This window comes from Punica granatum, chromosome 7, assembly GCF_007655135.1.
Source record: "Punica granatum isolate Tunisia-2019 chromosome 7, ASM765513v2, whole genome shotgun sequence".
Lineage (NCBI taxonomy): Eukaryota > Viridiplantae > Streptophyta > Magnoliopsida > Myrtales > Lythraceae > Punica > Punica granatum.
In genome coordinates, this window is record NC_045133.1 from 20,315,518 (window position 1) to 20,441,948 (window position 126,431).

At 38.2% G+C, this 126,431-nt stretch overlaps 10 protein-coding genes, 1 long non-coding RNA gene and 1 other non-coding gene across 17 annotated transcripts; 4 read left to right on the forward strand and 8 right to left on the reverse strand.

The window, feature by feature from the left end:
* Positions 1 to 6,382: 6,382 nt before the first annotated feature.
* LOC116212629 (thymidylate kinase-like) lies at positions 6,383 to 8,775 on the forward strand. Its single transcript, XM_031547259.1, has 6 exons — positions 6,383 to 6,556; positions 6,765 to 7,112; positions 7,837 to 7,948; positions 8,041 to 8,100; positions 8,222 to 8,326; positions 8,458 to 8,775. The coding sequence occupies exons 1-6, from the start codon at positions 6,522 to 6,524 to the stop codon at positions 8,572 to 8,574; spliced, it is 777 nt and encodes a 258-aa protein (XP_031403119.1). The 5' UTR covers positions 6,383 to 6,521; the 3' UTR covers positions 8,575 to 8,775.
* Positions 8,776 to 12,366: 3,591 nt separating this feature from the next.
* Positions 12,367 to 16,217, forward strand: LOC116214678 (glycerol-3-phosphate dehydrogenase [NAD(+)]). Its single transcript, XM_031550096.1, has 11 exons — positions 12,367 to 12,949; positions 13,749 to 13,825; positions 13,913 to 13,985; positions 14,256 to 14,473; positions 14,566 to 14,673; positions 14,781 to 14,844; positions 15,076 to 15,113; positions 15,225 to 15,345; positions 15,431 to 15,485; positions 15,562 to 15,610; positions 15,755 to 16,217. Exons 1-11 carry the CDS (start codon positions 12,766 to 12,768, stop codon positions 15,911 to 15,913), a joined length of 1,146 nt encoding a protein of 381 aa, XP_031405956.1. The 5' UTR covers positions 12,367 to 12,765; the 3' UTR covers positions 15,914 to 16,217.
* A 722-nt stretch (positions 16,218 to 16,939) lies between these two features.
* On the forward strand, positions 16,940 to 20,666 carry LOC116214679. Of its 2 annotated transcripts, none has more exons than XM_031550098.1 (7): positions 16,940 to 17,255; positions 17,853 to 18,094; positions 18,494 to 18,682; positions 19,220 to 19,309; positions 19,444 to 19,502; positions 19,849 to 19,999; positions 20,093 to 20,666. In XM_031550098.1, the coding sequence occupies exons 2-7, from the start codon at positions 17,861 to 17,863 to the stop codon at positions 20,210 to 20,212; spliced, it is 843 nt and encodes a 280-aa protein (XP_031405958.1). In that variant the 5' UTR covers positions 16,940 to 17,255; positions 17,853 to 17,860; the 3' UTR covers positions 20,213 to 20,666. The 2 variants fall into 2 exon arrangements, with proteins under 2 accessions (XP_031405958.1, XP_031405957.1); XM_031550097.1 differs by having other exon boundaries at positions 16,943 to 17,251.
* A 5,496-nt stretch (positions 20,667 to 26,162) lies between these two features.
* TRNAV-CAC lies at positions 26,163 to 26,236 on the forward strand. Its single transcript has one exon. It is a non-coding gene; the product is annotated as a tRNA-Val (tRNA).
* An 865-nt stretch (positions 26,237 to 27,101) lies between these two features.
* LOC116215449 (pentatricopeptide repeat-containing protein At4g35850, mitochondrial) lies at positions 27,102 to 32,392 on the reverse strand. Its single transcript, XM_031551161.1, has 13 exons — positions 32,201 to 32,392; positions 31,966 to 32,113; positions 31,679 to 31,841; positions 30,792 to 30,857; positions 30,580 to 30,677; positions 30,323 to 30,440; positions 30,040 to 30,246; positions 29,504 to 29,580; positions 28,828 to 28,921; positions 28,576 to 28,641; positions 28,394 to 28,471; positions 27,722 to 27,823; positions 27,102 to 27,601 (listed from the first exon to the last, which is right to left on the reverse strand). Exons 1-13 carry the CDS (start codon positions 32,223 to 32,225, stop codon positions 27,500 to 27,502), a joined length of 1,344 nt encoding a protein of 447 aa, XP_031407021.1. The 5' UTR covers positions 32,226 to 32,392; the 3' UTR covers positions 27,102 to 27,499.
* Positions 32,393 to 34,752: 2,360 nt separating this feature from the next.
* Positions 34,753 to 39,087, reverse strand: LOC116215637 (E3 ubiquitin-protein ligase RGLG2). Of its 3 annotated transcripts, none has more exons than XM_031551426.1 (12): positions 38,974 to 39,087; positions 37,940 to 38,178; positions 37,300 to 37,384; positions 37,080 to 37,220; positions 36,867 to 36,980; positions 36,681 to 36,778; positions 36,046 to 36,125; positions 35,863 to 35,968; positions 35,657 to 35,784; positions 35,357 to 35,555; positions 35,203 to 35,259; positions 34,753 to 35,106 (listed from the first exon to the last, which is right to left on the reverse strand). In XM_031551426.1, exons 2-12 carry the CDS (start codon positions 38,165 to 38,167, stop codon positions 35,026 to 35,028), a joined length of 1,317 nt encoding a protein of 438 aa, XP_031407286.1. In that variant the 5' UTR covers positions 38,168 to 38,178; positions 38,974 to 39,087; the 3' UTR covers positions 34,753 to 35,025. The 3 variants fall into 3 exon arrangements, with proteins under 3 accessions (XP_031407286.1, XP_031407285.1, XP_031407284.1); XM_031551425.1 differs by lacking the exon at positions 38,974 to 39,087 and adding an exon at positions 38,345 to 38,848; XM_031551424.1 differs by lacking the exon at positions 38,974 to 39,087 and adding an exon at positions 38,381 to 38,844.
* A 13,036-nt stretch (positions 39,088 to 52,123) lies between these two features.
* LOC116212916 (surfeit locus protein 2-like) lies at positions 52,124 to 54,228 on the reverse strand. Of its 2 annotated transcripts, none has more exons than XM_031547665.1 (5): positions 53,907 to 54,228; positions 53,385 to 53,482; positions 53,055 to 53,277; positions 52,605 to 52,638; positions 52,124 to 52,509 (listed from the first exon to the last, which is right to left on the reverse strand). In XM_031547665.1, exons 1-4 carry the CDS (start codon positions 54,152 to 54,154, stop codon positions 52,632 to 52,634), a joined length of 576 nt encoding a protein of 191 aa, XP_031403525.1. In that variant the 5' UTR covers positions 54,155 to 54,228; the 3' UTR covers positions 52,124 to 52,509; positions 52,605 to 52,631. The 2 variants fall into 2 exon arrangements, with proteins under 2 accessions (XP_031403525.1, XP_031403524.1); XM_031547664.1 differs by having other exon boundaries at positions 52,605 to 52,655.
* Positions 54,229 to 62,325: 8,097 nt separating this feature from the next.
* LOC116213187 lies at positions 62,326 to 66,040 on the reverse strand. 2 transcript variants are annotated; one of them, XR_004158016.1, is made up of 4 exons: positions 65,798 to 65,930; positions 65,149 to 65,200; positions 64,166 to 64,270; positions 62,326 to 64,067 (listed from the first exon to the last, which is right to left on the reverse strand). It is a non-coding gene; the product is annotated as an uncharacterized LOC116213187 (long non-coding RNA). The 2 variants fall into 2 exon arrangements; XR_004158015.1 differs by lacking the exon at positions 65,149 to 65,200 and having other exon boundaries at positions 65,798 to 66,040.
* A 1,211-nt stretch (positions 66,041 to 67,251) lies between these two features.
* On the reverse strand, positions 67,252 to 71,746 carry LOC116212752 (SAGA-associated factor 29 homolog A-like). Its single transcript, XM_031547433.1, has 9 exons — positions 71,467 to 71,746; positions 70,124 to 70,217; positions 69,731 to 69,807; positions 69,392 to 69,501; positions 69,183 to 69,268; positions 68,870 to 68,923; positions 68,377 to 68,530; positions 68,235 to 68,248; positions 67,252 to 67,672 (listed from the first exon to the last, which is right to left on the reverse strand). Exons 1-9 carry the CDS (start codon positions 71,582 to 71,584, stop codon positions 67,570 to 67,572), a joined length of 810 nt encoding a protein of 269 aa, XP_031403293.1. The 5' UTR covers positions 71,585 to 71,746; the 3' UTR covers positions 67,252 to 67,569.
* Positions 71,747 to 80,063: 8,317 nt separating this feature from the next.
* Positions 80,064 to 81,788, reverse strand: LOC116213092 (probable pectinesterase 55). The gene is made up of 5 exons (XM_031547905.1): positions 81,570 to 81,788; positions 81,302 to 81,461; positions 80,916 to 81,143; positions 80,588 to 80,823; positions 80,064 to 80,480 (listed from the first exon to the last, which is right to left on the reverse strand). Exons 1-5 carry the CDS (start codon positions 81,752 to 81,754, stop codon positions 80,312 to 80,314), a joined length of 978 nt encoding a protein of 325 aa, XP_031403765.1. The 5' UTR covers positions 81,755 to 81,788; the 3' UTR covers positions 80,064 to 80,311.
* A 33,003-nt stretch (positions 81,789 to 114,791) lies between these two features.
* Positions 114,792 to 116,302, reverse strand: LOC116214478 (probable pectinesterase 55). Its single transcript, XM_031549880.1, has 5 exons — positions 116,079 to 116,302; positions 115,817 to 115,973; positions 115,423 to 115,662; positions 115,073 to 115,326; positions 114,792 to 114,960 (listed from the first exon to the last, which is right to left on the reverse strand). The coding sequence occupies exons 1-5, from the start codon at positions 116,300 to 116,302 to the stop codon at positions 114,792 to 114,794; spliced, it is 1,044 nt and encodes a 347-aa protein (XP_031405740.1).
* Positions 116,303 to 119,103: 2,801 nt separating this feature from the next.
* Positions 119,104 to 120,239, reverse strand: LOC116213093 (probable pectinesterase 29). The gene is made up of 2 exons (XM_031547906.1): positions 119,596 to 120,239; positions 119,104 to 119,503 (listed from the first exon to the last, which is right to left on the reverse strand). Exons 1-2 carry the CDS (start codon positions 119,746 to 119,748, stop codon positions 119,141 to 119,143), a joined length of 516 nt encoding a protein of 171 aa, XP_031403766.1. The 5' UTR covers positions 119,749 to 120,239; the 3' UTR covers positions 119,104 to 119,140.
* Positions 120,240 to 126,431: the final 6,192 nt, after the last annotated feature.

Genomic DNA, 126,431 nt, shown 5'->3' on the forward strand with positions numbered 1-126,431 from the left:
GAACTAATCACGGTTAGAATAAAAATATTTGTTATCATTAGATACATTTTAACTTTTTCATTTTATTCGACTTTTAATTAATCAATTAGAAATATAAGAAGTAACATTTTGCATAACAAGGGACGTCACAACATTATAGACGTGCAAGGAGGTCTTCGGTTTCTGAATAAAAAAATTGGCTCCGTTTGATTTTTTAGTTTAATTCTAAAATTTCAATTCAATTTTAACTCCAACCACTACAAAAAAAAAATACTATTACAACTCAAAGTAAACCTCTACTCCATCCCCTCATATGCGTGTTAAGAAGGAAAAATTGATCATCTACTGCCACAATCCTTAAAAGAATATATTAGGACCCAAAATCATTTCGGAATCAAGAGAATTTCATTCATTGCATTTGCCTTATTTCATTAATTAGCAGTACAACGTGGAAATATAAGCACGCGCACATACATTCCAAATACAAATAAAAAGTCTAATTTACCGTCGCCTTCTTGTTTCGATTTGCCATAATTGATTTGCAATATGGTCCCGTACTTCATCCATTTCGATGTTTGTCATGTCTACCTCAATCCCGGTTCTGGGTTGATGAGGAGGATTTCAGAATTCATCGTAATCTTATTACGCATTGCCATACTCTTCGAATAGCCTATCATGGTAACTATTAATCCGAATAAAATTGTGCAATATAAAGCACGCAAGAGCAAATTGACCTTGTCAATACGGTTTGAAATTTGTGATTAATCTCAATATTCCAAATATGTTCTTCAAAATCCCAAAACACCGTTCAATAACATTATGAACGAATGCGTGCTGCTAATTGAACAACTCTTTTTTCGTCGTTGGAGGATTGTCCTCATTAAAGTCACTTCGGCGATACCGTTGCCCTTTATAGGGAGCCAAATAACCGAGAATATTAGGAAACCCTGCATCAACCACATAATATTGTTCTGCAAGCACAAATATTGAAACAATATTCATAATATTGTGCTTGCAGAACAATATTATGTAGTTGATGCAGGGTTTCCCAATATTCCCGGTTATTTGGCTCCCTATAAAGGGCAACGGTATCACTGAAGTAACTTTAATGAGGATAATCCTCCAACGACGAAAAAAGAGTTGTTCAATCAGCGGCACGCATTCGTTCATAATGTTATTAAACGGTGTTTTGGGATTTTGAAGAACATATTTGGAATATTGAGATTAATGAAAAATTTCAAACCGTATTGACAAGGTCAAATTGCTCTTGCGTGCTTTTTATATTGCACAATTTTATTCGGATTAATAGTTATCACGATAGGCTATTCGAAGAGTATGACCATGCGTAACAAGATTACGATGAATTTCGAAATCATCCTCATCAACCCGGAACCCGGATTGAGGTAGACATGACAAGCACCGAAATGGATGAAGTATGAGACCGTATTGCAAATCAATTATGGCATGCCGAAACAAGAAGGCGCCGGTAAATTGGACTTTTTATCTGTATTTGGAATATATGTGCGCATGCTTGTATTTCCACGTTATACTGCTAATTAATGAAGTAAGGCAAATGTAATGAATGAAATTCTCTCGATTCCTCAAAGATTTTGGGTCTCGATATATTCTTCTAAGGAGTACGACAATAGATGAACAATTTTTCCTTCTTAACACGCAAAGGAAGGGATGTAGTAGAGGTTAGATTAAAATGAGGTTGTATGTGAAATATCATATGAAGCCCACTATTTTGAGTTGTAATAGTCTTTTTTGTCTTGTAGTGGTTGGAGTTAAAATTGAATTGTAATTTTAAAATTAAACGCAAAAACCAAACGAAGCTTAATAAGTTTTTTTTTTTTATCGAATCCCCCAAATGATCAAGATGTGTGTTCACACATATTCATGCATTTCAACCTCTAAGTGGAGACAATTAGCCAATTTCATGTTCAAGCCCTCCTAATGACCGAGACCCAACATCACAGTTCGTTCATTTCGATTTCCATGCGCCAAATGAAAATTAATAAATTTTTCTTTACCAAACCGTGAGTGACCGTGAGCTAATCGTGATGATTTCAACAATTTCGAACTCCCTAATCATGATACTAAGCCGGTTAATCCTAAGTCGGGTCCTAGTAAACGAGATAAAAAAGAAAAGTCAAACACGAAACGAACATTATAACGGCGTAAATATACGTATATGTACTATATAAATATATATTAGCATATAGCATAAATAAATATATAGTGCATGAATATCGGAAAACATCCCGATCTCCGTTCATTTGTCGGGATTCCGACATCCGGAGATCCATTCGGGGACGAGGAGGAGACAAAAATCATTATATATATATATATATATATATATCATATATATGCTTATATATACATATATTCATATATACATATACGAACAAGAACGTAAAGTGCTTTATTTAACGAAATAAAAGTCCCGGGCGACCTCTCTCCTCTGCCAAGTCTCAGTATCAAGGGTCTCGACAGGAGTGGGGAAGCCGAAAAGAAGCAAAAAAATCAAAAGAAGAAGAAGAAAGTGGGGTAAATGAACTTGAAATGTAAATAACGGTAATTTAAAGTGAGATCAAAGAAAACGGAGCAGAAATGAAGAAATAAAAAGAAAATGGATTCGGATCCGAGCTAGCGAGCTCGGACCCGAACCGACCAGCCTACTCCCAAGGGAGTGTGTTAAAATTCGTTCACCGACTTCGGGATGCACGAGCGTCGGGGTTAAGAGTCGGGATATTCTTGGGTATCCTCCTTACTAAGTCGGGTAACTACTGGCTAAAGTCGGGAATATGGACTCTCTTGGCAAGACTTTCAACTCATGAAAATGCCAATAGTCCTCCTCAAATGTAAGAAGCCCTCCATTTATAGAGGAGGAGGGCTGGTGGGGGATTATTGCATCAATTAAAAAGGTTCTGGGGCGGAAATGAGAGGTCTGGAAATTGGCCGGGGGCGGAGGGCCTTCCCGGGGAAATCTCGGAAAGTTTTGGGGGACAAAGTTGGCGTGCTCGAAAGCTGGGGGGCCGGCGGAAGGACAACAGGGAAGTCACGGGGCATACACTGTTGTCTGAAGCTTTTTCATTTTCCTGCCTGTTATCATTTTAAAGACTTCCCGGACAAGATTGTCGGGCAGAGGACTTTTATTCAAACAGGTATTGTAACTGTTTGTCGACTAGTGTGAAAAAGTATAACTGACTTTTAATTTTAATTGAATTATAATGATTGTATTACTGAATTATAAAAAAAAATATGAAATAGTAATGAATAATTGAGAAAAAGTATTAATTATATTGTTGAATTTAAAAAAAAGTAATGAATAGTTAAGAAAAAGTAATGATTGTGTCGTTAAATTGTAAAAATAATAATTAATAGTTTAGAGAAAAATAATAATTGTGTTATTGAATTGAAGATAAATAGAATTACGTGGAGAGTTAAAATTAAAATTAAAATTTATTTGTGAAACCAAACAAACTTAGACTTTATTTGGTAATGGAGTAATTATTTTATTTTATTTTATTTCACTTATCTTCAAATAAAAAACCTAATTATTATTTTTTTATATTTTTAATATTCAATTTTAATTTTTAATAATAAATTCTTTTAACTATTCATTATTTTTTTCACAATTCAATAATATAATCATTATTTTTTCTCAATTATTTATTACTTTTTCTCAATTTTTTCATAATTCACCAATACTATCATTATAACTCTCAATAAATATAATTATTTATAATTGAAATGGACACTCTATTTCCAAACAAAGTCTAATCATTTTAAATTCATACTCCATCTTTACGATATATTTAGACCATTTCACCCCTTTCATTGCACCTCGATAAATTTTTACTCGTTCATGCACATAGAACATCTATCCTTGAAAAACATAAAAAATTGAAAAACCTTTCTACAAAATTGAAATACTTATAAGTGTAACTAGTTTTCTGAATATGTATTCGTCGTGAAAGTTTATCTCGTAAGAATATGACATTCAAGAGCCTTGATTGTAATTTATTTTTTCGATAATATCTCCTCAAAAGTAACTTTTAACATTAAGCAAAACCATATCCGGTCCTAATTAATTTATGTTGCTTTTCCATTTTCATCCTAAATTATTTTTTCTATTTAACCCTCAATGATATAAAAATACACTACAAGAGAAACTGGCAACAGTAATGGATAATTTGTCACGGATAAAATCAAACATAAATTTTGAAATAATTGTGACGGAACAGTGACAATTTTTTTTTTAAAAAAAATACCGATTAATTAGTGACGGATTCGTGACAAATATTCCGTCCATAATTTGTGCCCTCAAGAAAATAATATCGCCCAAGTAAAAAGAATTATAAACAAATATATATCTTCTTAAGAAACAATATATTTGATGTATTGAATTTATATTGAATATTAACGGATAGTATATAAATACATAACTATGAACGAGAAAACAATATAAATATTTTTTGTAATTTAATTATTTGTGATTACCAAAAATTGTTCATTCAGTACTTACCCTGTCATTTGACATATTAATTAATTGCGTATCTTACACATTTTCTATTTCAAAGTTAATGAAAAATGTTTCTCTTAGAACATAATTATTTACATTAAAAATTGTATATGGAACTATAAGTATGATCTTCTTTTTCTTTAACTATTAGCTCAATAAGATTTTTAGTTTTTTCTTAATTATAGCATATAAAGATTTTATCTAATTCAATAATCGATTTAGTATAACTATTATCGTTTTTTATAGATAGAGAATTTTGTTAGAATCAACTTAAATTATTAGTCTTGATTTATTTGTATATAATTTGACTTTATTAAAAAAAGAACACATTTATCTATGGTGTTTTATAAGGAAAAATAATTGATCCAATCGATCAATAACATGATTGATAAGTTTTTGAAAATAACATGATCGATAAGTTTTTGAAAGTTATCGACTGATAAATTTCTTAAGAAAATGATAAACAAATCATGCACAACATGTAGATTTATTGGATACTTCTTATTTAAATCTGGAAACTCTTTGTAGATAATGATTGTTCAAATATGTGAGCGCTCCACGAATAATGAGTGAGACTGTTACTGAAACAAAATAAATGGCATCGCGAAACAACAGTAGAAAATTGATGTCTCTGCATATACAACGGCAGTCGTTCCACATGATCAATAAGTTCACGACGAGCAATTGTGAACTTTGTCCTCAATATCTATTCACATGTTAATGGATTCTTTATTTTTATACAACCCCTTAATTTATTTCAGTTCTCGACGCCTTAAAACTTTTTTTTGATTTTTTACGAAGATTGTTTAAGGGTCCAGTGCAATAGAATACCACAGAAATACTAATAACTAATAAATTGACATGATTAATCATACCGTGAGAATTGAATTTGCAACCTTTCAATTAACTTGTGAAAATATATTATCACTGCACTACGCCATCTTTCTACTCATAAAATTTTCAGTTCGCATCCCCAATTATTTAAAAATTGTGGGGTCTCCTTGCATGAGATGAGCATATACTATTGTCCGCCATGTTCTGGATAGAAGGCTGCAAATGAGTTCGACCAATGTGAATTTTTCTTCCTTTTTCTTCCTTGTTTTTTTCCCTCCTTTTTGATGAATGACCGATGAGAATTTTTCTTCCTTTTTGACTATGCCAATAATATGACGTTTGGAAGCTTAATTAACTATAAACAATCAATCAATTACCTTCCTTTTGGCCGATTCTGGATTGTTGTGCTCGATAACTATATTATTTTGTTGCCCTACATGATTAACTGCATCTCGTACTTAAAATAGAGAAACACGCGGACATTTGTAGGACCTTAAAGCATAGAAGTTCGTGGAAATTATAGATCAGAGGCACATCGAACTTAGACAACAAATTTAGCTGGCTAATAGGGCCCCCATATGTCGTTCCGCGCCTCTTCGTTTTAGCATCAAGCAGGTTCGGGACTCTACATTTGAGAAACTCGATTGTGTTGCTTATAATTTGTGACACGTACATGCTTATATACAGAATACTCCCAGTTTTACTAGACTGAACATTTTAGTAAATATTCCGCTCGAATTCCAATTCTACACGGGGGGGGGGGGGGGAAGGAACTTTGTTGGTGGTTCCATTTCAACGAGTCCTAGACTTGCATAGGTCCATACGCGTCACGAAAGCAGTTTAAGGAACGTGGCACAACGTCATTGTTGACAACAAGTGGTGAATCGACCGACCGAAAAGGCACGTAGATGTGGGCAGATGGGACGATGTTAGAAGCCCATATCCATCTTCTCCGGGCCCATTCTCTAAGCCCATAGACAAAGAAAACCCTGTTGGCTCTGTGGCCTCCTATGTATAAATCAAATGCTCTGTCCCCGTTTCTTCTCTCTCTCTCTCTCTCTGTGTCTCTCCTCTGCTCAAAGCACGGGAGAGGTGTTCCTAAGCAGAGATGTCTGTCCAATTCAAATGTGAAAAGTGCTTCCCGACAATTCCAGCTTGTGGGTTTTCAAGGACATGATCTATGCTTGCCATTGGTTCGCAGATTCGAAGCTCTTCGTAAGTATATTTCCCCCGTCTCCTTTCAGCTGAAATGGATTCTTTCATGTGCTGCAGTGCTCTGTCTGTGTTCTGGTTCCTCGGTTTCTTTCTCTCTCAGGGAAGCGTATTGGACCAAAAATGCCATTTTTTGTTTGTCAAGAACAGGAAAAGTGGGAAAAGATTGTTCCTTGTGATGTTGATGATTGTTGCTTTTGCCTTCTTGTAGTGTATTTGGTGCTGCAACGACAAGGAAGTTCTTGTTGAACTTCCCCCGCGAGTATTGTGGTAGAGACATTAGAATGAGGAAGTGTCACAATAGCTACCTCGACAGTGTTAGCAGCGAGTCTAGAGGGGCTCTTATTGTCTTGGAAGGATTGGACCGTAGCGGGAAAAGTTTGCAATCGAGCCGACTGGTTTCGTACTTGGAGGGTTCGGGACATTCCGTGGAGCCATGGAGGTTCCCCGACAGAACTACGAGTGTCGGACAAATGATATCCTCGTACCTGGCTAACAAGTCAGAGTTGGATGATCGGACAGTGCATCTCCTGTTCAGCGCGAATCGTTGGGAGAAGAGGTGGGTCTCACGTATCCCTCATGCATTGTTTTTAATTTTCTATAGAATTTATTGTTTTCCTATTTGAGTTACAGTTTTGAGTTTGATATTATTTGTGCCCTTTTTGTAGCCTTAGCGTAGTTAACATTGATCGTTAGACAAGCGGATCTTTTCTTCCCCCCCTTAAGTTGTGTTTCGTTGTTCGATTTTTCAGATCCAGATAGGTAGTCTTTATGAACGAAGAGCAAATTTTGAACACTGCATCATCAGTTTGTGCTTTCACATGTTATGTTAATCGCTAGTTTCTTTGTTTTCTGGTGGCAAGTTAGCCATTCACACTTTTTAAGTAATCGTTACATTCATGTGTGGATGGCAGTAGGCCCACCTAGATTGATATGTTGGCAGCTGAATTTTGATGGCGAAGTCCGATGTTGATTTCACCTTGTTTTCTGCCAAATACATTATAAATTTACTGTTCACAAAAAAAAGAAGAATTACGGTAGATAAGCGCCACGTTTATTTTAAAACTTTCCATGATGGTTATACTGCTTTGCGAGAACCGTAATTAACTTAACAATTCCATTCCATGCTTATCTGTAACCTCTAAGTTTCCTACAGAAATTTTGCTACTGAGATAAATTTCTCGGACTTAGCTATTTTCTCCCTTTCCCCGTGATAATTTTCATGTGTAGCTTTCGTTTCACCACATTCCATTGTTGCTTGTTCTATTTTACTACATTTGCAGATCACAGATGGAAGCAAAGTTGAAAGCTGGGACCACCCTTGTTGTTGATCGATATTCGTACTCAGGTGTTGCTTTCTCTTCCGCTAAAGGACTCAATATTGAATGGTGTAAGGTAAATAGGAGCTAGAAACTGTTTTCTTTTACTTAAGCATTCTCTGATCCCCATTTACGACCCTTATGATTATATTATGATGATTCTTCCAGGCACCTGAGATTGGACTATTGGCACCAGATCTTGTTCTTTACCTCGACATTCCACCCGAGGCAAGTTCTTTATGATTCGTCCCTTCGACGGGACTCCAGCAATATATTATCATAAATTTTTGCCTCAAAATGCATAATGAAGGAACTGAGTAGTCATGGGAAAACAAACATTCATTCTCAGAAAGCTGCAGAGAGAGGGGGCTATGGAGGCGAGAGGTATGAGCAACTCGAGTTTCAGAAGAAAGTAGCCGAATACTACGAGGTCTTGCGTGATTCCTCTTGGAAGGTATACTTTGGTTGCTCATTCTACCTCCAACCCCAAAAAATAATAACAGTGCTCATCAACCTCGAGCTTTCTCCAATAATATCAGCTGATACAATAGACGTTTTCCCTTCTTGATGTTAATTGAATCGCAGATTATAGATGCCTCATTGCCGATTGAAGAAATCGAGAAGCAACTGCAGGAGTTGGCATCAGAATGTCTTAAGGAATGCCAAAAGGGGAAACCCCTTTCACTTCTCTGGTCATGTTAACAGGGCTTTACAGATTGCGGATTTGATGTACTGATCTTGTAATTTACATGCCTGTATATGGGGGGAAAGGAAAAATGAAAAGCTTTATTATCCCCACATGGAAATTATATGCTTGTTTCGATACCCTTGATTCGATTTCGAAAATTATAGCAACTCTGTGATCTTTCAATGAATATAGGATGAAATCAGTTTCCTCTGCAAGTAATTCTATCCATATGATAAAACCTATAAAATTAACAAAGGTCCCCATTACCAGTAATGATTGCAGGCTGGCCCTCTGATTTCCTTCTGCTTTGAAAGCATTCTTATTCTTGTTTCCACCATTGAATCTCGGTTGGCTCAATAACAGCCGATACTAATGGAGCTTCTCCAGACATTTGTAATTACGTATCCGAGCTGCATAATATCTAATGGAATGCCTGGGTATCTCCATTGCCCGATAAGATGATCTTAACCCATGTTTGAATTGAAATTCATATATTGTTACATGTTCTTCCCTTTTCAATTCTGGGTCGATACATGTATTTTAGTTGTATTTCATGGGATATTATATTATCTTTCACGACATATTCATAAATCTATATGTTATTGGCAATCAATATTATGTGTAGATTGTGATATCCCGATGGATATCTCATACGGCTCCCATAAGCACCTTCCCAAGTACCCCTAAAACTGAGATTGAATTCTTCTAATTTTCTTAGATATATTCTTCTACATTATGATTGAAAAAAAAAAAGAAATTTTATTGGACCACCATCACCAATACTCTAAAATATATTGCCATAGCTGAGTCCACGAGGAAGATTTTTAGTAAGTTTTTCTCGTTTAATTATATCACACGGTTGACAAATAAAATTATTCAGAATTTGACCGTAGAGTAATTAAAGGTTCACTTCAAATGTGAATTGGGACATGATAGGGAAAGAAAATTTGCCCCCTTAGCTGGCAATGGCAATCCGCGCGGCCACGATATGAATGAAATCGTGGATGGGCTAACTAGGCCCTCCTTATTGCGGTAACTTCTCATCATTATCAACACATACGGTACTTTTCCGGCGAAAATCGAAAACGATAAAACTTGGTCTATATATGACCACGTATGCAGAAGATCTAAAGGGCCTCGTGAAGTCCATTGTTAGGCTCATTTATGCTAAAATTGGGTAGCGTGTAGAAATTGACCGGTTAAGGGATATGACCGTTTTAACATCCCTTCTACTTTTAGTCGCAACTAAAAATTTCTGACACGACAAGGTAACAAGCCGTAAACACGAGATGGAATTAAACCGGTTCGGATATGTGTAGAAAATTAGTTAATTAGATATCAAGTTGCATACATATATACATTCAAACAGAGGGAGAAGTCGGGTATAGTGCGGTAACATCCCATCTTTTGTTGCGTGGATGCATGTTTCAAGAAAAAAAAAATTTATCACAGGCCAATCATATTGGGATCATATTATAGTACTATTGACTTTCTATACATTCCTTATTCATGTTCATATGACTAAATTATGTATTTGTTATCATAATATATACTTATTTTACAGTTTTAAGTATTTATTATGCCCACTTATCTTTTTATCATATATTTTCTTTATATCTATATTCATTTGTACATCATATGAGTTAAATATTAGCTTGGTCATACAAAAGTTGACAAATTTTTCGTGCAACTCGCGGGTATCAACTAGTTTAATATAAGTTCTAAAAGAAAATTTCATTTCACTAAGTGACACGATCCCATGAATAAAGGCCTAGAGCAATCGGTAAAACCATAAATGACATCATATCAATGTTGTCAATGCTCTCTGCTTGAATATGGCGGATCATCGGTGATTGATTGGAGGCAAAATAGCAGTAAGGCTGAGAAGAGGTACAAGACGAGAAAAAGGCGGTTAACAGTGAACCCTAATTAAAAGTTCTTTTGGTAAATTTAACAAATCCATGGGGGTATTTCAGTAATTATATATACACCTTAACGGGATTGGAGATGAATTTTGATGCGAAATACCGAGTTCTGGTTAAAAAGCCATGTGTCCATCTCATGATCCAATAGGCAAGACCCCTTGATAGCCATTGAAATTGCATTGTCATCGGAAAAGGCTATTGAAGCACCATGATAGATGTTATTGCAAACTTTATATTTCGATCAATCGTATCCCACAAAACATGTGAAGTTTAGAGCAATGCCCTTAGAAGTTGCTTGTTTGACCCGAACTCTAATGTTGCGTTTGATTTCATAGTAGGATTTTAAAATCAGATTTTGATTTTGAAAAAGAGTTGTATAAATGGGGCCACCCTTTGATTTTGTATGAGTTATGTTATTTTGTTGTGAAAAAAAGTGGTATAAATGAGGTCTACTCTTTGATTTTGTATGAGTTATTTTATTTTGTAGTGGGTAGAGTTAAAGTTAGAATTGTGATTAATAATACCCACAAACCAAACATGGCCTTAATTTTGCGCATGTCATGTTTCTAGTTTTTAAATCAAAACACATGCGAGGATTGACAACATAACCTTTTCACCGCCTTTGATCATATATGGTCGTTAAACTAGCCACCAAACTTTAATGAATTCTTGCGTGCCAATTGAATGATCAAGTCTATATCGTACATTAATTGGGAAAGTAATTCACTTTTATCATGCCACTGAATCCATATCGTACACTTTTATAAAAACTTATTCGGTTTTTGTATCGCTGCGAATGTTACCAGCATAAATGATCGTTCTCCAATCAGCATGTGTTTGAGGCACTTGTTTAGTAACATTACAAGTTCAAGAACAGACATGAGCAAACATTAGAGAATATCGTCATTCACATCCTCATCTTTCTCCATGCATGCTGCCATTCCAATAGTTATGGTCTAAAGAGATGCAAAATACCTCTATAAAATGGAGGATTTTTTTTTTTTGAAATGTCTTTACATTTTACTTCCATTCCATTCGCTCGTATCAAACATGTTATGTTATGATACGTTGAAATTATCTTAATAGCACTTTGTCACTTAGTTCCACACCTTTCATGTTAGGATCTAATACTGCATCCTTCACCGATACATCGAAAGCAAGCTTAGTACAACACTAGAAGGCTTATGCTCACAAGTATTTCACAGAACTAGCTCAAAGTGTTAATGGTTACATCACAGTACGAACCGACCATTTCGTTGAGCTAACATGCTACTATATAGTGTAGGAAAGTGAATGTTACACCACTTACTTCTTTTCCAATATAAGTAGTAATAGATAATATATTCTAACGTTTACAGTTAGGCCGAGTACCCCTAGACTGAACTGACCCGCATTTTTGGTTTAGTTCTGTTCAACAAACCGAACCAAACCATGCACCCCCTACAAAGTTCCACAAAATTATGTGCTCCTTTGAGCACCCATCCGCTATCATTCGGTCAAAATAAATGAATCAATCACAACTGTTAATTCTTTTGAATCTTGCTACTTTACGCGTTTCTAGATTTGATAACCGTTGTCCATAGAGGCACGGTTTGAATCCAAAACTAATCCATTAAGAGCAAATCACAATTAAATTTAATCGTTTTTGAGTTCTGCTCTGACTTAAAGTATTGGAGAGTGGAGTAAGGCTTTCAACCCTGCTATGACTTCCTTTGCCTTGCCTTTAAGCGGAGCTCACATAGCAACCAACACAAGAGGATCGACCATTGGTTATTCCCCTGACCGAATCGTTCATCCCCAGTCACCCGACTAAGCGAAAGGAGGAGGAGGAGGATCCACATGAGAACCGAACCAGTTAGTTGGTAGGAAGTTGAAGTCCCGCCCCTGAAATGGACCAAATCAACCGTTGGGTGTAAGTACCCCTTTGAATCATATGCCAAAATTCCAAAATCGACAAAATCCCCATCGCATCACTCTCCCTCTCTCTCTCTCTCTCTCTGCCATTAACCAAAGAAGGGAAACAGAGGAGGAGAGAGACGGAGAGAGGCATAGAGGAGATCGCCAGATTCAACAGCATACACATAGTTTGTCACGGAGACGTGTTGATGTCTTCTCCGCCTTCTTCCCCCGCAATGCCTTCTCCCCTTCTTATTCTCTCTCTGTCCTTCCCTTATATTTCTCCCGCTTCTTCCTCTGGTCCACTCGCACCCCCCGCCATCACCCCCTCTATCTCCTCTCCTCCCTTCGTCGCTCCCTCTCCCCGCTCTGTGAGCCTCTGCAATGGCACCGGCCTTTGAACCCCAGCAAGATGCTCCATTGGAGCTGCAGGGCGGCGCGGGGAACCCGTCACTCGCCGTCAATGACGGCCCCAAATCGAGGGTCACCGTCGTTGGCAGCGGCAACTGGGGCAGCGTCGCCGCCAAGCTCATCGCCTCCAACACCCTCAAGCTCCCATCTTTCCACGGTTCGTTACCACCATTTCTCCTCCTTAAAAGCAGTTTTCTTTCTCTGCCCTTTTCTTGGACGAACATATTTTGCATGTTAATCGATCAATGCAAAGCTCTAATACGTGCAGATTTGAGCTCTCTGCTTGCATGTAGAGGAGGGGTATGGAAGCAGAATTTTGATCCTATTGAGACAGTGTGTGTGTCTTTGGTCCCGTGAGATTCTTTTCAGGATATGTCTTAACGTTTGATTCCAAATCATGATTGAATTGGTAAAACAAGAGGCAACCATATATCATGTGGGTCTTCCTGATTTTGTCTTTTTCTGGAAGATTGTTAACTAAAGACGTGTTTTTGCCCCCTTTTGTTCTTTGTCAATCATTGAATGAAGCATCGGTTAATCAGAAAGCAGTTCCAAACTTGTGGGACTATGATTTCGGTTGAGCTGAAATTCACGTAACTGGCGTTGATTTTGGTCTTTGGTTGACTCTTTGCGGGGTGGAGCATGAGCTGATGAGGCATGTTTTTAATCGAGTTGCAATGAAAATTTGTTGTCAAAAGGTTATAGTGAAGACAAGACTTCACAGGAAAGGAGTTTCTGTCTTTGTATTAGAATTTGAATTTTGGTGACATTGATTTTATATTTTAGATGTTAGCCTCGATCATGAATCCTGTTCTGTTTGCTATTGAATTGATTGTGATTTGTAATGATGAAGCAGGAACAACAGTTTTATATTTTGTCTTTTTCTCAATTGAAGAAGGCCATTATCTAATTTGGTATTTTTCCTTCCCGTTACCTTTAAAAATCAACAAATTTAGATGAAGTGAGGATGTGGGTGTTTGAGGAGGTACTACCGAGTGGCGAGAAACTCACTGATGTCATCAACCGAACCAATGTGAGGCGTTTAACATGTTCACTTGTGATTGTACTGTGGTTTGCTAGTATTTTTCTTCATTAAGGTCTGAGTGTGTTATTTTTGCAGGAAAATGTTAAATATCTCCCCGGAATTAAGCTTGGTAAAAATGTTGTTGCAGACCCAGAGCTTGATAATGCAGGTACTCGTTCTGTCAATAGCCTGATTGAATTGTTTAACTTAGTATAGACGATGTTTGCCAGGTCTTTCATGATTCATTAGCTCTTTCCTCGGAAGCATTGTTTGGTGCTGGAGAAAATCTGTGGAAACATATTGCTGCTATATTCCATCTGGATGTGAAGTTAGACAACTTCTGTTATTTTGTGCAGAAAGAAGAAATAGAATTAGATCGGAACAATTTTGTGTTGTCAGGAATGTCCTTGTGCTTATATTTGTGAATGAAACTATGCAGTTAAGGATGCAAACATGCTCGTCTTTGTTACCCCACATCAGTTCATGGAGGGCATCTGCAAGAGACTCGTAGGGAAGATAAAGGAAGGAGCAGAGGCCATCTCCCTTATTAAGGGCATGGAGGTCAAAATGGAGGGGCCTTGCATGATCTCGAGCCTCATCTCAGATCTTCTTGGGATCAACTGCTGCGTCCTAATGGGAGCAAACATCGCAAATGAGGTATGCTGTTTGAGCTAATCGTGGTATACCTTTAGGGCGATTTTGAGTCGTCTTCTTATTGGCATTTTGATGAGGGACAATTTCTTTGGCAGATTGCTGTGGAGAAATTCAGTGAGGCGACAGTAGGGTACAGAGAGAAGAGAGAGACGGCAGAGAAGTGGGTTCAGCTCTTTAGCACTCCGTATTTCATGGTCTCAGCTGTGAGTGTCAATAAACTTCTTGTTCTGCAATAAAATTAATGTTGCAAAGGCTTCGTATCCCAACTTAATGTTTTGTCTTAATTTATTGGTCTAACACACAAAAATAGGTTGAAGATGTTGAAGGAGTAGAACTTTGTGGAACACTGAAGAATGTCGTGGCCATTGCAGCTGGTACTCTATATAAAATACTTACCTTCTTACTGTACTAGGTGAAAAGAATTCAATATGAACAACCCCACATCCAATATAAGACAGATCTTCATTTACTTAGCAAGAAATGATCACTTAAAAAACAAAAATTGCAAAGATACTGTTGGATTAAAGCTGTAGGACATTCTTTCTCGCATTTATTAACTGCAAAACACCAAGGGGTGTTGACTAAGTAGACAATTGATATTTCAGGTTTCGTGGATGGATTGGAGATGGGAAACAACACAAAAGTAAGTCCAAAGTCCGAGTGAAACTTCTATTCTTATACTGACGTTCTTGGGAGACATTGGATGAAGCTATACTGTCATTTCCCTTATCACTGCTTTCTCGGATGTACTTAGGCCGCAATTATGAGGATTGGGCTAAGAGAGATGAAGGCGTTCTCCAAGCTTTTGTTCCCATCTGTTAAGGACAGCACCTTCTTCGAAAGCTGTGGTGTAGCTGACCTCATCACGACTTGTTGTAAGGAAGCATAGAAATCCTCTTTCAATATGTGCATAGATAGTGTGTTCCATATTGTAATTTATAATTGCTTTGTGTTTGGCAGTGGGGGGAAGAAATAGAAAAGTTGCAGAGGCTTTTGCGAAGAATGGCGGACAAAGGTCGTGCTTCCCTTTTGTTTATTAAATTTAAGCCCGTTTTGAAGTAAAATCTCAATGCTCTTTTGTTCATGTTCAGGTCATTCGATGATCTTGAAGCAGAGATGCTGCAGGGACAAAAGCTACAGGTAAGACAATGAAAACGCCTTCCGTAGCCTTCGTTTTCCATTTTTTTTTTTTTTGTTTCAGAAAATAGGGAACCGTCCATCTTAAACTCTACAGTTAGCTAAAATGAGGTAAATGTCCTTATCCTCTCTGCGATTTCCTCGAAGGGTGTCTCGACAGCAAAAGAGGTTTACGAGGTCCTGAGGCACAGGGGCTGGCTCGAGCTCTTCCCACTCTTCGCGACCGTGCACGAGATCTCCACAGGCCATCTTCCTCCTTCGGCAATCGTCGAGTACAGCGAGCACAAGCCCGTCTTCTCTTGGTAGAGCAAGAGGACGACCAGTTCCAACCCCTTTAATGAGGGTTATAGTTGTCCTATTTCGAAATCTAAAGTGAGTTGGAAACAAAGCAAATCTACTGCAGGAAGCCATAGAAAAGAGCTTCAAGAGGTAGATGACATGTAAAACTAGATGGGAAGGTAAGGATTCAAAAGTTGCTATATGTATGTATTTGTTTCCACGTCAATGTTGAGGAAGCTTTCTCAGATGTTTTGTTATATCAGCAGCAAGAGGAGATATAATGGAAATCGGGTATAGGACGCACAATAAAGAGATGACTATTAGTTTCTTTGATCTTGGTTCGGATCTGTCAAGTTTATTTGGTGAATCCCCAACTTCAGAGTCTTGCGAGAGGCTTGGTTCGGGAGTGTTGATTTGAAAATATTCCTTGAATCCAGGACTGTCGGGGATTGTTGTTTTCTTCTGTCCTGTCTTAGAAAACAAAGTCCCTAGGATTCTTGGAGCTAAGGTGCAATGCCACCAAAAGCCGAAACAAAGTCCTTAGGATTCTTGGAGCTAAGGTGCAATGCCACCGAAAGCCGAAAACCAATCATTACGTTTCTGTCCATTCATTGACTCGATTGCAGCGAAAAAAATGTACAAAATCTCACCCGTCCCTGTTTTCCCATCGATCCGTAGGTCACATGTTCCCGGTACTTACTAACATCGATCCATAACGTAGTCACACGTTCCATACTTTTCCACCTTGATCGATATAGCTCCCTTGATCTGATCGAAACCAGATTTCCAAGTGATTTCTCTCTTCATTCAGTGTTGTTCTACGACGGAAAGGAACATAATCCGTTGAACTTTTTGCAGTAATTAAATGCAATTTTGTCGATAAAAATTGTGGGAGTCATCGCTCCGTGATTTAGGGATAAGAATGAGATTTTTCCACAATAAAATTATTTTTTATTCCCCTTCCGATTTAACTAATTTGAGACGAGGGCTAGCGTCGTTGTGCTGTGGGTTTGCTTGAAACATAATTTTTAGCAGGCCGAAGAAGAGCATACGGGACGATAGTGGTCAACCCGAGCACAGTAATCTCGTGCCGAGCACGTACCGGGCTTATCCCGTGCTACCGAGCAAGGCCCAAAGGCCCATAGCACCGACATAGCGAATGCCTCTGTGAGAGAGAGCGAGAGGAGGGGAGGGAGATCATTTTTGAAGCTCGTTGCCTTCTTCACCGTTCCGGAAGAAGAAGAAAAAATCGAAATCCCTAACTCGGAGGATCTGACGAAGAAAGTTCCGTCCCGCTCCATCGGCGAACCTGCCTCGGTCTCTCCTTCAGTGCCTGATCGCCTTCGCGAACTCGATCTCCAGAAGGTAGGTGCGGCGTCGTTGCCACCTTTTCCTCCCGTATGCTGCCGTTTAAACGGATTCATTTCCCTCCGTTGTCTTCGTTTTATCGTTGTATTCACTTCTCGAGCGGTCATGGAATTTTATTTGATTCAGCGATGCTCATGCCAGTCATTAAATTCTCCCATTTTCGGTTGTTTTACTTGCCCGGAACTCAGCATGTCTGCGGACTCTTACAGCATACGACAACAAGTGAAAAAAAAGTGTCGGTTTCGGGTTGATGCCATATCCAGTTTCCTCTGTAATTTCTTGTCGTTTTGAGTTTGGATTATCCTGTCGTGTTGATAGTGAATTTCGATATCGGTTTTGCTTCATTGAAATGGTTTCTTTTGTGGTTGTTCCCATCTGAGTTGGTCTCTACCAACTTTTACAGTTCATTGACATGGAGTACTATGGCTATGCGATTTATTGATTAGAATAGGTGTATGGGGTTTCGAGACTGTTTTGTCTATTTCGCATGAGCTTGAGTTTTGTTTGTCGATAAGATATATACTGAAACTTGGCATACGTTTCTGCCTGTTAAACTTGTTGTCATGTAAACTGAAACCATCTCTATTTGTCGCGTCAGAAGCTTCGATGGGTTCAGTTGATCCTCCAGATTGCAGTGGAGTGGGTGTGGATATGTTCAGCTACTATTCTCGTGCGGTAGCAGAATTATTGGCCAAAGATGATGGCGGTGACGGGAAAGATAGTAGTTGTACCGAGTTATTTACTGATGCAATCGCTGCGAGGCTTTCGGATGCAAAAAGAGAAAGGTTGAGGTTGTTGCTTAGGCAAGCTGTGTTTGTCCTTACTCCTGAGGTTGATGAGGTAGGCTTTCTTCTTTGTCCTTGTTGATATTGAATTGTTCATCAGGAAGAAAGTATAAAGAACCTTATAAAGAAGAACCTTAGTGTTGGAGTTTGGCCTTAATATGGGTCACAGTTTCATGGCTGATGTGATTCTGACAACATTTAGGCAACTATTGGCCTTAAATGTTGTCAACATTTGGAAGTTAGAAGAGAAAGAAGATGTGAAATGAGAGGAGATTACACACAAAATTTTATACAACTTTTCTCTTTTGTTTGCTCGCTTTTTCGAACGGATAATTCATACGACTTCTCTCGCTCAATGCTAAAAACATATGTGTAGTTGTAAGTTGAATTTCCTATAGTAGATCAGAAATTCTGAGGATAAGAGGGTGATTTGTAAGGATGCCTTCTGTTTCAGATGCTTGAACCAGTTATGAAAATGCGTTGCTGGCAACTGCAGCTGAAACAGCTAGAAACCTGTTCAGACACCACATCTGATAGCGACATAGTTGAATTCATCCCCAAAAAGCTTAGAACGTCTTCTCCTGCTTCACCAGCAAGTAGCTCACCTCATGAAAGTCCTGTCAGAGATGAGCCCAATTCAAAGGTTTGTTTTCCTTCGTTTTGTTTCCCTGCTTTTTGCTGTATGAATTGTTGTAGGACTTGGTTTTACAGAGTTTTCATCATATGACACTGGACCAGCATATACGCCATAGCTATCTAGTCGCTCTCCAGTTTTGAGGTTGTTCATGTCTGGTTACATGTTTTCTATCTGTCAACTACTTGTGGGATTAGATTCGAGGGGGAAAGGGTGAAAAAGAAATGTTTCTTGTTTGGCTTACCTTGTGACTGTGAAGCTCATTGTCGTAGAAAATTATCAGAGATAGCTTTGCTTTAAACTTATGGTGTACATGCATCATCTTTGCACAGCTGCGGAAGGAATTTCCAGAAGAGAGGAATTCCTTAAACAGTTTAAGGACTGAACGTCGGCTTTCCAGTGAAAATTGATTCTTGGAAACTTTTTGTCAATTTGAAGGAGAATTCTGGTCTCATTGAACTGAGAAATGTCCTATCCTCTCAGATTTGTGAAATGCAATAGGCAACTTGATTGAAGGCTTCCATATCTTAATACTTGTTCTTTTAGGGGGATGATTATATGGAATTTTTGCTGAAGAATCAAAGCTCAAAGGTTGAGCCTCTACTGAAAAAGCATTATGATGACCTGTCTGCCATGGTAATCCTCTGCAACTTGCTCTCCTCATATAATGAGAATTAGAAGTGTTGCCATTTATTTGGTTGGAAGATGACTTCTCTTCTGGAATATTTATGGAGAATCTAACTTCTTATTTTTTCGGTGACTGTTGATAGTTGGAGAACAGGAGACAGAGATTAGAAGAACTGCTTGATGCTGTCATGTCCAAGTGCAGGTATTATCATTTGTTGCTTTTACCAGAGAAGATTGCTGTGATAATTCTAAATAAATACTGCTGACAGCATTTGGTCTTATCCATTATGATCATGCGATATCGAGACCACAGTAGGTCCTACTACTAGATTACAAGGGAAACTTCTTGCTTTGGCTATGATAGGCTCTCTCTTATTCCTAAGGAGTTCGGAAATACCAGGGGTTCTGGTGAAGTCCAAATAAAAATGAAAAATAAAATCTCCCTTCCCATTGTATCTCTATCGGATTTGAACATCAGGTTTGTATATAATCACAATCAGCTATTTGCCTCTTACCAAAACTCTTTTCCGGTTATTTTCATGATTCAGATTGATGACGTCATCAGAGAAGGAACGACTTAGAAAACGGGTTGTGAAGCTGCCAGAAGACTATCTCGGACGAGCATTAGAGATTGTCGGACATAGAAAAGGATCAGACACTGAATCTCATGATAAAATATTTGAGGACTTGGATAAAGCGGTAAATTTTAGATCTACAAAAAATATAATTAACCTATGTGACCAGAATTAGCTCCTTCATTCATTTATTTTACATGATTGGGTTAATTGGCAGGATAATATAACTCTCTGGAGGTTGTATTGCTATGTCGAAGCACTCAAAAATTCAGACAAGCTTGGTTCAACTGGTATAACCTCATTATGGTCTCGCAGCTGTGGACATACTAGACGATGATGAAACTTGCATTTTGCAACTTTCACATGAGGCGATGTATTTCGAGAAGATATTAGGCAGCCTTCTCTCTCGCTGCGTTAGACATATTAGACAATGACGAAACTTGTATTCTCTCGGCTGTTATATGAGTAGTATTTTGAAAAAATATTGGGCCGCTTTCTCATAGCAGGGAGACTCAGAAAAATTATGAAGGGAAAGATAGCAAGTTTTGAGGGTGTGCCCAAATGTTACGGCAGGGAATACGCACTGCTGCAAATACACTTCGGAACAGGTAAGGAGTTGCCAGTGTACAGTCATTGTAGCGTTTTGGCATGAGCGTAAAATTTGGCTATGAAATAAAATGGCCAAAGAATCTACATAGACTGTCATTTTGATTGTATGTGTACATATCAGAGCACAATTTTGGTAAACTTTCTGCAAGGGAAAATGCCCCAGCTGATCCTTAAGACTTTTCCATTTCGTTCATTTTACTCCCTTTATGAATGTTTGGTTTGTTGATTTTCATCCATGCACCTTGCTTTTCGAGTTCATTTTAGTTTTGCCGGCGCCAATCCGTACCTCAGGCATCAATGGCGGAGGTGGTGGAGCTGTGAATGCAAGTCGAAGCCTAGAAAGTACATTGAGGGAACAAAATTTAGGAAATGCAATGACAGGGCATGGAGGGCCAGAATAGAATAGCCCATGAGAAATGCGCTAATGCCCATTGGTGGGGATCGGTAAAATTGAATTCCGAGAGGAAGTTGTAATGACCTCTGAGCCATCCAGTACTTACACGCGTTGCCTTCTCGGTAAATGTAGCGCACCTTGATAAGCAAGTCATGCTTCAAGAGAGTGAATATTGTCACTAGTGGCAACACATGAGGAGCACCAGCGCTCGGGCCCGATGGCGAAGCAGCTCTGGTAAAAGCTCCGTGATGATGCTCCGAAAGCCCAAAAAGGCAAGCACACTGCAGCATGATCGAAAGGCCACAAAGCTTGGCGACTGCTGCAGTTGCCTAACCAATGTTACGGGTAAAAACCCAATAGCTAACGACCGTCCTCATCCTTGATGACATTTCCAGCCCCCGTACGTGCATCCAGGATTCCCTTTCGAAGCCCAGTCGATGTTAAACTTCACCTAACCCGGAGGAGGGCGCTTCCGCTTAATCCACTTCCATGCTTTCTCAATCTTAAAACGGCCAAATCTACTCGAATGATGTTGAAAAGCGAAAGCAGTTCTCAAAATACTACTCGAGTGGAAGAACTCTGTGTCACAGAGTAGTATTTTGAGAACTGCTTTCGCTTTTCAACATCATTCGAGTAGATTTGGCCGTTTTAAGATTGAGAAAGCATGGAAGTGGATTTCTAGACTCTGTGTTCAAGCAGTTCCTCTGATTGAACCCATTGATTTCTAGACTTCCTACCCTATTTCTGCATAAGAATACCGTCAAGCTCACAAGAGAGGAGGTCTCCAAATTATACCCATATATATATATATATTAGGGCAGTCCTCAGTCGCTCGTTGGACACCCCTGAGGCGGGCCAAAACCTGTTCTTACGCTGCTCAATGTTGTCGAAGCGTCGCAGTTCCATACAAGAAGACGATCATATATCAACCTTATGATCATTATTTAGTGATAAAAATGAAGGGAAATAGGAGATGTTAGCGGATACTTAATTTTAATTTTTTCCATTATTTTAATTCTAATATCATTATTCTTGTAAAATGAAATATACGAGTTCTCACATTTATTTTAAGCGGCCATATATCATAGAAATATATATATGTATATATATATATATATATTGAAGTATATATATGTAGTACGGATAATTTGTGAATGTGATATAGTAAGATCAAATTGAACAGCAGATAATATGATGGATCAAATAAGAAATAAAAAAGATCATGTATGCACGCCTATGCATAGACTCAGCTCTGGGAAGCACATTGCACATTAATTGGCATGTATCGACAAATCAATATGATGATTTGTATTAAATAACATGATGTACTAGAATAGGATTCTAGCCTGTTCGGTACTCATCAACTTAACTCTTCTCAGTTGAGAACGTCGGTTTCAATATAGAAATCCATGGTTATCTAATTTTGTTTATTTATGGAACTGGGATAATTACCCAAAGCGCCAAACATATAATATATCTTCTCTTTTGTTCTTACGGAAGAGATCGCACAAGATAATACCCAATGCAGCCATTTCAAAATTTTGAAAAATTATCTAGAAAGTAAGGGGAAAAAATGAAAAAGAGAAATTAATAGCAATTGCCCACAGCCTGTCTAGCTTTATATAATATTAATTAAACTGATATCTGTAACGTGAGAAGACATGATTTCCAATTAAATGCCCTTATGGTCCTTAAACAAATCCTATAGTCGACTCTTTGGCATGGATATGTGTAGAAGTACATGATAAACCACAAGAGCCATTTCCTAGGGATCGACATCGACTTAGGGCTTATAATATTCCTATGCTTGCAACAATGGCGACATCAAATCACTATCTGCCTATAGAACTCAATCTGCTTCTCTTGCTCTCTTGCATTGTTGCCGACATCCCGTGTCAAACTCGATGTGCTCCATTAGGTTTGAACCCGGTTCAAAATCCCCCAAGACCACCTCCTGGATCCGGGATAGAATATCATATGAAGTGGTCCGTCCCTTCTGGTGCAAACCCCATACAGAACCTGGCACAACCTCAATTGGAGATGGGGCGTAGAATTGATGGAGTTTCTGTTTTGAGGCACAATCTCGTGCGTATCTTGGAACATTCTGATGAAGTCGATGCTACCGTAAAATCTACCCCGGAAACACCTCCTTCTCCCTTTTAGACGAAGGACACATTATGTTTTATGTGGGACAAAGTTAGAAGAGCTAACGAAGCATCTATCTATATGTATCTACCTAATTATAAACGATAGCATTTCATTTTCAATGGGAGTGCATGGATATGAACATAATTATCAGTTGTTTTATGGGTTCCCTTAATTTCTCAATTTATTGAAGAAGATAGAATAATGAATATAAAAATAGAATATGATAAGAGAAGTACCTCATGATCGATTGATTTGATACATGCTCGAAGAACTTTTGTATTGCTCGATTGTCTTGTAATCTATAGGTACCTGCCTTAGCATTTCAAATGTGAATCCATGACTGGTACAGATTGCCGTGATCTTTTTGTGATCAACATGCATATGAGTTTCCTCATTTCTCCTCAATCTATCGAACAAAGTTGCAAATATATAACGAATATTAAAACTGATAAATACTAGAAGAAATTTATAATGGTGGAAAAAATGTTAGATGGCGCTGCACGAGGAAACCCGGGGTTAGCTGGTGCAGGTGGCATGATCTGTGATCCAGACGGGGAATTGGTTAATCTGCCATAATATTGGTTTCACAACCTGTGATGTCGTGGAAATTTGGAGAGTGTATTCTGGCTTGGATCTTGTTTGGTCTAGGGGGTGTTCAAAGTTGATCGGATCATAGGAGCTAGCTAGTTATTATAAGACTCATTCTAGAGGAGGTCTCAAATTCTCATCCGCTTTGGGCTCTAGTTAGAGAGACATCAAGGATCTCATTGCGCGTAAACGGGTGGTACATGTGGAGCACACTTTTTGTGAAGGCGATCAATGCGCTAATTCGCTCGCGGGGAGGGCAATCTCGATTTTCTTAGGTGTACATATTCTTGATTCAATTCCGAAGTGTTTAGAGTTTTTGTTGTTAAGAGATGTAGAAGAAGCTTTTACACCCCACTTTTACTCTTAGTTAATTTTGTTTTGGGCTATCCACTGCAAAAAAAAAAAATTGTTTTGGGCTATTGCGCCCCATTCTTCGCTGAAAAAAAAAAAAGGTCAATGTGGCACACAAGCCGCATGTTTGAATTCAATCATTTCTTGCAAATTTATTCTATTACACGGCAAGGTAAGATCACGTTAATACCTATTACGGTTGTATGCTGTGGATGCAACTTATAATTTGCTCAAAAAATGAACATTGGTTCAATTTTGCACAAAAAATTTGCAAGCCATATTTCTAAGTTTTTTGTTGAGTTCATCAAATGTTATTATAGCTTTTCTCTGATATCATATTAGTTTTATTCAAACGATAGCTGCAGGAATTCTAATAAAAGTCATTTTTTGTGAAAATAGGTAAAGTTATAAGTCGAATGTTCGAGCTAATGAATACACCAATACTTATTCAAATAAATAAATAAATAAAGTTATTTGTATAATTTTATTATTTAATTAAATTTTCAGCTTAAAATCATATAAAAAAAGGAAAAATAAAATTATTTGTCATTCCCCGGGGGTAAGGAGACAAGTTTCTGATCCTGAACTTCACAAGGGTATAGAAAGGCTATAGGACGAAGATCCAGCTCCAGAACCTTTCTTTGAAAATCTGGATATCTTATCACTCAGTCCAAACCCTTGATGGTCTTATATCGTATGACATTCATGCTATTATATCGTATGACATTCGTGCTATTGTACTTATCAAAAGTTAAATAAATCATAAAATGATAATCGAATTCTTTTTTTTTTATTAAGATTTCCTGATTTTGTAAAATACATATACTTTTTTGCATATAAATTTTGATTTTTTCCCTCAATAATAAAGAGAATTTTGTCATTACTTTGAAAAGGATATAGAATGTTCAACGAGACTACACCATCAAGAAACATTGGAGGGATCCTCCAAGCTTAAGTCAAACTACAATAGTAAACAAAAGGCAGCAAACGCCAAGACTAAAAACATAGTGCAGTGAGCCCCCAACGTCTCGATCTCAACCTCCTGCAGACTATATAAAGGTCCCACGTAAAGACGGAGAAAGAAGGGTCATAGAATATAGGATTAATTACCTTAAAAAAAACATAAACTTTACACATATCATCAATTTTAGCACGAATTTTTTTTCTTGACCTAAAAATAAACAAACTATCAAATTGATATCAATATTAGCATGACATCATCTTTTTTGATCGGCGAGACCTCAACAGCGGTCACCGCCCCTCAATCGAGGTTGCCTCTAACTACATATGTCGCCCCTTACCCCAATTGAGGGGTGGTGGCCGTCGATGAGGCTTCTGCCCCCAACTCCTCTTCCTTCCTTTCTCGGATTTACTTTTTCTGTTTTTTCAAATTCGGCAAGTAAGGGCCTCACCAGGGACCACCACCGCCACTGTAGAGTTACCGGTAACTACTGAGGTCGTCGGCTACCTCGATCAGGGGTGGCGGCCAGTAATTTTCATTTAAATTAACGAAAAATTTGGCACGTGATAAATATTGATATTAAATTGATAATTTGTATATTTTTATGTCCAGTTTTGTGCTAGCCTTAAGAAAATGTAAAAGGTTTGTATTTTTTTAAGTAATTAACCCAAAATATATAAATGTCCCCCTGTAAAGACGGAGAAAGAAGGGTCCTCCACGTAGCAAATCTTTGCAATCTTAATCATATAAAGCAGATTTCTTCAAAGAGAAGTCCACAACAGAGCAAACTCTGTTCATAGTAGGTGCGTGCATGCAGACACGGGCAAATCAATGTTTGCAATGACTAAAAATGTGTTGGAATATGACAATAGCAGGGAACCTTGCATCATAAAGTTCCATGCAGGTCCCTTATACGAAGACATCACCTTCCGACTCTTCAACGAGCAGGACTATTCCCACAAGGTGCTATTCAGGTGCACCTTTGAGAGAGGAATACTGCACTTGTACTCCAACTTCATGCGTTATCGAGTACCGGAAGTGGCGACAACCTATGCTATTGCCGACTATGACGTCATGCGTTATCGGGTACCGGAAGTGGCGACGACCTATGCTATTGCCGACTATGACCTTCCCCGTGCCAGTCCTGTAGGTAAGGATTAAGGACAGCAAATAGATGACAGATGCGAGTTAAACAAAAGATACAGTTGAGATCGTCCGTCCATCAAACATGGCAGTGTCTGGGTGGTGTAGTTGGTTATCACGCTAGTCTCACACACTAGAGGTCCCCGGTTCGAACCCGGGCTCAGACACTTCAACATTTTTTTGCTCATTTTATCAGTCGAAATAGTTTCGTGGAACTAGACTAATGCCCGTGCACCTGTACTATGCACGGGTTATATCAAATGCTATCGAACCTGGGCTCAGACACTTCAACGTGTTTTGCTTATTTTATCAATCGAAATAGTTTTCTGGAACTATACTAACGCCTGTGCTATGCACGGATTATGTGAAATGCCGTCGTCTATTTATTTCATATATTTTTTTTAATATTCCACTAACTTTTTCATAATAAAAAGTTAAATTATGAAACACTCGTACTATTATATATGTTTTTTTTGGGACAAAAAAAGGGGTCGCAGAACGTTGGATTTGAGGAGGAAGGGAGAAAAAAGTGGGAAGAAGAGAGAGAGAAGGAACACGAGATAGTTATTGGGACGATATACAATCGTGTCCATCCAATGACTCTTTGAAATTGATATTTCAATTATTTATAGTATGACATTTCGAGAATGTCGAAAGTGAAATGTAAAGCTTTCTTCGGCCTTTATAACAGTAGAAATATACATGCTCTCATTATGTTCTTCATAAACAATTTTTAATGATGATTTCTCGTAAGGAAGTTTAGGCACACGGCTTCTGGAACGATTGATCCCTTTCCACGAATAAATTGTACTTCCCATAGCCAGGTCTTCAAGGTCGTGAGACTTTTGTAAGGAATCAGGAGTTTCGAGTAAATTGACAATGATAACTTGAAAAGGCGCCACGCTTCGGCTTCTTCATCTACCGAAAAAAACTTGAAGAGGTTACAACCTCACACGTTCGATATTGCCTGTTTCCATCTCCATAAGACTGCGCATAATGAGTTCTAAGCCAGGGAAAAAAAAAGACTGCACATAGTGAGAGATCACATCATTAAATGAGAACAGCAAATGATGCCACATTACGCGAAGAATCGGAGTCCGTTAATAGAACAAAAATTGCATGAAAGCCTATCTAAATGATCTATTTTCTAGTCCTACCATAAATAGAATACAAGAGATTATTCTCGGCGGAGCTTATTCTCAGCAGATAACTTCAAAACTCAAATGGGCTCTATCCATTAATGGTTAGAGAAAAGTACATAACTTGAACGCTCACTTTCTTGGCCTAAAGAACAGTAATCTTCAAAAGCTATCCAATAGAGGTCATTACCGAGCCAACCCAGGTCATCCTTGGGATGTGCTGAAGAAGATGAACGCCCAAACAAAATCTCTCAGCTCATGGTGCTGCTTGGAATGGACAGACCGTTCACATCAATTTCTCTGGCGGGGCCCTGCTCCGAATCTCAGCCGGAGGTCATCATAAATCTTAGAAACTGCGAAGAGGCGTGGGTCGTCTTCAGGGATCTCTCGGTCCTATAACAGGTAAAACCCGAGACATGCCATTATCAAGGAATCACAAAATACACAGTGCTCTTCGCACCACCATTATTAGAAAAAGGCGCTCGAGGGTTCTTGAGAGTACGGAAAACTCACCTTTAAACCCTTGTAATAAGCTTCCACAGCAGGGAGAGAAGGAGTAATTTTGCGAGCTCGCATCATGTCCCATATAAAGTTGGCCGTGGTAAATCCACCAGTCTGTCCATTATCATCAAAGACTAGTCAGGTACATTCAAACAAAACAATTTCAGAGCTGAGCATGGATTTTTGCTATGTTTGTTTTAGAATTAAGTAGAGTTGAGTTTTGATTTTAATTGGATTGTAATAATTGTGTTGTTGAATTATGAGAAAAAGTGTGAAAAAGTAATGAATAGTTGAGAGAAAGTAATGATTGTTTTGTTGAATTTTGAAAAAAGTAATGAATAGTTGAGAGAAAGTAATGATTGTATTGTTAAATTGCGAAAAAAAGTAATGAATAGTTGAGAGAAAGTAATGATTGTATTGTTAAATTGCGAAAAAAAGTAATAAATAGTTGAGAGAAAGTAATGATTGTGTTGTTGAATTGAAAATAAGTGGAGTAGAGTAAAAATTAAAGTTAAAATTTGTTTGTGAAACTAAACAAACCTTAGACACAGAAAAGGATTAATAAAGAATTCCCTTTTTCCCGAGCAAGTAAGAGAGAAGGAAGTTTCATCCAAGATTTTAATTGAATTCGTGTGAACCTACAAAAAGGATATTTCAAAATACCACAGCAGTTTAATTACTGACTTTTTCTCCGGAAGCAACAAGGAGGAGGTCACTGCCCATTCTCGGGCTCAAGAAGAAGTTCCTGGCGTTCATCTTATTCTGCACAATCACAAGCAGAGCAGTTTATTATAGATAAAATGAAAGACAACGGATACAGTGACATGGCAGGAAATGAATACATTAAGTCCAAACAATAACCATACCAATGTCTCCTGAGCAAGTTCCATTCCCCTGGGAGTATACCCGACCATGGCTCCTTCTACTAGTGTCTATACCAAAAACATTCCAAGTTATGGAGTATGTACTATGAGAGGACCTTCTGTAAAGAAATTTTAATCATAGCACAGTAGGATCCAATTATACAACCCAACTTAATTGGAAAAGGTTATATAGAAAAGCAAAATAAGAAAATATTGTTCAGGAAGAGACTTTTATATATTTTTTCTAAAACTTACCACAAAGAGATCAATAGTAGGGGGTCTCCCTGAATCCAGATATTCTTCAAATGTCTTAAGACCTTTATCAAGGTCACCAGAAAGTAGATAGCACCTACATGGCAAGACGAAGAATTGCTTTACTTTTACCATCGGTAATGAAACGATCAGCATGACATACATTAATATCCAAGATGAGTATCTCCCATCACAAAACGAAATTGCAGGAGACCAGAGAATGCTAGTGCAAACAACCTATCAAAGAGCCACGGCAAAGAATAAAAGTAAAAAAGCTTAACAGATTCATTAGCACATGTGATGATTCAAGTCCTCAAAGCGTCCACAGGCAAAGGCAGGTATCTAATGAAGACTACATAATAATATCATGAAGTCCGCAAAGACATTTTAGTCGCAAGACCATACAAGAGCAAAAAGTGGATGTTAGAGGGAATTAGAAGAGCAACAGAATCATAAAGCCAGAGCCAAATTATACCAAAAGGCAATAACCATATATTCAAAAAAGCCAAAAAAGAAGAAATCCATATCCAAAAATCTTGAAATTAGATGAGTAATGTATATGGTATGCATGCCAAAGCCAGCCAGGAGTATAATAACTTAACGTATGGCAATCATGATTAAGCCAGACCACATGCAGAAATGTAACAAAAATATTCATGGTAAACTTGGCACTACGTACCTCATAACTTGCATCACAATAAATATATCTGGAATTTTCCCATCATTCTTCAGCATCTCCAAAAGCGTTTCAGTTGCCTACCATGAGATTATAATACAAAATCAACATAAGATAGTATGCCACTATGTTACAAGCAAACTTAGTAATTCATCTTTTGCGTGGGAGAAACATATTGTTATTCCAACGTGCGTTTTATATAGGTATAATAATATCTAGAAATATGTAAAAAGACAAATGATGAAGCTATGCAACTGGAAGAAGGATAAGTTAGAAGGATTTCTTTGATCCCCTATATCAAGGCCCAAGTTTCCTGAATTAAAATAGCATGGATAACATAACAGGATAACAAGAACACATGTTCAATGTAGACATATCTTGCTTCCATCCCCTTCTACTATAGGAAGTTCCATCACTCATTTGTAGAAAAGTTAGATAGGGTGTAGCAAAGAAAACAGAGAAAATCCCATGCCACAAGGAGAGAGACAAGCTCGCAGAAATCCATAAACACAAATCGAGTTGCAGAAGTCAAAACCTACCTGTACATTCCGAAGATCTGCACAAGCATGGAAGGCAACATGATAGACTGTCAGTTGCCTGTTAAAGAACACTCCACGCCTGGAAACATATTCAGCAGTCGGCATGTTGTATAATTCTTCTTCAGAAACACCAAGCATGGAATTTTCAGCTGTGTTAGTAAGCCCTTCAGGCGACCACCCCTTTGACTGCTCAACAAGCTCAATGATCTGACAAAAAGGAATGCATAAAGAAACTTAGAGGCAATACTTGGCAGAAATAGAAAACATCTACAGCAGTAATTACCTTGGCTGCTGTATCTTGTGTCACGGGAGTCTTATTCTTTTGATCTATAATGAGTCCGGCATAGCAGAATTTGTTTAAGCTGGCTCCATCGGCAGTCATATCACGAACAATTCCCATACTGTACGTATAAAATGCTGATTAGTAGCACAGACTTTATAGTTGTTAACAAGCTAAAATAAAAAACTATATATTGCTGGGAGCTAAGGAAGAACAATTTCCAGAGAGCAGAATACTGAAAATAAAAGGAAGTAGCATACACTTGATCTGACCGCCCTCCCACTGCGCATGCATTAAGCAGACATACATATGTTTGTCCATTCGGCTTCACTCCATATTTCTTCATTTCCTCAAAAATCTTTGATCCAATGAAAGACATATTACTAATCACTCCAAAGTAATTGCAATGGTTGAAGCTCAAACTAGTTTAACAACCTTACTTTAGATGCTCACAAATTAATGGGAAAAGTACCCGAATTGCCTGGTCTGAGTTTTTACATTTCCCACAGGTGGAGATCAAAAAGTTGTAGAGAGCCACCTAGGACAAATGAATAGACAGAGGAATAAGTAATCGAGTAGCTTAATCCAACATACTTGGGTGATTCTAAACATGCATTGGTAGGGGCGCTTTTCAGGGCGGAACACAAAGAGGATTAAACTAATGGAGGACATTAGCTATAGAGTCATTGTTTTGATAGGGCCAAAAGATTGACGAAACAAAGAGATCTTCACATAGAACTTTGTATTTTGGACCATTTGCCTTTAATCAAAGGCCCGCCTTCCACACAATTAAAAGGGTGAATTGCATTGCCTTTGTAAACCAATATCATTCATGTCAAGTAGAAGGTTGAACCTCGAAGCTCGATAATTATAGTAAGACTGCCTCCAATGTTACCCCAATCTCAAATAAATGAAATTGAGATATGATTATTAGTAAAATAAAGATTCGTGAATGGTATCACCTCGGAGGTGCAACCTGCATGCTAGAGTATATACCTAAAATTTCAAGCGGACCAATTATTTTGACGATCATGTTGCCAATAGCATGGGAAATGATAGACGTATCCTAGCTCGACCCTCCTTGCCCAAAAGTAAAAGAAAAAATCTTAGCAATTAATCTATTACTGTTACTAGTCTGTGTAGGCCATGCTATCTGGCTCCATCACCAAAACGATTTTATTTACTAAATTATACTCGAGATCAATATCAAGATATCCTGGAGTCCTGTAAGCCGCCAAATGAAGAACATTTATGTCGCTTGGCATTCCATTCTTCCATATTTATCGGCCAGCAATGCAGTCATATAAACCATTTTACACACATTCGATAATAAAGATAATGCTAAAACGAGGGACATACATCGGGAATCAAACCCATGGACTTCATCTGATCTCTGAAGAAGAAAGCATCCTGCAAGCGGCTACCTCTCATCGTCCCGACAGCCAGCGAGTGGAACACGTCCCGCGTCGGTTGCAGCCCGTCAAGCATCATGTCATCATACACATCTCTCAGCAAGAAGTACCTATCAAATGGCACCACACGCACCCTCGATAAGAACTAAACACAATTCAAACTGTCTGGAGGAGTACAGAGGAAAAAAAAAAAAAGAGAGGCACAGGATGGATGGATGGATGGAGAGACGAGACCTGCGCTGGCTAGTGATGGAGCTGACGACGGTGTTGTACTCGGAGACGTTGTTGGCGTAGTTGCGCCGGGAAAGCTCCTCGGAGGGGCCTGCGGCGGCCACGGAGAAGTGGCGCCGCCCAAGTGCTCGGAACAACGAGGTCCGCCCCGCTGGAATCGGGCGCAGAACAAAGAAGATAACATGAAGCAGACGATGGCTTCTGCATTGGGAATGGAGTAAAGAGGGGTAAGGCTTACCTGCGAAGGAGTGGAGGAGCCTCATGGGGTCTTCAACAATGGCGGAAGCAGAGACAAAAAAGAGTGAGCTTTCACTTGCAGAGTGATCGTCCCCAGGTCCGGAGAGGAAGGAAGCAAAGCATAAACCCTTCTGAGTCTCTCTCTCTCTCTCAGCAGATCTCCAGACCTGACCGAGGGGCACACCTCGGAACTCCGAAATCCCCGATGTTATTGGGCTTTCCTGCTATGGCCCATCAAGCCTTATTGGGCCTTCGAAATTGTTTTTTTGTTTCTTTTTATTCGACATAAAGTATAGGAGGGCTTGAAAAGAAATTCGGTTATTGGGTACGACCCAATATTTCCGGAAACAATTTCGCTTTATCAAAATATTCCAAGTCCACGCTATGAGTGTGTCTAAGGAGAAAATGTTAAATGATCGATATGGTAGAAATTGATTAATAAAATTTCTACTATTAAGAATAATTAATGGTAATTTCTCGAGAAATTTTCGGTGTCAATAATTTCTTCGATTGCCAAAGAATTTCTTGTATCAAGAGTGATGCGGCGCAATGTACAATGAGGTATCTTATGAAATTGTCATTTGCAGTCAACATATTGCTTCCATATCGCTTTCAAAGTGCAAGTCATTTTGTTCCGACCCAATTGTAAGTAAACCGAACGAAACACCCAAAATGACAAACAACGCATATATTTGGTTCTTGAAAGATCCACTGCTTGAAAAAAAAGCATGTCATTGACACATTGCTCCACCAAGTTCAGCTACGTGTTAGCTTTCATCATGTGTCAACTACGTGGTATCAAATACTTCTCATATTCTCGACACATTGGCATATTAACAAATTGCAATTAAACTCTTTATACATCGACATATTAAAATTACAAATGAATTACTAAAAGATTGTTCTATAAAAAATAATAAATTACAAATATCACAAAAAAGATTATATATAGTTGTGGAAAATTATTTTTTTCACGTATCAATAGATTAATTACAAGGCCAAAACAATTGCTTTAATTTTAATACGAAATTTACACATGGCAAAAAAATACAAACTCAATTAAACGAAAAAAATAATTTAATCGAACTTAATTAAATTGATAGAATTGCACCGTACGTTAAAATTCATATAAGATTAAACGGAAAAAAATTAAATAATTTCAGTCGAATTTAACTTTCGAATTGGTAGAATTGTAGGAGTTTTAATACGAAAAAAATATACGTGGCAATATTATGTAAGATTAAACGGGAAAATTATTTCAATAAAAAATCATTTCAATCAAATTTAACTTTCAAATCAGTATATAATATATAATAGCAAGAATACTTCGTCAGGCTCTGTCATGTGGCATGCAAATATTCTCATATGCTTGACACGTGGTGTTCAAAGCTCTCATATTCTTAACACATTACTCCACCAGGATGAAGCTTTTAGCATAAATAGGCCCTCACCAATAAGCAAGCCCAACAAACTTTAATGGTGTGTTTGGTTTTAGAGTTAAGTAGAGTTAAGTTTTAATTTTAATTAAGTTGTAATGATTGTGTTGTTAAATCATGAGAAAAAATGTGAAAAAGTAATGAATAGTTAAGAAAAAGTAATGATTGTATTATTGATTAATGAAAAAAGTAATTAATAGTTAAGAGAATTTAATATTAAAAATTGAATTGAATGGTTAAAAAATTAAAGAAAAATGAAAAAGTAATAATTGTGTTGTTTTTTATTGTGCAGTTAGTAGAGTTAAAGTTAAAGTTAAAATTTATAAAATGTGATTGTAAAATCAAACGGAGCGTGAATTTTCTAATGAAATTTCGAGGTAGCTAAATCTATATGGTCTAATGCCCCCGCCTACCTATGATGAATCACTCCACAAGAAGGTTTTTGCAACGCATACCAAGCACGGGTAATATATCCGGTGTGCCACTTTATGGAATAGAATTATTTTTCTAGTGAGAGAAAACGCATTGAAGGAATTATTTACTTAAGCGGAGCGGCGTCATCAAAATTCCTACAATGTCTATATAATTACTCAATAACGTTGTTCCTTATTGAAATTAGAAAGCATAAATATTGGTAAATAAAAAATTAAATATGTCCGTGCAACGCACAGAACAAAGGACTAGTATTCAAAAAGCTAAAGGGTCTAACGCGGCCCCGTTTGTCATTCAAAGCTGCTCTCTGTTAACAACCTTGATGTTGAAGCGAGAATCACCAATGCAGCTTCTTGGGATCAAACGAGCGATGATCTCGTCCTCCAAATTGTGAGGAATTCGGACGGGATAAATGGCAGGGTTAGCGATCAGATATTAGGGTCAGGGTATTCGATTAGGGAGTTTTCTTTTTCAATAGCAGAGTTTGATTCTAAGGAGGGGTTAGGATTTGATTTGATTAGGAGGGATTTGGGGGGGAGATTATTTGTAACATCTAACGTTCTATGTCATGAGATAACAAGCCACAACAACATTTCCTATCAGGACAAGATGGGAAACGGGGGGGACTTAACTTGTCTAAAACTATCGCATCCGCTAAAGAAGAAGCTAGACAAATGACAACCAATTGAGTAACTCCCATTCTCTTTTTTTCTGCGATAAGTTAATTCACAATGTCAAGCTTCTTGTGATAACAAACTTTTGAAATTTAAAAAAAAAAAAAAGACAAAGGAATTTACAATGAGTTTAATGTACAGAGACGCTATTCACCTAAATATGAACAAAAAGAAAAGAGGACAGTAGCTTTTTCATGTTGAAATCAAATGGGTAACAAACAAAACAAAGAATTACAAAGAGAAATCAATAGCTCCAGAAGGGAAGAGCCACGAAAGCCCGGTTTCTAGTAGAGCTTTATTCTCGTCTGGATCACGCTCCGACAAATCGGGCAGGACTGAAGGTCTTGCCCGCACTCGCAGCATGTCTGTTACAAACAAATAAAAAGGAACAAGTGAATCACAACTGAAATTCTTCGGTGAAATTACTGAAAAGAGGGAGAAAATGCATAAAAGAATCGAACCTGATGGCCACAACCAAAAGCCATGTCCTTTGTATTGGTAAGGCATATGGGGCAGATCTGCGCAGCAAAAAAAAGAACGAGACCGGTAAGCTTCATCAAGGCTTTCACGAAAGTTATAGTCATGATCATGTATGCAGTTTGACCTCCTAGCTACCTGATTATCGTAAGTAGAGGTCGACTGAGGAGGAGGAGGAGGAGGAGCAGCAACTGCAGCGCTGATCGGGCTGCTATCTCCAGGATAAGGTGGCACACTAGGCTTGAAACTTGCCGACCCAAATGGTTTAGGTCTAGAAATCCCTCCATACATCGGTGGGGGTAGAGGAACCCGTGGTGAAGCATTGCCCTTCCGACCACTGTCATGCGCATGAAAAACATATAAGCTCAAAAAAGAGAGGCGCAAACAAAGGTAGTTTCTTTAAGATAAATACACAGATCCAAATTCGGTATTTGTTACCCCAACATGTTAAGTTCTATCGTTGCCTTGTACTGCGAAGGAATTTCCATCAAGGCCGCTAGTGCAAATTCAGTCTCCTTGCGAGAGTGGGACACATTCTTCGACATAATTTCAGTGAAATTCACAAACTGCAAATGTATTCCAGTAAATAAATCAAATAATATCAGATGAGCAAAAGTTAAGGAAGAGGTTCATATTTTCTTTACCTGGAAGTTATCAAAGGCTCGAGCAGGAATATTGTCATCAAACTCTCGCATCATGTCCCATGGTCCGTCCCCCACACCAACTAATATGATCGACAGAGGATATTTACTGCAGCAGAAACATGATCGTAAGATTAAACATCGGTTAAAGAACAGAAAGTCGGACACAATCTAACCTTTACTTGCCTAGCTTCAACAATCGCCTCAACCGTTCTCTGCTCCTGCGGGCTTAACTGTCCTCGCTCTGTATCAACACTCCTTGTTACCTGGAGCAACCATAAATTGGAAGAATTAATACTACAGTAACTTATATCAAGCCCAAAATTTAGGGATCAAACAAAAAGAATGTCCTTCCATTTGTATAAAAAAGGATCTAAGCGCCAGAAGATTCTATCCTGGAACATGTCTCATAACATTCCTACCGACCGGGCCAAAGCCACAGTTTCATTGTTGTGGGCCCGTGATGATCAATTGAAGACAAGGACCAATGACAATCGAAGTTCACTGGTAGACTAGGCCAAACAAATTCATTAGGCCCAATGGGTTAGAATTTCCCAATAATACTAAATCGATGACCTATTATTCTTTGACTTATCTAGAATTTTTAATTCTCAGACATCGGGGCCACTACAAACAGTCACCAAGATAAACAACATTATGACAGACAACATCACTACAAACTTCATGCTTTTCCTCAAATAGAACAAAGGAATGGAATGAAACACCTAACAAATTATAGTACCGCGGAATCACATTCCAGATTTCACCTTCATCCAATTCCAAATGAACCAAACAGGTCATGAGAGTTCTGTAAACCATACCTGTCCGTCAGCAATAATCAGCAAGACATGGTACTGCCCACCACTTTGCTCAACAATGGTCATGGCCATCTCAATAATTGGAGCGAAAGATGTGGGTCCTACCACGTAAGAAATCAAAACAGTAAGCATAGGCTGAAAAATTCAACCTACACTGGCGAGTACTTAAAATGGCAAGAAGAATCGAACCTGCAAGTCTTAGCTGAGGGACGATTTCTCTATATCTTTGCAGAACTTCCTCGAATCCGTTACAGAATCTATCATCAGGATAGAATGCAAATACATCTTGGTCGTGCGTTGAAGCTAGCATACAAAGCCGAAGCTTGTTACTAGTGCAAATTCGAGTTTTTTTTTTTATATAATTTCATGCGAACGGGAAGAGTTGAAAAATCAAAAGATTACCATCTCCAAACCCGAAACACGGGATCAAGTTGTCCTCATCAAAAGCAGCCAAGGTTTTCCCGATAATAGATATTGCCTGTTCATAAGGATTGAAACCATCTCCGATGTGGTGTAAACTTCGCCTATTGAATGACCTTGATCCTGTTTGTGGTAAACTAAATCAGCATATTCAGAATTCAGCATACTCCACCATATGAAGGGGGGAGAGGCAGAACGCAACCTGTCCACTCATTGCTCTTAGTGAAATCAATACCAACAATGAGATTAGAAGACTCGAGGCCAGCACGGGCAAGAGCCTCTGTCACCTGCAAAAAGGACCATACTTTCCATTACCTTCCGCATAAAGGATAAGAATCAAATATCAAGCGAAGCAGCAAAGAAAGGGGAGAAATCACTAGTGAACTTTTAAGAAGTATACACAAAATCACATCCGATGATTTCTCTCTTTTTTTTTTTTTTCTTTTTGGGAGAAATTTTCCATGTTCATTAAATAGGGAATCATCAATAACAATCATAAAACACTAGTTCTTGTTTCTATCATTGGATGAGATACTGAAATCATGTAAAGTCAAAAGGAAACAACAAATCAATGAAGAGGTTCGGTTATTTTTCCTCTAATGTTTTGTAGCTCAAACAAAAGGTTCGGTTATTTCAAAGATCTTGCAGTAGAAAGACATGAACTTATTTCATTGTTTGATTTTTCTTTGTTGATAAGTGAGGAGAACACGAGTTCCCCATCGATACAAGTTCGATGAGATGGCATGGCGCCGTGAAAATACAGCATCTGGGAAACAGAAGCAATCCAAGCAGCCGGAGATGCATTGATTTGCAACAAAAAAGAACCCAAAAAAAAGTCTCACCTCCTCCAGGGAATTGTAGTCATCGGCAATCCTCGAATACCGTCTTTCCAGCCTCTTCCTGTTGTCGCCACTGCTGTATTGCTGAGTCGGGTATTGTTGCTGCGGCGCATAGGATGGCTGCGAAGGATAGCTCTGTCCGTAAGAAGGCGGCGGATGCTGATACTCCGAAGAACTCCTCGAGGATGAAGTCTGCCTAAAGCTCCTCTCTCTGGAACTTTTCGCACCCATCACTCAGAACGCTGCAGAAATCCCAGAACGCTTATCAAGAACGAGAAAGACCACTTCTTTTCGCAAACCCGACCGATAACAACGCAGTTTCAGACTACTAGGAAAGCAGAGGATGGAGAGCAAACGATAAAGGCAACAGTCCAAGTTGAACAGCCCAGAAGAGATATGAACGTGAACCATTGACTGTTTGTCACAGAGTTTGCGGGGTTAAACCTTCTGGGAAATCCTCTATCTCCTTTCACAGGAAGGAAACAAGACATGCCGAAGAAGCGGGTTTTTGGCATGACTTCCCCATGTAAACTGCTTCTTCCAACAGACCTAAGCGAGAGAGAGAGAGAGAGAGAGAGAGAGCGAGACACCACTCTTTGTGAAGGTTAAGGTTGCCTATCTTCTTCCTCACTTAACTTGCCTGGAACGTAGCTGTTATCATTATCCACACAACATAAAAGAAAAAAGATCCAATTTTTTCCCTTTGTCCCTGCCATAAAACCCGACAAGGCGACCTCAACAAAAGCACCAGTCAAGAACAAGCCCCACACGCATGGAAATATCCAAAACAAGGATCCCCAAAAACGGGCGTCTACAACACCCTTTTAAGGAATGTATGCAATGTAATTATCATTCAAAGAGACAACCCCATATAGTTATCCATCCGCATTGCTCAAGATTTATCTCAAATTCAGCGGCTTTAATTTCGAGCATTTGAGCCCGTCAATCAAGAAGCAAACCGCACCCCATTTGCGCTAACTCCTGAAATAGAATTGCCCAGAAAGCACCGTTTCAATGAGTCTTGTCGGAAAGATCACCTTGACGAGTAGAGGGCAGTACCCGTGAGTAGAGGGCAGTACCCGTGACATAGCCTTCGTCTTCTTCCAACTGATCTTCTTCACGAGCAGATCGGCGGACTCTTAATTCTGTTTCAGAAGTTGACAAGGAAAGATTCGATTTGCATTTGGATATTTCAAATAAAAACAAAGATTAATAAATACTAAAAATACGGCCCCCGTGTTACCAAAAAGAAAAAAAATACTAAAAATATTTTTCAGTGAGTAATTAATTAATTTTCATTTTTCTAGGTATGCATCATAGTATCCGGAATCTAATTGGCACAAACTAATCTTAGTTCGAGATGAATCGGCTCATTAAGTAGTAAACCTTTCCCAGCACTCGAACACGAGATTTTACTAAAGGGGAATAAACGTGCAACCACTTAAATCAATCAAGCTCGCTGATATTAATTAATTAATGGGTTTTCCGGGGCATTTGTCTATGCAAGCGTAAAGCACATGGAACCTTCGTGGAATCGCAATTGCTAAAGTTGTTTTTTTGTTTAAGAAAGATTCTACTTCGAGTTTTCTAATGAAAGGAATTTATGTCTCCTGGCCACAGAAAGTATAAAAGTCAGCTATTAGTCCTCGACGTGTTGCTAATTCTTCGTTTAGCTATTAGTCCTTGACGTGTTGTTAATTATAGTCCTCGACTTTCCATTTGTTTCATGTAAATCTTATTGAGTTTCCTGGAAAATGACTATGGAGAAAGGGTCCATACCATTTAAGATTATTTAAACCAAAACTCAAGAATATGAGAAATTATTGGGTGATCCTACCTCGTCACGTGGCGTGAGAAAGTACCAATCAAAATATTTGAAACTAGAGACTTGGTATTAATCACTCGGATAATTATCATAATTATTCTTCATTAAACGATTCTTATTGGTATTTTCTCACAATGTCATTTGACGTAGGATCATCTAAAATTTTCTCCAAGAACAGAGCTTATTGATAGAAAATTTCAAACGTGTAATACTTCGAATATCGCTTTTATTTATAGTATTAGAGATCGGGATACCTCAGGTATTGAAAAATGTTTCCACCTGATATATAAGATCCTATAAATATAAAAGATTTAATGCAGTCTCCTAAATATCATATCAAATCAGATATTCTATTGCTGATATCTTTATGGCAATTTCATCTCTTTTGGATCGATCTCAAGGAAGGAAGTAAGCAATTCATACAGAATAGAGAGGGCTCGAAAGAATAAAATATGCAGAGCATGAACCAAGGAAGATGAGCGGATTCAAGTCAAAGGTTCCACATTCAATTCCTTTCCATTCCTAAATGGCATGGAGTTTGCCCATTGTTTTGCATTAATAATAATTACCCCACTTCACTTGAATATGGTTGGCGTTGCGTACCATGATATATTTGGAATTGGCAGAAACTAAAGTCAAACTGTGACAATAAATTTTCATATTGGGTTTGATTTTAGAGTTAAGTAGAATTAAATTTTGATTATAATGTTTGTATTTAGAATTATGAGAAAAAGTAATGAATAGTTGAGAGAAAGTAATTATTAATCGAGAGAAAGTAATGATTGTATTGTTAAATTATGAAAAAAAAAATGAATAGTTGAGAGAAAGTAATGATTGTGTTGTTGAATTGAAGATAAGTGGAGAAAAGTTAGAATTAAAGTTAAAATCGATTTGTAAAACCCAATAAGAAGGGATTTGATTTGAGGAATTATGAAATAATATTAACTTCTCAAGTAAATAGGAAAGAGCGAAAGTTGCTTTCGCGTATTCAAGTAAGATGGAATGAAGGCCCTGGAACCACAAGGGATTAGTTGTCATTGCACATTGGTAAGTTTCGAAGATATTGAATTGGCTCAAACCAACCAATGAGGCCGTATGAACCTTCGACTTTATGTTAAATTCAGTCTCAATTCAACCATAATAACTCTAGATCGACCGACATTATGGAGATAGTTGAGTTCGAATTGGCCTGGGTGGGAGCAATCACGATTTGTCTTGTCTTTTTGTTTTTGTTTTTTTTTCCCCTGTAACTGAAGAGTTCATTAAAGCATATCAAAGGGCTACTCTACTACTAAAAGATCAGCTACGGTACGTAGGAAATATGTCCCATTTGCATCTAAAAACAACAACTAAGAAAGTAAAACAAACAGCTAAATCTAAAATTATTAAACTTGCATCTTGGTCTCTCCCCATATTGGCTGACACATCAGCGCATCCATTCGCCTCCCTATAGATATGTGTGGGTAGAACCTCATTCATTTGTGAGCACAGCTTCTGCGATCATCGATGATAGGTTGAAATAGAGTATTAGTAACATCACCCCACACCCAGTCCATGATTAATCGAGCATCTAATCAAATACAAAAGTTACTAACACCACATGAAAGGACTAACTGTAGCCCCTACCGGGATAGAAGCGCGCCCCACGTTCATAGTAGAACCTTTTAGCCAATATTCACTATGCTTTCGAATCAGACCCCCACCACCAGCCTTTCCTGAATCCCCCTTTGGATATTTCCACTATGGTTTCCTGCCCTAAAATTTGTCTTTGATCTTGAGTTGGATACACCCCCTTTGGATATTTGTGAAATGGCACAAGCTCCGAAATTAGAAGCTGAAGCTCAGAATAAAAGGAAGTTTGAGGACTAAACTGAAAAGTAACAAAACATTGAGGACCAGGACATATATATTTATATATATAAAGCCTTCCAAATGCGGTTCCGAATTAATTAAGCCATGCTGTAGTCAATGCCTAATGGAGTTCCACTCCCTTCAGATTAACATATCCATCAACATCTATCGCACTCTCGAAACAAAAAGAATTCTCACTGGCTCTCGAGTGTTGATTGTGTCCCAACCAAAGGGAATTGGCACTTAATTGGAATCTCAAAAATAAGATAAATCCTCCTACTGATGAAGTTGGAATTTCATGAACTTAATTGGCACTTAATTTTGAGTTCATGCCTTGTGTTACTGCACGAAGACACCTTCCTTCCCTTTCTCTCTAAAGACTAAAAACTCTAATCATGTGATAAGTTATGTGTTTTCTTTATTTTGTTTTCAATCATAAGGGAAATGTATGAACTTAATACAATAAAATAGAGTGATGTGTTTTCTTTACTTAATTATGTTCCAAACTTTCTATAAAAAGTTTTCCAACCGCTTAACATGCTTTCACTTTTAAGTGGTTAACTTATATTTTAGTGATTATTAAAAAGTGAATACTATTTAAATACTTGGCTTGAACGGGAGGGAAATAGAGAGAAAGAAAAGAAAAGGTACAGAACACCAAATACTTATCCCATCCCTTCCCTTTCTATTCGTTTCCCTTCATCAAAATAAGGTATTAGTTTTAAATAGTCCTGAAAGTTTTTGTTCGTTTATTCCATTTAATACCAGAATTTGGTATATATATATATATATTTTTTTTTTCTCTTCTGAATTCCTGTGCAAATAATGGCATGTCCAAAGGATGGTTCATCCCTTAGTTCAAACACGAATTATGTTGTCGGCATTCAAGTTACTAGTATGATTCTCAATGTCATCCACGACATTGATGCCACTATAGTTCATTTAATCATGTTTGTACATCGGTAGTTGGGGCAACTTGCAAGGTTTATTTCTTCTATGCATTTTTTCATCTTTGATTTTAATATTCTTATACTAAGTGCCACATTTATTTAGTATGTATCTATCAGAATAATTTAAGATATTTTCCTACTGACATATATTTTCCTACTATCATATAATTGCCACATCATTTGGAGACATACTCAACAAAAAGAGAGACTCATCATCCCAACAATCGACTCTATTTTTAAATTTTTTCATGGACCCACATACATATTAAATAACAAAAAATGATAAATGAAAAAGGCAACGGCCTTTTCCTTGGCTTTTTTTTTTAAATAATAATAAGGGGAGAGGCTGCGTCACTCAAATGGGAGGTTTGCGTTTGGCTACAGGTAAAGGATGTTGACTCCATCACACGTCCTTGTCCAATCTTTGGAGACTTCTAAGGATCCAAGGGGCATGCCCGCATCCTGCTTGGAGCAAAGCACCTGATTGGAAGACAACCCAATAATCTATAATCTATAATATATATTAAAATGCGAAGCTCATAAAAACATTTCTCAAATATGGTTGGTTTTACGACCATGATATTTTTGGAATTGGCAGAAACCAAAGTCAAACTGTGACAATAAACTTTAGCGAATCTGATTTAAGGAATTATGAAATAATATTAACTTCTCAAGTAAATAGGAAAGAGTGAAAGATACTTTTGCGTATTCAAGTAAGTTTCGAAGATATTGAATTGACTCAAACCAACCAATGAGGCCGTATGAACCTTCGACTTTACGTTAAATTCAGCCTCAATTCAACCATAATAACTCTAGATCGACTGACATTACGGAGATAGTTGAGTTGGAATTGGCCTGGGTGGGAGCAATCACGATTTGTCTTGGTTTTTTTTTTTTTGGTAACTGAGGAGTTCATTAAAGCATATCAAAGGATTACTGCTGAAAGATCAGCTATAGCACGTAGGAAATATGTCCCATTTGCATCTAAAAACAACAACTAAGAAAGTAAAATAGGAGCTAAATCTAAAACTACTAAACTTGCATCTTGGTCTCTTACCATCTTGGTTAAAACATCAGCGCACATCCATTCGCCTCCCCATAGATATGTGTGTGTCGAACCTCATTCATTTGGGAGCACAGCTTCTGCAATCATCGATGATAGGTTGAAATAGAGTATTAGTAACATCACCCCACACCCAATTCACGATTAATCAAGCATTTGATTGAAGACAAAGGTTCTTAACACAAAGGAAATATTGCATGCACGCAGTGTTTAAATTTATATTTATCATAATAATTATGTTAAACCATACGGTATTGAGAGATCGTAGTCTGTCCAATCCAACAATTATTATACTATTATAAGCCGTGTTTTTCCTGCCAAAATGGGAATGAATCACTATTCGTAATTTTTAACGGTTCGATCAGTTTGGATCCGTGCATTTAAATATGAAACAATGTTTTAAAAGTAATGCGAGAGTATTTCTTATTCATTGCCACTCGAGTGAATAACAAGGATTATTGAACTAGAAGATTCTATGTCGTCTAAGACACGTTTAGTCCTAAAACTAGTTTATCCCCTAATGCTCCCATTACACAAAAAAAGATTTACATATATCGCCCTTATATAATTCTTTACATAAATCTAGACAAAATCGATATCAGATTTAACCTTTATCCCTATCTATTAAGATAATTTCAACATTTTCACATTCAGGCACATACAAAATATATTAAAGAAAAAATGCACATGAATCTACTAGTAAATACTAAGGTTTGGACTTAAAATTAAGTGTTGAATTTTAAGTGCTTAAAATTTAAGTGTTGAAATAAATAAGTACTTAATGATTTAAGCAAATTTTATTTGGTGGAATAAGCGTTGAAAACATTAAATCATTAGAGATCCTAGTTACATAAAGGTCATAGAACTTTTACTTCTTTTACTTTCCGCATCAATATTTTCATTTTATTGTTACGAAAAATTTAAAAAAGAAAAAAAGAAACGAAAAGGTCAAATCGCGGCTGAGGGAGATCGAGGTCGTTGGCAATGTCAGGGGTCGTCGGCGACCTCGCCTGGAACGTGCCCAGGTTCAGCTCGTTGTTCAGAACCGAGTTGATGTCCCTTGGGAAGAACTCTGTCGTCGACAAACCTGAGCAACCACCGGAACAATCAACCAATGACACAGAACTCAAGCAAACACGGACATTTGAGGTCCAAACTCTGGGAGAAAGAGATGGCAGAGTTGATGGCCCTGCAGATCCTTCTGCTTCTGCTTATGTGGTCGTCACTGTTGGAGTCTCCAGCAGTTGAAGCTGTAGCAAAACCCCAACTGTAAACCCAGCGAAGACTAAAATTACAGATACTCTATCCAAGCCTTTAGTGGACAAAAGTTGCAAGATTCTCCACGTCCATGCTCGGAGTGATAATCATTCCTCTCTAGCTTGCAAGAGAATGTATGATTAGGGGAAAAACAAAATATTGAGTAATCGAAAGAACAAAAAATAGTGAGAATTATGAAAATACTTAAGGCAATACTTACACAGACCTCATCTTGACAGATCCGTCGTTTTCTAAAAAAATCAGTAACCAATTTTAGAAAGCAAGATATGTGAGGAATGATTAAAAGAACCAACCCATTGGTTTGTTTTTTAAACCAATTCCAGACTAAACTCAATACCAATAGTAAATATATATATACAAGACAACACTGGTATTGTTCAAAACCCTATTGAATATTGAACTAATAAGAGAAGAGTTAAATATTATAGAAAAGGATAACAATTGAAGAAAAAAGTAGAAAAAGAAATCTAAAAATGAGCTATTGAAACGATATTATATTTCTCTACATGTCAATTATTTGTATCTAAAGGTTTTAGAGATATGAATTTTTTCGACAAAACCAAGTGGTGCCCTGGACCTCCGTTTCAGTATAAAATCATCTTATCCAATGCACCGATACTCCTCATTTGTCTAAATTTGTAACTTTTATGACTTATTGTACTTTAATAATAATTTTTATATTCTAAGTAAATCATTATGACATTATATTTATAAGTTTTATTATTTTAAAAAAATATATATGTATTCCAATCAAATATTTTGTAAGAATATTTTTGAGAAAATGACAAAAACCCCCATGTGGTTTGGTTTCGGAACAAATCGCACCATATTCTTTTGTTTGGGACAATTAGCCTCCCTGTGGTTTGCTCCGTTAGACATAGGGGATTACGATGTTAATTTTTTTCCACTCAATCTTTAACTTTTTAATCATTTTGGTCCTAAATCTTTTTCTTTTATCATTCATATCCTCAACTTTTCATTTTGTTTCATTTTAGTCCTATAAAGAAAAATCGAAGGGGGAAGGGGTCGGGGCCGCCAATTGGCGTTCCAGTCGATTCAGGGTCGGGACCGCCAATTGGTGACCTGAATCCCTCCACTGAGGGCGTCGGCGTCCTTTGTGGGTGTCGGTGCCCTCGGTGGAGGGGTCGGGGTTGCCGATTGGTGGCGCCGACCCCCTCCCCGTTTGATTTTTCATTATAGGATTAAAATGAAACAAAATAAAAAGTTGAGGATATGAGTGATAAAAGAAAAAGATTTAGGACCAAAATGATTAAAAAGCTAAAGATTGAGGATTGAAAATGAAAAAAAATGTCGTAACCCCCTATGTCTAATAGAACAAACCACATGAGGACTAATTGTTCCAAACAAAAAAATATAGTGTGATTTGTCCCGATCCCAATCCACAATGGGGTTTTTGTCTTTTTTCCAATATTTTTTAAGAAAAACTTTCAATAAACTTTTATTTGAAATTGTATTGGCTAATTTCTGATATAATTTTTGTAAATAATTTTTTGGTCAAGTGGAAAGGCCAAAATTTCTTGTGGTTGACAAATTTAAGTAGATAATGAGTAGAGAGATGGTGAGGAGGAAAAAAAATCGAGAAGACTATGTGAAGCATGACAATAGAAAGTGCTTGCAATGAAAAGAAGACCGAATGAAGAATATGTATACTTGAAATGGTTCTTAGGAAAAAAAAAGAAGATGAAAGAGTGAAAATTTTGAAAAATAAAGAAAAATAACAAATTACACGAATATGTAAAGCATGACAAGAGAAAATACTTGTAGTAAGAGAAGAGTGAATGAAGAGCATATACACAAGAAATGGTTCTTAGAAAAAAAAAAGATGAAAGAGGAAAAATTTGAAAATGAATAAAGGGAAAATAATGAATTACATGCTTCTTTTATTCTTAACTTGTAAAATTTTTATCTTTGAAAAATAAAGTTTCAAATTTAACTCTATATTAGTCTTTATACGTCGATACACTTTAAAGTGGTATAAATTAGTCTTTATTGCTCAAACATTAACGATATTATTTTTACTTTTTAAGCCAATAAAAACCTTTTTTAAAATTATTTATATTAGAGACAAATAATACATCATATAGAGACATATTTCTATTTGTCCTTAAAAATAAAGATTTAGAAGCATCTATAGAGACATATATGTTATTTGTTTCTAAAAGTGAAGATTGGGAAACAAAACATTAAAATGTCTATAATTTGTTTCTATAAATCATTTGTGTTGTACATATGCACTAACATAATAAAACTAAAATAGTTATAAAAACGAATGAAGAGAAGAAGGGGACACTCCTCTCTCTCTATGTAAATATGAAGATCAACTCCCTCTCTACTAGTTCCAATTTGATCAAACCTTGCACTCAATCGCTAGCAAACCCCATTTCCATAAATCCGACAATGAGTAGACTGGATGTTCAACAGATAAATGCAGTATAGATGGGCGACGTAGGTATCATTAAAGCCCATGCAGACCGGGGTGCCACACATTAGTTCCCACAAAAGGAAAAGTCTCTGCTACTTCATTGCATGGAGGAGATGATACTCGAAACACCTACCCCATGTGGCAATTTATCGCAATTTCAAGAACATAGTTTAACTTACTTTCACGCCCATAGTGCCAATGTATCTAGCTTCCATGGAAGAAAAGATAGAAGGTGTGAGAAGATTTTTAAATGCGAGACGCACCCTATGCAATACTCCCTTACATGAGGCGATGTTAGGTAATGACCTTTCAATGGTGGAGATCCTAGTAAGACATAAGCCCACCTTAATGTACCGCTGCAATGATGTCGTGCTGCTCTACCTTGTTGTGGACTTGGCACATGGAGAGATAACAGCCCCGCTAGACTACTTAAAACTTCCCAACTAGCAGACGAAAAGGCATATGTTGCACGCTGCAATCACATTGAAACAAGAAGATACATGTAAACACCTGCCTCCAATACTTGCACAAAATTCTCGCACTAGACAACTTAATAAGAAAAACTAGAGGTCTGCATAAAAAATTATACATTCCTTTCACGAATATATTTTCAAATATTCTCAGAGTTGTCTCAAGAATTAGCAAATGTAGATTTAACTGAGGAAATATTAAAGACTACCTCAATTAGCAACCATGCGTGACGAGGATGGTTAGACTCCTCTCCATCGAGCTGCCAGGATGGGCTTAATCGCCATGGTTGAAAAGTTGGACCGAGACAATATATTGAGGTTTGCCGCTGACAAACAAGGTAGGTTTCCATAGTGGCTGCCCTTAAGTGAGGAGTTCGTCCCAGAAAGGAATATATTGAAGGAAATAATAATCTATTGGATGACCTCTGATGTCTTAAGGGCAGTCGCAATTATCTGCATCAGAAACCTCCTTTATCCATCTTCGATAAACCGAAACATAGTGTTGTGGTCCAACTTCTCAACCACAGTGGCCAAGCCAATCCTGGGGGTGCTACGGAAAAGTGTCTAACATTGTCATCGCGCATAGCTGCTAATTGCAGCATCCTCTTTAATGTTTCCGTAGTTCGTCTCTATTTAGTATTAATCAACGAGACGACTCTAAGAATGTTTAAAAATTAAAAGTTATGTATAATAGTGGACCTTTTCATGCGAACTTGACAGGAGAATGTCTCCCGTTAATGCGTAAATACTAGAGGCAGGTATTTACATAAATACATTCTTGTTTGGATATGGTTGTAATGTTCAAACTATTTTGCCCACTTATGCCTTTGACCTGTGGGAAACTTGAAGCAATCTAGCATTACTAAAGCTATCTCTCAATGCGTCTTCTCCATAAGTAGCATGAAAGTAGCTCCGCAACGTGCAATGGTAAGGAAAGGTGGGAAGGTCATTATCTTTCACCGCCTCAAGCACGAGAGTTGCCTAAGGCGTTTCTAGAGCCCAAAATTCCTCTCTTTCCTTTTATCATTTCTTCCATGAAAGTTAGATGCAACTACGAACATAAGTTCAATTATGTCCTTGAAACTTGCATGGACCATTACATGGAGCAGGGTGTTTCGGGTATTATCTCCTCTGTGCAATAAAGCCTAGCAAACTTGCATTGAAGGTTCTAAAAGAACGGGTGCTTCTATGCCACGGGTGTTCATGCCATGCCTTGATGGGGCGGAACGTCCATATGATTTCAAAGTCCTAAGAGGCAAGTGTAGCACTCACCTGCCACCTAAGGTGTCAACGACTGGCTTGGTATTGGAAGGTAAAGAAGTTCGGTCACCTGATAGTTCAACGTTATCATCGTTGTCCATTTGCTCATCAGTTAAATTATTTACACGAGGCAATGGCACAGGATGATGCTTCAGGAAGATACCGAAATGGATGGACCTCAAACAATTTGGAATGGCAAAAAAATTAGCAAAAAACATCGGTATATCATCTCTGGTCCCAAACAACTTGCAAATCCCAGAGCCAAATGTGGATGCAGGGTCCCATAAGAAACGAATTCCATGTGACGAATAAGCCCCTCGGATCAGGTCCTCCGACAAGAACCCAAGGTCCCACAAGAAACGAACTCCATGTGACGAATAAACCCCTCGGATCAGATCCTCCAACAAGAACTCAGGGTCCCACAAGAAACGAACTCCATGTGACGAATAAACCTCTCGGATCGGGTCCTCCAACAAGAACCCATGGTCCCACAAGAAACGAACTCCATGTGACGAATAAACCTCTCGGATCGGGTCCTCCGACAAGAACCTAGAAAGCTCAGACATCTCCAAGCTGACCTTCCTCATGTAACTCAATATAGAAAAAAGAAATCCAACAAACCCGGAATCCTCACTGCAAGAAGCTGACTTTACGACAAGAGCTAGTCCCCTAAACGGAACGCAAGTGTCTACCTTGATGCCCTTAGCTTTCAGCCCCTTTGGCCTCCGCGAGAAGTGAACCCCGTACTTCTTTTCATCTAAATTGCTCATGTCCGGTGCCTTCCCATTCTTCAACAGGACTAAGGACTTCCTCACTGCCTCCCTTACTATCTCTCTATGTGGCTTGCAACCTACATGATCTAGCAACGACCTGTCGGACAAAGGGTGTTCGAAAATTCCAGCAGCGAACTTCACCCTAAGTAACCTCTCCACTGCATCATCAATCCTCGAGATTGGCAATTTCCCTGCCTCCACTAGTGACATCATGTCCTCTTGAAATTTTACGAGGTCAAGAAGGCCTAAAACCATGTCGATCCCCGCATTAATTCCAAGATCGGCACATATGCGATAGTTTGCCCCTTCTTCAATTTTATCAATGCCTCTCCAATCAGAATTTATAAATCCTTTAAACCCGAGTTTCTTCTTCAGAACGTCAGTTAGAAGAGACTTATGAGAATGCATCTTCTGCCCATTGTAGCTAGAGTGGGAAGCCATGACAGTGCAAACATGTTGAGAGATACAGTCAAGGTAAGGGCCCATGTGGACCGTCTCCAACTCATCATAACTCGTTCTCGTATCCCCCTCGTTTTTCCCTCCTTCAATGCCTCCATCCCCAACAAAATCCTTTGTGCACGTGATCATGTCGTTCCTTCCGGCGACAAAAGGGTGGCCCTTTGGGTGCTCAGCTGGCAGAAGCCCTTGTAGGCCGGTAATTGTGGAAGCCATCCTTCCTAGGATTTTTGAATAATGGTGATAGTGGTCCGCCGCAACATCTCCGTTACTTCCGTCCATTTTTTTTGTTTCCTGTCATAATCTCCTTCTCCTCGTCGAACTTGGGCTCTCCATCGTCTCCTGCCACAAAAAATGCATCATCAGACGAATCCTCTTCGAAAAACAAAGTCGCGTCCCCTTCAAAATTGGAATCATACTCGATTTCCTCCAATTTCGTAGTCGAATTAGGGACTCGGCCGCGCCTCGAGTCGACCTCCTGTCGGGTCTCCATCAGCGCCCCCATCCTCTCGGTTAGGCGATTCACAAACACGTCCAACCTACGCTCCAGCGCCACCACCAGCCGGATATCAATGATTTGCACGATCTTCCGATCCAAATCGTCCTTCTCCGCAACACGACATTGATTAGTCGTTCTTCAGGGCAACATCGCTGATCCAAGAGTGAACGCAGCTCTGATACCAATTGATGCAGCGTATACGCGAGTAACCTGTCACAGACCCGTTGATTCCGCAGAATACCGGAACTACGACCTTCAATCCCTATTGATTCTTTGAATACCTAAGAAATTGGCATACAACTCGGATCGAATCCAAGAATTGGGCAAAGAGCACGAAAGCTCTAATTTTTATTGATAATCCAAAAGATAACTCCCCTTAGCCCTAGGGCTTACGAAACTTAAATATGATTTTAAAAAAAACCTAAATCACACAAAAAGAAATAAACTTTCCTGAAATTACAAAAACACTCAAATAATAATAAAATGTCCGTTTGAGGACATAAACGATGAAATTCGCCTTAAACCTCGTCTTTTTATAGCCAAAAGCTATAAGTTTTGCTCCGGAGGCCGTTTCCCTTAAGATTGGATTGTCAAGGGCTCATTTTTCTCTAATTACTGATTTGGCACGTCTTCTACCGCATCAATGATCAACATAGAATATTCATGATTTGGTTTGACGCAATACTCTTTTCCCACCATGGGACTTGATGTGTGACATTCGGTCCGTGTAGGACCCAATAAATTTACGTCTCTACCGCAATTAGCAGCTAAACATCCAATTTCTTCATTGCCATATGGATGGAAATTGGGTGGGCAAGTTTAGAGACAAGGAAATTTATGTTTCGGGAAGAAGCTTGACTTCAGGTCGGGTATAAGGTCGATCAAATTGGAACCAATAGAGAGGGAACTGATCTTTATATTATATTATATTTTCTGTTTATATATATATATATATATGTAGGAGTCTCCCCTTTACCTTTTCTTCGTTCGGTTCTTGTAACTATTTTAGTTTTGTTCTTTAGCGCCTGCCTATGCAGTTATTTACCGCTCATCCTAAACCATACTATGCTTTTTTGCTTATGTTTTTCTTTTCTTCTGTTTTTTTTGGGTAGTATATTGCTTATGTTTTTTCTTTTTTTCCTCTTAGTTCTTGTCTTCTTTTTTTGAGTAAAATTCAGTTCTTGTCTTATTGGTTTTGTTTGATTTATTATCCAAATTTCGCGTTTCCTTGATTTCCTTTTATGATGACCTTAACAAGGTATGCAATAGACCATACGCATATATAGGTGAGTGATTCATCATATTCACAAGGTAAGGTATTGTCCAAAACCAGATCCGATTGATTTATTCATAACACATATATGCCAACATAAAGGTATGTCCTACTTTTGAGCAGATCTTCAGCTATTTGACCCTAATTTGCAGCGCACTTCTGTTCAAAGATAATATCAATATCAACACAAATACAACAATCCAACAGAACGAGTAATAGACGAGAGAATTTATCTCACAAGGAGGAACATCGCTTCTGATACTGAAAACTGCTGATCAATATGTATGGGGTAATTTCCCTGAAAATATTTGGGAAAGACCTGCTAAAGGATCGGACTACTGCAGTAAATATTAACAAGGCATATCCTTCTTCGGTTTCTTCTTCCTTGAGGCGAAGCTACTAGGTCCGATCTCGATGGACATTCTCTTGATTCTGCCATGAAAAGCAAGAAGCAAATAAACCCTTGAACCAATAACATAGCATTTTCGAATGAAATGGAAATAACGGAACTAAAAGGGGGTTATTACCGCGTAGAAATATCTTCCGACTCCTTGCTAGAATCTTCACAATTTATGATTCTCCAGTGAAAAGAGACATTGAAAAGAAAAAAAATCATCACAATGAGCACAAACAAAACAAGCTTTTCTGGGTTTTGTATTTTATTATATAAAAGAAAGCATGTTTGCTCACAAATGTTCATTTTTACAGGCATTCTAAACAAGAGGTGAAACTTAAATCCATGCATTTGCAATGCTCGATCAGATGATAAAAAATATTAGATATCCTTCCACAATGGCACCCATTCAATTGCACAATCAGCTTTTATGCTTTATTCTCACACTTTACATGTATTCACTATTGTAGCAATCACCATAACATCTACAATGCCTTCAATCGAAAAATTTAGTAGTTTTTCCCTCATCACGAATACCCATTAAATGTTGAGCTGTCCAATTGAGCACTGAATAGTAACTAACCTGTTCCCTTCACTTACATCGCTGTCTTGCTCTGACTCAGCACCAGAGATCAGCTCAAAATCTCCAGAATCTCCAGCAAAATTGCTGTTTCTCTCAGAAGGATCCCTCAATTCAGATTTAATCTCATCGGCTGTTTTCTTCGTTTTCTGCTCCTCCTTCTTCTTCTTCATATTCACAACCCCCATTTTCCGCTTCGATGTAACATCCACTTCTTCTTTCTGTTCTGTTCCAAAGCACCAGTCCGCATACAACTTGTAAAAGCTACGAAACAAACCAACTAGCTTAACTCATATAATGTAATACAAGAAACGAGATCGGGAAGACACAGACCTAATTTGTGGAGGAACCTTCTGCCATTGATGTGCTTCCATATATGTTTCTCCGACTTATTCACTCTATCCCCCGTTAACTTGCAGATCAACATCGAACTGTGAAACAGATTAATTACAGGACATGTTAACATTTCAGTTCCTCCTATCATACATTAAAAAAAAAAACACTCAAGAATGAAACTCTCTTATTGTATTCCCTCCTCATGATTCAAAACCAGTTCATCATCGTATTGAAGTCCAACATATCGACATTTATGGATAAATCCTGAGAACAAGCTCAAAGGGTCCTCCAATTCAATCCCCACTTCATATATACATTCAAGTAAATTCAATCCAATATCTGAGCAGAACACCTATCCAGAAAAGAATATACATACATACATATATATATATATATATATATATAAAACCTAAGCTGAATATAATAGATCAATTGAATCAGAATCATAGCCTCAATACAATAATAAATCAGGGGAGAGAGAGAGAGAGAGAGAAAAAAATCGGAACTTTGGGTAATTACCGGCAAAGGGGGTCTTGCTTGAACATGTTGAGAGGTGGCTTGTTGTGGGCAAGAGCGAAGTCGATGAGGCCCAAACGGCAGCGTTTGCTGCGGGAGTAGCACTGCACATCTCCGGTGACCATCTCGTAGCCGGTTTCGACGCATTTGACCCGACCGTTTGGGAGCTCCGCAAAGGTCGGCGGGGCAACGAGGCCAGCCCCTTCCTTCTCTCCCTCTTCTGCCGCCACATCCGTTGCCGCCGCCGCCATTGTATTTCCTCGCGCGGTTCCTCTGGCTTTGCAAATTCGTTTCAGTTTGCCCGCTTTTTTTTTTTTTTTTTTTTTTTTTTTTTTTTCCTTTTGCCTTTTTTGAGATTTTCTGGGACATTCCAAAAACAACGATAAAAAAACTTTTTAGAAAAACGTTCGATTTTGCTTATCTTATGGTAACTTGGGTTACTTTCCAGTTTCTAGATTCTAAGATTGATTTAATCAAATTACTCTTTATCTTGATTATTTATACAAGACGTAGGGTCCGATGGCATAACTGTTTTTCCCAAAAAAAAAGGGCAAAAATAAAAAATAAAAACTTTTATTCAAAAACACACTTTTTCAATGATTTTTTTTAAAAATATTTATAGTATTTTAATATATATGCGTCTTCACCTACTTGTTAGATTTTTCTTTTATGGATTAATTACACTGGTGGTCCAAAAAATTTCATGAATGTTTTAAATTGGTCTAAAATATTTTTTTGGTAACTTGTTAGCATAAAAAGTTTCAAAATTGTTTCAATATAGTACATTTCGTCAATTGCCCCTAACGCCGTTAACATTTTGCTGATGTGGCGTGTCCTATGTGTCACTTTTGTTATGTGGAACCAATCAGAGAGAAAATAAAATTTGAAAAAGTCCAATAAAAATATAAAAAATAGTAAAAAATTAGAAAAAAATATTTTAAAAACTTTTAAAAATTTAAAAAATTTTAAAACTTTTAAAAATAATTTAAAAATAATTTAAAATTTTAAAAACTTTTAAAAACTATTTAAAATTTTTAAAATTATTTAAAATTTTAAAAATTATTTAAAATTTTTAAAATTATTTTTTATTTTTTATTTTTAAATTTTTTTAAAAAATTTTAAATTTTTTTTAAACTAATTTTTTTTCTAAATTTTTACTATTTTTATTATTATTATTTGTATTTTTATTGGAATTTTTCAAATTTTATTTTCTCTTAAATGACGTAGTGCACTGTGATTGGTTCCACGTAATAAAAGTGACACATAGGATGTGTCACGTCAACAAAATATTAACGGCGTTAGGGGCAATTGACGGAATGTAATATATTAAAACGGTTTTGAAACTTTTTGTACCAATAAGTTACCAAAAAAACATTTTGGACCAACTTGAAACATTCATGAAACTTTTTGGACCACCGGTGCAATTTACCCTTCTTTTATATATAACTTAGCAAACCTTCATTCCTTAATAATTAATGGGGTTAATAACCAAAAAACAAAAAACCAAAAAATTTTACATTTTAACGATTTTAACACAAACTTTTTTTCTTTTGCACAAAATGTCACAAACTATCGATTTGATAGGATGTTAGCACGACGTCAAAATCTTCATTAATTTTAATTGAAATTGCTGAAGTATACTTGAGAGTGCTACGTGGCTTATGGTCATTGGCCAAGCGAGTCCCAATGTTTTTTTAATAAAAAATTACTTTGAAAAATGAAAAACAAATCAAGGGAGTAAATGGGAGGTAGGTAGTGGTAGGGGCCTCAATGCCAGCCACCGGCCCTCCAACTAGGGTCACGTGACGATAGAGATCACCGGCAACCCTAATTTAGGGGTGGTGGTCGGCGTCGGGGCTCCTACCGGCTAAAATCGAAGAACAAGAAAAATTGGGGGTTGTGGCTGGTGGCGAGGCCCCTATCGCCGACCACCTCTTCTTTCCTCCCTTAATTTTTTTCCTTTTTCATTCATTTTTTAGAATAATTTTTTATTTAAAAATACTTGGGATCCATTCAGCCAATCATCGTGAACCACATGACATCTTCAAGTACACGTCAATAATTTCGATTAAAATTAACGGATATTTTGACGTCATGTAACATTATTATTAAATCTATAGTTTATGATTTTTTGTGTGAAAGAAAAAAATTCATGTTAAAATCATTAAAATATGAAAAGTTTGAATTTTTTTTGTTATTAACTCTAATTAGTAATACACGAGAACACACATATTACAAAAAAAAAAAGAAGAAAAGAAAATAGATCAAGGTGGGTTGGTTCAATGCTTGTTTGATCATTTCAAATAAGATATCGGGTTCGAGTCTTGTTAATGGAGAAAAGTCATGCTGTGAGAGTTTTATCCTTTAGTGGCTCGATTGGATTATTCGAAAGTTATTAGGCTCTAGGATATTAGTATGAACTCCAAAAAAAGAAAAAAAGGACAATAGAGGTTGGTTTGAGAGAGCTTGAAGAGTTGATTAAAAAAAAAGAATAGCAGAAGAGAGAATGCAAGGAAAATTTTTGGGTGATCTTACATTGTCACATAGCATGATGAAATATTAATTAAATTGCATAAAATAGGAGAGTTGATGCTAATCATGTCAATAATTGCAATAATTATTCTTTATTAAAGAAATTTTATTGTTTTTTTTTCTCCACATCAATATCAGGTGGTAGTTAATTTTAAAATTACTATACTAATCTTTGTTTAGCTGCTCTCATGATAGGAAATCTAAATTATAAGGGAATTTTTGGCTCACGTTTTGGGCGGGATCGCAATTACCTTCTAGAAATTAACTAATGCATCATTTGTTATTTCTTTTTTTTTTGGTACGCTTGCGTCATTTGATTTTTTAATAGAAATACAATTCATTTTAGTAATAATTGAAAGCGTTTTGTGATATTTAATGAAAAAGGAAGACGATTAGTACGAATAGCGAGAAAGAGGAAAAAAAAAAGGGAGAGAGAGAAAGAAAAAATTAGTGGTGGAGACTGGAGTGGTGAAACTGATAGTTAAAGAAAAAAAGTAAAAGTACTAATTTTTTTAACTACCTCCTAATTTAAGTATTTTGAATTTATAATTTTCATTCTTGTATATGTATTTTTGCGATGATAAAGTTACTCCAACTTCCTCATTTTCCCTTGTAATATAGATATAGATGTAGATAAATAATAAGGGAAAATGACACTTGAGATTCTATATGTTTGCCAATTTTTGACATCGAGTCCTAAATGTTTCAGTTTGGAAAAACAAGTCCTAAAAGGTTTGAAAAAGTGACACTTTTGGTCCTAAATTTAACTGACCGTTACCGTCATGTCACGTGGCCGTTAAATGCTGTCGTGGCGCTTCGTGATTGGTCACGAGTTGGTTCAAGTTCGGATGTCGGGAGTGAATCGGGTTGGGTTCGGATCCGGACGTCTCCTTCTTCGCCCCGACTCCCTCCCCATGTCCGAAACCCTCTATTCTCCCTCCCTCTATTCTCTCTTCCTCTCTGTGCCTTGTTGTGTTGTGGAGTTCGGCAATGCGAGCTCAGCAAGAGGCCCGGCAAGGGTGTTCCGATCAAGCGGAGCTTGATGTTCATGGTTTCCAGAAACCATTTCTTTCGTCAACCTTTCTATGGATGCTCGACCAATAATCGGGAGGCTGAAGTTCTGGTTTTTCTTGAACGTTCCAAAGTCATAGAATGATAGCAGAAGAGGAAGAAGAAGAAAAAGACGACCACAAATCGTTGTTCTGCTGTTCTGCTCCTCCCCTTCATCCTACCAAACAACTCAGACGTGGATTCAAAAACCTTTCGAGCTCACCTAGTTCCACGAGACAACATCTCGCTTAGGCATTGCATCGAACACCTTTCGGGCACAATCCACAAACACCCCATGTGATGAATACATTGATACTCATGGCCATATCAAACAGAAAAAGAAACTTAGGGTTTTGATTTGCAATCTTAGGGTAACAATCGATCTGCAATCTTAGGGTAACAATCGAATAATGCCAGACAGTCCTCGAGGGTACCAAACCTCTTCAGAGCAAACCATACAGCCTCGTCATGAAGTCAGACAGCTCTCATCTATCTCGAACCTGCGACTCTCCATGAAGTCGTAAACCACGACAGCCTCGTCAAACATTTTGTTATCCGCATACACCCGAAACAGTAAATCACACAACTTCACAACAGTCCCGTGCCCTTCCTTCATCTCCTGAACCAGGTCAGCAAAATCTGAAACTGCCAATTGCATAAACCCAGATCCGACAGGGAGGAGGCTTAGGCAGGGCTGCTCGAGGTGCTACGGTGTCCGTGATCAGCGGTTTGCAGGGGCGGCGCTGGGTTGCGTGGAGGAGAGGAGCCGCGCTAGGGTTTCAGACATGGGGAGGGAGTCGGGCGAAGAAGGAGACGTCCAGATCCGAACCCGACCTGATTCACTCTCGACATTCGGACTCGAACCAACTCGTGACCAATCACGAAGCGCCACATCAGCATTTAACGGCTACGTGGCATGACAGTAACGGTCAATTAGATTTAGGACCAAAAGTGTCACTTTTTCAAATCTTTTATGACTTGTTTTTTCAAACTAAAACATTTAGGACTCGATGTCAAAAATTGGCAAACATATAGGACTTCAAGTATCATTTTCCCTAAATAATAATAATAATAATAACAACAACAATAACAAGAAATAGCCACTTCACTCGCACGTTTTGAATCGTTATTCGCGATAATATTTATTTATTTTATTTGTTAATGTAATCCTTAAAAATATTAATTAGTGTGTGAACAGTTGATCTTTTAAAATATTAATTACCCCCAGATTACATCGAAACAAACCAACCCATGTTTTGTTATAATTTGGAAAATAAAATAAGGGCTTGGACTAAGGTTAATAAAAGATCCCGAAAATTCGATCTGAACTGAGCCAAACTGTTCCGAAGTTTCAATTCTTTTGGATCACGATCTGGTTCTAGGATTGGTTTCTCATCCTTTTGTCGGTTTCGGTTACAGGTTTGGGTTTGAAAATTGCATACCTAAATACCCAATCCAAACCAAGTTTATATAATAATATATAAAAATTTACAATTTTTTTACGTTTAATCTTTAATATATGAGCCCAGGCCAAGTCCAGTAATTACTCAACCTAGCCAAGCCAATCAAAACATCACAATTAACAGTTTATTTCAAACCCTACATTTCTCCATCTCCCACTCATCATTTATCATTTTCAGTTTCACTTTAGACCCTACCTTTCTTCGTCTCCTCCTGCATCTACTGCGCGGCTACGCCTCAAGATCACGAAGGCCGAAGGAGACAACTCTCGATTTTGGAAGATCTTTTTCGTTGGTTTTTAGTTTATTCTTATGTTGTTTTTCTCGAGTAAATCGAGAATTGACCGGTGAAAAACCCGTATCTGTAAGGGCTGGTTATTTTGTTAATTTCGGTTTCGTTTCTCAGGGACATGTTCTAAAATTCCTGAACCAATAAAAGTGATGCCCTGAAATTTTACTCCAAAACCGACCCAATCCGAACCATCATTACCCATAAATTGTACGTTTAATTGGAGGAGATAAAATATAGGGGAGCGTGAGTAGAAAAGAGAAGTTGATGGTTAGTTATTTTATGTGGTTTTACTGTTATAAAACCAATCTAGTAGCTCTAATAAATTTATGTCTAATAATGTGAAAGTGAAACATATCACAATAGTCTAGCCTATACTAATCATGCCCCAGTTTGCGATTATTAAGGGGCTCTCAACACGCTTTGAAATTAATGATCGACACCATTCCGACATGCTCTCCATTAAATACAACTCGTCTGTCCCTTCCCATGGTTTTCCAGAGAATCGTGGGATGTGATAGAGAAGTGATATGTAGTGGCAAGCACGTTGGAATGGGGTCGAATAGACCGATCGGTCGCACTTTTGCGTATCGGTTCTTAAATGTATTTTACGGCCCACGAAAAAGATTTTTTACTCACTAAGAATTGAAATATGGCTCAAAGAATTAAATTCAAGATCAATTAAATTGTTGCAGTATTTTTTATTTTTCAAAGAGTATTTACTTTGTTCCGAGATAATTCTATGAGTAAAGGAAACTATTGAAGAGAAATTAACTTAGAACCAAAAATTGTTAATAAATAATTAAGCTTATAAGCCCGCACATTGCATGAGGTTTATTTTTAATTTTTTAAGAGATTTCTCTGTTGATAACTTCTTAAATCTTATCAATCATTGTCCATAAAGTGCAAATGTAATATTTTGATTTGATTCTTCTTATTTAAAAAACTTATGAAATCTATACTATTGTGACATAGATGGGCAAATGTGTTTATCTATAAGTTAATAATAGTTATACTAAATAGATCAATTAAATACTTATAAATCTTCGCATGCTATAATTAAGATAGAAAAAGTCAAAGAGAAAACTTATTGAGCTAAAGGTTGAAGAAAAAAGATCGTATTATTTAGGAAAAATAGTACCGTACAATACGATTTTCTGACATTTTCACGCTGCAGCGCAAATCCAAATCATTTCCTTATTTACTACGATTTTTTTCCATCGCACAGCATGTCGTCCATATTCCGTCTAGAAATGAACGGAATGTTGACATGACAGCTTGTTTGGGGGGAATTTTGTAACAAACAACAATTTAGGGACATAAACAAATAAAATATAAATTTAAAAAATACCATTTGGGATCGGAAGAGGCGGTTGGGGTAGCCTCGCCAGCCACCCCCTCTCGATTGAGGTTGTTGATCGGTCAGACCACGTCGACTACCCCTATGGTGGGTACAGATCACGCCGGTGACCCCGATCAAGGGGTGAGTGGCCGACGGAGGTGCCCCTAACCCCTCGATTTGAGGGTTCCTAGTAGCTAGGATCCCTCAAATTGGAGGGTTAGGGGGGAGCGTCAGCCACCCACCTCGCGATCGGGATCGTTGGTGTGGTTTGAGCTGTCTGGCAACCCTAATTGAGGGGTGGGTGACCGGCAGGGCCGCCCCAATCGCCTCCTCTGATCCCAAATGGAATTTTTTTTAAAATTTTAACTTATATTATTTGTTTATGCCCATAATTTGTTGTTTGTTGCAAACTTCCCCCAAGCAAGCTTCCACGTCAGCATTCCGTCAATTTCTTGACTGAATATGAACGACATGTTATGCGGTGAAAAAAAAATGTCGCGATGTACAAGGAAATGATTTGAATTTGTACTGCAGCGTGAAAAAAGTCAAAAAACCGTGTCGTACGTTACTATTTTCCCTATTATTTACTTTTTCATATACAATAATTAACGAAAATAATTTTTGTTCCAGAATAAACTTCTTTGCATCTTTCCAATAAAATTAAAATAGTAAATGTAAAAGGTACACATGAATAGATGTTTCAAATGTTAGGTTAAGCAACGAATAAACAATTTTTATTATATTTGTGTGTAAATAAATTATATGAAACACTCATAAAATATATATATATATATATATATTATATAATATACAGAAAAATTGATATCTGTGTGTAAATAAATTATATGAAATACTCATAAAATATATATTATATAATATACAAATGAAAATTTTCTTGTTGATAGTTATGCATCTATATGTTACCCCGTAATATTCAGTATCACTTTATTATGTCAAACATATTTTTTCTTAATTGAGAAGATAAATGGTTATTTAGAATTCCTTTTATTTTCTAGGTGAAAAATATATATTCTTGGGATAAGTATCGATATTTTTCACGTCTTTACTCATATTTAATTGTTTGATTAGTTCATATTTTTCATTTGTTGGTCTTTCTTGAATTAATTCTAAGTTAACGCTAGAGTTAAGTTCATATCTGAAGTAGTCGGGTTTAACACGGGGGAGAGGGGTCACTTTCATTGTATATTCCAAGTATCGCTTTTCGGAACTTTATGATGAGCGCGGCCTCGTCGATTATGGTCCCGATGGTGGTGAGACTCAGAGGAGGGGCTCATATAACTTCTGCTAGGTTATATTTATCATTGCAATGATGAGAGAAATTGTCTTTCAGTTTAACTCAATTTTTATTATCAATAAACTTTTCTTAGGATAAAGATACCATTGTTATGTTATGTACTGTATTGAAATCATTAGTCATAATTAAATCTCGTGATTTCGTGATTCTGGTTGATTCAACCAGTGTGAATGATTCTGCTATGATTCAACTGGTCATTGTCATCAAATATCGTAAACTTGTATGAGGCAGAATCGAGCTTTTAATAACAGCATTGCGCTTTGCCCTCAAATTTCAATCTCAACCTGACATAAAATACCTATGTTTATTATACTAGTAGAAAAGCCATGTGCGTTGCACGTGGTATGTATTTTCAGAATTACAATTTTCTAGAACGAATAATGTAACAGTATGATGTATCCTAAAGGGAGGCATATAAAGTGCAATGTTCCAAGTAATGGAGATCCTAAATCTAATCTGATGTATAAGATGCAAAACACCGAAATAGAGAACTCAAGCATTTGAGTTATGACAGAGTATACAAATTCATACAAAATCTCTCAGCTACAAAATCAATTGGAACTGCAAGAACTCAAAAATGTAACATCCGACGTTATTATGGAGGTAACTCTCCTAGAAAATACTTTGATAATCATACGCGTGATTGTTGCAGCTTTTGAGGACCTTTTTTTCTTGGAGAACCCGGCATTTCTGGCGAAATAGAGATGCAGTATGTTCTCCTCGGCTTGTTAGAATAGATAGGGAAAATCACTTTATTCAGCCTTCTTTAACATGAGTTTTGAATAGCATATGAGCTCAAAAAACAAGGGATAAACAATTCCCCCTCGCCCATTTTCCTGTTCTGGATTTCTTCGCCTTCACGTTTCTCTTCCCTCTGTTAAGCATTGCATAACTTGGCCAAAATCTGATATTCAGCCTCAACTTTACCTTCAGTCACAGTTGCATACTGCACACTAAAACTATCCTCTTCTGTTGCAGGGCATGGCCTTTGTCACCAACAAACTTATCACTAGGAGGAGACTTACAGCATAGAAAGCAGCCATGAACCTCATCAACTACCTCAAAAGCAACCTCAAATGTCAGCTTCAGAGTATCCATGCGCAAAATCAGTTGCCATTAGTCAGCAACATTGTTTTCAATACAACATTCAAGGTTTAAAGAAACTCTATCATCTCTAAGTGCTCCTTTTCAATATAGAATTTTCGAGCGTGCAATATAAAGAAAAGATTTTATGATCAAGAAGAATTAAAAAAAAAAGGGTAGAATATGCAGTTCACTTGGATAGTAAATGACTATGGACCTTGTATATAAGTTTTAAAAGTATGAGTAAACTTTCTAGAATTGTGACTGCTAAGTATTCTTAGCAGACTCGACAAACATGCAAATCAAAAGTATCACAAGATACTTTAACAAGATATAGGGAGTCGAATAAGTAATATAATTTTTACAAGCAGAAGTTTTCAAGGGACCAATAAGCACAAAAAGGGGGGAAAAGAAAGAACAAAAGAAGAGAGAGAGAGAGAGAGAGAGATGAGAGAGATTCATAAAATAGAAACATGATGGTGTGAGCAATAGAAAGAAATGCATGATGGAAAAGCGGGTTGAAAGACAAGTATTCATATGCATATTTATATAGCATATTCAAACCAAGTCTTCAATTAAGTCCCTGGAGAAATTATTAGGTGATCTTACATCACCACGTAATCTGAGGAAGCACCAATCAAATTGTATGAAATTAGGAACTTGGAGCTAATCATTCAGATAATTGCCATAACTATTCTTCATTAAAGAATTTGTATTGGTTCTTACTCACTGTATCATTTGCAGTACGATCATCTAAAATTTTCTCAAGTCCCCATGTGCTTCGCTTGTATATGCTTGATTCATGTTGAAACTTTTGCCTTGAAACTTCACGAGATGTCATTATAAAATATATAAGGCATTTAGGACAGATGGTAAGGAGACTTGCCAAACATCTCTCTCTCTTTCTATTGTTTTTTTAAAAGAGTGTTGAGTGTCATTACCTGATCGGCAAAAAGGTGGAAGAAAGACTGGGAACTACCTTCTTGGAGATGGATCGCAGTGCTCTAATCAGAGAAATCAGTTAGATCTTCCGCTCTTCATCTCTTTCTGTCCCTCGTGCAGTGTCGTTCCCCTCTTTTTCTCTAGTTATCATCTGTGCCCATAATAAGTATTTCAAATGGGTTCATCCCCCCAAAAAATAAGTAAAATACATACATACATATATATATATATATACATATATATTTCTACCTCATCTCATCAAGTGTAACTTGCCACGGAACCTTGAATGAGAGATAGGAGGCTACTAAATTTTTTATCAAACCTTGTGGTAGGAGCTTCTCGAATTTGAGCATTCTGTAGTGAAGTGAAAAGGAAATAGTCAATCATCTAATTATTCTTGGTACAACAAACAACTGTACAAAATGTTTGCACAAAACTCTACTTCATTGGCACCTATGCACAAAGATAAAAGTTTTAGCGCCGTATATACAATCACAGTCATTATGCTTATGTACCTGTCTAATAGTGTCGCTCAAGTAACAACATTAAATCAAAAGTGTACGATATAACTTATACAATGAACCTAGCATCTATTATTTTCAAACGTTTATATATATATATATATATATAATGAAATTAACCTTTGAGCACTTCTTTGACTGTGCAGAATATTGCTGGAAATGCCTTTTTATCAAATAATGCTAAGTCATATGCTTTCTAAACCAATAGGAAAAATCTTTCTGCAATGGCATGTCAGCTAGTGGGCAGGAAAAATTTCTTACAATGTTTATTTTTTATCATTCCTATGACGTTCTTAGCTCCTCTCATGATTATAATAGTTCAATGACTCAAAAGTTAGTGAAGGTAAACGACTGGATGCTGAATCTCTGGTAAAGGATTCCAAGAACAACTCTTAGCCATAGCCATAGTAAGAAGAAGAACATAAGTCGAATCTAATTTTTTTTGCCCCTTATGTACAAAGGCATATCTAAATTTTTTGCAGGTCTATACAATTACGGGAAATAACTAGTACTCAAAACTGACTCTACCAAAGATTTCTTGGCTTGCCATTTTCCCGAAATCATAGCATAAGAATTCTTTTAATCTAATGATCAGCTAACTAAAGCATTATTGTCGGTATTACCAGAGAAGAAGCAGGCTGATATTTGACAAATTCAAGCATAGATCTGGAAAGCTAAGAGACAAGTTTTAAGTTGGATGGAAGAAGTTACCGACTCTTGGTCTAGCCATCTCGCTAAATTAGAGTGAAAGAGCAAGCGAGCACTGTACAAGAAAACATAAAAAAGGCAAAAGTAATTTCATGATTTGGGAATATCATCAATTGGGAATATCAAATGGAAATCTAAACCAATATATCGATAAACCAATGGTCTTAGATCTCCCCCCAAAAATAGCTGGAAATTACCGAAAACAGTGACGCCATGAGGGAACGATATGAACACAATACACGCCATCAGACATATACACACTGTCGATCAAATAAACGTAATTAGAAAACTAAGAGTTAACTAGAAAAAAAATCTCCTCTTGAATAGATCTTTGACCATTTGTAACTTTTACTTATGTTAAACATGATTGAACAAATAGACAACATGAACTGATCAAATAGTGACATCTCCAATGTGGGCTCTCTCTCCTTTTCTAATCTGTTTTGACGAACTTCTTAGCCCCACGAAGTTGGCCCTTTCTTGCTCATATTCTAATAATCGATCCCAATTGCCACACCAGTGGTCATCATAATGTCATTTGTAATGAGGCGGCCGATTAATCAAGTAATACGTGCAGTCATACATATGTGGGCAACACTATACACTCATAAAAAATATAACAGTGAAATGCTAGTTTGGACAGACAACTAACTTAAGAATTTTGTCGAACAGGTGATGGTCACACATAACAGATTTCTGGTGAGGACGTGATCGAAGCCACGGGCAGGTGGAAGGCCTTTGAACAGGTGGCAGTTGTTAGGGAAGAAGCGAAAGCATTTTTTAATAGGCTGGCAGCGTGGGAGAGCGGGAAAGGAGAAAGGGGCCGAGTATGATTTGATTTAGGCGTGAACATGCGGGAGGAAAGAAAAGCGAAAGGGCACAAAGAAAACAAGCATGGTAGCCGCACGTTTTAGGGGTTTTTACCTAATATGGCCAATGATTTGTCCGTTTTGTCAAATCTATCATATATTTTTTTTTGTCAAATCTATCCCATGGTTTACATTTTGCATCAAATCTATCACGGCGTTATCTTTTCCGTCGATATCTAACGGCTGTGCTGACGTGGCACGTGGAAAGATAGTGGGCCACACTTGCCACGTAGGCGCCATGTCAGCACGTCCGTTAGATATCGACGGAAAAGATAACGCCGGGATAAATTTGATGCAAAAAGTAAACCATGGGATAGATTTGACAAAAAAAAAGAATATGATAGATTTGACAAAACGGACAAACCATGAGCCATTTTAGATAAATACCCCACATTTTATTATTATAGGTATAGATAAACAATAACAACAATGCAAAGGTAGACATGTTCTCTGGATTTCTTCTCCATCTCCTCCTTTCCTTCCTTAGACTTATCTTTCGATCCGAGCTTACGGGAGTGCTTCTCAGAGCTCGCCGAGCGATCTTTCTTTGCCGGTTTAATCCGAAGAATTCTTCAGAGGATTCATAGGACTTGAGTGGAAATAGGCCTATTTGGCCTATTTGTCCTCGTGTCCTCTATGGGAGGAGAATGAGGGCTGGTTTTATTCATTGTTGAACCGATCGAACATCTTCCTCGCTACTGATCATACACTAGCCATCGTGCTATAACGCGAACCTGGATAAATACCTGCCATAGATAAAACAGATTAAGCCTGCAACGGACTAGCCTTTCTAGACTCCAATTTCTGTCGCAATGAGAAATATGGAGTTTGGCCAACTCCTTACGGCGGGCTGCCGGAGATAAGAAAGAACTCCTTCCTTCTTCTTATAGCTCGTCGATGCGATTCAGCTGCTTCTTTGATCATTAGACTTGCGGCTATACGATTCTCTTTTGCTACTGCTAAGATACCTCAAGTAATTTTTGCTGATAGCATCGTAAGTTTAAGTTTAAACTTTAAATGGTCAGGCGTGCATAAAATATTTGGTTTTTGGTTGTACTTAGAATATTTTACTGTAACATCTTCGAATTGATTGATCCCTCTAAATCATCAGATCATTATTGACCGTCATTGTTCTAATTTTGCGCCTCGAAGAGATCAGGGATCAGGGGAATTTATCGTATTTTCTCCAATGGCTAATATCTCATAACATCTCATCCTGATTAATTATGTAGCAATCAGAGAAGAAAGCAGCAATATTCTTTATTTTAGAAAAGAGGACAGACAAATAGTTAGCCAAGCTAATTCACAACCTTATAACGTCAAAATGTCTGACCGAATGTGGGATCAGCATGATATCGTGATAGAACCGACTAAAAGATTACATACATCGTCATGCAACAATCTTAATAATGTAACTACTAGAAGTAGGAAGGGTAACAAAGAGTGCTTGTGGTACCTAAAGACTTTATTCACAGTACTACTACTACTGCTGCTACTACTACACACCAAGCTCTCCACATTTACACGGGTTGGATTCGTTGTATACGGGCAAGAGTCACTGGCGGTGCCCGTCAGGCAATGGGACCACGTTGTAAAAGGGCACCGTCCTCTTGGGTAAGGCCCCGTCTTCTTCGTCATCATCAAATTCGAGTACATAACTGCACCACCCCAGGAGCCGCAGGATGAGATTACATCAACAATCTACCTAGTGCCACACAAGCTTATATGGTGCTGAAAAACTGGAAAACTATCTCTGGTGCTCCAGTTTCCTTTCGTTAAAAAACAAGCACAAGGAAGAAAAGGAATACTTTGTACTTTACAGAGCATCGAGTTCCGAGCAAAACATGACAGATTTTGCACTTAATTTCTAAGTGAAAATTGAGGGGAAAAAAAGGGTGGGATATTCAACAGGTTTTCATACTGGAAACAGAAAAGTGGAGCTTTTTCCTAGTATCAAACATTTGAAGAGGTAGTAAAGCGCTTTTTAAACATTGGAAACAAAGAAATGTCTTCTGAAAGAACCAATTATTTTGGTTATATTGTTTTCTTTTGCTGATTCATCATCAAGTGGATTTTATATCAGTCCAAACCATTAAGAATATCGACACAGAATACATGTTTTATCTATATCAGCTGAGAAAACAATAACTAAACTCAATCTAATTTCACTAGTTATTATCATCAATTAAAGAAAGGCAAAGAAAGACTTGAGTTACTTACTCATCGGACTTCCTCTGTATGTATGGAATTGAGAGAAGCATTCCAGCACAATGCAGAGAGAAAAGATGTAAGTTCCTTGTTAGAATAGCAGAAATACTGTAAAGAAATAAGAATCATCCAAACAGAACAGTGGAGACGAGACCTTTCGAGGGGAGTTGACAACCGTTGCCTTATAGAGGGCAGTTGTCCCAGGATAAACAGCCAGCACATGGGTCCCTCGAGGGAACTCATGAGCAGTTGAAGGGTCATTTTGCTTGGGAAATGGGATAATACATGACATGGACAGCTTGTACGTTCTGAAAACATGAACAAGATTACATTTTAAAAGAATAAATAGCGGAGTACAACTTCCATTAATCCAAGGAAACTGAAATAAAGAATGGCCCATGAAACCTTGAGGCCTACAAATTAAACGGAGCAATATATATAATTAAAAAAAAAAACGATGCTCCATAGGAAGGAAAAAGTACCAAAATTGCAACGAATCGATTTTCCATTCTGCTTCAGGATTCAATTGTTATTACGTAATCTTGGTGTGCTTATAAATGCTCAAGAAAATGGGAATGATAGGGATGAGATTACTGAAAAGGCAATGCAACATATAGAAATCTATGGGATGAATCGCTGAATGCTACCTTTGGCAACTGCCTTCTTCATCATCACCAGGCTCCTCATCTATTACGTCAAATCTGTACAAAATGTTGTTCATTCAGTTTGTGGGGAAAAATGTCTCAAAGAAAAAAATATGTAAAACGGGCAAGAAGTGGCATAGCAAGTGAACTGGAGATGCTTTTCCATTTTTCGGAGAAGAAAAGGAGATGCAGAGGAACAGTGGACATGGTTTTTATAGTATCAGAACTCAATATTGAAGGACCATGCGAATAAATATTAGGAATCATATAATTTCCACATATTTGTTATTTATTTACCAGAGAAATAGATACTTACTCTTTGGTTTCCCTATCAAAATGTGTCACCTTCACAATGAACCACTCATCCTTCTCAGCATCTTCTCCTGTAACCCTTGCCGCTACCTGTATAAAAAGGAACTCCATCCTCTAATGAGAATCTAAAATCCACTCTACCAACAGAGCAACTTTATACTTATCTGAACAAAACGTCATCCAGAATACGCAGAGAATAATGCTTGATTCTACCTGTTGACCTTTCAAACTAGCAAAAGCCTCAAGTTGGCTTTTCATGGAAGGTGGAAGCCGTGAGATGTCTGAATCATTCTTCATTTTCTTCCGTTTCTGCTCACTTCCATCTGCAACTTACAAAAGTATTTGAATCAGAATAGAACTCTCGGTTCTTCAATATCCTACATCAAGTGCATCGTTAAATCAATCTATAAAATAAGCAGGCCAGCATATGTGGTCATTAAATATGCAAAGAGATTTTATCAGGTAACTTGGAACCGTTAAGAGAGTCTTGAAGCAAGTAACAGAAAGATACTTTCATGAGAAAAAGAATTGTAGATCTGATCCGGAACAAACCTATCCTTCTCCGTGGTTGGCCTGTGGGCCCAGACGGCATCAGAGCATCTAATTGCGTTACCAAAGCATTGGAAGCACTGCAAAGGAATTATAATAATAGCGCTATGAATAAGCAGCATATACAAAATTTTGTACTCCAAAATATGTTGTCTTCATTTCCTTTTCTCCGCTAAGATGCAGTTCACCTTTTCTAATCATTCCATCATCTTAAAACAACTCTATGGTGGAAAACTGAGTAGCGAAACCTCGTTTTAACTCTGGTTTAATGTTGCTCCTAGCTGTTGTACTCTCATTCCAGAAGTTACAAAACGACTACTGTTGGTGAAATCAAGCAAATGACATAATATCAGTTCCACAAAACTCAATCATTTACAAGAGGACAAGGGATCGTACTTCACTTCACTTTCTGAAAGTTCCTTGCCTTGAGAATACAAAATCTTCAATCTTGTTAAGGAAGTGTCACCAGGCTTCTCAACCACCTCAGGATCTGCATTGATGCACAAAAGATAAAATCTTGTAAGCCAGTTATAGAAAAATATGAACGAACCAAGACAAAAAGAGAGAACAAGTTATTGTATAGCAGAGATTGCGAAGCATCTCCTCTATTAACATTATCGAGGATTATGACAATATAACCCCGAGAAAGCTATAGCAACTCCAACTTTAGAATGTACTTTCTCAGCAAAGGAATTACAAGCACTAACAAAAGGGCTTACCTAATTATTACACAAATCCGACGCATTAAAGGATTATCCAGGATGTAGATATACAAGTACTTTTTACTGCTCTGATATGAATGGTAAGAAACTAAACTAAGGTATATATATCTATAAGACTCCATTCCATCCAGATCCTTTGCAATGTCATCATCTCCACTGTACTTTCCTCGTTTTTACAGAACATTCTATTCATTGATCGCTAATCTTCTGATAATAATTAAGAAAGAAGCTCCTGGGAACTCCGTGATTACTCTGCTCGAGCCATTAGCAAGCACAGATCTACAAGCATTTCTAAAAGCTCAACATTCATAAACGTCAGTCGACTTTTTGAATAGCATACACGAAGTTAAAATTAAGATTTACTCCAATAATAGCGTCCTGCTGATGTACTCGATAGTTAACATGGTCGCCATTACACTAATGTCACATCACCGCAAAAGAACACACAAAAGGGGGTACCCAACCAACTCACAAAGTACAAGTCCGGACCTTTCTCTTTTTGAATCCATTCCATCAATACTTTCCATATCCAGAGGCTCGTAAGGCACTCTAAAATGCTCAAATAGTAAAACTAAGAGAAAAGGTTGAAGAGGGCAAATGCAGAAGTACATATTACATTGAGCCGATCACTTCTGTCGAACCCGTAAAGTTCACAAGAATGCGAATTGGAGGTTACCCACCATAATATGCTTCAAATAGAAACACTTCCTTCCTACTCAGAACAGTAACAACCGAAACGCCCAATTACTGAACTATGCAACATTGAGCTGACGCCTGATTTGTCCACACTTCAAACCCCGCAATCTCACTCTAACTTAACTAAACACGAGTCATACAAGAATACAAATTCAAAGTTGCCCACTTTAATACGAGAGGCCAACAATCAATCCTCACAAGACTCCAAAGATCAACCAATCATTCAATCCAATCAAAGCTCCCAGTAAAACCCCAGACCGAATTAATTCCAAAAAAAAAAAAAAGGTGAAAATCGTTGGAGGCTCAAATGCAGGGACTCACTGGTTTGGAGCTTCTTGTGGATTTTGTTGATCTCGACAATGACGTCCTCCAGCTCCTTCCGCAGCCGATCCAGCTCCTTGGAGTTCTCCAGGATTCCGGCAATGTCCTGCGACGACATCGTTCGTTCTTACAGTTCCGGGAATTCTTCTCGGATTCCTGTAGATTCTCTGTCAGCTTGACCGTTTCGAATGTTGTCTCCGACTCCGACCGAATTACTGCCTTCTCTGTTTGATCGGACACCTATTAGTGAGTGAAAGGAATAATCATAATAAATTTAATTCGAACAGAAATTATTATTTGACCCAAAAAAAAACAGTTTTTTTATAACAAATAAATAATTAGCTATTGACTTATCCGGGAAGCGTTGACGGAAAAGTCAGACGGCGTCGTTTTGGAACTCGACACGCTTCTATTTTCTCCCACTTGATTATGAGGGCTTATGAAAGATATAAATTCGGGTTTTTTTTAAGGGATTTTTACCGTATATATTCTATAATTTTACCTTATTTTTTAAATTTATCTTATACTTCTAAAATATCAATAATATCCCATGATTTACATTTTTTTTAAATTTATCATGGCGTTACATTTTTCGTTAATAAAACGTAAGTAGGTTACAAATGTATCTCATAGTTTTAATTTTTTTTCTCAAATATATTCTATAGTTTTAATTTTTTTTCTCAAATCTATCCCATAATTTTAATTTTTTCTTAAATCCATCTCGGGTAAAGGGGCGCAATGGCAAGAATGTTAAAAGTTGACGAAAGATATAACGGCGAGATAGATTTGAAAAAAAATATAAATCAAGAAATATTTTTAATAATTTTAAAAGTATAGGATAAATTTAAAAAAAAGATGAAAGTATAAGATATATAGCGTAATTTATCCTTTTTTTTAATAAAACTATTCATTGAGAAATAAATTCAGTTTATTTGGTGGTGTTTCGGCCCTTGCCGAACCTCTCTGTATGAAAAACTATTCATCAAGGAAATTCATCAGAAAAGAAAGAAAAAGAAAAAGGTGAAAAACTGCCCTTGCTTTGCTGGTAATTACACTGGTAGCATTGCGTCTTATTCGGCAATGCCTAATCCGCTTGAAGTAGCAACACTCTTTCAGCAGCAACGATATACTAAAATAAAATCGATGTGTTCGAGCCACTTTTATAATTTGCTTGATTAAATCTTTCCTAACCAATGATTAGTAAATGATTAATCTAAGCTTACTTTAAATGGTCTTATTAAAGACTCTCCCAATTGAGAATTTTATCCATTTGAAAGATTCGGATGCTAGTCCATACTCAAACGAGCAGGGCCAGCCTATGTAGAGGTGGAGTCAAGCTGCAGGCACTCGACAACAATAAGAGAAAGGACAGTCACAGATTACAAACTCAATCCCAATGAAAAAAGTACAAGGAAAAAAAATGACAAACTACCTGGACAAATTGACATTAATTAAAAGACAGGATATGTATACTTTTGATGTTCTACGTTTGGACAAATGTTCAATTTTGACCTTTACATTTTTTTTTAAATTACTTCTTTTGTAGTATGATAATTGTTCTTTTCAATCCTTTATCAATCAAACTGTCTTATACTGTTGAGTTGGCAAATGATTTCACGACACGTGTATAATTATCCTGTGCCACCTCAGAGGCCTCCGATGGGGGTGGTTGGCGGGGAGGCTCCCCCCCCCCACCAGACCAAGAGGAGCCGTGCTCTTTTTTATAATTTTAAACGATTTTTATTTTTATTTTTTAAAGATAATTTTCATTTACTAAATTACAAATAATATATTTAAAAATAGCCGTCTAAGCAGAAATACACGAGTGACATGAAATTATATGCCAAATCAATAATATTAGACAGTTTGATCGGAAAAAGTATTAAATAGAACAATTATTATAACGTGAAGTATGAAATTAAAAAAACAAAAAAGAAGAAGAAAAGGACAAATGTTCCAAACTTAGAGCCAAAAGTATACTTATCCCGTTAAAAGATCTTTCATCTACATTTATTGCACAGGCTATATATCTATCTATCTATACATATATATAGGAAAATAAAATTTCAAGTTGAATTTTCACACTGTCACATCATCAAGTTATAAAACGGAGTTCTCTCGTATTATCACTTCATCAATTATGGATTAAGATAATATTTTATATTCTGTTATAATTAATTACGCAATAAAATATACAAATTATATGCATGTTACCCAACAAAATATATACAAAAGAATATAATATATATATATATGAAAACGAGGGCCTCAATTAAATTCCTACGGTTCCACATTATCAAAATTATAAAACGAAAATCTCTCATGTTTCCACTTCATCACTTATGAATTAAGAAAATTTTTATATTTTTTTATAATTAATTATGCAGTAGAATATATAGATTATATGCATGTTGCCCAACATAATATATACAAGAGAACAAAATATGCAATAGACTATATTAAGGAAATTTTTATATTTTTATTAAGGAAATTTAATTAATTAATTAATTATATAGTAAATATAGCCACATCATCAAAATTATAAAACAAAGCTATCTCGTGTTGCCACGTCATCACTTATGGATTAAGAAAATTCTTTTATATTCTTTTATTATTAATTATGCAGTAGAATATATAGATTATATACAAGTGGCCCAACAGAATATATACAAGAGAATGATATATGCAATATACTATATTAATGAAATTTTTATATTCTTATTAATGAAATTTTATTAATTAAATATGTAGTAAATATATAAATTTATATATAAGACACAACGAAATGTATATAAGGGAATAAAATATGACACAAGCCACAACAGAATATATACAAGGGAACAAAATCTGCAATAGAATATATAGATTATATATATACATCTCCCAATATTTAGCCTTAGATAATGTATAACAGAATATAGCTTCATAAGGGCATTACAGTATTTGCATTGCCATATATAATATAAAAGATAAAGTTGCAACACCAAAATATATATAGAAGGCATATATATATATATATATATCTGCTTCAATTGAATATTTATAGATTATATTGGTTAGCATGTATAGATTAAGTACAAATATATTAAATATATAATTGTTGTTTTTTGAAAATTCAACATATGTATATATGCATATATAATCATCTGCCTAGTCGAGTATCGGTTAAAAGAGAATAATATTCTATATATAATTCCAAACCTCTTTTTTCTCTTTTTTCTCCAAAATTTTCTTTTACTTGGTTGAGTTTTGATTCATAGAATGAATTTTTAAATGCAAATTTCAAACTAATTGACTTGATATTTTGATTGGTTTAATAATCTTCTCAGAATTTTTCTTTTTCTTTGGTGAACTTTGATTTGCTGAATGAACTTTAATCGAGATTGACCTTTTTTTATGTCAATTATTTTGACATAATCTCTATTATAGTTTCATTGTGGACGTCGTTTCAGTAATGGTAAGACTTCTCTGATTTATATACCTTAAACATTACCTTTTTATTTGTAGAATGAATTTCGTAAACTAATTCTTTTTGAAATAAATTTTTTCGATGTTGATTGTTTTAATAAAATCCTTATTCCAATTTACTATGGTTATTGCTTTAGTAATTGAAAATCCTTCAATCATTTATATATATATATATATATTTGTATATAATAAGATCAAAATTCATATTAATTAACAACTAAGAAGTTTTGAAATTTCAATATTTATGTCGTTAAATTTCTCAGTAATCGTCCCCACAATGCATAGGTTTTTATCTAGTTATATTTTATAATCAACCCACCATTTCGACGACGACACGCTAGCTGGATAGCAACAAATGATTCAAACCAATCAAACAATTGGAAAGGTCTAACGTGTAATCACTTTAAATGCACCGTATATATAAGCAAATTAATTCAAACTGTAATAAACTAACTTAATTTTAAGTAAATTATACGTTTTTTGAGTAAATTACACATACATTAATAAATTAGTTGGGATAAATTACTAAATTCTTTGTAAATTGCTTATATTTGAAGTAAATTGTATGGATTCTGGACAATTTTTTACTTATATTATTAGTAAATTACAATCAATTTGAGGAAACCTTTTCATTAAACTTTTAGTAAAATATCTAAATGGGTCACGCCTCCACTTTTGGTGAACTGCATTTGCACCATAGAATTTCACAAACAACTGATGTTGTGCCCTCACCTTCAGCCGTACCACACGTATATGTCAATGTCGGTGAGCTCCTTGAATGAGCTCCACCAGGACCTGGACGTCGGGCTGAAAAATTTGACATCATCGGTATGTGATAAAAGTCATACGAACCCCTGCAATGTTTTGGTGCCACAAAGACTGGGTGCGTGACAGTCGTCATTGAGAAGCCAAAGCCGAAGGGTCTCGGTGCCAGAGCTGCCAGAGGACTGCCCTTTCTGCACGACGTGGATCATCTAATAAACCCATATTTATACATCCGTCGTAGTCTCTCTATCTTGTAGGCTGAATTACAGTCGTTCCTTTAATTAGATCATTGTATCATATTATGTATAAAAGCTTCGTGATACTTCGTGATTGCAAGCCATCTAATACACCCCTATATATGTCTGTCGTAGTCTCTGTTTACGGTCCTGCCTTTAATTAGATCATTGGATCATCTTATGTATAAAATTTACCATCAATTAATGCAATGCAAAGCTTTACGGCTTTGGCCCTAAGAAGATGAGCTCTTTTGGCAATCGACCCTCACTGCCACCCAGTATCACGCTCACAAGGTTCTGCTGCTACTGAATAAATCACGGCAAGGTGGGAAATTACGCTTTAGGTTCTTCATTTTCTTTCAAATATTCTATCTGCCATATTTCTCTAATAACTTCTTATATGCACATTCCTTGTGTTCTTTAAGATTTCCCGAGCAGGGACGTGAGATGTGATGTCTGCAATTATGAACTGGTTTACGAAGGGAATACGCTCAGGTGGAGCTATTGATAATGAAAGTTGGTGTGGAGCAGAATCTCTTGGACTAAGGCCGAACTCTTCTTGGGGGACAAGCAAAAATTGTTCAGAAAAACGGATGACAAGTACGAGTGTCAGTACCCTCAGAAGGGGGCTTTTATGGCTGCAATTCTTGCCTTGTAGTGTCCATGGGATACAAAAGATTGGCCTTCTATACGCAAAGTATGGGCTCGACTTGAGAAGATACCTATCCCTAAGGAGGCAGTAAATAATGTGAACAAATTATATAGACCTCAGCCCATTTTGACCCTAAAGCCTAAGCAGAAAAAGCTGCTGGCTTATCTGAGTTTATATGTTCGGAAAGGTGCACGCTCCTGACGAACCGAAATCCACCAAATGGAACAGACGAATCCGGCCGGAGAAAACGTAGTCCTTACGAGGTCGTGACCCAACCAAACCGTGCCCACTTCCAAAGTTATATTTATCGATCTTGTCTTCCCTTCTTAAACAGCAGCTCAAGGAAGTGACCTTCACTGTGAGAAAATCAGTGGAATGGAATTGACAGTCATATCCGCTATTTGCTTTGGTCGCCATTTCTCTGTCGGCAGAGTCAGCTTACTTATCACCCTTTTTGCATTTGGTTCCCTTCAGTGTTGTTTCTTCTTTTTTCCTAGAAGAATTTGGATAGGGAGAGCGGCATGAAACAAAGTTGAGTTTCATAATTCACAAAGCTTGAATAATCATCACGAGGTACGGTACTGAAGATTACTAGTTCTACTTCTCAATTGCAGAAGGAACAGGATCCCATCGCAGAGGCCAATCAATTTTTCTGTTTTTCTCGTTGGGACGAGACACCTCAGTTGATCTCAATAAGGACTTGATGGTTCTTAATGATTTATATGTGGCATCCGTTGTTTAAAACCCTAGGACTTGTGCTAAAAGATGTTATCGGACATCCAAGGTTGTGGTTGCCAGCAGAGGCCATTTCACTTGGTGATGGCTGGTGGAGAGCCTGGCCTGTCATGGTGGACGATGTGGCCTGCTAGAGTTCCATCTCAATATCGGGAAATGTTATGCAGAGATTTTATTTGGAAATCATAATTAACTTTGGTAACTGGCCGAAAATGAATCTAGATTATGGAAGATACGCAGAATTAGGCAATGAACCCGATCGTAGAAAATCATTTCCACCAAGCAATATATATTAACTGAACTACCCATAAAAAATTCAAATACAGAAAATAATGGCAACTTATGAACTGCAAATAATTAAATTCATGATTGGCAAGAATGGCTGGTAATGCCGTTTGGGTTGTCAAATGCACCGAGTACGTTCATGAGAGTGATGAACCAGATTCTGCGGCCTTTCATTGGTCAGTGTGTGGTTGTGTATTTTGATGACATCTTGATCTACAGCGCCGACCCCGAGCAACACCTGGCCCACTTGCGTGAAGTCCTCTCTGTTCTTCGACGCGAGAAACTATATGCGGCGTTGAAGAAATGTGTTTTTATGAGGTCATAAGTTCTTTTTCTTGGTTATGTTGTTGCTGCTGATGGTTTGAGGGTTGACTCATCTAAGGTCGAGGCAGTCAGGCAGTGGCCTAGACCAACGAGCGTTACTGAAGTCAGGAGTTTCCATCGGTTAGCCTCCTTCTACAGGCGGTTTATTCCTCACTTGAGCAGTATTATGGCTCCCTTAACTGACTGCATGAAGGGAGGCAAATTAGAGTGGACTGAGGGGGCAGAAACAACATTCTAGAATATTAAAGCGCGTTTGACGACCGCCCCGATTCTTGTCCTGCCAGATTTTCAGCAGCCCTTTGAGTTGCATTCTGATGCATCGAGGGTGGGGATTGGAGCAGTCTTGAGCCAAAATAGCAGGCCAGTTGCTTTCTTCAGCGAGAAGCTGACGGGGGCGAAAATGAGATACAACACCTACGACGTGGAATTCTATGCGGTAGTGCAGGCGATTAAGCATTGGCGACATTACCTTTTCCACAAGGAGTTCATTTTGTATATCGACCACGAGGCCCTGAAGCACCTCCATAGCCAAGATAAGGTGTCAGCTCGTCATGTATCATGGGTGGCTTACCTGGAGCGTTTTACTTTCGTGGTAAAGTACAAGACTGGAGTCACTAATCGCGTTGTAGATGTTCTTAGTCGGAGGCGTAGCATTCTGAACAGGATGACGGTTGAGATTCCTGGTTTTAGTTCTTTTGCTGAGTTGCTTGAAGTTGATCCCCATTTTTCTGTGACGCTAGCTAAAGTTCGAGCTGGAGAAAGAACAAAATACGTGTTGCAGGATGGTTTTCTTTTCAAGGGAAATCAGCTCTGTATTCCTGATTGTAGTTTGCGAGCCCACATTATTCAGCAGCTACACGGCGAGGGCCATGTGGGAAGAGACAGGACATTACAGCTGGTCCAGTCATCGTATTTCTGGCTTACAATTCGTAAAGAAGTGGAGAAGTACGTGCAGCGCTGTAAGATTTGTCAAGTGTCCAAGGGTACAGCAACTAACGCGGGGTAGTACATGCCCCTGCCGATTCCTTCGCAGCCATGGGTGGATATCAGTATAGATTTCATCCTCAGTCTGCCCCGTACCCAAAGAGGAAATGATTCTATATATGTGGTCGTAGACAGGTTCTCCAAGATGACACATTTATTCCGTGCAAGAAGACCATTGATGCTGTGCGAGTTGCTCAGTTGTATTTTTGGGAGGTATACCGTCTGCATGGTCTGCCAGTCTCTATTGTGTTTGATAGGGACACCTGCTTCTTGAGTCATTTTTGGCGGAGCCTTTGGAAGATGGTGAACACCCAGTTGAACTTCAGTACGGCGTATCACCCGTAGATAGATGGACAAACAGAAGTGGTTAACAGGTCCTTGGGCAATCTGTTGAGAGGTTTAGTAGGGGAGCATGTGAAGAGCTGGGATCATAAGTTAAGTCCGGCGGAGTTCGCGCACAACCATGCTGTTAATCGTAGCACTGGTTTCAGTCCATTTCAAGTGGTATATTCTGTTACTCCTCGGGGTCCCCTTGATCTGTTACCCGTGCCAAATAAGACCAGGGTTTATGGTAAGGCGGCTGACTTCATTCACGGGCTGCAAGAGATTCATGAAGCTGTGCAGAATAATTTGAAGAATGCTGCCCTGAAATACAAGGCTGTTGTTGACCGAAGGAGAAGACACGTGGAGTTTGAAGTTGGCGATTTTGTTTGGGCTGTCCTTACGAAGGATCGATTTTTTGCTGGTGACTACCACAAGCTCGCTGCTAGAAAGATTGGTCCTGTGGAGATCGTTGAGAAGATCAATTCGAACGCCAATCGGCTTAAACTTCCCAGCCACATTCGTACTGCCGATGTGTTTAATGTTAAGCACCTGATTCCTTACACAGGTGATAGCTCGGACGATGACGATTCGAGGACGAATTCTCTCCACCCATGGGAGAATGATGCGGCAGAAGACCTGACTAGTCGGTGCTTGGAGAAAAATAGGTTCTGACGACCCTATTTCGAAGGAAACGACCTCCGGAGCAAAACTCACCGCTCTGCCGTGATTTTTCGATATTTAAGGCAAATTCCATCGTTTAGGGCCTCAAACAGGCAATTTATGTTAATTAGGGTGTTTTTGCAATTTTTGAAAAGTTTAGTTCTTTTATGCAATTTAGGTTTATTAATACCTATTTAAGCTGTCAAAGGGAGTCGTCTTTTCAGATTATTAATAAAATTCAGAGCTTTCTTTCTTTATCCAATCTCGGATCGATTCGAGTTTGATGCCTATTTCCTGGTATTCGTAGAATCAACAAGTATAGAAGGTCGTAGTTCCGGTATTCGTGCGCGAATCAACGGGTCTGTGATGGTTACACACGTTGTACGCTGCGTCATTGATGCATCTGGCTGAATTAGCTGGGACGCGGCTGTGCTTCGATCCACCTATCAGTATTTATGTACTTACGAGTGCTTACTAGTTTAATCAATTTTGCCGGACCCAACGTCTTCATCCACTTGACCCGCTTCGACTTTTTAGCTCCCGGTCCAGAGCAGCCCTCCTCCACATATGTGGTTAGATCCCTATTCACACACCGACACGATATAAGAAAATATCAACATGCGTCTAAGTTCAATAACCAGAAAAGAAAATATAGAGCTTCGAGTATCTCTTTTGAGAATAGACATACTCTTGGCCCTTGAAATTCCAGGCAAACCAGCCCCGTGGTGCAACATGACTACCCAACGTGCTCTTGAAAAATACTACTCTCGAGTATGCGCGATACACCCTCCCGAGAAATGTGGTGTCGTCTCCATTTACTGTGCAATATTTAAAGACAAAGCCGCTGTTATCGTTGGGGCTGTCACGACCCTGGGCGGTGATAAAATTTGTGGTCCCAGCGTTTCTTGAGTATATAGCACAACCCTATCGGATCAACAAATAAAAGTAAAGCTACGGTTAATTCAGGTAGCTGATATATGCAAACACTAAACTGGGTGATCTAATGTTTTATAAACCTCATATATCGATTGGCCAGAGCCCCAGATAAAATCCACGGCACCTTCAATGTAGCATCGGTTGAAGTAGTGCCGACCTTGCATGTCAGAAAGAGTATCCTGCAGACTTACAAAACCGCAACCGTAGAACGATGCTTTATCTCCATATATCATGAATGCCGGTGCCCTTTCCATGCTCGCATCGGGCACCGCATCTTCATCTCGCAATATCAACTTATTGTAGGTGTTCTGTGATCATTGAACAAGCTTATATGTACTTGGCAGGAAGGTGACACCGATAAATTTCATCTACCCCATTAATAACACGATTATGACACTACAACCTAATCGAAAGCTGCAGGTACTAATTTAGTTTCAGGTTTTTCTCAGCGAGAAAATTGTTCAACCTGGAAGGTTATACGTGAGGCAACAAAGTTATCCGCGCTCACTGTGAAGGTTGAGGTGCCCACCACGCTCCCATGGCCACTTGACTGGATTATAGTCCTTGCCCGGCTCCCTCCCTCGAGAAGGATATACGGTTTGTTAGCAGGTACGGTCACCTTTTCACTGCCCACATAGCAAAATATGCACTATATCATTAGATACAGAGCATATATATAGTCAGGTTCATTTGATCAAGATCAGAAAACAGTGATTGCTCGAGACGGAAGTCACGTGTATGTTCCTGCTTTAACATGTATCCGGATCCACCGGTTGTTGTTCGCAGGGACCCAATCGATGGCTTGCTGGACGTTAGTGAAATTTCCGGACCCGGACTTGTCGACAATGACTGTGACACTCTGTGCATTCAATGCACTACAAGAGAAGACGAGTGCCAGTAGAAGTGCAAGGACACTCATTGTAATCGAAAGCTTGCAAACAGATCAAGGAACAAATAGATGGGTCAGCTTGTCACTAGGATGTGTCCTAAAACATTTGTGTTGGGTTGTATATATGTAGAAGAAGGACGTCTTTGAATAGTAAGGGGCAGCTGGTCATGAGAATAATCTTTTATCTTGTTTCTATATTACACACGATGAGTTTGAATTACTAAAATGTTTCTCTCGTTTTTTTATGAGTCCTCGAATATTTTATCATTTTTTCCATATATATTGTACAAGACAAGTTAGAATTACTATTGTTGCGTTTGATTTTAAAGTAAGATTTTAAAATTAGATTTTAATTTTGAAAAAGAGTGGTATAAATGAGGCTCATCCTTTGACTTCGTATGAGTTATTTTATTTTGTTGTGGAAAAAGAGTGGTATAAATGGAGTCCACTCTTGATTTTATATAAATTATTTTGTTTTGTTGTCAGTAGAATTAAGTTAAAGTAGGATTTTAAAATCCTACTTTAAAACCAAACAAAATGTGCTCGACCCAAACTGACAATCCTCATCAAATCTCTTCATCAGTTGGGCAAATAAAAATTCTCTTCATGAAAATGTTCTTTTATCCTGTTTCTAAATTCCACCTAGAGATTCTACAATGGTCGACCAGCAAAAGCAAAAACAATCACCACGGACTTCTTTTTTCCGTATACGTATTCAACAATTTTTTATCTTAAGATTTACCCCTTATAATTTGATTATCAATATTTTTTACCACGTATCTTCTCGTTAATATTCAATCTCGCCCGTGAACGAGCCAGATCCCCTTCAATATTAAACCAAACCCAAATGTACCAGTTTAACCAAATAATAAAAATTTAATTGAAAGAAAAATTCAATCTTGTCGACGCTCAGGATTGCTCCTTGACTGCGTGCCGTTACTCGGCTTTGCCTTCGGCCTACTCCAAGCCCGACTCCTCCCCCGTCCTTTCCGACAGGTGGTTGATCCATCACAATTCAAAACAATATTGTTGCATATATAAATCATGAAACTTGAAAAGGGGCTGCCACACTCCGATCATGCATATTTTTCTCGATTTGTTCAAAAATATTGAAAGATTTCGCGGCTAATGGTTACAAAAGAATAGTATAGCATCAATCGGAGACGCAAGCCACAATTCCAAATCCGAGACACAAACCACAATTCTCCCCGAATTATCAACTTTTTATTTCTAATGGATGGAAACCAGAGGCTTACAAATGCAAGAAACTAAACTGTGCAACGCGAAAAGATCTGAATGGAATGGTCATGCCAAAAACCGGGGTGGGAAATGAATTATGCTCAACCTATGTCATCGGGAGGGAAGGGCGAGGAATTGGGCTCGGAGCAGGCTAGAGGCACATATGGGAAAGGGCGGGCGGTCAAGGGGCGGTGCCGAGTGTGAAAGAGATTGAATTTTTCCTTTCAATTTTAGATATTTGACGAGATTAAACTTTTCTTTCAGTTAAATTGTTTTTAATTTGGTTGAACAGATATATTTGGGTTTCATTTAATATCAAAGCGGATCCGGCTCGTTCATGGGTGAGGCGGAACGCCGATGAGAATATGTGTAGTAAAAACTATCGATAATCCAACTACGAGGGGTGAACTTTGACCTAAAAAAATCTTGGACAAATGTATGACCAAGATCTCACATAAGATGATCTAACGGTTGGGAAAAAAACCGTATTTGTTGCTTTTGCTATCAACCGTGGTAGCATTACCCAAAAGAAAATGCTTTGTTGGTCCTTAATCAAACCTTGCTTCTGCTTTTTTCCCCTCCTCCTCCATTCTTTCCTAACCTACTTACAGTAAAATAGCGAATATCTTAAATGTTCCTTACTTGTAGGGACGTAAAAGAAGAACCAATAGAATTCTTTCATTATATAAATTCATAACCCATTAACCATGCATGTGTTTATTAGCCATTTATCGGTAATAGATAGTTCTCGTAAAAAAAATGAAAATATATATATATATATATTTATATAGTAATAGACAGTTCTATGAGAGGGGAGGGACTCTCATCAGGATTCAAGACGATAGAAAGTTTGCCTATTTCAATGAACATTCCAATGCGTCCGCTGTTGAGGTACCTACTATCAAGCTCGAGCTGTCAAAAGCGATACGATTACTGGTCCAGCAAACAAGTCGGAGTAAATATATCTAATGATTAACCATGAGGTGCAGCGTAAATGATAAAATGTGCTGTTAGTGGGAAATTTTTACCTTGTAGGATGGAAGTTCGATAAATCACTAGAAGTACCTCATGAATAGGGTAATGGTCAAGCACACTGGATTTATTATGTGTTTCTTAGTAGAAGATTTATTATGTTTGCAGGACGGCTGAGCTCAATGTAACGTAATTTCTAAAATCAGATTGGGTATATATATACACATATATGGACACACTAGGTTATTGCATTGGTGCGTTGCATGGATTTTATATACATACAATTTTGAATATATATTCAATTTATAAGCAAAGAACTGATGTAATAAATTCATATACATCATTTTTATTATCAGTCTTTTTATAAAAATAATTTTAAAATCCAAAAGTTTCAAAATCTTTAGTTTTATTAGATGAAAAAATAATTATAGAATATTCAAGTTTTTATAATTTTAATATATGTTTGTACTTTATTATTTTCACATTACATAAAAGGAGTTTCCTCAATTTCTACTAAAAAATGAGTTTCTTGAATTCGAATAATTTTAGATCAAATGACTACCCAATCACTCAGATGAAAGAAATACTAAATTAAGTTTTAATAAGGTTAGCTATACAATACATCTAAAAAATTATAAATGTTTATTTACTAATGAAATAGGAATTCCATTTCTTAATACTTCTTTGAAATTATTCTAGTATTATTAATCACAACAATTATTATTATTATACTTTGTTAATTTCTATATAGCAATTAACCTGTGAATTAATAAGTTAATTACTATTCGACCCATATTTACTAAGTTTATATATTTTTTATATTATATACTATATAGTATTATTAATAACAATAATTATTATTATACTCAATTGATTTCTATATAGTAATTAACCTATGAATTAAAAAAATTATTACTATTGCACCCCAATTTTATTACTATTAGTCAAGTTATATATATATATATATATATATATATATAATAACAAAGTCCTGAACTGACACCCCGCGTGTTAAAAAAGATTAAATGGAGCTCTCTTATTTTGCCACGTCATCATCATCTTACTAAGGAATTTTTTTTAATTTTTTATCAAGAAAATATTCTCATATAGATTGTCATTTATATTCATAATATTTTCTTATTTACTACTAAGGAAAGTGAATGTATAGTGAAATATTCAATATATTATTCTAATTAAGTAAACGCCATTTTGTTTTGTGTGTGTATATAGATATTATACTCTATATTTTTTAATGAAAAGGAAAGGAATATATTTTTTATTAATCATTAAGGAAATAATTTGCATATATATATATATCTCAACTAAAAATTTTTGAAATATGCACGATATAATATCATTTACTAATTTGAAGTTAAAAATAAAATAATTCATACATGGTGTTTCCTATTACGTTTTCTAAACTCATAGTATAAAATCCTACTAATCGTGTGATATATAAGTTCTTCCTATGCCACTTTAGGTTCTTCTCTCCTTTCATACTCTACTATTGTCAAGCTTATGTTTACACGCTATCGCATGTTTACATTAAAAAAACATTAGTTGAATAGTTTTAATTTTTTTATATCTAAATTGGTGTATTTAGGTTTATATTGTTTGAGGAACAATTCAATGTTCGAAGAGTCAATATCGGAGATAAGCTATATGATTGTTTTATTAGTATAAATTCTTTTTTTCACTATAACTCTTCTATTGATTAATATATAAGATGTTTTTTAATTTTAAATATAAGGAGATAATTTACTCGATAATAATAATAATAATAATAATAATTGTTATTATTATTGTTCTCATAATTTTTTTAAAATTATTTTATCTACCAAATTAAAAAATATAATTTTTTCGATATATACTAGAATATTACTAAAATTTTTCATTTCTTTTCAATCACGTGCATCGCACGGTCATCATCTAGTTTTTCATGGATTGGCATGATTTGATTGGGAAAACTAAGGAATCAAATAGGTACAAATACTGTCAAAGAGGGTGTAGCGTAATAGCGTACATTCTCACCTGATAACCAAAAGTTTACTAGTTCAATACTCATAGTAGGACTATCTATATCCCTTTATTTGCTATTAGAATTTTTATTTCATTGTACTAGTAGCATGGGCCTCCTTTATAACCAAAGTATGTATATTTACCTAAATTAATATGGACTTTAATGGCTTTTATTATAGTTGAACTAAACTACTCCATCAATAATCGGCAAGACAAAATACAATGAAGTTAGAGCTAAATCGGAAAATCTGAGGGGGTTTGGGAGCTGAATTGGGAATTTAAACCCTCATCTCTATATTAATTAAAATAGACCGTCATGTTCTATCAATTGCAGGCCCATCCTTTAGTTAGTGTTAAATTCCAATGGGTCTATAAGAGGTTGGACTCGTATGCATCCTAAAAGTTCAAGCTGATCGGATGCGAAACCAAACCCTCTTATAAACTCGTTGGTTATTCTTTATTAATTTGATCTGGTATCTAGGATCCTTAACAGTTAGATCATCGGATAATCTTATGTATCATGTTTTCTCCCAATTTGCAGAAACATGCAAAGCTGTCCAACTTAATTTGGTGTCAAGAACGTGACCCATAATGGCGATTAACCCGCATTGCCACTCAAGTATCATGTTCACAAGATCACCCCACCCATATCACGGCTGGTATGTAACTACACTTTAGGTTTTTCGTTTCCTTTCAAATCCACTCTGCCATGTTTCACTGATAACTACTTATTTGCAAATTCCTCGTGTTCTTTCTAAATTTCCCAAGTAGGGAGGCGGAAGACTCACTGTGAGGTGTGGTGTCTAGAGTTTTGAACTGGTTTTGCTAGGATTGCTTTCAGGATGGAGATCTTAAAGTTGGTGTGGAGTGGAATCCTTGGGCTATGCAGAACTCTTCATGAGGTACAAGCAAAAACTGTCCCGGAAAACGGACAAGTTGCAGGGTCAGTACCCTCAGAAATGGAGCTTTTATGGCTACAGTTCTTGCCTTGGAGTGTCAGGGAATACAAAAGACTGGCCTTCAATGCCCTAAGTTGGGCTTGACTTGAGAAGATACCTGTCCCTAAGGAGCACTACTGGAAATCGGCTCTACAGATGGACAATATCTGTCTCTATGGAGAAAACTCCGTGACGCAGCGTACAACACGAGTAACCGTCACAGATCCGTTGATTCGCGCACGAATATCGGAACTACGACATTCTATACCTGTTGATTCTACGAATACCAGGAAATAGACATCAAACTCGAATCGATCCGAGATTGGACAAAGCACGAAAGTTCTGAATTTTATTGATAATCCAAAAGACGACTTTTTTGCCCTAGGGCTTACAACGTTTAAATAGAGAAAACGAGAATATATCGAAAGAAATAAAATATCCTTAAAGATAAACTATCTCCTAAAATATCGAAATATTCTTAAAGATAAACTAACAAAATATCCTTAAAAATAAACTATCTCCTAAAATATCGAAATATTCTTAAAGATAAACTATTTCCTAAAATAGCAAAAAACGTCATAATTAACATAAATTGCCCGTTTGAGGCCCTAAATGATGAAATTTGCCTAAGATATCGAAATTTCTCGGCCAGAGGCCGTGAGTTTTGCTTCGGAGGCCGTTTTCCTTGAGACAAGGTCGTCAAAACCTATTTTTCTCGAGATATCAATTTTGTCACGTCTTCCACCGCATCATTCTCCCCTGGATGGAGAGAATTCGCTCTCGAATTGTCATCGTCCGAATTGCCACCTTTTTTTTTTGTAGTCCCATAGAGTCTCCTTGTGGGCATGCACAAGGTCCTGAAACTCCGTGCTTGAGGCAAGGAGATAATCAAAAGGGGCTGCTTGCAAGATATTCCCATCCGACATCAGCAGGACAAAATCGAAAGCTGGTAGGAAGTTGACTTGATGAGTCACTAGAAAGACTGTCTTATCTGAGAGTGCTCCCATGACATAATCATTAAAAAGGCTTGATGTTGTATGTGCATCAACCGCACTGAATGGATCATCCGGGAGATATATATTGGCATCTTGATAAAGAGCACGGGCAAGCCGAATCCTCTGCTTCTGCCCGCCGCTGAGATTCACTCCTCTTTCTCCTATTTCAATGTGATCTCCATAAGGAAGCAAATCGAGGTCTTTTACCAGGGAGCAGCTCTCAAGAGTATGTCGGTATCTCTCAGTTTCAACTGTCACAATCTCCTCCTCATTGAACTCGGGCTCTCCATCGCCTCCTGCTACAAAAAATGCGTCATTCAACGGATCCTCTTCGGAAAACAAAGTCGCGTTTGTGTCCCCTTCAGAATATGAATCATACTCGACTTCCTCTCGATCAGGTCAGAATTCAGATTAGGGTTTCTCCGATTCTGATTCTCCATAAGCGCAGCCATCTGCTGTGTTAACTGCTCCATCATACGATCCATCCTCTGATCCCTCTGATCCATCCTCTGCTCCAGATGTCGCAAATTTTCACGGTCATGAACATCTTCTACACGATCCCTCCTCCTGGGCGGCATCGTTGATCCAAAAACGAACGCAGCTTTGATACCAACTGACGCAGCGTACAATGCGAGTAACCGTCACAGACCTGTTGATTCGCGCACGAATACTGAAACTACGACCTTCTATACCTGTTGATTCTACAAATACCAGAAAATAGGCATTAAACTCGAATCGATCCGAGATTTGACAAAGCACGAAAGGTCTGAATTTTATTGATAATCCAAAAGACAACTTTTTTTACCTAAGGCTTACAACGTTTAAATAGAGAAAACGAGAATAAATAGAAAGAAACAAAATATCCTTAAAGATAAACTATCTCATAAAATATCGAAATAGTCTTAAAGATAAACTATTTTCTAAAATAGCAAAAAAGCCCTAATTAATATAAATTGTCTGTTTGAGGCTCTAAATGATAGAATTCGCCTAAAATATCAAAATTTCACGGCCATAGGCCGTGAGTTTTGCTCCAGAGGTCGTTTTCCTTGAGACAAGGCCGTCAAAACCTATTTTTCTCGAGATATCGATTTTGCCACGTCTTCCGCCGCATCACTCCGTCTCCATCCCGCCTATAGATGTGGAAATTTCCATCTCTCAATTCCGTCTGTAAAAACTGCATTGTAAATTAGGAGACGGAATTTACCGTCTTTCCTAGAACAGAGACGGAAAATTGAGATAGCGAATTCCGACTCTATACATCAGACGAAATTTTCTGTCTCTACGTCCATCTCTTAGATTAAGACCGATTTTTCCGTCATGAAGGCCATCTCAGCTATTGAGACGAACATTGAGATGTAAATTTCTATCTTTCAAGAGGAGATGGGCTTTTCCGTCTAATCAGGTTCAATATCCATGTACATTGATCTACACCAGTATTTTGTTTTTGCCACAGAAAACTCTTATTTCATTCAACTAGAGTAAAAAAAAAAGAAAAAAGAATGGGGTCATTTACATCTGGATGAAAAATTAATTAATAAATAAAAAGTTTTGTTTTTCTTTTTTCAAAATCAAAGCAGAGGAAGGGAGCACTAGCAGGCACTTGATCTGGACGGAAAATAGAGGAGTATGCGATCCATCGGAGCACAACTCGGCCTTGCTGTCGCCTGTCTTGTCATCCACGAAGCTAGGTCAGTAACTCGGGTCACTGATGTCGGAGGAGATGGCAGAAACAGTGGCTCAAGGTTGTAAATTCATGGGGGCAGCAAGCACTGGTGCAGGACCCGCAGGATCACGGAGGAGGAAGACATGGCAGCAGCAGTGGTCTCAAAGTCGTGTCAACATTTCAAAAGGAAGGCAGAGTCAGGGCTTTGGAAAATAAAAAAGGGGCAGAGGCGGGAACAATGTTGTATCTTACATATATGGATGGAAAGAGATGGAAATTATGAGAGAAATGTCCGTCTCACTTGTACAGACGGATGCAGAGATGGGAAAGTCTATCTGATCCTTTGAAGAGAAGAAAATATCCGTCTAGATTTCCATCTCAAAAGAGAGAGAGTCGGAGAAGGACTTATTTGTATCATTGTGAAAAGAGGAGAATCGATTGAATTGAAGGTGATAATCTTTATTGATGTGACAACCGTATATATACAAAATAACTCATTGATACCTACGGTAAGTAAATCAAAAAAGGATACTGTATAAACTATACAAAGAATATCCTAAGAATATCCTAGAATATCCTAAGAATACAAGAAGATTCTAATGTAACAAATCTCGGAGAATATGTGGAAATATCTCGGAAATCATATATGTGGAAATATCTCGGAAATCATGGCATATCCCGTAATACTCCCCCTCAAGTTGGAGAATGAGGATCCCGAATTCCCAACTTGCGAAGGAGTAAATGAAAGCGATCTCGACCGAGAGCTTTAGTGAACAAATCTGCCAACTGTGAATGTGTCGATAAATAAGCTGTAGAAATAATGCCTGACAGTATATGATCCCGGATAAAATGGCAATCGATCTCAATATGCTTGGTTCGTTCATGGAATACAGGATTTGCCGCAATATGTAGAGCGGCTTGATTATCGCAATACAAGAGTGTAGGTCCAGGTATTGTGACGCCCAAAGAAGATAGAAGACTACGTAACCATATGACCTCACTAACAGTTGCTGCCATAGCTCGGTACTCAGCTTCTGCAGATGATCTGGAGACTGTGGTTTGCTTCTTTGTTTTCCATGATACTGGACTACCACCAAGTGTGATAAAATATCCGGTGACTGATCGTCTAGTCATTGGACAGCTAGCCCAATCGGAATCACAATATGCTACTAAATCCATGGAAGCAGGTCGTAAGAATATTCCCTGTCCCGGTGAGCATTTGAGGTAACGAATGATCCTTAATGCTGCATCCCAGTGATCCTTTCGTGGGTCCTGCATGAACTGGGAGAGGATGTGAACCGAGTAAGACAACTCAGGACGAGTTATGGTCAAATAAATTAGACGACCGATCAGACGACGGTATCTAGTCGGTTCTGATATTAGAGAGCCCGAGTCCGATGATAGACCATGACGTTGTTCCATAGGAAAGTAGGAGGGCTTCGATCCAAGTAAGCCGCACTCATTGATGATGTCGAGTGCATATTTCCTTTGATTAAGAAATAAGCCCTTCTCCATGCGGGTTACTTCTATCCCGAGAAAGTATCTTAAAGACCCCAGGTCTTTAATGCGAAAATGAGTATCAAGATATCTCTTAAGAGATGTACAGTCTTCAGAACTATTCCCAACGACAATCATATCATCCACATAGACTAGTACCGCAAGAAATTTCTTATCCCGCTGTAGTGTAAAGAGAGAATGATCGGCTTCAGACTGAGAAAAACCATAATTGCGTAGGGCACTCGTAAACTTAGAGAACCAATTGCGAGACGCTTGGCGAAGACCATAAAGAGATTTCTGAAGACGACACGCATAACCTGGGCGTCGATGAGAAAATCCCGGGGGTAACTTCATATATACTTCCTCTTCAAGTTCCCCATGAAGAAATGCATTATGGACATCTAGTTGATGCATTTCCCAATTATTAGTTACTGCGAGAGAAAGCAGAACACGTACCGTAACGAGCTTGGCGACGGGTGCAAAAGTTTCATGAAAATCCACACCCTCTATTTGTGTGAATCCTTTTGCTACAAGACGAGCCTTGAAACGTTCAATGCTGCCATCCGCATGACGTTTAATTTTGAAAACCCATTTGCAACCAATGGGTTTCTTGCCTTCGGGAACTGGTTCTATTCGCCAAGTATTGTTAGATTCCAAAGCTCGTATTTCAGCCTGCATAGCATTACGCCATCGAGAATCTTGTACTGCTTCTTGGTAGGATCGAGGTTCAACCTCATGGTCCAATGCCGCAGTATATGCAAAATGATAATCAGTAAATTTCGAATATGATAGACATGGCTCAATTGAGTAAGACTTACCCGAGAAAGTCGATGAAGTGGGTGTGCTCGAATTGGAGAGGGGGGGCTGAATTTCAACTGTATGGCAAAGAAAATCCTTGTGCCAACTGGGAGGATGTCGATTTCTGTCTGATCTTCGTAACTGAATATTCTGATTAGCTGGAGAACTATCAGCATGGGTAGGAGAAAGAGGCCCAAAATCCATGGGCTGAATCAGTGGACTGTGTACAGAGAAAGGAAGCTGGGCCGCAGAAGGAAGAAGCTGGGCCTCGGAGGAAGTGATCCGGGCCTCGGAGGAAGAGAATTGGGCCTCAGAGGAAGGGAGCTGGACTGCAGGCCGAGCTGGAATATTCTCCAGTTCTGCGGGCCGATGATCAGAAGAAACGGGCTGGACTGCTGAATTAACTTCGGGCTGGGCATGTCCTGATTCATCATTGAGCTGAACTGATATGAATTTATTTTCTAGCTCATAATTCTCCCCCTTGCTTCCATAATCTGAACCGGGCACAAAATCCAAGAACAAGGGTGTGTCATTCTTGTCAATAATTCTATTGTCCAACCTCTCTTGAGAAAAAGGAAATGTGTCCTCAAAAAATTTCACATCCCTAGAGACAAATATTTCTCGTGTTTTCAAATCATATAAACGCCAACCCTTCTTACCGTATGGGTATCCCACGAAAATACACTTACGTGATCTTTCTCCAAATTTGTCTGTTACGCTTGACCTATTATGTGCGTAGCAAAGACAACCAAATACTCGTAGGTGAGAATAATCAGGTGGTTTATTGAATAACATCTCAAACGGAGTTTTACCCGATAAAATCGATGATGGCGTTATATTGATGAGGTATGCAGCAGTGGTTACACATTCTCCCCAAAATCGTGTTGGAAGACTTGCCTGAAATAAGAGTGCCCGTGCCACGTTTAATATGTGGCGATGTTTCCTTTCTACTCGCCCATTCTGTTGTGGAGTATAGGAACAGGAAGTCTGATGTATGATGCCACGTTGTGAGAAGAAATTTTGTATTTCTTTGGAGAGAAATTCCGACCCATTATCAGTCCGAAGAATTTTCACTGATCTTTCAAACTGATTTTGTACCAGATTGATGAATCCAATTAGGTTATATCTGGCCTCGGCTTTATCACGTAAAGGGTATATCCAAATAGCTCGACTATAGTCATCAACAATCGTCATGAAGTAATAAGCCCCAGAAAGTGATTTAATTTTGTATGGCCCCCATAAATCACAATGAACTAATTGGAATAAATAGCTCGCTTTATTGAGACTTATTGGAAATGGAGAACGAGTTTGCTTTGACCTATAGCAAACATCACAGTCCTTATGACAACTGGAATTAGATGTAATACCCTTAAAAATAAGACGACGTGACGGGTGCCCCAAACGGTTGTGCCAAAGCTCATTATTTTCAAATGTGACTGCGGAAGCTATGACTGACGATGATGACACACGCCGTAAATAGTAGACCCCCCGACCATTTCACCCACTCCAAACGTCTTCCTCGTGGTGAGGTCCTGTAATAAGCACATGTCACCATGAAAAATCACCCGACAATTAGAATCAGTGGATAATTGAGCAACTGATATTAAATTGCACTCAAAAGATGGAACTAGTATGACATTCGATAAATTGAGATCCCCAGCGATATGAATGTTTCCTTCCTTAGTGGCAAGAATAGAATTGCCATTAGGAAATCGAACCCTGAAATTCTCAATAAGTCGACTAGAATTAAATAAGTCAACCCTTCCTGTCATGTGGCGCGAAGCACCCGTGTCAATAATCCATTGATCATCTGGATTAATGGAAATTAATTTATTACCGACAAGAGGCTCAGCTGAGTGATTATCTCTTCCGACTATGTCAAGAAGCTTCTCGAACTGGGCTGTGGACAGCTCTGAAATTTTGCTGGGCTTCGGACCAGAGCTGGCGGCCTGGACTGCATTTGAACGGGCCTGCAGATTACTCTGCCCAGTCGCTGCATAACTCGGCCCATGTTTCTTTTGCTGCTTGGGCCCGCCTTTGCCTTTGCTCCTGGGCTCCCAATCCGTGGGCTTTCCGTGAAGTTTCCAGCATGTGCTGCGAGTGTGGCCCATTCGGTCACAGTGATCACAGTAAGGTCGTCCTCCCGATCGTGCGTCGGGTTGATTTGTTCCAGCTCCCTCCTTGACATAATAAACTGCTGCCTCTGGTCCCGACTCATGTCCACGAGCCACAATCTTTTGTCGCTCCTCATGAATCACCATGTAATAAATTTTGTTAAGAGAAGGAAGTGTATCAAGACTCAGGATATTGGAGCGCACCATACCGAACTCCGGGTTGAGCCCCATGAGAAATTGATATGCTTTTTCTTTCTCGCGATGTGAAGTCACGAATGCTGCCGCCGCACAAGTACAAGTAGGAGCCGTGAGAAAATTCTCTAGCTCATCCCACAAGACTTTGAGATTGGAATAATACTTTGCGACGGTTTCACCTTCCGGTCTCATCAGACATAAACGAGATTTCAATTCATATATCCTTGCTTCGTTACCTTCTGAAAACCTCTCTTTGAGGTCATCCCAGAGAGTCTTCGCATTTTCGATACATGCGACACTCGATTGCAAATCTTGATCGAGAGTATTGGTTATCCACGCCACGACCATCGAATTGCACATGATCCATTGCAATTCATTGGCATCTCCCTCAGCTGGTTTTTGTACTGAGCCATCGATGAACCCAAGCTTATTCTTTGCTCGAAGTGCATTAGTCATTAGCCTGGACCAAGTGAGATAATTCTCACCATTCAAAGTGCAGGCGATGATCTTGATTCCTAGCGCATCGGATGAGGTGACAGTATAAGGTGAAACAGCGATGATGGATCCCATTCCTACTCCAGTGTTTGCTTCCATGGGATAATTGGAGAATAAGAAACGAATATCAACAAGGATTTGATCGGTTTCAAGGCTTTGAATCTCTGATACCATGTGAAAAGAGGAGAATCGATTGAATTGAAGGTGATAATCTTTATTGATGTGACAACCGTATATATACAAAATAACTCATTGATACCTACGGTAAGTAAATCAAAAAAGGATACTGTATAAACTATACAAAGAATATCCTAAGAATATCCTAGAATATCCTAAGAATACAAGAAGATTCTAATGTAACAAATCTCGGAGAATATGTGGAAATATCTCGGAAATCATATATGTGGAAATATCTCGGAAATCATATATGTGGAAATATCTCGGAAATCATGGCATATCCCGTAATAATCATGGACTACACGAGATGGAAAACGAGATGGAAATATGCCTCTCTCGTTTCTAAGAGTCAGAATATTCTGTCTCTTGCGTCCGTCGATTCAAGGAGACGGAACAGGAGATGAAAATTCGTGTTCCCTTTTACAAGTGAATGTATCTCTGTTTTCCAAAAAAATCCGTCTCAAATTTGAGACGTCTTTTTATATCTCATGTTTCTGTCTCTAGGGACCAGATTTCCAGTAGGGGAGGCGGCAAGTACCGTCAATAACTCTGATAGAGCTCAGCCCATTTTGAGACTGAAAACCTGATGACCAGAAGAACAAGCTGGCATATTTTGAGCTTATATGCAGAGCAGAAGAAGAGGAAGTAGGTTCTGACCCTGGTACTCATTGATGGTATCATACGCGTGAATATCAGCTAAGTTACCTCCAAAACTATTATAAAATCAAACTGAAAGAGCAACTTTGAACCGGACTTTGACGATCTTCGCAGAATATGTATTCAATTAGTCGGAGACCAATGAGAGATATCATAATGCCGTAGTTGGAGAACTTTGAAAAATCTTCTCTTCTCTGCTCATGTACTCCAACCCTTTTTACTCGCCTCAGAGGCAACTTCTACCACTAAAGGCAATGCAAAGCAAAAGAACAAGAATGGATAATCGGGTGAATGGGCTTCCGGATTCTAGGGTATGTACCGAAAAAAAGAAGAAGAAAAGAACGTGGATGGAAATAGATCTGATATATTCTGTTCAAAATTTTCTAGAAAAGTAATAGTCACTATTCCGGAAGACTAATCAACGGAAGTGATATTTGTGTTTTTTTATGTTCCGTACTTTCTTGGTGGAAGAATAAGATATATTTTATTATATATATATAGGACGGAAGAAGCTTCACACTGTGTTTCCCTGAAAGATCTAGCACATACCTTACCCAACTGCTGTACCTGGATTTAACAATAATAGTAGGCAGACAAACTCATAAAGACAATTTGTTCAGTTTCATTTTTGGATTGTTTTAAGATTCCTCCGTATCCTTCTTCAGAGGCATCTGTTTCAACAATAATCCAGGTACAGCAGTTGGGTAAGGTATGTGCACATAAACTCCACTTTAAAAACCCGGGAAGACTACGAGTTAGTCATAGGCCACCTGGTTTATCAAGCACCTGGGAGAATAAATTTAGACATAAACTTGTAATAACATTTTCATGTCTATGTTTTGCAGGAATATGATTTCCCCTGGTTTAACCAGGAAAATGATGGCTCCTCCTCCGAGGGCCTAAAAGGAAGGATCCTGCCTCCAAAAAAGCGTTTTCGGATAAACTCCAGCCTCATGGCTTGGAAGCCTGATCCCAGGCAACAACTCATCTTGGATAATTTATGGTCCTCCATAAAAGATCCTCAAAAGGGTGAGGAAACCATAAATGCATTGGTCCTTCACATGGAGGAACAAAGCAACAGCAAGGCATCCCTGCAGAAGGAACTTTGCCAAAAAATCGATTCGCTGCAAACAGAGTTATCCCTCCAAAAAGCTCAGACTCAAGCGTTCCTCCAAAACAGGTTAGCCGAGTTCGATAAATTCACAGAGCACTTTGCAGAAATGCAAAGAGAAAACAATGCTCTGAAAAAGAAAATCAAGAAAAGTGAAAAACGAAGAGGTATTCTGGAAAAAGAAAACGAGGGCTTCAAAAAAGAAATCTAAGACCTCGTTTCTGAAAGAATAGAAGTCATAGAGCTTACTGAGTCCTGCCTCAGAGAAAAAGACGCTCTAGAAAAAGAAAACATAAAATTCAAGCAGGAATTGGAGTCCTCATCAACTCCATCGATAATTCGGTCTCAGGAACTTTCAAAACCTGTTACTGAAAAAATATTTTCCAAAAAACCCATTGAGTTAACTCTCAGTGGCATTTTCCCACAGGCAGGAGAAATCTTGTTCCTGTCAAAACTCCGTGAAGACCTTGTCTCGAAAATCTCTGAGATAAGTCTCCAGGAATTCTCTTCAAACATAATTTCCTTCTTTACCAGAATCCTCCAGTTCTGTGCTAGCACACCAAAAGGGATTGATGGTTGGTTCTAGAACTGGGAAAGAAAAAACGCTTTTCAAAATGATTTTCCAAACCCCTGCGACGTACATGATGAAGATGAAGCTTATGAAAGAGCTGACATCTTAATGATGGATGGTTGCAGGCATAATCTAGAATTTTCAATACCCAGATTCAGTTTTTATATTTTTCCTTTAAAAAACCATTTTAATAAACACCATTTCGATTTCCATGATCTTCTGAAATATGGGGTTCTCAAATCTATGATCCTCAAATCAAAAGATGCACACCGGTCAGAGCTCCAATCCCTTTCGGGAACAATGCTTGGGATCTGATCACCAAATCCTTGAGGTGCTCTGCCAGCCTCTCCATCCATATCGAGTCTTCTCCTTCGGAGTGGATCTCACCAACGCAGGTCCAACCTGCAATTCATTACGTCTTCATTTCTCCAATAGATTCCAAGGTCATCCTTCCTCCGGAAGCAAGATACTGGACTAGTGAAGATCAAGTCATAATACAGATAAGCAAATGGCGTGCTTGGGTTCAAGAGAACAAATGGCACTGGCGTAAATATCCAGAGCATATTCCCCAGTTCTCAGGTAAGAGCCAGAGAGTCTTCCTGCACATATCTCTCATCGACAAGCCATTTCAACCAGGGTTCAGCACCCGTCATGATCAGTGGCTACAAAAGTTCGAAGATGAGATCAACCAGGGATACTATCTTGCTTACAAGTAATCATAATCTTGCTAGCCTCAGGCACCCGAGAGCGTCCGCCCACTGTTTCGACACGTGGATCATTACCGGACAAAAAATCTTTCGGCTCACAGGCTATGCCCCACTTCAGCGCAATCTCCGGAAGCGTCTCACCACTACTCCAGTGGTACCATTACGGACAAAAAACCTTTCGGCGAGCGTGCCCGACATAAAGCAGCAATTTGTCACTATTTGCGATAAAAAAGGCACTGGAGCTACAGTTATTCCACTAAGGCTCAATAGTACCCCGCATGTGAGTGCACTGTCAAAAGTTGCACAGCGACAAGGCATCCACCACTGCCTATAAGAGGCCTCTTCCTCCAGCATCGAGGGGGGACTCAAATCCGCAACACATAATCTCTCTCTCTCTTTCCTCTTCTTCTGATATGTAAACATCCGGCTCTCATAACCCGGATCATCTACCTCCCTTTCTGTGTGTAAGTTCTAGTGTAAGCATGGGTTGAGTTCTTTCAGACTCTTCCCCTTTTCTTTTCTTTTCTTTTTCATGTCTTCTTTTGTTTTCATAACTCTCATGTACTCCCTTCAGCCCATCATGGGCTAAGTTTCTGAATAAATCTTCCATGTTGATCATCTATTTATGTTGATATTCCCTTATATTAGATTCTTGTTCTTTCAGTACTCTATGGTTATCCCTTACGATAGATCTTGGGTGGAAATGCAATGTGTTTAGTATCAGAGCCAAGTGGGGATATGATGTATAATCCGTTTTGATTTTCATATCCAGTAGATCGTATAGGTCATATCATCTAGGACTGCCTTCATGGCTGGTAGATCTTTCATGTTGTGTTCTTCCTTAAGTGTCTAGTTGCATATCTATACAATGAACTGAAGCTGGTAAACGTAGTAATAAGCAGCCATAGCATAGGTCTCTTTAGAAGTCTAGATCCAATATCACAATGAACTGATGCTAGGCAAAGAGGTAATGCAGGAGGCTCTAATGTCCATCTCGTCGCTCTAATGGTCCCTACACATTCACCGTTCATAGGAACCCGGGGGGAGTCCTAAGGTGTTCCCTGTTGTAAGTCCCAACGGGTAGGGCAGTTTGTGGGAAAAAATTGGACAATGGCCCGGTAGTGTTATAAACATCGTCTAAGTAGATGGTGGTTATCGGCGACAGTAGAGTTATCCTCGTGCATTAGAATTCGTCTAGGTACAGCAGTTGGGGTAGGAACTAGATCGATAAAGAGTCTTTATGAGTTTGTCTGCCTACTATTATTGTTAAATCCAGATACAGCAGTTGGGTAAGGTATGTGCTAGATCTTTTAGGGAAACAGTGTGAGGCTTCTTCCGTCCGTCCAAGTATGTCTTAGATCTTGATCTTGAGAGAAGATGGGTAGGAGAATTAAGTACGGTTTAAGCATCTTCAAACCACTAGGCTATTGGTTCAATAGATCTCTAGAAGCTTTCGTCTAGGTATAGATTGGTGTACTGAAAAGGTAAGGAACTGATATGCTGTTTGAATATCTTGATAAATATCTGTGAAACTGGAAGGTTTATTGTTTTGAAAATATGGATTGGTTTAAAGCAAGTTCTTCGAGTACATGCCCTTCTGAAAATTCTTTCGATAATGATTCTGTTCTCAATAGAGAAGAGGTCAATTTGGAATGTTTTGATAAATCTATCGATGATTGGAAAATCCCAAGAATCGCTTCAAAACAGATTTATAAAAAATCAAAATTCCAATAAATATTCTCAAAAACCGATTACACCATAACCACCGAGGAGCGGGACATTCCCCTAAAAAACTCTTCACAAACCATAAAACTCTTGAACCAATAGTCATTGAAAAAACATGAGGGAAGGTACAACTTCATTCATATAGGGCTCGTCCAAGTGGGCATAAAACCCCTAACCAAAGAAGGCTTAGATACCTCAGTACTCTTAGTGCTTAGGGATGTTAGGCTTTTGAAATATCATGAATCCATCCTTGGGACAGTCGAGACTAGTCTGTGCGACGGACCAGTCCATTTCAACTGTTTCCCAAATTTCACCATGTCCCTCAAAGACCAAAACATAACTCATGGCTTGACTTTGCAAATTAAAACGCATAATTACAAGATCGCTTTAGGCTCCATCCCTTTAGCCCTTGTGTACAGAGTCCATTACAAAACGATGGTCTCGGCGTTCGCAACCAAAGCCTTCAAACATAGCCCCAAAGGAGAAACCCTCCTTTTCCAAACAGACATTGCCAGGTCAAACACTGTAGTCCCCAGACCAATTAGGTGGAATGAGGTAACTCTTCCCGAAGAATGGGTCTTAGAAGACGCAGTTGCCCCTGAAAAAATTCAAAATGAGGAACCTAGTCGAGTGAGCCAGTTCCAAAATAGGAGAGTTTCCATAAGCTTTCCCCATAGGAGATCAGTCGACTTACAGTCAACCTCAAACCCTTCGATAGGATCTTCCTTTAGAAGCCCTGAGCTTAGATGGAGATCATTTAGTGTTGCTCCATCAGCAAACACTTTCCAAACAGCTACTGAAACCCCTCTTAGGTCAGCCAACCTTAGAGGATTAAGTAGTGTCGCTACAGATATTCCTAGACCAGTATACTCTGTCCCAAACACAGATGAAACTGAGTCTTCACCCCCATCACCCACATTTTCATCCATAACCGATGGCGCAGAATCAATCCTAACCCTGAGATCTATGTGATAGAGAAAACCTTCACATTAGCATCCAACATTCTTAGGAATGATTTTTGCTCCAAAGAAAACAAAAATAGGAGAGAATGGTTGTATGGTGTCTTTTCAGAAAAATGGGTAAAAGACATAATACAGAGTCAGTGGATATATTACATGGAGAAAAACAAGAAAAATATCATTTTCTGGGACTGGTTTTACCAAGTCTACATGAAAGAAAAGGCCATCAAATTCACTGAAAAAACCATTATCTGGAAACTACCCTTAAAACCATAGTTTCCTCAAAACCTCCTCCAAAAGATGTTGAGCCCAAAGAACCTGAGCAAACCAAAAGCTTAGGTTACTCAACATGATGATTAGAAACACCCGCGCCATAGAGCATGAAAACCGGGAAAAGGAAAGAAAACAAACAGAGTCAGAACTTCGTCAAAAACTCCACGAGTTACAAAAAGAAGTTAAAACTCTGAAAGAAGATAAAAAGCTGGTTCAGACCTTGGACGATGCTGAACCCAAACCTGAGTGTAAAAATCAGGAATTCACACATAAAAAATACCTCTTAAAACCAACAATAAGTGTACCCGACTTCCAAATGGAAGCAACTGCCCTGTTGGATACAGGTGCAGACGCAAATTGTGTGAGGGAGGGATTAATTCCTTTAAAATACTGTGAAAAAACCCATGAATCTTTACGATCTGCAAGCAATAACAAACTGAAAGTCTCGTACAAAATTGCAGAAGCAGAAGTAAAAAATGAAGATTCAACATATAAGATTGGATTCCTAGTTGTCAAAGACTTAAAAAATGAAGTCATACTAGGAACCCCATTCATTCAGCTCATCAAACCCTTCCTCTTCACCAACTCTGGCATAAAGACGATGTACTTAGGAAGTAAGACCATTTTCCCCTTCATCACAAAACCTATAACCAGGAATCTAGACATAATACAGGCAATTGAAAGGCAAATTGGTTGGATAAAAGATGAGATCTCACACCATAAAGTTGAAAATCTGCTCCAAAAACCAAATTTGAAACAAAAGTCGATAATCTCTACAGTCTGATCCAGGGGACAGTCTGCGGAGAAACCCCAAATGCTTTCTGGGATAGAAAGCAACATGTCATTGATCTTCCTTACGAAAAGGATTTCGATGAGAAAAATATCCTAATAAAAGCCCATTCAGATGAATCAAGAGTTAGAAAAACACTATAAACTGGAAATACAGGAACTCTTGAACAGAAAATTGATTAGGCCTAGCAAGTCTCCCTGGAGTTGTTCAGCCTTCTACGTGAACAAAAACGTTGAACTTGAGAGAGGAGTCCCCAGGTTAGTAATCAATTACAAGCCCTTGAACCAAGCCTTACGGTGGATTAGGTACCCAATACCTAACAAAAAAGATTTGCTCCAAAAAATTCATGATTCAAAAATATTTTCAAAATTCGACATGAAGTCAGGGTTTTGGCAAATTCAAATCACCGAAAAGGACAAATACAAAACCGCATTCACAGTTCCATTTGGCCAGTACGAATGAAATGTAATGTCTTTTGGGCTAAAAAATGACTCATCCGAATTTCAAAAAATCATTAATGACATCTTTGGTGTATACTCTGATTTCATAATTACATACATTGATGATGTCCTCATATTTTCCAAAAAAAATTATTCTCATTTCAAACATGTGAACCATTTTATGAGAATCACTGCAAAAAATGGCTTGACTGTGTCTCCGACTAAAGTCTGCCTCTTCCAAACAAAAATTCGATTTCTAGGGCACAACATCAGTAGGGGCACCATAATCCCCATTGACAGGTCCATCCAGTTTGCTGATAAATTCCCTGACCAGATCCACGATAAAAAACAGCTACAGAGGTTCTTAGGAAGTCTTAACTATTTTGTAGATTTTTTCCCTGGCCTTAGTAGACTTTGCAAACCCCTTCATAATAGGTTAAAGAATTCTCCTCCACCATGGACGGATGAACAAACCGAAATTGTGAAGCAAATCAAGCTTCAAATCAAAACCCTGCCCTGTTTACACTTGGCAGACCCATCTGCAAAAAAGATTGTTGAAACAGATGCCTCTAAGAAGGATACGGAGGAATCTTGAAACAATCCAAAAATGAAACTGAAAAAATTGTCCAGTTCACATCAAAACATTGGAACCCAACCCAGAAGAATTACTCAACCACTAAAAAAGAAATTCTTTCTGTGGTCCTTTGCATTTCGAAATTTCAATCTGATCTTTTAAACCAAAGGTTTTTACTTCGGATTGATTGTAAATCTGCAAAAGAGGTTCTTCAAAAAGATGTTCAAAACATTGCATCAAAACAGATTTTTGCCAGATGGCAAGCAATCTTGAGTGTCTTTGATTTTGACATTGAATTCATAAAAGGTGAGGCTAACAGTCTCTCTGATTTCCTGACAAGAGAATTCCTGCAGGTACCACCATGAGCATGAGGACTCGTTCCTCCAAAAAAGAGGTCTCGGCCTCAAAACAGCTGGCTCCCAGCCAGTCAATCAAAAAAGAGGAGCAATCCTCAAAATAGGTGGCTACTAGCCAACCCTCCTTCGGACAGATCACTGTTGATAGCCAGATTAAAACCTATCAGCAGACTCTCCAAAAGGAGATCGATAAGCAGAGTTGCATGCAGACTCTGCCAGGTAAAATTCCTAAACCCAAAAAGGAGAAACAAACTCTTGCAAAACAGAGATCATCTCCTCAAAAATTCGATAATAATGCTGTAGTCCAACAATGGATTATCGTATTAAAAGATAAACCGGAATTAGCACAGGTGCTATCTGAAATATCTCCTCCTCAGCTGGAGACTAGCAAAGGAGAGAGCTCTAGACAAATTGTCAAAAGAGCAGAAAAAAGTCTCACATCTTTTTCCGATAAGGAAACCAGCTCTTCAAAAACAGCACCTGTCAGCACCCAATTTCTGTCCATCGGCTCCAGGAGGGCAAAATTGTCATTTTCCAATTTATCATTTTTTATAAAAAAAATTAATTAATTAATTAATTAATTAATTAATAAGTAAAGAAAAAAAAAAGATTCGGGCACGGTCGGGCAGCGTTGACCGGCTGCCCGTGACCACCGGCACTTTTTTTTAAAAAAAAAGATTCGGGAAGGGCCGGGCTGCGCTCACCGGCTGTCCGCGATCCCCGCCGGCCCAGAGCCCCCCTAAATCGCGATTTTCCCCGATTTTCTCCAAATCGGCCGAAATCTTAACGGAAAATGGGAAGAAATTGTAATTACATAAACAGAAATGGAATTCGGATAAGGAGGAACACGACCCAGCAAACGAAATCGAAAAATTGGCTCTCGTTTCGGGGAATTTGGAGATCGGAGAACTCGGGGAACCGTCGCCGGAAAACCACAAAAACTCCCCGATTCCGACCGCTTAAACTACGGTGAGGCCCAGATCGACCACGGCGGAGAGCCGGCCTTCGTTGCGGCGTCCAGGGGTGAGAATCGCCGCCCGAAGCGCCGTCGCCGCCGCTGCCCCCCGATCCCGACCGCTTTCAGCTAACGGGCCTCGGCCCAGTTCATTTTTTTCACAGGCTCAGCCCAAGCCCAGCCAGGCCCAACTTCCCCAGTCTGGCCCAGCGCTCTTCCGGGCGGTTTCTCCTTCGGGCGGTCCAGTCCGATCCGATTCGGCCCGATTCATCCGGCGATTTTTTTTTTACAGAGAAGTCCATCAACTTTCCGAACTAGGTAAATTCTCAACTTAGTAAATTCCTTTCCTGAATATTATTGCTTGCTTGATGGATATAATGTGAAATGAGTGTTCTTGGGTCGCGTAGGTGATCGAATTTGTCCCGAACTCGATTTTACGAAATTTATATTTTGTCACATTTCAGTCCAGAGGACGTATTTTATTTTTTTAAGATCTGCCCCGAATTTCAAAATTATTTTCAATCAAGTCTCGGTCATTTCACTATTTTCCAATCAGTCCTTGGATTTTCCAGAATTTTTCCAAGAATCCCAAAGAACTTTTCAAATTGTTTCAGTTTAGTCCCGGGACCATTTTTCACACATTTCAGATCTGCCCCGAATTTCAAAAATTCTTTTCAATAAAGTCCCAGTCATTTTATTATTTTCCAGCCAGCCCTGGAATTCCCAGAATTTTTCAAGAATCCCTAGGAACTGTTCAAGTTGTTTCAGTTTAGTCTTGGGGCCATTTTTTTGTTTTCAGATCAGTCCAAATTTCAAATTTTTTTCAAATAAGTCCTAGGAAATTTTCAGTAATTTTTACATAGTCCCCAATTTTTTATAATTTTCAAATCAGTCCCCAATTTCTTCAGAATTTTCAAATCAGTCCCCAATTTTGTCAAAATGTACAAATCAGCCCCTCCTTATTTAAAATCGTTCAATTCAGTCCCCTGGACATTTTCAAAAATATCCGACCCTTTCCTACTTGGATCACCCACCGACAATGTATGTGCCCCATTTAAATATCTTATTTTTGTAACTATATGTATACAATGTGACCATGTCGGAAATTAGAGTTTATCGGACGGTCAATTAATGGCTATCTCGACTACTCGAAATCCGTAGATTAAAGCATTCGGCAAATTTCTAATTAACCTAAAATTCTACATACGAGATAATCGGGACGCTAAATTTGGCTAAATTAAATCACTTGACTCTTTTAAATGAACTGCACGAACCGATTGATAATCTGTAATCGCATCGACAGTTCAAGAACTGTTAATCATGCCCTTTTCAAAATTCACAATTTCAAAAGCACCGAGATACGCACAACGTAATCTTATTTTTTCACGCACACACATACGGTTCTTGCCTTGCTGTCACTCTAGTGTAGGTTTGTGTTTAGAACGGGTTAAAACATGGGAAAACGGATTAATTTCAAATTCAGTTTAAATCAAACATGGGCAATAGTCAAATAGAAGGTTATATCTTTTGGGTTTTTAGGTGAAAATACTCTTAATCTGTAAAAGCCATATTGTCACGATACAGAATAATTTAAAAATAACCCACACATTCGAGACTTGACTATGGACATCATGTTAGTCGGGTCCGTTAAAATAATGTTGGATGCTACATGCCCTATCCATCACCCCTTTTGTTTGTTTTAATGTAGGATTTGTATGCCAAGATACCTCGGTTAATAATCAGTTAATTCACGTAAATTCGGCGATAACAAAGCCCCATTGATTATTTATTTGAGCTTATTTGTTACATCTTTTGCACTTGATTGTTATGCGGATCGAGCCTGATCCCTTAGGACTCGATTCACACTGGGTCCAATGCCCATAACCGTCGATCACGGGATCCAATACCCCCATACACCGAGTGCGCATTTTAATTTAATTTTCGATTAATTTTCCAAAACTATACGGTGAGCATGAGTGTAATCATGGCCGAATGCGAACCGATTGGGATCTAGTTATTGTAACTTGTCTTTTATTTTATTTGAGAGAACAATGTAAGGTTTTTATATTATACATATCTTCATGTAAAATCCTGATCGGAGAGTGGACGGTCAGAGTGTTTCTTCAAATTTACGGTGTCAAAACGCGTAAGATGAGCGAAACTTAATTAAGCGGTAATTAAATAAAAATGGCAAGCCTAGACAAGTTAGAGTACCGATAGGGCATGCGAGATATATGCTCGCATGTAACAGAACCCCCGAATTCGGAACCTCGGGTTTCGCAGATCATATGCCTTAGCAATTAGGTGTACCCCGTACCCTTAGACCCGGGCAACTCACCGGCCCTCGACCTTCGGGTCGTAAACAGGTAGTGTCGACTCCTTCTCACGTGCGTCCGTCGCGCGTCCCCGGGAAGGTGGACACTCCCAAGCCGCGTTGCATTTAGGCGCGCGCATGCGTCCCCTGACGAGACGAAATTCGGGTGCGCACAGCACCATGGTTTCCAAAATCATTATTTCAAACTGTTTTGATTATGGGAGAGGGTTTTTACCATGAAAACCCCTTCTTCGCAGCATCAAAATTGTTTCCTGAAAACTGGTATTACCGGCCAATGGACATTTCAAAAACCCGGGAATACTATGAGAAAATTTTGAGTGAAACAGGTTCAGTTGAGTTCAAACACCACCTTGTCCCTGGATCCTCAAACACCATATGCCACTCTACTGCCAAAATATGTAGAGTAATCATCCCAAAATAATGGAATGAGGGAAAACCATACCAAATCCATAAATTCCCAGCCAGATTCTCGTCAGATCTCCCACATAATGCCATGTATTCCTACTGGGATTACCAACAGGCATGGTACAATGCATTCTTGTACCAAAACCATGAGTTCAGACATACCTGGCTACTCTTCTTTCATTCCAAAACACCAGCCATATTTCCCTACTAGTTTGCCCACTGGTGGTCGATCTGGGGTCCAATTCCAGACATACTATCTCCCATAATTCATGAAGCATATATCACATTTGCTTCTCGATTCAAACCTCAAGGGAATCAAACCATATTTCCTGTGCTTCTCCAATTCCACCAGATTTTTGGATTATCATGGGTTCATAACTGGTTCTTCGGATACAAGCCAGATCAACAGACAGGCTTGCAGACACTGGCCAGAATCTTCAAATGCAAATGGTGGGTTAAGTTGAAGGTAGATCATCTTGATCCCCAGTTTGTTCTCGATTGGTTCAGAAAAAATCCTTTTGTCTCGGACAAATCACAACTGGACCACCAAAGCTTCCTCCAGGTCAAAGCCAAGGCTTCCTCCTTCCTCTCAGCAGCAAAAACTGATGAGGCTTACATTGGACGTTTAGGTCAGGTTCTCCTGAAGCTCAAAGATCTAAATACAATTGCCTCGTCTGCATCAGAATCCCACAGGGAAGACGATGGTAGTGAACTATCTTCAAATTAATTGCTAGCCTCAGCAACCGAGAGCGTCCGCCCACTGTTTCGACACGTGGATCATTACCGGACAAAAAACCTTTTGGCTCACAGGCTATGCCCCACTCAGCGCAATCTCCGGAAGCGTCCCACCACTACTCCAGTGGTACCATTACGGACAAAAAACCTTTCGGCGAGAGTGCCCGACATAAAACAGCAATCTGTCACTATTTGCGACAAAAAAAGGCACTGGAGCTACAATTCTTCCACTAAGGCTCAACAGTACCCCGCATGTGAGTGCATAGTCAAAGCTGCACAGCGACAAGATATCCACCACTGCCTATAAGAGGCCTCTTCCTCTAGCATCGAGGGGGGACTCAAATCCGCAACACATAATCTCTCTCTCTCTTTCCTCTTCTTCTGATATGTAAACATCCGGCTCTCATAACCCGGATCCTCTACCTCCCTTTCTGTGTGTAAGTTCCAGTGTAAGCATGGGTTGAGTTCTTTCAGACTCTTCCCCTTTTTCTTTTCTTTTTCATGTCTTCTTTTGTTTTCATAACTCTCATGTACTCCCTTCAGTCCCCCATGGGCTAAGTTTCTGAATAAATCTTCCATGTTGATCATCTATTTATGTTGATATTCTCTTATATCAGATTCTTGTTCTTTTAGTACTCTATAGTTATCCCTTACAATAGATCTTGGGTGGAAATGGTATCAGAGCATTATACCATTTAAAAATTGGGCGGAAATGATATCAGAGCCAAGTGGGGATAGGATGTATAATCCGTTTTGATTTTCAGATCCAGTAGATCGTATAGGTCATATCATCTAGGACTGCCTTCATGGCTGGTAGATCTTTCATGTTGTGTTCTTCCTTAAGTGTCTAGTTGCATATCTATACAATGACCTGAAGCTGGTAAACGTAGTAATAAGTAGCCATAGCATAAGTCTCTTTAGAAGTCTAGATCCAATATCACAATGAACTGATGCTAGGCAAAGAGGTAATGCAGGAGGCTCTAATGTTCATCTCGTCGCTTTAATGGTCCCTACACATTCACCGTTCATAGGAACCCGGGGGGAATCCTAAGGTGTTCCCTGTTGTAAGTCCTGACGGGTAGGGCAGTTTGTGGGAAAAAATTGGACAATGGCCCGATAGTGTTATGAACATCATCTAAGTAGATGGTGGTTATCGACGAGAGTAGAGTTATCCTCGTGCATTAGAATTCGTCTAGGTACAGCAGTTGGGGTAGGAACTAGATCGAGAAAGAGTCTTTATGAGTTTGTCTGCCCACTATTATTGTTAAATTCATGTACAGTAGTTGGGTAAGGTATGTGCTAGATCTTTCAGGGAAATACAGTGTGAGGCTTCTTCCGTCCATCCAGGTATGTCTTAGATCTTAATCTTGAGAGAAGCTGGGTAGGAGAATTAAGTACGGTTTAAGCATCTTCAAACCACTAGGCTATTGGTTCTATAGATCTCTAGAAGCTTTCGTCTAGGTATAAATTGGTGTACTAAAAAGGTAAGGAACTGATATGCTGTTTGAATATCTCGATAAATATTTGTGAAACTGGAAGGTTTATTGTTTTGAAAATATGGGTTTATTCAAAATGAATCCTCCTCATAAATTTAACTCTTTTCATAAAGAAATGGATAAGATAAAATCTGACTTAAAATCCAGGAGAATATCTCTTAGGACATTTAAGCTAGATTCCGATAACCTTAGGAAAGATTTCCTAGGACCCCATAATGATACCAAAAGGAGATGGCTCTACGAGACATTCTCTGAAAAATATACCAAGTCTCACATTCAGGATAGTTGGACAACATTCATGCTAAAAAACTCCACAAATATCCTATTTTGGGATTGGTTTGAAAATCATTTCGTATCAAAGAGAATGGTATGTGTAACTTAGAAAACCATAAAGTGGGATCTTGCTAAAGCAGACCCAGTTGAGTCAACACATCCACCCTTTGGTACCCTCAAAATAATCCATCAAAATGAGGAGATCAAAACTTCTCCTTTCAAAAAGAAAGTGGACGATTCACTGGCCCTCAAAGATATTAAAAACATTTTTGAACAAAATAATTTCATAAATTAGTGTCTCTCCACCATAGGTTCCCAGTTGACTAGGATAGAACAAGAAGTCACCAAGCTTGTAGCCAACCAGGTAGGGACCTCTAATCGTCAGAGCCAACCAAAACCTATACCCATAGAGTCTCTCAGAAAACCTCCTTTTAAACCCCATGAGATCCAAATCTCTAGAAAAAAAGAGTTTAATCAGGAGCTCGAGAGAAAAATAAAAAACATAAATCTCCAGGAAGAATCCACCTCCATGAATCTGCCTAAAATGATAGTCCCAGACACTCCCTTGTCAGGAATAGAGCCTGGAACACCATTGAAAGCAGCCAAACATAAGACACAAGAGTCTGACGGCTCGAATGTCAACGCCATCGATAAAACTGGAGAACTAAACAAACTAGTGTGGCAGGAACCCCAAAAACCCTACTACACTACCATAAGTGCACCAGACCTAGTGTTAGAAGAAAAACCTAGCATTATCCAAAATAGGTATAGTGCCAATGCCATCTATGAGTGGAACATAGATGGGCAGTCTGAATACAACATACTGAGCGTCTTGCATCAAATGACGATGATGTCAAATGCTTACAAGACCTAGACCCGATTGTCTGACCCAACTATAGCACACATGCTCATAGCAGGGTTCACTGGTCAATTGAAAGGATGGTGGGACAACTACCTATCTCCCTTTCAACAAAATGAAATCCTGACCATCGTCAAGACAGACGAAACTGGTGAGATAATATGGGATGGAAACAATGAAGATATCCCCGATGCCGTAGCAACCCTAATCTTTGCCATCTCCCAACACTTCGTAGGAGATCCCTCTCACCTCAAAGACAAAAACCTAGAGTTGCTGTCAAACTTAAAATGCAAAAGACTGTCTGATTTCAGGCAGTATAAAGACACCTTCCTCACTAGGGTCATGTCTAGGGAGGATTGTAACCAGCCGTTTTGGAAAGAAAAATTCTTAGCAGGTCTGCCAACCTTGTTAGGAGAACAAGTCCAAAACGAAATCAAATCCATAAATCATGGCCGGATACCTTATAAAGATCTTAGTTATGGAGAGCTCATCAGCTTTATCCATAAGGAAGGTATCCGAATGTGTACTAAGCACAAACTTCAAAAACAATTGAAAAAAGAAAAGGCCCAGACCAGGAAAGAGCTTGGCAATTTCTGCCAACAATTCGATCCCTCTTTTCAGGTCGACAAAAAGGTCGAAAAAACCAAAACCTGCAGTGGGGACTGCAGCAGAAAACATAAACCCAAAAAATTTCACCATAAGCCTAGATTTCCCTCAAAATCACAAACTACCGATAAGAGTGAGAAAAAATTCAGCTCCTCTTACAAGTGCTTCAAGTGCGAGAAAACTGGCCATACCCAGAGGTACTGCTATCTCAACAAAAAGATTCATCAACTGGAAATTGATGAAGAAACCAAAAATCAGGTCTGCAATCTGTTAATAGAGTCTTTTGACTCTGACACAGAATCCTCAACTGAGAGTAAGGAGGGCCTTTAAATGGATGAACTTGACTGGTCGTCCGATGAAAAATCGATAAATGTCTTAACCAAAGATCAGGAATTCCTACTAGAAATAGCGGACCAAATCCAGAATCCTTTGTTAAGAAAACAATATCTTAAGAAGTTGAAACATGGCACTCTCGAAGGCGAGATCAAAATCCCTTATTACAACCTCTCTGAAATCCTCAAAAGGCATGACAAGAGACGAGCTCACAAAACCTCGTTTGATACCCAAAAGGAACTCGAAAACCTAAGGAATGAAGTTGTTTGCCTCAGATTTGAGCAACAACAGCATTCCTTGATAATTGGTGAGTTGAAAGAGCTACTCACTGAGGCAGCAAAACCCTCAGCCAGCTCTGAGAAAATCCTGATGGACCAGGACAAAAACCCAGAAGAAACTCTGGCCCTGGACCAAGCCAAAAATGACCAGCATGAGACCCTAACCATGATAGGGGAACCTTCTCCTAATAGGTGGTTAATCAAAATCACGCTCGTCAAAAACCATAAAATGTTTATTGATGCAACTGCTCTGTTTGACACAGGTGCAGATGAAAACTACATTAATGAACAATTCATCCCTGCCAGATTCTATGAAAAAACAACTGAATCACTTTCTTCGGTTAGTGGTACCAAACTCGACATCAAATACAAGTTGAGTAAGGTAGAAGTTGAACAGAATAGAGTCAGGTACAAAACATCATTCTTGCTAGTAAGAAACCTTAACCATAAGGTCATACTAGGCACACCATTCATCCAGCTTTTAAAACCGTTTCTAGTCACCTCATTTAGCATAGAGACGCACAAGCTTGGAAACAAAATAAAATTCCATTTTATTTCTGATAAATGTATTTACAAAACAGACTAATACATTTTGCGCAGGAAATGGCCGTGGAATCTGCTCAAGAGTGGTTACACAATTGGCTGTTTGAACTGTGGAAAGACGATAATCTTGAGCAAATACAAAATGATATACAGGACGGGGAAACAGAGTCCTTGGATCGTATTTACACAGCATACATCCACAATATCTGTGCCATCATCGATCATCCTGTATCCCATGTGCTATGTGCTTACTTTGACAGGCATTGCAAGGAAATTCCTTCATGCAATACAAAACCCTGTTTTCAGCACATAAACTCCACTTTAAAAACCCTGGAAGACTACGAGTTAGTCATAGGCCACCTGGTCTATCAAGCACCTAGGAGAATAAATTTAGACATAAACTTGCAATAACATTTTCATGTCTATGTTTTGCAGGAATATGGATTTCCCCTGGTTTGACCAGGAAAATGATGGCTCCTCCTCCGATGGCCTAAAAAGAAGGATTCTGCCTCCAAAAAAGCAGTTTCGGATAAACTCCAGCCTCACGGCTTGGAAGCCTGATCCCAGGCAACAACTCATCTTGGATAATTTATGGTCCTCCATAAAAGATCCTCAAAAGGGTGAGGAAACCATAAATGCATTGGTCCTTCACATGGAGGAACAAAGCAACAGCAAGGCATCCCTGCAGTGGCAACTTTGCCAAAAAATCGATTCGCTGCAAACAGAGTTATCCCTCCAAAAAGCTCAGACTCAGGCGTTCCTCCAAAACAGGTTAGCCGAGTTCGATAAATTCACAGAGCACTTTGCAGAAATGTAAAGAGAAAACTATGCTCTGAAAAAGAAAATCAAGAAGAGTGAAAAAAGGAGAGGTATTCTGGAAAAAGAAAACGAGGGCTTCAAAAAAGAAATCCAAGACCTCGTTTCTGAAAGAATAGAAGTCATAGAGCTTACTGAGTCCCGCCTCAGAGAAAAAGATGCTCTAGAAAAAGAAAACATAAAATTCAGGCAGGAATTGGAGTCCTCATCAACTCCATCGATAATTCGGTCTCAGGAACTTTCAAAACCTGTTACTGAAAAAATATTTTCCAAAAAACCCATTGAGTTAACTCTCAGTGGCATTTTCCCACAGGCAGGAGAAATCTTGTTCCTGTCAAAACTCCGTGAAGACCTTGTCTCGAAAATCTCTGAGATAAGTCTCCAGGAATTCTCTTCAAACATAATTTCCTTCTTTACCAGAATCCTCCAGTTCTGTGCTAGCACACCAAAAGGGACTGATGGTTGGTTCTGGAACTGGAAAAGAAAAAACTCTTTTCAAAATGATTTTTCAAACCCCTGCGACTTACATGATGAAGATGAAGCTTATGAAAGAGCTGACATCTCAATGATGGATGGTTGCAGGCATAATCTGGAATTTTCAATACCCAGATTTAGTTTTTATATTTTTCCTTTAAAAAACCATTTTAATAAACACTATTTCGTTTTCCATGATCTTCTGAAATATGGGGTTCTCAAATCCATGATCCTCAAACCAGAAGATGCACACCGGTCAGAACTCCAATCCCATTCGGGAACAATGCTTGGGATCTGATCACCAAATCCTTGAGGCGCTCTGCCAGCCTCTCCATCCATATCGAGTCTTCTCCTCCGGAGTGGATCTCACCAACGCAGGTCCAATCTGCAATTCATTACATCTTCATTTCTCCAGTTGATTCCAAGGTCATCCTACCTCCGGAAGCAAGATACTGGACTAGTGAAGATCAAGTCATAATACAGATAAGCAAATGGCGTGCTTGGGTTCAGGCGAACGAATGGCACTGGCGTAAATATCCAGAGCATATTCTCCAGTTCTCAAGTAAGAGCCAGAGAGTCTTACTGCACATATCTCTCATCGACAAGCCATTTCAACCAGGGTTCAGCACCCGTCATGATCAGTGGCTACAAAAGTTCGAAGATGAGATCAACCAGGGATACTATCTTGCTTACGAGCAATCATAATCTTGCTAGTCTCAGGCACCCGAGTGCGTCCGCCCACTGTATCGACAAGTGGACTAAATTATCATGAGATGCTCTCGAGTTGAAGTAAAAGGGACTAGATTGTTCATTCCCTCTGTCTCTAGTTATCTCAAGTAGGACCCGTCTCCTTAATCTTATTTAGGATGGGCAAAACGGACCACAAAACTTAGATAGAAGATTGGACATTCGGATGCTCGGAAAGTTGCACATTCCTGTTGAACAAAAATCCATAACATGGAACCGACGGATCCAACCAGAGGTCCGGAGAAAACATGGTCCTTCAAAGCTTTGGAAAACCAACCAAACCACACACACTTCCGATGTTATCTTTATTGACTTGTCTTCTCTTCTTGAGTGAAACTGAATGACGGTAATGTTCGATCTTTGCTTCTGTCACCATTTTTCTCTCGGTAGAGTCGGTTAACTTAGAACCCCATTCGCTTTCCGCTTTCCTTCGGCATGAGATCCCATCGCAGAGGCCAATCATGAATCATGTTTTCTATATATTCTCGTTGGAAAGAGACACCTTTGTCAAACTCATTGGCAAGCATGAGATCTACAAAAGGTTGTGGTTGCAAAGTCATTGTGCTAAAAAAATGTGACTGAACATGTGAGGTTGTGGTTGCAAGCAGAGGCCATTCGAGGTGGTGATGGCTAGTGGAGAGCCTAGCCGGTGACGGGGACTTGACCTGCTGCTAGAGTTCCATCTCAATATCGGAAAATATGATGCAGAGGTTTTATATGGAATATATAATGAGCTTTGGTAACTGGCCAAAAATAAATCCAAATGAGTGAAGATAGCGGAATTAGGCAAGGAAACCGATTGTATAAAATCATTTCCTCCAAGCAACCGGGGCACAGATGCACATATAATGACCGAATTAGCCAGAAAAATTTACACAGACAATTTGGTAGACTATGAACTGCAAACACATTCATGATAGGCAAGAACTTGATGTATTTTTGCTGTATTAGCTGGGACTTGGCTGTGCTTTGATCCACCCATCTCTGTCTATGAACCGATGTCTGCTCACCAGTGGAGCCAATTCCCTTTGATTCAACGTCTTCATCCACTTGACCCGATTTGAATTGTTAGATCCAGGTCCATAGCAGCCCTCCTCCGCATATGTGAACTGAAACCTATGGACACGTCAACATGATATAAGAAAATATCAACATATAAGTGTTTAACTGCAATGACCAGAAAAGAAAATATAGAGCTTCGAGTTTCTCTTTTTGAGAACAGACATACTCTTCGCCCACGAATTTTCCGGCATTCCAGCCTTCTGGTACAACATTACCACCCAACTTGGACTTGAAAAATATTACTCTCGAGTATGCTCGATATGCCCTCCCAAGATACGTGTTGCCGTCTCCATTCACTATGCAATATTTGAAGACAAAGCCGCTTGAATCATTGGAGCTTAACCGGCCCTGGGCGGTAATGTAACCTGCGAGTCCCCGGAGGCGGCCTCGAAAAGCATGTGTGGAATATATATGACAATGCTATCCGATCAACATGTGGAAATAAACTATAGTTAATTCAGGTGTCCAAAATATGAAAACAATAAATACGCCAGGCTGATATAACGTTTGACAAACCTCATATATCGATTGGCCAAAGCCCCAGATGAAATCCACTGCACCCTCAATGTAGCAATCGTTGAAGTAGTGCCGACCTTGCATGTCGGAAAGAGTGTCCTGCAGACTTACAAATCCGCAAGCATAAAACGATGCTTTATCTCCCCATATCATGACTGCCGGTGCCCGTTCAATGTGTGGGCGTGCATTGGGTGCTGCATCTTGATCGCGTGCAATCAACTTATTGACATTGTAGGTGTTCTGTGATCATTGAACAAGCTTATATTGTATGTAGCAGTAAGGTGGCAGCAATAAATTTCATTGGCCCGTATTAACCGGATTATGATGCTACAACCTAATTGAAAGCCGCAGGAAATAATTTAGTTTCAAGTTTTCAGTGCGAAGATTGTTCGACCTTGAAGGTTATACGTGAGGCGACGAAGTTATCGGCATTCACTGTGAAGGTTGAGGTGCCCCTCACTGACCCATGGCCGCCCGACTGGATTATAGTCTTCCGGCCCTCTCCCTCAAGAAGGATATACGGTTTGTTTTGTGGTATGCTCACCTGTTCACTGCCCACAAAGCAAAATATGAACTATATCATTAGATACACAGCATATAGTCGGGCACATTCGATCAAGATAAGAAACACAGTGACCAGCCAAGATGGAAGTTACGTGTATGTTCCTGCTTTAACATGTATCCGGATCCACTGGTTGTTGTTTGTGGGGGCCCAATCGATGGCTTGCTGCACAGTAGTGAAATTTCCAGACCCGAACCGGTCAACAATGACTGTGACGCTCACGGTTGCAGAATCCGTATGGAACTTCGACTGAACCCTCTGTGCACTCGATGCACTGCAAGTGAGGACGAGTACCAGTAGGAGTGCAAGGGTACTCATTCTTGAAAGTTGGCAAACAGGTTTGGGAACAAATAGATGGGTCGCTTATGTCTCTAGGACGTTTCCTAAAGCATTGGAATTGGTTGTATTTATGGGGAAGAAGGATGTCTTTAAAATAGTAACCATTGGGTTCCTTGCCTAATTTGTTGTATACATGAGTTAGAATTACTGAAAATTTGTTATAAATTTTGGGATTATATATTTTCTCTCGTTTTAGAGACCCAAAATGACAATCTTTATCCCATGATCTCTTCATTAGTTGGCCAAAAGAAAATTCCCTTCATTAGGAAACTTTCTTCTATTTGGTAATTGAATTTTATAATTGAAAAATAGAAAATGGAAATGCCAAATGGTCCTTAATCAAACCTTCCGCTTTTTTCCCCTCCTCCTCTATTCTTTCCTAACATATTTAAAGCAAAATAGCAAATATCTTAAATGATCATTTCTTATAATGACGTGGGGGTCGTGGCCTGAGGAGGCACCCCCACCCCCTTCCCTGAAGCACCAGCCACTGTTCTCCTTTTCTTTAAAAGTAAAATTTCAGTTTTTCTTTTATTTTCAAATTTTTCTTTTTTATATTAATTTTTTTAAAAAAATTATTATATTAATTTCTCTATTTTAGGCTTTATTTATATTTGTTATATTTTCAATTTAGCTTTAATTATTATAATATTCTAATTTTATTTATTTATTTTAAATTTTAAAAAAATTATTTTCACTTTTTCATATTTAATTTTTCACAATTTTTATTTTCATTTTGGTTTGTATTTAAAATTTTTAAATAAAAAAGTTAGTTTGACCGATGGACAGTCATGCGTGAGGGGCATCGTTGAGATTAACAGGTTAACATCCACATAGGATCCATATCATTAAAAGTTAACCGCGTCCATCCCAAATTGTCGGAATGATGACACTGTTACATTTTTAAAAAATTTTGTATTAGATTATCACACTTTGTAAAGTTTGTATCAAAGTATTATATTGGTAATAAAGTTTGTACTAACAGTGTAATTTACCTTTAAGAGACATATGTTATATTGCTTGTCCATCCAATTCTCCATTCAAAAAAAAAGAAAAAGAAAAGGAAAAGAACATTATAATGATCTGGGGATTGGACAGTCCTAGGAGAGGAAAGGGTGTGCAGTCCTAGGTAAGTTCCCCTATTTCAATGAACATTAGGCAATCATTGTACGAGAAATTTGGTACGAATACAACGGGATCAGAGGTTTTGTTTCGTTCTATACTGATGATTTGATATTACAAGGCTCAAAGCGAACAATTTATTTTTTTGCTCAATTTTAACTATTCATATAAGATGAGAATGATGCGGATGCCACATAGTTTTAAATATGCACGTCACGCTGTTCACATCATCACTTAACAAAAGATTTACTGAAATAACTATCGAAAAAATAAAAGCTTTAGTGGAATCCTCAAAATTGGTTACGAACAGAATTATTTTAAAAGAAAATGCTTGAAATTTTAATAAAACCATTTATTATTTTGCACTATCTAGAAGAAAGGGTAAAATACATATTTTTAAATTAATAATTTTTTTGGATATTTCAAGATAATTGAAATATCATAATTAATTATATATATTATAAATCACGAACAAATAATAAAATATTTCAAGGAAAATAAAAAGTTTTATCAATGCGCGGACTTGCTCCTAATTAAGAATCAAAGCCACTTGCAACACATGGCCTGTAAGGTTGTACGAGATCTCACTTTTATTTAGCTATGTAATGGAGATCATAATTAACTTAGTAGCTGGCCGAAAATGAATCCAAATTATGGAAGATAGAAGAATTAAGCAAGGAACCCGATTGTAGAAAATCATTTCCTTTAAGCAACCTTGGCACATATGCACATATAATAACTGAACTAGCCATTAAACTTTTTTTTGGGTAATAATGGAGGCACATAAGCCTAATATCAGGAAAGAAAATAAAGTTAAATAAAGAAGCAGATAAATTACACTGATGGTGATCGAATTCAAGACCTCTTAATTCCACGCGATGCCTTCTGCACCAAAACCCCTCCCTCAACTAGCCATAAAAATTTACACGCACACAAATATTGCCAACTTATGAACTGCGAGTAATTACATTCATGATAGGCAAGAACTTGATGCATTTGGCTGAATTAGCTTGGACGCGGCTTCGCTTCGATCCACCCGTCAGCATTTAACTGACTAGAGCTTACTAGTTTACTCAATTCTGCCGGATCCAACGTTTCCATCCACTTGACCCGATTCGACTTGTTAGCTCCTGGTCCGAAGCAGCCCTCCTCCGCATGTGTGATCTGATCCCTACGCACTCACCGACACGATATAAGAAAATATCAAAATGTGTCTGTTGAGGAGTAAAATGGGATAAATCTCACATCGAAAAAGAAAAGGAAAATCCATGGGGGTTAATATATGGTTTGGGTACCACCACTTATTAGCTCGAGCTTTTAAGTGGAAATGGGTCCAGGTCCGTATAAGCCCAATGAAAATTTAATATGGTATCAGAACCTAGGTTACGCGTATGCGTGCCTACGTGCGTGTGCGCACCCACGCCACGCTAGGCCTAGTATGTCTAGTGCAGCCAAAGTGTGCGCCTCGTGTTAGTTCCCCCTCGCCCGAGCATGGAAGAAGAGCCCGGCTCGAGGTCAATTGTTGAGGGCGGGTGTTTAAGGGCACGTGACAACGTGTAGGCAAAAATAGACCACATGTTGCACGTGAGGGCAGGTGTTGAGGAGTAAAATGGGATAAATCCCACATCGAAAAAGAAAAGGAAAATCCATAGGTTAATATATGGCTTGGGTACCACCACTTATTAGCTCGAGCTTTTAAGTGGAAATGGGTCCAGGTCCGTATAAGCCCAATGAAAATTTAATAGTGTCTAACTTCAATGACAAAAAAAGAAAATTTAGAGCTTCGAGTTTCTGCTTTTTAAAATAGACGTGCTCATGGCCCTCGCCACGCCAGGCATCCCAGCCTTGTGGTAAAACATCACCGCCCAACTCGCTCTCGGAAAATACTACTCTCGAGTATGCGCGGTATGCCCTCCCGAGAAACGTGGTGTCATCTCCATTTACTGTGCATTGTTCAAAGACGAAGCCCCTGCTATCGTTGGGGCTCAGACGGCCATGGGCGGTAATGTAACCTGGGTTTCCCCCAACAATAGCGTCTTTGGAGTTTATAGCACAACCCTACCCGACCAACAAATTGAAATAAAACTACGGTTAATTCAGTTTGGCCAAAATATGCTACATTAAATGAGCTGATATAATGTTCGACAAACCTCATATATCGATTGGCAATAGCCCCAGATGAAATCCACGGCACTCTCGATGTAGCATTGGCTGAAGTAGTGCCGACCTTGCATGTTGGCAAGAGTGTCCTGCAGACTTACAAATCCGCAAGCATAGAACGATGCTTTATCTCCCCATAACATGACAGCCGGTGCTTGTTCCACGCGTGCATTGGGCACCGCATCTTCATCGCACAGAATCAGCTTATTATAGGTGTTCTGTCATCATTGGACAAGCTTGAATTTTATGTAGCAAGAAGGTGACTTCGTCGCTCTGATTGATAACATGATTATGACACTACAACCTAATCGAAAGCTGCAGGAACTAATTCAGCTTCGAGTTTTTCTAGTGAGAAGAATATTGATCGACCTGGAAGGTTATATGCGAGGCAACAAAGTTATCCGCTTTCACTGTGAAGGTTTAGGTGCCCCTCACTGACCCATGGCCGCTTGACTGGATTATGGTCCTTTCCTGGCTCTCTCCCTCAAGAAGGATAGACGGTATTGTTAACAGATGCGGTCACCTGTTCACTACCCACATAGCAAAATATGCACTATATCATTAGATACAGAGCATATATATAGTCAGGTTCATTTGATCAAGATCAGAAAAACAGTGACCACTCGAGACGGAAGTTACGTGTATATTCCTGCTTTAACACGTATCCGGATCCACTGGTTGTTGTTTACAGGGACCCAATCGATGGCTTGCTGGACAGTAGTGAAATTTCCGAACCCGGACTTGTTGACAATGACAGTGACAGTCTGTGCATTCGATGCACTACAAGAGAAGACGAGTGCCAGTAGAAGTGCAAGGACACTCATTGTAATCGAAAGTTTGCAAACAGATCAAGGAACAAATAGGTGGGTCAGCTTGTCCCTAGGATGTGTCCTAAAACATTTGTGTTGGGTTGTATATATGTAGAAGAAGGACGTCTTTGAATAGTAAGGGGCAGCTGGTCATGAGAATAATCTTTTATCTTGTTTCTATATTCTACAAGACGAGTTACAATTACTAAAAAATTTGCCCGACCCAAAATGACAATCCCTCATCAAATCTCTTCATTAGTTGGGCAAATAAAAATTCTCTTAATGAAAATGTTCTTTTATGTTGCTCCTATACATATATATATATATATATACACTAGGTTATTGCATCGGTGCGTTGCACGGATTTTGTGAATAAAATTTTATAATGAGAAGTTAAATACAAAAATAATAATTGGTATGAATTTATAGTTTATATTAATCTGTAAAAAGTTTATTTTATTATATAAACTTTAATACGGTAATTATGACGTACGATTTTGAATATATATTGAATTTATAAGCAAAGAATTGATGGAATAAGTTCATATACATTATTTCTATTATGAGTCTTTTTATGAAAATAATTGTAAAATCCAAAAGTTCGAAAATCTTTAGTTTTATTAGATGACAAAATAATTATAGAATACTCAAGGTTTTATAATTTTAGTAATAATTAAGGAAATAATTTGCATATATATCTCATCTAAAAATATTAGATTAAAAAATTTTGAAATATGCACATTATAATATCATTTACTAATTTGAAGTTAACAATAAAATAATTCATATATGTTTTTTCCTATTGCGTTTTCTTAACTCATAGTATAAAATCCTACTAATTGTGTGATATATATAAGTTATGTTTCCTCTGCCGCTTTAGGTTCTTCTCTCCCTTCATACTCTACTATTGTCAAGCTTATGTTCACACACAATCACATGTTTGCATAAAAAAAATAGTTGAATAGTTTTAATTTTTAATTTTTTATATCTAAATTGGTGTATTTAGGTTTATATTGTTTGAGGAACAATTCAATGTTCGAAGAGTCAATATCGGAGATAAGCTATATGATTGTTTTATTAGTATAAATTATTTTTTTCATTGTAACTTTTCTGTTGATCACACTATTGTTAGGTGGCTAATATATAAGTTTTTTTTAATTTTAAATATAAATTAATTTACTCAATATTAATTATAATAATAATAATTGTTATTGTTATTGTTCTCATCATTGTTTAAAAATTATTTTCTCTACCAAATTCAAAAAAATAATTTTTTCGATATATACTAGTATATCATCAAAAAAAAATTATTTCTTTTCAATCCCGTGCATAGCACGGTCATCGTCTAGTTTTTCATGGATTGGCAAGATTTGATTGGGAAAACTAAGGAATCAAATAGGTACAACTACTATCAAAGAAGGTGTAGCGTAATAACGCACAATCTCACCTGATAACCAAAAGTTTACTGGCGATCGACCCACAATGCCACTCAAGAATCACGTTCACAAGGTTACGCCACCCATATCACGACAGGCATGTAACTCCTCTTTTGGTTTTTCTATTCGTTTCCTTTCAAATCCTCTCTGCCATATTTCACTGATAGCTTCTTATTAGCAAATTCCTCATGTTCTTTCTAAATTTCCCGAGTAGGGAGGCGGATGATCTACTGTGAGGTGTGATGTCTAGTGTTTTGAACTGGTTTTGCTAGGATTGCTTTCAGGATGGAGATCTTAAAGTTGGTGTGGAGTGGAATCTCTTGGGCTCTGCAGAACTCTTCTTGAGGTACAAGCAAAAACTGTCCCGGAAAACGGACAAGTTGCAGGGTCAGTACCCTCAGAAAGGGGGCTTTTATGCCCACAGTTCTTGCCTTGAATTGTCAGGGGATACAAAAGACTTAAGTTTGGGCTTGACTTGAGAAGATACCTATCCCTAAGGAGCACTACTGGAAATCGGCTCTACATAGACGGACAATATCTGTCTCTATGGAGAAAACTCTGTCTCTATCCTGCCTATAGAGGCAGAAGTTTCCGTCTCTCAAGTCCGTCTATAAAAACCGCGCTGTAAATTAGGAGACGGAATTTACCATCTTGCCTAGAATAGAGATGGAAAATTGAGACAGCAAATTCCGACTCTATACATCAGACGAAATTTTTTGTCTCTACGTCCGTCTCTTTGATTAAGATGGACTTTTCCGTCATGAAGGCCGTCTCATCTATTGAGAAGGATATATTTCTGTCTTTCAAGAAGAGATGGTATTTTCCGCCTCATGTGATGAGCATGGGATGAAAATTCCCCTCTCCACTCCATTCTTAATAAATAAAAAATAAAAAAGCTTGCTGCTAATCTAAGATCAGAACCTGTTTAATATCCATGTACATTGATCTACACCGGTTTTTTGTTTTTGCCACAAAAAACTCTTATTTCATTCAACCAGGCTAAAAAAAAAAAAAGGTTCATTTACATCTCTCGACCCAATTTCATTCTCACTACAATCCTCTCTTATCATACACATTAAGCAACGACTCGAAAGATGAAAAATTAATTAAGAAAAGAATTTTTTTTTTTTTCCAAAATCAAAGCAGATGAAGGGAGCCCTAGCAGGCGCTCGATCTGGACGGAAAATAGAGGAGGAGGATGCAATCCATTGGAGCTAAACTCAGCCTTGCAGTCGCCTGTCTTGTCATCTACGAAGCTAGGTCAGTAGCTCGGGTCACTGATGTCGGAGGAGATGGCCGAAACAGTGGTCAAGGTCGTAACTTCATCGGGGCAGCAGGCACTGGTGCAGGACCCGCAGGAGCATGGAGGAGGAAGACATGGCAGCAGCAGTGGTCTCGAAATCGTGGCAACATTTCAAAAAGAAGGCACAGGCGGGAACAATGTTTATCTTACATATATGGATGGAAAGAGATGGAAATTATGAGAGAAATGTCGTCTCACTTGTACTGTTGTCCAGACGGATGCAGAGATGGGAAAGTCTATCTGATCCTCTGAAGAGAAGAAAATATCCGTCTAGATTTCCGTCTCAAAAGAGAGAGTCGGAGACAGACTTATTTGTATCATGGACTACACGAGATGGAAATCGAGATGGAAATATACCTCTCTTGTTTCTAAGGGTCAGAATATTCCGGCTCTCAAATCCGTCTAATAAAGGAGACGGAACAGGAGATGAAAATTCGCATCCCCTTTTAGATATGAATGTATCTGTCCGTCTCTCAAAAAAAAATCCGTCTCTAATTTGAGACGTCTTTTTCCGTCTCATGTTTCTCTCTCTATGGACTTGATTTCCAGTAGGGGAGGCAGCAAGTACCGTCAATAACTCTGATAGACCTCAGCCCGTTTTGAGACCGAAAACCTGATGACCAGATGAGCAAGCTGGCTTATTTTGAGCTTATATGCAGAGCAGAAGAAGAGGAAGTAGGTTCTGACCTGGTACTCATTGATGGTATAATACACGTGAATACCAGCTAAGTACCTCCAAAACGATTATAAAATCAAACTGAATGAGCAACTTTGAACTGGACTTTGACAACCTTCGCAGAATATGTATTCAATTACTTCAACCCTTTTTACTTGCTTCATAGGCAACTTCTACCACTAAAGGCAACACAAAGCAAAAGAACGAGAAGGGATACTCGGGTGAATGAGCTTCCGGATTCTAGGGTACATACCCAAAAAAAAAAAAAAAAGGAATGTGGATGGAAATGGATTAGATATATTCCGTTGAAAATTTTCTGGAAAAGTAAGAGTCACTGTTCCGGAAGACTAATCAACGGAAGTGATATTTGTGTTTTTTTATGTTCCGTACTTTCTTGGTGGAAGAATAAGATATATTTTATTATATATATATAGATTATCATGAGATGCTCTCGAGTTGAAGTAAGAGGGACTAGATTGTCCTTCCCTCCTGTCTCTAGTTATCTCAAGTAGGACCCGTCTCCTTAATCTTATTTAGGATGGGCAAAATGGACCACAAAACTTAGATAGAAGATTGGACATTCGGATGCTCGGAAAGTTGCACATTCCTGTTGAACAAAAATCCATAACATGGAACAGACGGATCCAACCAGAGGTCCGGAGAAAACATGGTCCTTCCAAGGTTTGGAAAACCAACCAAACCACGCACACTTCCGATGTTGTCTTTGTTGACTTGTCTTCTCTTCTTGAGTGAAACTGAATGACGGTAATGTTCGATCTTTGCTTCTGTCGCCATTTTTCTCTCGGCAGAGTCTGTTTCCTTAGAACCCCATTTGCTTTCTGCTTTCTTCAGTATGAGATCCCATCGCGGAGAACAATCATGAATCGCGTTTTCTATATATTCTCGTTGGAGAGAGACTCCTCGGTCAAACTCATTGGCAAGCATGAGATCTACAAGGACTTGTGAGGTTGTGGTTGCAAAGTCATTGTGCTAAAAAAATGTGACAGAACATGTGAGGTTGTGGTTGCAAGCAGAGGCCATTCGAGGTGGTGATGGCTAGTGGAGAGCCTAGCCGGTGACGGGGACTTGACCTGCTGCTAGAGTTCCATCTCAATATCGGAAAATATGATGCAGAGGTTTTATATGGAATATATAATGAGCTTTGGTAACTGGCCAAAAATAAATCCAAATTCGGGAAGATAGCGGAATTAGGTAAGGAAACCGATTGTATAAAATCATTTCCTCCAAGCAACCGGGGCACAGATGCACATATAATGACTGAATTAGCCAGAAAAATTTACACAGACAATTAGGTAGACTATGAACTGTTAACACATTCATCAGAGGCAAGAAATTGATGTATTTTGCTGAATTAGCTGGGATGTGGCTGTGCTTCGATCCCCCATCTCTGTCTATGAACTGACGTCTGCTCACCAGTGGAGCCAATTCTATTTGATTCAACGTCTTCATCCACTTGACCCGATTTGAATTGTTAGATCCAGGTCCAAAGCAGCCCTCCTCCACATATGTGAACTGAAACCTACGGACACGCCAACATGATATAAGAAAATATCAACATATAAGTGTTTAACTGCAATGAACAGAAAAGAAAATATAGAGCTTTTAGTTTCTCTTTTTGAGAACAAACATTCTGTTGGCCCACGAATTGCCCGGCATTCCAGCCTTCTGGTACAACATTACCACCCAACTTGGACTTGAAAAATATTACTCTCGAGTATGCTCGATATGCCCTCCCAAGATATGTGTTGCCGTCTCCATCCACTATGCAATAAGTCTCACCGGCAGCCACCACTCCCATGAATGAGGTCGCAAATCCATAACTCGTCGGTCAAATGGTGGCCGCTGCCCCTTGGGATGAAGCCGCTAAAGAGTTATGGGTTCGCACACGACCTCATCCACGAGGGTGGTAGCCTCCACCACCCCTGAATTTGGCAGAGATTGAAGTTTCTCATTCTCAGCCAAATAAGTGAAAAACATAAAAAGAAAATTACAATAAAAACCAATATATAGAAATAGCATACAAAAATATAAATTGAAAGGAGAATTAAAAATTAAAACACGATGGAAAAATGAAATGTAAGTTAGAAATGATGACAATAAAATTGCAAAAATATTGTAAAATCATCACTTTGACAGAAAGCGTTCTGGCGGCGTGACAGAAATAAAATTCTCCAATGAAATGAACTTTTGTATTGTAAAATCAACATAAATTCGCTTTTGTTTGTCATAAAAGGGAAATAAACCATTGATCATTTAAATATCCTCGGGAGAAGATATGTTCTAGCATTTCGTCTTTAATATGTATAATTCACATCCCCAGTCTTGATTGTGGATCCATCCCTCAGCGTTCTTGCCTCTTCCAATGAATTCACTTTGGTCTCCAAATGTAACGTGCTCTAATGTGGAATATATGAAAATTACATCAATATAAAGTACCAATTTAATACCTTTATTGGACTGAATTAAAACTTGTCAGATTTCATCTCACAAGGGAAATTTTTTTTTTTAGAGAAATGATTGAAGTTATTTGTCAGTGTACACATGGTATTTAGAAATCCTACCGGTCGCAACTATTCCAGTT

Coding starts and splice junctions, on each gene's coding strand:
- LOC116213093 (XM_031547906.1), bottom strand. CDS start 119,748: ATGTTATGGGGAGATAAAGCATCGTTCTATGCTTGCGGATTTGTAAGT. Junction 119,504..119,595: donor ATTGCCAATCGATATATGAG/GTTTGTCGAACA, acceptor TTGGTCGGGTAG/GGTTGTGCTATAAACTCCAA.
- LOC116215637 (XM_031551426.1), bottom strand. CDS start 38,167: ATGGGTGCGAAAAGTTCCAGAGAGAGGAGCTTTAGGCAGACTTCATCC. Junction 37,385..37,939: donor ACTACAATTCCCTGGAGGAG/GTGAGACTTTTT, acceptor TCCTTTTTGCAG/GTGACAGAGGCTCTTGCCCG. Junction 35,260..35,356: donor CCTCTACTTACGATAATCAG/GTAGCTAGGAGG, acceptor TTTGCTGCGCAG/ATCTGCCCCATATGCCTTAC.
- LOC116214679 (XM_031550098.1), top strand. CDS start 17,861: ATGGGTTCAGTTGATCCTCCAGATTGCAGTGGAGTGGGTGTGGATATG. Junction 18,095..18,493: donor TTACTCCTGAGGTTGATGAG/GTAGGCTTTCTT, acceptor CTTCTGTTTCAG/ATGCTTGAACCAGTTATGAA. Junction 18,683..19,219: donor GAGATGAGCCCAATTCAAAG/GTTTGTTTTCCT, acceptor TTGTTCTTTTAG/GGGGATGATTATATGGAATT.
- LOC116212752 (XM_031547433.1), bottom strand. CDS start 71,584: ATGTCGTCGCAGGACATTGCCGGAATCCTGGAGAACTCCAAGGAGCTG. Junction 69,502..69,730: donor CCAACCACGGAGAAGGATAG/GTTTGTTCCGGA, acceptor TGTAAGTTGCAG/ATGGAAGTGAGCAGAAACGG. Junction 68,924..69,182: donor TTTGATAGGGAAACCAAAGA/GTAAGTATCTAT, acceptor CATTTTGTACAG/ATTTGACGTAATAGATGAGG.
- LOC116213092 (XM_031547905.1), bottom strand. CDS start 81,754: ATGAGTGTCCTTGCACTTCTACTGGCACTCGTCTTCTCTTGTAGTGCA. Junction 81,462..81,569: donor GTTAAAGCAGGAACATACAC/GTGACTTCCGTC, acceptor CTATGTGGGCAG/TGAAAAGGTGACCGTACCTG. Junction 80,824..80,915: donor CTGGCCAATCGATATATGAG/GTTTATAAAACA, acceptor TTGATCCGATAG/GGTTGTGCTATATACTCAAG.
- LOC116214478 (XM_031549880.1), bottom strand. CDS start 116,302: ATGAGTACCCTTGCACTCCTACTGGTACTCGTCCTCACTTGCAGTGCA. Junction 115,974..116,078: donor GTTAAAGCAGGAACATACAC/GTAACTTCCATC, acceptor CTTTGTGGGCAG/TGAACAGGTGAGCATACCAC. Junction 114,961..115,072: donor GGAAAATTCGTGGGCGAAGA/GTATGTCTGTTC, acceptor ACGTGTCCATAG/GTTTCAGTTCACATATGCGG.
- LOC116212916 (XM_031547664.1), bottom strand. CDS start 54,154: ATGGCGGCGGCGGCAACGGATGTGGCGGCAGAAGAGGGAGAGAAGGAA. Junction 52,656..53,054: donor GATGTAAGTGAAGGGAACAG/GTTAGTTACTAT, acceptor TTTTCACTGGAG/AATCATAAATTGTGAAGATT. Junction 52,510..52,604: donor TCGGAAGATATTTCTACGCG/GTAATAACCCCC, acceptor TTTTCATGGCAG/AATCAAGAGAATGTCCATCG.
- LOC116212629 (XM_031547259.1), top strand. CDS start 6,522: ATGCTTGCCATTGGTTCGCAGATTCGAAGCTCTTC. Junction 7,113..7,836: donor GCGAATCGTTGGGAGAAGAG/GTGGGTCTCACG, acceptor CTACATTTGCAG/ATCACAGATGGAAGCAAAGT. Junction 8,327..8,457: donor TGCGTGATTCCTCTTGGAAG/GTATACTTTGGT, acceptor ATTGAATCGCAG/ATTATAGATGCCTCATTGCC.
- LOC116215449 (XM_031551161.1), bottom strand. CDS start 32,225: ATGAGGCTCCTCCACTCCTTCGCAG. Junction 31,842..31,965: donor TCCATCACTAGCCAGCGCAG/GTCTCGTCTCTC, acceptor GCCATTTGATAG/GTACTTCTTGCTGAGAGATG. Junction 27,824..28,393: donor TTGTTGCTTCCGGAGAAAAA/GTCAGTAATTAA, acceptor GATAATGGACAG/ACTGGTGGATTTACCACGGC.
- LOC116214678 (XM_031550096.1), top strand. CDS start 12,766: ATGGCACCGGCCTTTGAACCCCAGCAAGATGCTCCATTGGAGCTGCAG. Junction 15,486..15,561: donor GCGAAGAATGGCGGACAAAG/GTCGTGCTTCCC, acceptor GTTCATGTTCAG/GTCATTCGATGATCTTGAAG. Junction 15,611..15,754: donor TGCAGGGACAAAAGCTACAG/GTAAGACAATGA, acceptor ATTTCCTCGAAG/GGTGTCTCGACAGCAAAAGA.